The sequence below is a fragment of the Neoarius graeffei genome, chromosome 24 (assembly GCF_027579695.1).
Source record: "Neoarius graeffei isolate fNeoGra1 chromosome 24, fNeoGra1.pri, whole genome shotgun sequence".
Lineage (NCBI taxonomy): Eukaryota > Metazoa > Chordata > Actinopteri > Siluriformes > Ariidae > Neoarius > Neoarius graeffei.
Window position 1 is genome coordinate 12,227,761 of NC_083592.1, and position 144,179 is coordinate 12,371,939.

At 41.0% G+C, this 144,179-nt stretch overlaps 3 protein-coding genes across 4 annotated transcripts; 1 reads left to right on the forward strand and 2 right to left on the reverse strand.

Moving 5' to 3' along the window:
* Positions 1 to 52,092: 52,092 nt before the first annotated feature.
* On the forward strand, positions 52,093 to 87,960 carry htra4 (HtrA serine peptidase 4). Its single transcript, XM_060908009.1, is given in 9 exon segments — positions 52,093 to 52,330; positions 59,169 to 59,268; positions 59,517 to 59,721; positions 67,709 to 67,903; positions 76,423 to 76,455; positions 80,523 to 80,637; positions 84,944 to 84,982; positions 85,580 to 85,682; positions 87,795 to 87,960. Coding segments are annotated over 9 exon segments (1,194 nt in total).
* A 9,040-nt stretch (positions 87,961 to 97,000) lies between these two features.
* tm2d2 (TM2 domain containing 2) lies at positions 97,001 to 114,615 on the reverse strand. Of its 2 annotated transcripts, none has more exons than XM_060906694.1 (4): positions 114,229 to 114,615; positions 101,296 to 101,383; positions 100,643 to 100,761; positions 97,001 to 97,396 (listed from the first exon to the last, which is right to left on the reverse strand). In XM_060906694.1, exons 1-4 carry the CDS (start codon positions 114,534 to 114,536, stop codon positions 97,183 to 97,185), a joined length of 729 nt encoding a protein of 242 aa, XP_060762677.1. In that variant the 5' UTR covers positions 114,537 to 114,615; the 3' UTR covers positions 97,001 to 97,182. The 2 variants fall into 2 exon arrangements, with proteins under 2 accessions (XP_060762677.1, XP_060762678.1); XM_060906695.1 differs by lacking the exon at positions 97,001 to 97,396 and adding an exon at positions 97,421 to 98,047.
* A 5,677-nt stretch (positions 114,616 to 120,292) lies between these two features.
* tbx3b (T-box transcription factor 3b) lies at positions 120,293 to 130,848 on the reverse strand. Its single transcript, XM_060908010.1, has 7 exons — positions 130,583 to 130,848; positions 128,577 to 128,844; positions 122,160 to 122,306; positions 121,620 to 121,696; positions 121,400 to 121,533; positions 120,405 to 120,571; positions 120,293 to 120,316 (listed from the first exon to the last, which is right to left on the reverse strand). Exons 1-7 carry the CDS (start codon positions 130,846 to 130,848, stop codon positions 120,293 to 120,295), a joined length of 1,083 nt encoding a protein of 360 aa, XP_060763993.1.
* Positions 130,849 to 144,179: the final 13,331 nt, after the last annotated feature.

Here is a 144,179-nt window from a genome sequence, read left to right on the forward strand (position 1 = left end):
CTGAACATAGAAGCATCACCACTAGTGATGTGTACAGTGAGTTTTTCAGTGTATTTTTTTGTCTTGTTTTTCATAAACGTCCTTTCCGTACTCGATTTAGAATGTTACAAAAAAAATTGACACCCTCCCAACCACGTAACATTAGCCTATCTGACCTGGGGGCTGACACGTTTATTACGGATAAACCAAAAGGATTACAACGTTCCCTGGATATAGAACTGGACCGAGAAGATTTCAAAATCTTAACGTGTAAGCAACAACAATAAAACAGAGGTTGTTTTATTCATTTAGGGCTTATTAGGCTACTTTCATTAATTGCGCTTTTCATACAGGCCTATCATTTTTCACTTGAGCAAGGGAATTGTTTGAAGAGTATCCAGTCTAAGCGAAAGTTTAATGTTTTGCAACAGACTAACCTCAAAACACCCCATTTATAGCCCATTCGTTACATTAAACTCTATCTAGCTGGCAATTTCACATGCCGTCGTATCTACACGGGATGATTTCCAACAAAATAAGGTTTAATTAACAAGAGGCAGCATTCCACGGGCTTTCAGCTAACCGGAGTCCAGCTCAGCGCAGCTCAGCAAGCGTGCCTAAAACATTTGGATATGATTGCGGGCCAATGTGCTATTCTTTGCTTCATTGAGATATATGCAACACAGTGTTATTAAACCGATATGTTTATGAAATAATTCAATGCCCTGTGCATTTCAGTGTTCACTCAGTGTACCCTTCTATCCCCTACTTTATAATTATGAATGGCGCGTCGCGCGTGCTGGGGTTACATTACGGGGCTGGAAAAAAGTTATCTGTGTCTTACCTGGCTCAGCTGCCCCACTGCCTTCACCACCTGCTGCATCATCTGAATCTTTTCTAAAATATCTATGCAGTGAGCCCCTGAGGCTCTTGGCTTCTTCATCTCTTTTTCTCTTTTCTTTTCTTTGCTCCTGACTTGTGCATGTTGGCAAACGGGCTCGCACGCTTATTGTCGAAGCGTTATGATGGAATAGTGCCATGTTATTTGGCGCCTTAATCAAAGACCAAACCATTTCTGCATTAGGGGTGGTAGGTGGGTTCTTGAATCTATTTTCGAAGACAATAAAGGCAAAAGAACCAGAAATCATTCATTGAATGCAAATATAGCACATTTTTCTCCCCCAAATCAACACATTTTGAAATGAAACAGAATGATTAATGGCATCTTCATGAGGGACCAGTTCTGGACCCCCCCTCATGCCTGAGCCCGGGACAAAATACCCGGTTGTCCCCCCCGTCGACGGCCCTGATTGTGAGGTGTAGTCACTTTGCTTCAAGAAAACCCAAACTCAGGGGCAGTTTTACCATAGAGGCATAGGTAGGCGGCTGCTTGGGGCCCCCCACCAGCGGTCGTAGTAGGGGGGCCCCCAACTAACCTCAGAAAAAAAAAAGAAAAAGCCCCTTATCATGATTCATGAACACTTCAAAAGTATGGTACATTTTACTAATATTCCTAAGAAATACGTTGAAGTAGTAGTTAAAATGTCCAGTTCATGGTTATCTGTCCCTACACATACACCCCATACTTTCACAATGAAATGGACTAGTCCATAACGCTGCGCAGCGCGAAAGGTAAACACATAGTGACCGGAGTCTGAACAACGCGAAAATGAAAAGGAGTTACCCAAGCGGATCAAAAAAAAAAGCGAAAAGACGCTGAGAAATATGTGACAATGCTGCCTAAAGGCCAATTTATGCTGACAACGCAGTCCTCGCAGACGGTGTCGCAGACAGTGTCTGCGTAGCCCCCCACCTTCGCAGACGCTCTGCGCGCACCTCCCAAAAATTGTGACCACCGCAGAAGCCTCGCAGACAAGAGGGCTCTGATTGGTCCACTCTACCCGCTGTACACGCACTTCCGCTTCCCTACTTTCCCGGTTTGTTTTGTTTTCACGACCGGCATTTTTAAAAACACGAGCGAAGATGGAGCAGCATGAAGAGCGGTTGATTGAGGAAGTACGGACATCTATACGACTCCAGTTCTAGTCATTATAAAAAAGTTCTAGTCATTATAAGCAGTGTTGGGCATGTTACTTTCAAAAAGTAATTAGTTATAGTTACTAGTTACTTTTCCCAAAAAGTAACTGAGTTAGTAACGGAGTTACTTTGTCATAAAAGTAACTAATTACCAGGGAAAGTAATTATTCCGTTACATTTTGTTCCCCCTCAAAAAAAAAAAAAAATCAAATTCAATTAGTGTAATCATAATAAAAGTGAATGTTAAATGTGTTTAATGACTGAAATGGACACTTAACAGAACCAATTAGTAACGTTATCTACACTATATTAATATTTTTGTGGGACAATGTGAGATAAGACATCTATCAAATGTAATATATTTTTGTAGTTATTAAAATTATGTTACTAATTACTGGCCACTGACGAGGACAAACGCTTTGTTCCTCAACATAATGTGCATTGCATGTAAACACTCTTGCCTTTTATTTCAAGTAATGAAAAGTAATGGCTGTATTTCCAGTGTGAAAGCGCAGTGCTGGGCTGACCGCTCGCCATCGCTGTGTCTTCCGATTGAAAGAGCGCGCAGTAGTGCAGTAGGCGTGGCCTACCTACATATGTTGTCCAAATCTACTCTGATTGGCTTACTGTGCCGTTGTCTCGTGTCTCCCCGCCCCACACTAAAGCAGAGTAAAGAAAGGCTGAACGAGCAGCGTGCCAGATGAGAACAGCTTTAATAAAGTAACGCATAGTATTTTATTGTAAGTAACGGGAACGGCGTTATAACGATGTAAAAAGTAATTAGTTAGATTACTCGTTACTAAAAAAAGTAACGCCGTTAATTTCTAACGCCGTTATTCCCATCACTGATTATAAGTAACCGGAGGATAAACACTCCATTAACCACACCCACCAACTACTCCTAGCGACTTCGCGCCCCCTTGCGTTGTGCCGGTGAATAACATCGCGCACGCCTATTCCCCCGCTCAACAATAAATTACAACTGTCTGCGAAAAGCTATCTGCGAAAGCCTTGTCGCACAAGCATGCAGAGGCCTTAAGTTGGGAAACTTTTTTACAACTACTGTTAGCAATAGAGACCGCGACAACAACGTCAACGTCATTCAAAATGTTGAACATGATGCCGGTACAGCAGCAGCAGCAGCTGCTGTGAAGTGGCACTAGCTGAGGAGGATAACATCAAGCAAGACACGTTGTTGCCACCTTCCATCACCGACAGTGTCAACGTTGACACAAATGAGGTGGAAGAGTTATCCAGTGATTAGGGTGGCCAGACGTCCGGCTTTACGCCGGACCGTCCGTCTTTACGCTGGACCGTCCGTCTTTTCAATGTCTTGTCCGGCGTCCGGCGCAGCATCAAGCCGGACGCACATTTGTCCTCCTTTTAGAGACGATGAGCGGAATTATATAATATCGACTTGCCAGACTGGAAGAGCAGAGTTCTAGAATAACGTTTTGTAGGGAAACTGCAGATCTGTGCTGCACACTAGTAATCTACAATAAAGAGTCTATGGCTCGATGTTTTTTGGCATGCAATGCGAACTCCGCACCGCGAGGCGTTGCGCTCTATCCTTTGATGATCTTCCTGGCGCGTGCCTAGTGCCCTGCCCCCCTGGGACTTGGAAACACGAGTCTGTCCGGTAGACCAGCTGCTCACAACTTAACTTGTTAGGATATGGATGACAGTGCAAATGCACATCTACTATATCTACCTTAAGTTTAATTTCAGTGGTTTGTTACTCCACAATCTCATCTCATCTCATTATCTCTAGCCGCTTTATCCTTCTACAGGGTCGCAGGCAAGCTGGAGCCTATCCCAGCTGACTACGGGCGAAAGGCGGGGTACACCCTGGACAAGTCGCCAGGTCATCACACTGCTGACACATAGACACAGACAACCATTCACATTCACACCTACGGTCAATTTAGAGTCACCGGTTAACCTAACCTGCATGTCTTTGGACTGTGGGGGAAACCGGAGCACCCGGAGGAAACCCACGCGGACACGGGGAGAACATGCAAACTCCACACAGAAAGGCCCTCACTGGCCCCGGGGCTTGAACCCAGGACCTTCTTGCTGTGAGGCAACAGCGCTAACCACTACACCACCGTGCCGCCCTACTCCACAATGTTTTTAATAAATACAAATATGGTGTTCTAGCTAATTAAGAGCTAATACATGAATTATAATAAATACTATGAATGCTTTAAAACGTTTTATAATGTTGCTGGTTATGTTGCCTATTTGTTCTTTGAGAATCTACAAATGTTGTGCTTTTTGGTACTCAGCACCTTAAGTTTAATTTCAGTGGTTTGTTAACTCCACAATGTTTTTAATAAATATAAATACTGTGTGTTCTAGCCAATTAAGAGCTAATACATGAATTATAATAAATACTATGAATGCTTTGACCTTACTCTTTTTTCCCCACAATCATAATCTTTAACCCTACAAAATTGCAATGTTGATTTCACCAAACTTGAGTGACTTGCATAAAAATAATCCATTCTCAATCTTGCCACTGTGGTTTACATAAAAATTTGAGGGCTATGAATCAGATGGGATTTGCCATTATTCACCCTAAAATTGATTAGAATGCAGGAAATTGCATCTAAGAAATACAAAATTTTCTGGGGGAGGACCCCCAGACCCCCCATCCAAATAATGTCCTCCTTTTTGGTGTTATGGAAATGGTCACCCTACCAGTGATGGCCATTTTGACACCGATGATGATGACCATATTGTTAGTTGGCGACAATGTTTTTTTATTATTATTATTTTACATTTTCCTACATCTGGCTGTGCATCATGTACGTGTGAAGACCTGTGAGAAGACATCAACAAGTAGGACTCTGTGATGTGGAGAACAATCTCTCTTTTCTCTCTCATAGACTCTCTCATTCATTCACTCACCCTCTCTGTCTCACACACACAGAACACTCTCTCTCTCTCTCTCTCTCTCTCTCTCTCTCTCTCTCTCTCTCACACTGTCTCATTCTCTCTCACTCACTCACTGACACATACATTCACATGGATATGGAGTTGCTTAGAGCCAAATGCCACCTCATCTCTCCTCAGTCCACACTTCTTACCTCCCCTCACACACACACACACACACACACACACACACACACATACACACACACACATACACACACACACACACACACACAAACACTCACTGACTCACTCACTCACACACAGAGAAACACTCACTCACACACAAACACACACAATCATGTACATAGTTTTATTTATAGAATGTTTGAAATGTTCTGATCTTTAAAAAAAAAACCAGTGCTGGTTTTCCTGGCATTTTGGCAAAGACAGATGTTATCTGAAATCTTGTTCTCTGTTGGGTTCCATCATGACTATTAGTTTGTGTAGTGCTACACTTTGTGTGTTCTCTGCTTTCCATCTTCATTTTGGAGTAAAGAAGTGTATGCAGGGTTTAAAGGGGAATGTTTTTTTTTCTCCTCTCCAACCTTTACTTCCCTATAGATTAGCTTTACCTGCCTATCCACCATGCAGTCGGTACATTGTTTTTTTTTGTTTGGTTTTTTTTGGATCGGATGAGGGGGGGCCCATACATACCTTCGCCTGGGGGCCCCCAATTTGCTAAATCCGCCACTGCCCAAACTGTCACCTTCAGCTGAAAGGAAATTGGTTTGGATGGTCAGGAACAACCTGGGAACCACCATGGCACAGCCCTGTCATGAACTGGAAGCTGATGGATCACTGTCTACAGTTCAGATCACCATGGACTAAGAGGCTGCTATCCAAGAAATAACCCCCTGCTCCAAAATTGACACCTTCAAGCTTAACTAAAATTTGAAGCTGACCACACAGACAAAGAAAAAGCCTTCTGGAGGAAAGCTGTATGGTCAGATGAGACAAAGATTGAGTTGTTTGGCCACAATGATCACCATGTCCAGAGGGACACTGTACCAGCTGGTGGTGGTGGTAGGATCATCATGGTCTGGGGCTGTTTTGCTGCCAGTGGAACTGGTTCATTGCACAAAGTGGATGGAATAATGAAGAAGGAGCACTACCTCAGAATTCTTCAGCATAAACCATCAGAAACTTGAACATGACTTGGGAGTTACAACAGGACAATGAACCCAAACACACATCAGAGCTGGTTGTGGAGGATAAAGCAGGCTAACATTAAGCTTAAAACAAGTCCTGACTTCAACCCTATTGAAAATATATGGACCGTGCTTAGAAGTCGAGTCCATGCCAAGAAAAAAAAATGAATTGAACTCTACGAATTCTACCATGAAGAGTCGTGAAATATCCAACCAGAATTCTGCCAGAAGCTTGTTCATGGTAAACAAAAATATTTGGTCAAGGTGAATCTTGCGAAGAGACATTTTACCCAAATATTAGGTGTGCTGTATGTATAATTTTGACCCTGTGTTGATTTCAAGAAACCCAAAGAAAATTCAAACTTGTGCACCAAATTCTAGTGTTTTTTTTAATTAAAGATGTATGCTGTACAATCATTCTGCCACAGAAAAAGAACAGTTCAAAGAAATGACTGAAAGCCCAAATATTGTCATGACATTAATGTCACTGTATGTAAACTTCTGTGCTATAAGAGCCTCACCAGCCTGTCTTTTTCTCTTTCCAAAAAAAAATCCACTTAAAGTTTCAGCTTCATAAATTATAAATAAGCGTGTCTTTACGGAAAATCCCTCCATACACCAAGTTTTTCTAGACTTTCTTCAGAAGTATTGGTGTATGTTTTTCTTATAGAAATGAAAACATATTCAAATGAGCGCAATAATAGAATAGAGGATAATCCTGTGATCTGCAGCTGGAACTACCGTCCGAGTTGCTGTTGTAGAAAATGAATCAACACCTCCTCATCAATCACAATCAGGAATTCTGATGACATTAATCAATAATACTTCAAATTCAAAATAAAAAAGTACTCCCCGTCTGAGCTTACAGTAAAAATCAATCCACACTTTCATCATTGATTGTTTTCCTCGAACAGCAGGCCTGCGAGCGTGTTATTCTTTCGCAGTGAAGGGTGGAGCAGGAACAATGTCAGAGCAGTCAGTGTTCTTTCATCTCTCATGTCGTTCGTCTCCCTATGAGCGATCTTTATTTTAAAAAAAGATCAATGCTCAACCGTTCTGACATCTTTATTTCTTCGGCGAAAGCTCCGTTTGTGTCTTTTGAATTACTAAGAACAAAAAACAACGAGTCTTTGAGGGATAAAAGAGAACAAGTCAAACACACTCTGTGCTCCAGAATTTTTGAATAATTCTTAGATCTGCCTTGCGTTTGAGCAGCGTTCCCAACACTCCCTCACCACCTTTCTTTCAGAACTTAGAAATGTGTATAACGCTTGCAGCTCACGATTAGGAGCTGTGAATAGAAATGTTTTTCCAGTAGGACCAAATCCATAGAACCTTGCAGGTTTTCACACTGACTCACTGATTTACTACGATCCAAATAAAGAGGCTTATTTGCCTCAAAGTTGCAGGAGGAAGCAACTGATAGTTCTCAACAGCCATGACGAGTTCCTTCAGAGCTCACTGATACTCGCAAAATTGATATGATTGCACGTGAAGTAACAAAATATCCTTTCACGAGCTCATCTCATCTCATCTCATTATCTGTAGCCACTTTATCCTGTTCTACAGGGTCACAGGCAAGCTGGAGCCTATCCCAGCTGACTACGGGCGAAAGGCGGGGTACACCCTGGACAAGTCGCCAGGTCATCACAGGGCTGAGTACGGGTCGAGCCTCGCCCTCTTTGCAGATGATAGCAAGCTTTATTGCCCTATTGAATCTGCAAGTTCCGGCATCTCTTTGCAGAGCGACTTGAACTGTCTCCATGACTGGAGTATGGATTATGGCATGCAGTTTAACATCTCTAAATGCAAGGTTTTGCACATGTCAAAGCTGAGATCACGTAAAGGGACTCCAAATAATTATCAACTAGCTGGGAAGGTATTGGAAACAGCCTCTGAAACTTTTGATCTCGGGGTGGTTGTTTCTAATAAGCTCACGTGGGCTACCCATATTGAGGAACTTTGTGCTAAGGGAAACAAAGTGTTAGGTCTTGTGAAGCGCGTTTGTGGGCATGATATTTACGATGTATCAACTAGGCAGTTACTGTATATGACTTTAGTTAGGCCAATATTAGAATATGCATCGCCTTTGTGGTCCCCTTATACAGTTAAACATCGAAAACTGTTGGAAAACATCCAGCGTCGCGCCACAAAGTTTATTCTAAACTATCCGGCCGTAGAGTTAACATACAATGACAGGCTGTGTAAGCTAAATTTACTCCCTCTAGAATTTCGTAGGGAGATACATGACTTAGTCCTCCTATTCAAATTCAAGGTTGGGATAATAACAGCAAATTTTGTCAATTTTTTGTCACCTGCAACCAGCCATTATAGAACTCGTAACTATGATTCTAACAACTTTTGTCCTCTTACGTCGCATAAGCAAGATTATTTCACTAACTCATATTTTCCTCGAACTATAAAATTATGGAACAGTCTCCCTAGTTATATAAAGCAGTCTATGTCAGTTCCTGTGTTCAAAAAACTACAGTTAGGTCCATAAATATTTGGACAGAGGCAACATTTTTCTAATTTTGGTTCTGTACATTACCACAATGAACTGTGAACAAAACAATTCAGATGCAGTTGAAGTTCAGACTTTCAGCTTTAATTCAGTGGGTTGAACAAAATGATTGCATAAAAATGTGAGGAACTAAAGCATTTTTTAAACACAATCCCTTCATTTCAGGGGTTCAAAAGTAATTGGACAAATTAAATAACTGTAAATAAAATGTTCATTTCTAATACTTGGTTGAAAACCCTTTGTTGGCAATGACTGCCTGAAGTCTTGAACTCATGGACATCACCGGACGCTGTGTTTCCTCCTTTTTAATGCTCTGCCAGGCCTTTACTGCAGCGGTTTTCAGTTGCTGTTTGTTTGTGGGCCTTTCTGTCTGAAGTTTAGTCTTTAACAAGTGAAATGCATGCTCAATTGGGTTGAGATCAGGTGACTGACTTGGCCATTCAAGAATATTCCACTTCTTTGCTTGAATAAACTCCTGGGTTGCTTTGGCTTTATGTTTTGGGTCATTGTCCATCTGTATTATGAAACGCCAACCAATCAGTTTGGCTGGATTTGAGCACACAGTATGTCTCTGAATACCTCAGAATTCATCCGGCTGCTTCTGTCCTGTGTCACATCATCAATAAACACTAGTGACCCATTGCCACTGGCAGCCATGCATGCCCAAGCCATCACACTGCCTCCGTCGTGTTTTACAGATGATGTGGTATGCTTTGGATCATGAGCTGTACCACGCCTTCACCATACTTTTTTCTTTCCATCATTCTGGTAGAGGTTGAGCTTGGTTTCATCTGTCCAAAGAATGTTCTTCCAGAACTGTGCTGGCTTTTTTAGATGTTTTTTAGCAAAGTCCAATCTAGCCTTTTTATTCTTGAGGCTTATGAGTGGCTTGCACCGTGCAGTGAACCCTCTGTATTTACTTTCATGCAGTCTTCTCTTTATGGTAGATTTGGATATCGATACGGCTACCTCCTGGAGAGTGTTGTTCACTTGGTTGGCTGTTGTGAAGGGGTTTCTCTTCACCATGGAAATTATTCTGCGATCATCCACTACTGTTGTCTTCTGTGAGTGTCCAGGTCTTTTTGCATTGATGAGTTCACCAGTGCTTTCTTTCTTTCTCAGGATGTACCAAACTGTAGATTTTGCCACTCCGAATATTGTAGCAATTTCTTGGATGGGTTTTTTCTGTTTTCGCAGCTTAAGGATGGCTTGTTTCACCTGCATGGAGAGCTCCTTTGACCGCATGTTTTCTTCACAGCAAAATCTTCCAAATGCAAGCACCACACCTCAAATCAACTCCAGGCCTTTAATCTGCTTAATTGAGAATGACATAACGAAGGAATTTCCCACACCTGCCCATGAAATAGCCTTTGAGTCAATTGTCCAATTACTTTTGGTCCCTTTAAAAACAGGGTGGCACATGTTAAGGAGCTGAAACTCCTAAACCCTTCATCCAATTTTAATGTGGATACCCTCAAATAAATGCTGAAAGTCTGGACTTTATGTCCATGTCCATTATATAACTATAACTTGAATATGTTTCAGTAAACAGGTAAAAAAACAAAATTTGTGTCAGTGTCCAAATATATATGGACCTAACTGTACTTCATAGCCATTATAATTCAAGATTGTACTCATACTGGGCACCATGACCTATATTTATTTAACTTGGATATTTTTGTTACTTAGTCAATTGATAATTATTTTTTATATTTATTGTTTTTCTTGTTTTTAATCATCTAAATATGTTTTGTAATGTTTTGTATTTTGTTAAGGGGTTGAATGTTAATTGGGGCTTTGCCCTGTATTCTTCTCCTGCCACTTTTGCTATTTATGTATTTATTGTGGCAAACCTCAATAAAAGAAAAGAAAAAAGAAAGGCTGACACATAGACAACCATTCACACTCACTTTAGAGTCACCAGTTAACCTAACCTTCATGTCTTTGGACTGTGGGGGAAACCAGAGCACCCAGAGGAAACCCATGCAGACAACATGCAAACTCCACACAGAAAGGCCCTCGCCGGCCACAGGGCTCGAACCCGGACCTTCTTGCTGTGAGGCGACAGAGCTAACCACTACACCACCGTGCCGCCCCCTTTCACGAGCTCTGTACTGTAAATGCTGTTCACATCGAAGGATGCTGCAAATGTTTCATATGAAACCAACTTTTGTGTAAACAAAGCGCATTTATGTTCATATTTCGAAAAAATATGACCAAATACTCGTTGTATTTTCTTCAAATGGCAGAAAACTGATTGCCATCCAATAATGTCTACAAATGTTTCCCAGAATTCTCAGATTAGTCACATGTTTCACCTGTTACCTCACTCTCCCTCTCAAAGATCAGCTTCATTAACATTTTTCATAAATAAGAAAACATGTATAAGAACTACACTCACCGGCCACTTTAATAGGAACTTGTTCTTGAGTCTAAGATCCTTGTTCTTGGCTGCAGGAGTGGAACCCAATGTGGTCTTCTGTTTTCTGTTGCATGCTGAGATGCTTTTCTGCTCACCACGGTTGTAAAGAGTTGCTATGAGTTACTATATCCTTCCTGGCAGCTCGAACCAGTCTGTGCCGAGTTTCCCAAAAGCATCGTAGCACAAAGAACTCTCTGTCTCCTAGTTAAGATGCTCTTAGCATTAAGAGGCTTTTTGGGAAACCCCCCCCTGTCCATTTTCCTCCGACCGCTCATCAACAAGGTGTTTGTTTCCACCCACAGAGCTGTTGCTCACTCACTCACTGTTTTTTGTTTTTCACACCATTCTGTCTGTGTGAACTCTAGAGACTGTTGTGTGTGTGAAAACATTTTTTAATGTTGAAACATTTCATTTCATTTCATTTCATTATTTTTAAGCCATTTTTAGTCTACAGCATTTCTTTACATGTGCTGAAGACTTTTGCAGTATGTACGAGGCAGTGTGAGTCGCTCCATTATGTTATGTCTGTGTCGGATATGATGTTTGGTCTATAAAGCAGGAATAAATAAATATTTTGATTTTATTTAGAATGTGCACCTTATATTTTATGGCAGTTGTTATGAGCAATTCCAGCGTTATGGACGTGACACTTGAACTCAAAATGGCAACAAATGACCCAGTGCATGTTTTATTGTCTCCCAGTATTTAAACAGGTGTTGCATATTTTAAGGCTGTACCATACTGGAGAAGTGATAGAACAAGAACAATTCCCATAGTACATCTAGGGCATGCCAGAAAACGCCAATAAAAGATGCGTTATGGATGTGACAGAAAAAGTATCACTTTTCTTGGGTGACTGTACATTTTTATCAAACTCTGTGAAATTGTAAACCTAATGTCGAAATGGAGATATCCATTTGATAGAGGGGTCCAAGGTGAATATTAAAAAAATCTTTGTTTAAAATATTTTGTATTTCATGCAGAGTTTCGGAAGGAAAAGTCAGCGTTATGGATGTGACGAAATTCCGTTATGGATGTGACGCGTCTGAAATAGACATGGCATATGTTTAGAAAATCAGCAATTTAACCACCATAACCCTTTGAAAAACTCTCTAAATATCAGCTAAAACTATCAAAGTTCTTAAATAATATTTAGGATGGCTATTGTTTTGCTGTTTTGTGGATTTTAGCATACATTTCTGTGGCTTGTGGCAATAATATAGAATTGTACATGATCAAAGTTGATTTTAGCTTGGGGTTTACATTATAAGAAAGAAAGACTGACAGTGACATATTAGGTTGGTTACAAATTGGTTCAACTTATTCACATCTGTAAAATACAGGCCTAGGTGATATCTCTGGGAGTGGTTTTGATGTATTACATGTTGCTTTATTTTTGCATGGTGAGGTTGACATTTACATGGAATTGCCCTTATGTCTGAATTTTATTCCACTCTGTGTATTATGACTATGGTGAGTGTTTGAAGTTAATTCAACGTCTTCTGCCAAAGGAATGTGAGCTTTTTCCAAAGCTAATTTAAGCAAGATGAATTCAACTGAATGCATTTTAAAATCAAAATGATTTACATTTTATTAAAAATAAATGCTGTATGTTTCAAACGCAATTGCGTTACAGTGTAACCATTTGCCTAATTTCCAAACATTCGACTGTTATCCTGTGTGTGTGTGTGTGTGAAATGTAATGGATGCAAAATATCCAACACCCAACCCAAGGATGAAAAACGTCATTCTGTGAGAACAGGTTTAGAAAGAAAGAAAGAAAGAAAGAAAGAAAGAAAGAAAGAAAGAAAGAAAGAAAGAAAGAAAGCATAAGTTACGAAGGTAACTATGGATCTGTGAGACTGAGGGATGACCGTCACTACGGTCTAAAAAAAGGAATGATCACCTTCGTTCTGCCTATCACCGAGACCATATATGTCAACAAAGTCATGTCCCTGACCTCCAGAAGCAGAACAACTCGTGTTATAGCAGAGATTGCTTCCGGTTCAGTCTCCTACCTTGAGTGCTTCAGGATGGTCCGAGTGACAAGGATAGTGATGGTCATCCTTCGGTCTCACAGATCCATAGTTACCTTCGTAACTTACAATCTGTTTCAACCTCGCTCTGACCGTCACTACGGTCTAAAAAAAGGGATGAGACATACCAAAAGAGTCACGTGGAACCCAGAATTAATCATTAGAACCTCGCTCGGTCACGGACATGAGGGCGGCGGCGCCGACCGGAGCTGGGCGAGTTACGTCCACTCTGTAAAATCTGGTAAAAGTGCATGGCGTAGCCCATGAAGCCGCTGCACAGGTATCGCCTGCTGCCACACCCCTAAGGGCAGCCCAAGATGGAGCTACACTTCTGGTAGAGTGAGCCCTCGTACCCGAAGGGACCGATATCCCCTGAGCCCTGTAAGCATGGGAAATAACCTCCACCAGCCAATGAGGCAGCCTCTGTTTGGAAAGCGGCAGCCCGCGCTTTGCCACCTCATAACAGACAAAAAGTTGAGAGTGCATTGGCCTCAAGGACTGTGTATGGGCCAGATAAGCCCTCAAGACCCTGACTGGGCACAAAGTGAGCAACTTGTCCTGCTCTGCCTGCGAGGCAGAGGAAGGCTGGAATTGGGACACCTCCAGAACCTGGTTGATGGACTGCTGATTAAGAACCTTTGGCAGAAAAGCTGGATTTGGCCAAAGCGACATGCCAGTGCCTCCTGCCTGCCACCTTAGACAGTCGTTGCTAATGGAGAGAGCACACAGCTTTCCAACCTGCTTTGCTGAACAGAGTGCCAAGAGAAAAACAGTCTTAAGGGACAAAGATCACAAATCTGCATCTGAAATAGACTCATATGGACCTTCAGTGAGCAATGTTAAGACTGTGGGCAGATCCCAGCTCAGCGCCTGCAAGGTGTGACCTGGACACAACCAGCAGGCTCCTTTCAAGAACTGGCCAATCAAAGGATGCCTACCCAGGGGTCTGTTGTCTGCGCCCTGGTGAAAGGCTGAAATGGCCAAAGCATAGACCTTTATTCTACTGACTGCCTTGCCTTGGTCCAAATGGGACTGCAAGAAGCGTAAAACATGTGGCACAGGGCAAACTGCTAGCTCAAGACCCATGCCGGCACACCAATCTGAAAAGATCCTCCATCTGAGTGCATAGCAAGCTCTAGTAGATGGAGCACTGGCATTATCGAGTGTCTCTTGAACAGACTCGTCTAGCCACTCAGTGATGGACTCTGCAGGGGCCAAACCCATAGACGCAGGGCACTTGGGTTCGGATGCCAGATCCGCCCATCCGCCTGTGACAGAAGATCCGCTCTGCATGGTAACTGCCATGGCTGGCCCTGCAGCAGCCGGAGCAGGTCTGGGAACCAAGGCCTCGACGGCCACCGTGGAGCAACCAGCAGGACTGAGTGTTGGCCCTCTCCGATCCTCTGGAGGACCTGAGCTATGAGAGGGAGTGGAGGAAAAGCATACAAGAAGCTTGTTGGCCATTCTTGTGACAGAGCATCCAGGCCCAGACTGCCCCCCTGCCGCGTGAGGGAGTACCATTCTGGGCAGTGTGTTGTCTCCGCTGACGCAAAGAGATCCACTTGTGCAACATCCACGGGGGTTGCCACATGCCCCTCACTGACCGTCCTTCCCAGACAGCTCCCCAGCCTGTCAGGGACGCGTCCATCGAGATGACCTGTCTTCTGTGGGGAAGGCCCCCCAGTGGGACCCCTCAGAGCAGGAACTCCCGGTCCCTCCAAGGACATAAAGCTTGGATGCAAGCCCGAGACACATGCAGCCTCACATGCTTGTCGTCTTTCAGATGGAGATGGAAAGCATTGAACCAGTACTGCAGGGGGCGTGCCCTCAGCAGGCCAAGAGGAATTACTGCTGCTGCTGTGGTCATCAAACCCAGCAGCTTCTGGACTCTGTGAGCCGTAACAAGACTGCCCAAGCGGAAATACTTCAGCATTTCGATCAAGCTGTTCACTCTCCGTGGAGTGAGAGACGCCATCATGCCGACTGAGTTGAGGAAGATGCCAAGGAATTCCACCTGTTGGCGGGGATGCAGGTTGCTCTTCTTGTGGTTGACAGTGAAGCCCAAGGATTGGATGTGGGCCAGAACTGTGTCTGTGTCGCACACTACCTGCTTTTGGGAGGGGGCACAGATGAGCCAATCGTCCAGGTAGGGTAGGATTTTCAGACCTCAAGCCTGGAGGGGGGGACAGCGCGGCTGACAACACGTGAGTAAAAACCCTTGGGGCCAGGGAAAGGCCAAAAGGAAGGACCTGGAACTGGAACACCCTGCCCTGGAAGGCAAAGCACAGGAAGGGCCTGTGTTCTGGGCAGATTGGGATGTGGAAATACGTGTCCTTTAGGTCCAGAGATGTGAACCACTCCCCCTGCCAGATGGACTGCATCACCACTCTTGTGTGGACAATCTTGAAAGGCAGCACCTTGAGATATCGGTTCAAGGGCCTGAGGTTGAGAACAGGCCGATGACTGCCGTCATTTTTGGGAACAATAAAATACTTTAGAGTAGAACCCAGTGAGCTGTGCGCTGGGTGGTACTTCTGAGATGGCCCCTTTTAGAAGTAACTCTTGAACCTCCTTGGAAAAACTTGAGACTGAAAGGTTTTAACAGTCATCCAAATGACTGAACATAAACATTGCTACAGTAACATACCAGCTACTATGTTGTTGACATTAGCTAGCTTGACCTTCAAAATGGCGGACACTGGGGCGTCACGTGACCCTGTGACGTCAGGTGAAAAACCTCTATAGCGCTAGGTGGCCTGTAACAGCAGTCTGACAGGCTCACACAATTTCCGGCTGCGACAACAGCAGTAAAAAACACAGAACACAGGTATTACGGCAGCCCACACCAGCGCGCGAACACACTTAGTGGGCTCGCACTAAGCCCACGGCTGCGAACAGTGGTATAGGCACACAGTGGTAACAAACTCAGATTACCTGGAAATCTAGCGCATATAACGTCAAACAAAAAGGATACCTGAAAAAACAAGCTTACAGCCTACCGGCAAATTAAGCTAAGCACATAGCTCAGAAATACACAAACCACAACAATCCTCGGGGACACAAGGCACCCGTACCACGCAGGTAACGAATTAGTGGAATGTGAAGTAAAGAAATCAGGATTTCTTACCTTACGGGTCTCTTACTTATGGTCTCGTACGAGGAGATCAAGGTGAGAGACTGAACCGGGAGCAATCTCTGCTATTTATAACGCGAGTCGTTCTGCTTCCGGAGGTCATGGACATGACTTTGTTGACATATGGTCTCGGTGATAGGCAGAAAGAAGGTGATCATTCCTTTTTTTAGACTGTAGTGACGGTCAGAGCAAGGTCGAAACAGATACAAAGACAGAGAAAGAAAGAACAACAGAAAGAAAGAACAAAAGAAAGACAAACAAAAGAAAGAAAGAAAGAAAGAAAGAAAGAAAGAAAGAAAGAAAGACAAACAAGCAAAGAAAGACAAAGACAGACAGAAAGAAAAAGAAAGACAAAGACAAATTAAGAAAGAAAGACAAGAAAGAAAGAAAGAAAGAAAGAAAGAAAGAAAGAAAGAAAGAAAGAAAGAAAGAAAGAAAGAAAGACAAACAAAAGAAAGAAAAAGAAAGAAAACCAAACAGACAAAGAAAGAAAGAAAGAAAGAAAGAAAGAAAGAAAGAAAGAAAGAAAATTAAAACAAAAGAAAGAAAGAAAGAAAAACAGACAGACAAATTAAGAAAGAAAGAAAGAAAGAAAGAAAGAAAGAAAGAAAGAAAGAAAGAAAGAAAACCAAAGAAAGACAAAAGAAAGAAAGAAAACCAAATAAAGAAAGACAAGCAAAGAAAGAAAACAAAGAAAGAAAACCAAAGAAAGAAAGAAAGAAAGAAAGAAAGAAAGAAAGAAAGAAAGAAAGACAGAAAGACAAAGACAGAAAGGGAAAGAAAGATAAACTAAGAAAGAAAGAAAACAAAAGAAAGAAAGAAAGAAAGAAAGAAAGAAAGAAAGAAAGAAAGAAAGAAAGAAAGAAAAACAAGCAAAGAAAGACAAAGACAGACAGAAAGAGAAAGAAAAACAGACAAAGAAAGAAAGAAAGAAAGAAAGAAAGAAAGAAAACAAAGAAAACAACAAAGAAAGAAAACCAAACCAAGACAGAAAGACAAAGAAAGAAAGAAAGAAAGAAAGAAAGAAAGAAAGACAAAGAAAGACAAAGACAGACAGAAAGGCAAAGAAAGAAAGAAAGAAAGAAAGAAAGAAAGAAAGAAAGAAAACCAAACCAAGACAGAAAGACAAAGAAAGAAAGAAAGAAAGAAAGAAAGAAAGAAAGAAAGAAAGAAAGCCAAACAAAGAAAGACAGAAAGACAAAGAAAGAAAGAAAGAAAGAAAGAAAGAAAGAAAGAAAGAAAGAAAGAAAGAAAAGCAAAGAAAGACAAAGACAGACAGACAGACAGACAGACAGAAAGAAAGAAAGAAAGAAAGAAAGAAAGAAAGAAAGAAAGAAAGAAAGATAAACTAAGAAAGAAAACGAAAGAAAGAAAGAAAGAAAGAAAGAAAGAAAGACAAACAAACAAGTAAAGAAAGACAAAGACAGACAGAAAGAGAAAAAAAGAAAAACAGACAAATTAAGAAAGAAAGAAAGAAAGAAAGAAAGAAAGAAAGAAAACCAAAGAAAACCAAAGAAAAAACAAAACAAAGAAAGAAAACCAAACCAAGACAGAAAGACAAAGAAAGAAAGAAAGAAAGAAAGAAAGAAAGAAAGAAAGAAAGAAAGAAAAGCAAAGAAAGACAAAGAGACAGAAAGGCAAAGAAAGAAAGAAAGAAAGAAAGAAAGAAAGAAAGAAAGAAAGAAAGAAAGAAAGAAAGAAAGAAAACCAAACCAAGACAGAAAGACCAAGAAAGAAAGAAAGAAAGAAAGAAAGAAAGAAAGAAAGAAAGAAAGAAAGAAAGAAAAACAAGCAAAGAAAGACAGAAAGACAAAAACAGACAAAGACAAAGAAAGAAAGACAAACAAAGAAAGACAGAGAGAAAGACAAAGAAAGCAAGAAAAAGAAAAACAAGCAAAGAAAGACAGAAAGGCAAAGACAGACAGAAAGACGAAAGAAAGAAAGAAAGAAAGAAAGAAAGAAAGAAAGAAAGAAAGAAAGAAAGAAAGAAAGAAAGAAAGAAAGAAATCTGGAACCCCCCTGACAGCAGTTATCATTGGTTCCTATTGCATTTTATGGAACTGTCAGTGTTTAAAAGCTAAGCTACATTATTAGCACAGAAAAAACATCAGACCACGCTATAGTTCTGCATTTGAAAATAAATTGCATTTCAGTCAATTTGAAATGCCGTATTCGGAGTGTGTTCGATTTTCTTTTTTTAACTTTTATATACACACACAGCATATTCACGAACTGAAAGCTGTAATCTCCACATATACAGTATATACACACACTAACTGACGATGGCATCATTAGAAATGAGCCAACTGTGCTCACTGTCTGGTCACGTTCCATTTTGCTGCCTGTAATCAGTCACTCAGGGCTCCTATGCTAAATGCGCTCCAGGCTATAGCATTAACCATCACACAGCTGCAGCCTGATGCCCTTTCCGTGCCCTTTCATGTTGTTAAATAAGCTGTCACTGAGGTTTTTGCATCAACAAAAATCAACAGCACGTTGCATGGAATGCTAACAGTACACGCTGTTAGCTTTCATAACGAGAGGAAATCAGCTATTCATCCAGGGGTGGCAGAAGATGTATGATGACAATGCGACAGCAGTGTTAAACTATCCGAGTCGCCGTGCCAAACTGAACACGTTTTTGTTTATTGGTCTAATTAACCTATCTTCTGCAAGGCACTGTCTCTAAATCACCCCCCATCTGTTAGCTTGAGGAAAGTGCCATCTCTGCTCCTGTGCCCCCATCTGCACTGACATGTCAGCCATCAGTCTGATTCATGAGCATGTCTGTCGCAGCCGCTAGCATATTAGCCTCGCAGGTCTCGAACTAAAAATCTCCGCAATATGCTAATTCGTTAGCATGACAGCTCTCGCTGTTTGTCAGCCCGCCCCTCCTTTCCTGACACTTCCTGGTCTATTGAGCCCATGAAACAGGTATCTGTCACAGTTAACGCCCTGTCACCTGGGTCACTGGAGTTTAGATTTATTTGGTATTCTGTTACATCATGGTTGAAAAAGCCACAGGGAGTTGGATTTGAGCTCATTATTTTCTCACGCCACTTTATTTAGACTGGGTGAAAAGTTTTGTCACAGTAACAGGACCACAGTGCAGTGCATGATATCTATAAATGGTGCTTAGCTCCAATTTCGGTGGTTTGACATTACTAGACATGATTGTTTTCGCTCGTCTAACATCCAACTCACCAAGACTAGATATTGTAAAGTTCCACCACAGAATCTTCATATTTATCAATGGACATCATTCATTCATCCTGGGTATGGTGGCAGGAGATCTCTCAGGAGTCTAGCAGAGAAACCTGGGTGCAAGCCAGGAATATACAACTTCGATGGGAAGCCAGTCGATACACATTCACATCACCTATTGTCAGTTCAGCATAGCCAGTCCATCTACTGGATATTTTTTGATCGGTGGACATTGTAAACTGGACCAAACCTACACTGACACAGGAAGATCCAATGCTGTGAACCAAGTAACAGTAAGAAAAGTCCAGAGCAGTTATATGTGTGGGATGTTTTTTTCCCACTTCCATTTGCTTCTGAAGGAAATTTTGACCGGTCCCACCCACAGTTATGGTTCTTGTTCATACCCAATCTATTTCCTAAAATATAAACAAGTGAATATGTTAAAGAAAATATCTTGCAAATAAACAAATTGGGCTAAAAGTCGGTCTTTATGTCTGTCCTTTATTTAAAAAAGCGGCATGCTGAATTTGTTCTTAACGATATAACCACTAAAGTGATGAAAATAGATGGGACTATTTTTTGTCGGGGAGGCCACCATAACTCCATCGTGCGTGATGTTATTTTCCACGAGGTGTACAAGTGCATGCTATACTGGACTATAGTATAATATTATGCAGGGGTGCTGTTAGGTGGAGAAAGTTAGGATGATTCTAAGAGCCCAGCCTTGACAGAGGGCCCTCGGAGGACAATATTAATATTATTACCATCTATCCATTATCTGTAACCACTTATCCTGTACAGGGTCGCAGGCAAGCTGGAGCCTATCCCAGCTGACTATGGGTGAGAGGCGGGGTACACCCTGGACAAGTCGACAGGTCATCACAGGGCTGCACATAGAGACACACAACCATTCACACCTACAGTGGTGCTTGAAAGTTCATGAACCCTTTAGAATTTTCTATATTTCTGCATAAATATGACCTAAAACATCATCAGATTTTCACACAAGTCCTAAAAGTAGATAAAGAGAACCCAGTTAAACAAATGTGAGAAAAATATTATACCTGGTAAATTTATTTATTGAGGAAAATGATCCAATATTACATATCTCTGAGTGGCAAAAGTATGTGAACCTTTGCTTTCAGTATCTGGCGTGAGCCCCTTGTGCAGCAATAACTGTAACTAAACATTTGCGGTAACTGTTGATCAGTCCTGCACACCGGCTTGGAGGAATTTTAGCCCATTCCTCTGTACAGAACAGCTTCAACTCTGGGATGTTGGTTGGTTTCCTCACATGAACTGCTCGCTTCAGGTCCTTCCACAACATTTCGATTGGATTAAGGTCAGGACTTTGACTTGGCCATTCCAAAACATTAACTTTATTCTTCTTTAACCATTCTTTGGTAGAACAACTTGTGTGCTTAGGGTCGTTGTCTTGCTGCATGACCCACCTTCTCTTGAGATTCAGTTCATGGACAGATGTCCTGACATTTTCCTTTAGAATTCGCTGGTATAATTCAGAATTCATTGTTCCATCAATGATGGCAAGCCAGCCTGGCCCAGATGCAGCAAAACAGGCCCAAACCATGATACTACCACCACCATGTTTCACAGATGGGATAAGGTTCTTATGCTGGAATGCAGTGTTTTCCTTTCTCCAAACATAACGGTTCTCATTTAAACCAAAAAGTTCTATTTTGGTTTCATCCATCCACAAAACATTTTTCCCATAGCCTTCTGGCTTGTCCACGTGATCTTTAGCAAACTGCAGATAAGCAGCAATGCTCTTTTTGGAGAGCAGTGGCTTTCTCCTTGCAACCCTGCCATGCACACCATTGTTGTTCAGTGTTCTCCTGATGGTGGACTCATGAACATTAACATTAGCCAATGTGAGAGAGGCCTTCAGTTGCTTAGAAGTTACCCTGGGGTCCTTTGTGACCTGGCCGACTATTACTCGCCATGCTCTTGAAGTGATCTTTGTTGGTCGACCACTCCTGGGGAGGGTAACAACGGTCTTGAATTTCCTCCATTTGTACACAATTTGTCTGACTGTGGATTGGTGGAGTCCAAACTCTTTAGAGATGGCCTGATGAGCATCAACAACGCTTTTTCTGAGGTCTTCAGAAATCTCCTTTGTTCGTTTTGTGATACACTTCCACAAACATGTGTTGTGAAGATCAGACTTTGATAGATCCCTGTTCTTTAAATAAAACAGGGTGCCCACTCACACCTGATTGTCATCCCATTGATTGAAAACACCTGACTCTAATTTCACCTTCAAATTAACTACTAATCCTAGAGGTTCACATACGTTTGCCACTCGCAGATCTGTAATATTGCGTGATTTTCCTCAATAAATCAATGGTCAAGTATAATATTTTTGTTCTCTTTATCTACTTTTAGGACTTGTGTGAAAATCTGATGTTTTAGGTCATTTTTATGCAGAAATATAGAAAATTCTAAAGGGTTCACAAACTTTCAAGTGCCACTGTACAGTCAATTTAGAACCACCAGTTAGCCTAACCTGCATGTTTTTGGACTGTGGGGGAAACCAGAGCACACCCACACAGATATGGGGAGAACATGCAAACTCCACACAGAAATGCCCTCGTTGGCCACTGGGCTCGAACCCAGGACCTTCTTGCTGTAAGGCGATAGTGCTAACCACTACACCACCCTATTATTATCACGTGTAAGTTAATTTAATAAAAATACGTTTAATAATTTGTCTCTTTAAACGAACAAATAAAACAACCTTCTGGTTTGGTTTTCCATTTTCCGCAAAATTATTTGAATAGATAGTCTTTATATTTCACCCCTCTCCCTATTCATTACATGGTACAGTTTTGTGTAGGTGGAGCCAGAGCATGACACCATGTTAGGTTTGTTGCTTTCCGATCCAGCACTAATGTTAGCTGTACACGGTAGAAGCAGAATTGATGGTGAACCATAAATAGATTGACACCATCATGAAGAAGTCAGGTTACCAGAAATGTAAAGGGAGGGGGGGCGCAATATTATATTCTTTCATACAGCCCAAAAATTCTCATGGCGCCCCGATATTATGGTCTTGCATGACTTCTCAGTCAATTTGTTTGCATTTCTCCACAAAAATTATGGCAATGCAGGATGAGAAAAGGAATCAGAATTAAGTCGTGGCTAGTTTATTGCCTGTTTATTTAAAAAATATATATTTACCTGCTTATCTTCCATCTGTCGGGCGGCATGGTGGTGTAGTGGTTAGCTCTGTCGCCTCACAGCAAGAGGGTCCAGGTTTGAGCCCCACAGCCGGCGATGGCATTTCTGTGTGGAGTTTGCATGTTCTCCCTGTGTCTGCATGGGTTTCCCCCACAGTCCAAAGACATGCAGGTTAGGCTAACTGGTGACTCTAAATTGACTGTAAATGGTTGTCTGTGTCTATGTGTCAGCCCTGTGATGACCTGGCGACTTGTCCAGGGTATACCCTACCTTTCGCCTGTAGTCAGCTGGGATAGGCTCCAGTTTGCCTGTGACCCTGTAGAACAGGATAAAGCGGCTAGAAATAATGAGATGAGACCTTCCATCTGTTTGATGCATGACACGGTATGCTGCCGGTGTTTTGTGGTGGAACAAAGTCATGATCGCGTCTGGCTTCAGTTGTTGTTTCTGCCTCGTGTTTTGCTTCTTCCCAGTGATTTTTTCATCCACGTCCTCCACAAAACAATTTTCTGTAAAATGCTCACTGCACAGGGCGGCACGGTGGTGTAGTGGTTAGCGCTGTCGCCTCACAGCAAGAAGGTCCTGGGTTCGAGCCCCATGGCCGGCGAGGGCCTTTCTGTGCGGAGTTTGCATGTTCTCGACGTGTCCGCGTGGGTTTCCTCCAGGTGCTCCGGTTTCCCCCACAGTCCAAAGACATGCAGGTTAGGTTAACTGGTGACTCTAAATTGACCGTAGGTGTGAATGTGAGTGTGAATGGTTGTCTGTGTCTATGTGTCAGCCCTGTGATGACCTGGCGACTTGTCCAGGGTGTACCCCGCCTTTCGCCCGTAGTCAGCTGGGATAGGCTCCAGCTTGCCTGCGACCCTGTAGAAGGATAAAGCGGCTAGAGATAATGAGATAATGAGATGAGATGCTCACTGCACAATTTGTTGCTTTTTCCAGGAGTAAAGTTTTCTTGCTTTACTTGATGAAGCCACTCAGCCAAATGTCTCGGATCCAGGACGGAATGAAGAAGACGTGCGGAATCCTACGTCACGCAGCGCCACCCTCGTTTTTCTCTCCTAATACATCCATGTATCTGGCTAATCCAGCATGGCCGCGCTCAGGCCATGGCCCAACGGACTTTAACGTTTTTTAAGTTAAAGTCCGCTTAATATTTTTTGTCAAGAACATCTTGTATTAATGTATAATGATGACAAATTTACAACCCTGTAATTTCAAAATTTCCTGGTTAATTGCTTTAAATGATGAAGCAGTTACTGAATATGAATGAATGAACACTGTACAGTATATGCATCTTTCAATGCTGCACAAGTTAATAAACATAACCTTTGTTTGTCTCGCCCACATGAAATTAAAAATCGCTCATTCCTGCAACTGTTTTGTTCAGCCCTACAGCCCTGATGCACATCTCTGGTCCACTATGGCTGCTGCATAATGATTTGTGGATCCTCCAAAGAGATTACAGTCCCACTCATTTGTTTTCTATTGGCAGAGCCTTGTGAATTCACAGGTCAGAGTTCTCCTCGATAAAGTTGTCATGAAGTGGAAATTACGTCTTTCACGTCCCACATCCTTTCCCCGTCTCAGTGAATAGGCTTTTCTGCCAGGCAGATTTAATTGCCATCCAGTCTGAGTGCTTGTTTTATCTGAAGAAAGAAGAAAAGCAAAGTTTTGAAACTGTAGGTGTTGACACAACTATGAAGAGGCTCGGTATCATGCATATGGATGTCTATAAGGTGTAATGGACATTGTAGGAAAGGTTCCAATGGCATGTTTGCATTTTTACAATCGTGGATTGTTCTGTAGATGTGTGATTATCATACATGTCAACCTATACGGAATGTCTGTATTTTATATGGATTTGATTCAATAAACGTAGTATATGGGCGTACAAATAAAGTTATACGGATTCTTTAAAAAAACTTCAATATTTATTTAGAGCTATAATCAATTCCCACGATGATAAAAGAGTGCATAACATTTACAAACGTACTGTACACCACAGAAAGCACAAACAGCCAGTAAAGAGTCTTATGAAATCGCACGTTATCTTGTGGTAGCGAGACTTCGTTCCACTTTTGATCATGCGCACACTCCATTGCAAGAATCCTGCCAACCGGGAAGTAACATTTTATTTGAAACGCGTATTTCCACCTGAGCGACTTTCAATAGCGACTGAAAAGATTCTGAATGGGCACTCCGGCAAGATCAACACAGACACTTGCTGTGACATGCAGCCTAGTGAGGTATTGGTGCAGAGTGCTAAAAAAAGCTGTCATGGAGTACAATTCAGAACATTAGAGTGACACTTTGTGTTTTTGTCGAACATTGGAGCTTTGTATTCATTCTGAAGGTTTATTGTTATTAATATTGAATAAAAAGTAACTTGGATATATCATTGTTAATTATCGTTCAAATTTTAGGTAAATTATTTTAATTTGCATCTTATACGGATTTTATAAGGGAAATACGGATTTTGGAGGTTGGTTATACAGGTTTGATTGACCAAAGGTTGACATGTATGGATTATTATATACTCCATTAATATGAATACGCATTGACTCATTCATCACTCGTTTTTCATTATTTTGTAGTTTCTACACTGGAAAACAATACTGAAGACATCAAAACTATAAAATAGAAGATCAACTGTGAGCTACTGCTCACTTACATATCCCCCCCACTCTGTCTTATATTAGAATGCAAGCAATCGAAGGAATAGGACACTTATTATGAATGTTGACTTTGACAAATATTTAACCCTGAAACAAGTAAGTAAAGAGCAAGTATTTCAAATAGCATCCTGGTAAACTGTCATTTTGAAATAGCATTTTGCTTCTTGAAATAGCATCAAAATCCACCCTATACGTTTCTTAAAGGTCCCATGGCATAGTGGTTTGTTGATGCTTTAAACGGGCTCGTGGAGGTTTCTGGATGTTATATCCGCAGCCTTTCTCGAAATGAACCCTCGGCATGTAGATATAGCCTCCTGGGAGAAAGCCCCATTTCAGCGCTTTTCCCAGTGCGTCGTTTTGCTAATGAGAAGCAGGAGGCGGGGAAGGGTAGAGGGTGGGGGCGGGTCTTATTAATATTCATGACATGTAAACGTGTTACCTCTGATTGGCTAACAGCACTGTGACGCTACCTCCAGTGGGTCAGAACAAGCGGATGTGGGTGTCTTACTATGGCGAGAGAGAAGGAACAAACCGCGAAGGGAAAAATACCGTGCGCTGACGTCATTAAGGTGCGACGCGAGGAAATAAAATAAATTCAACAAATGTTTGGGTTTTTACTGAACAAACAAACAAATAAAATGAACGAGTGACTTAAAAAAAAGAATGTGGGTGTCTTTGTAAAAACTGTTTTGATTGGCTATTATAACAGAGCATGCTGCATGCTTTTTGGTTTTGTAGCGCAGAGTACCTGGCTAACTGCAGGAAGCGGTTAGCTGCACAGCTAATGTAGCCATTGCAAGGCTAACGTGGCACCGATTTTAAAACACGGCAAAACGACTTAACAGTTATACACTTACTTGTTCGGTGTTTGTGGCTGATGCGGCAGGGATGCTTGGTACGGACCCAGGCTTCAGTGACAGTTGATGTGCAAAACCTGCCCTGTACTGTCCCAAGTTGTGGAAACATTCATCAGGAAAATGCTTCCGACAAACATACACCATCTTAGGTAGACTTGACGGCGTATTATTGGAGTAAATAAAATTAAGCCACTGCGTCTTCAGGGGCTCTCCCGTCGGCAGTAAAAACAGACTCTTTTCTGTGTTGTCACATCCATGTACAGCGCAACTTCCATGTTTGGTGGCAACTTTTGAGCTGGGCGGGCAATCCATACAGTGGGTGGGAATCCAGAGGGGGGGCGTGGGGATCATCTCCCTTGCTGATGTAGGCAAGGGAAGAGCTTATCAACGTGCCGGTTTGACGCGCCATTCTCAAATGTTGGGCATAGTTTGGTTTACACATTATGAAATTTCTAGCCACTGGGGTGACTTAAGAAGGTCAGAGGAACTCATTTTAACATTAAAAAAACTCAGAAAGTGAAAATTTCATGCCATGGGACCTTTAAATACATTCAGTCGGTAAGCAGGAAGTCAATGTGCGACAGACCTGAAAATGGTATCCACGGTATAGAACCCCAAGTTGAAGCTTGGTACCAAATATCAAGCAGTTGTGATTTGTAGTTGCTGAGAAAAATGTTGTGAAAATTTTGTAAATCCACGCCATATGTTTCGTAAATACATTAAGTCGGTAAACAGGAAGTCGATGTGCAACAGACCTGAAACTGTATACATGGTATAGAACCCCAAGCTGAAGTTTGGTACCAAGTGGCTATGATTTATGGTTGCTGAGAAAAAGGTTGTTTCAGACGGATGGAGACACAGACGGATGGACAGAGGTAAATAAACCAGTATACTTCCCCCTCCTTTGGAACTGAGGTATAATAAATATATGGAACATATTATATGGTAAACAAAAATGTGTTAAAAAAAACACCCAAAATGTTTCATACTTTAGATCCTTATATATTTATTTAATGATATTTTAACAGGATGCTCCTTCACCAAAGTGATTTTCAAGAAGGTCCATCCATCCATTATCCGTAACCGCTTATCCTGTGCAGGGTCCCAGGCAAGCTGGAGCTTATCCCAGCTGACTATGGGCAAGAGGCTGGGCACACCCTGGACAAGTCACCAGGTCATCGCAGGGCTGACACAGAGAGACACACAACCATTCACACTCACATCCACAGTCAATTTAGAGCCACCAATTAGCCTAACCTGCATGTTTTTGGACTGTGGGGGAAACCGGAGCACCCAGAGGAAACCCACGCAGACAACACACAAATTCCACACAGAAAGGCCCCTGTCAGCCACTGGGCTCAAACCCAGAACCTTCTTGCTGTGAGGCAACAGTGTTAACCACTACACCACCATGCTGCCCATTATAATAATGTAAGAATGTAAAAATTTGAATCATATGCATTGAAAGACTTTAAAAGAATTTTGATTTAAACTGGGAAATCTTTGAACAGAGTTTAATATTGTCACTTAGATTGTTCCATTCTTTGATGGCTTGAAACGATATCCTTTGTTTTCCCCAATTTGTTTTTGCAGTTGGTAGATGAAACTTGCTTCCATGTCTTGTGTCAAACATGTCTTGTTTGAGTTTATAATCAAATTTCGTATTGATTATAAAATACTACTATTGACCTTTAAAGCACTAAATGGTCTCGCACCACAGTACCTGAGTGAACTTCTGCTCCTCTATGACCCGCCACGCCTACTTAGATCAAAAGGTGCAGGCTATCTGCTGGTACCTCGTATAGTGAAGGCTACATCAGGGGGCAGAGCCTTTTCTTACAAAGCCCCACTGTTATGGAACAGCCTTCCAAGTAATGTTCGGGAATCAGACACAGTCTCAGCATTTAAGTCTAGGCTGAAAACATATCTGTTTAGTCAAGCCTTTTATTAATGGTGTTTATGAGGTAAAGGAGTAGATCTGGAGGGTCCTCAGACATAGAGTGTTTTGGTAAACTGGGATGTATGGATGCTGTCAGTCCCCACTCGCTTGCTCACTCGAGTTTGTTGACGGTGCAGTGGCTGGCTGCTTTATGTCCCGGGGCTCCCTCATGCCTGTGTTACCTTCTGGCTCTCTCCTTTTAGTTATGCTGTCATAGTTAGTTGCCGGAGTCCCTGCTTGTACTCGGTGCAATATGTATACTGTTCCTACTTATTCAGGTGACATTGGGCATACCTAACCACCTGTGTTTTCTTTCTCTCCCCCCCCCACTCCAAATCTGTCCCTCTGAGTTACATGGAGTCAACAGGAAATCTTTTGGTGGAGACGGTGGGGACCTCGACTGGCTATCGTAGCCTGCAGGGAATCGTCCGTCAGACATTCTGTCGCATGTTCCAGACCCGGTGAAATGTAACTAAATTGTCTTGGCCAGGCCTAAGGGTCCCATCTGCATCTCATCATTGCTGAGGAGTGTGCTCCCATCACCCAATCAAGCATCCAGCCAGAGCAGGTCATGATATATTTTTTTACCATATTAACATGCCATTGTGTGTCATGCCTGATGTAAAGACTCTCGTCTCTGCGAGCCTACCACACAGATTTAATACTTGTCATTTTTAGGGCATACCTAACAACATGTTTTCTTTCTCTCTCTCCCCCCCCCCTTCTGTCCCTCTGAGTTACATGTTGATCCTGGGATTGAGATGCTGGCCTCTTCTGCCCCTCGGACCTGCTTGATCCATCCTGGTGCCCTGTGTCTGGTCGGAGTTTTATCGCCCCACTCCTGTGAAGGACGGCCCCATGAGGACAGTTGAGGGTTATACCTGTTAAAACTGTTAATATTATAGTCAGGCTGTCTGTTGTTGCCCAAATGAGGATGGGTTCCCTTTTGAGTCTGGTTCCTCTCGAGGTTTCTTCCTCATGTCGTCTGAGGGAGTTTTTCCTTGCCACCGTCGCCACAGGCTTGCTCATTGGGGATAGATTAGGGATAAAATTAGCTCATGTTTTAAGTCGTTCAAATTCTGTAAAGCTGCTTTGCGACAATGTTTATTGTTAAAAGCGCTGTACAAATAAACTTGATTTGATTTGATAACCATGTTCATTCAACTTAGTCAACTTTAGGTTTGATGATAACAAGTTGTTTTTACATTTGAAGATGTGCAGACATCATTGATAGTGTCTGCATTGAGTGAGATCTTTCCAGTTGAGTTCCTTACATGCATCAGTTGCTGAGGATTCTCAGGGGCGATCCAAGATAATCTTGGTGGCTTTGTTGTGCAGAATTTGAAGTGATTACATCAGTGTGATGTTGTCTTTATCTCTCCACACAATATCACCAGGGCAGCACAATGGTGTAGTGGTTAGCACTATTGCCTGACAGCAAGAAGGTTCTGGGTTCGAGCCCAGTGGCCAGTGGGGGCCTTTCTGTGTGGAGTTTGCATGTTCTCCCCGTGTCTGTGTGGGTTTTCTCCGAGTGCTCTGGTTTCCCCTACAGTCCAAAGACATGCAGGTTAGGCTAATTGGTGGCTCTAAAGTGAGTGTGAGTGGTTGTGTGTCTCTACGTGTCAGCCCTGCGATGACCTGGCGACTTGTCCAGGGTGTACCCCGCCTCTCGCCCATAGTCAGCTGGGATAGGCTCCAGCTTGCCTGTGACCCTGTAGAACAGGATAAGCGGCTACGGATAATGGATGAATGGATGGACAATATCACCATAATCAAAGAGTGGTAGAACTCAGCTATTAAAGTATAACAATCTAGTGAATTTCAGTAAAAAATGCTTATGGATTTTGGAAATCTGTTTTTCAATGTGAGCAGACCAAGACATGCTGCTTGAAAAGACCACACCAAGGTCCTTGAATTCTTCCACTCTTTCAATCTCTTTCAGGTATACTTGAATGGATATATCAGACATTTTGTTAGTATTCCTCTTACTTCCAAACAACATGGCTTTTAGTTTTGGATGTATTCAAGGTTAAATGATTGTGCTTAAACCATTCACCAACCATTTTGAGATTGTAATTAATCTAAACTAATCCATCAAATTGGTGCAAACATTTCTACCAAAATGACTTACAATTGAGCTGAGCAGTTAAAAGTTAAGGAGTTTACTCAGTGGCCCAACAGAAGACTTTGACTCCAATCAGTAGTCCAGAACTTCCACCAATGCCCAAACACACTATATAAATGCACCATGTTACTTAATAGACCCCTTTCACTGACGTCACCCGAAACCGGAAGTAAACAGACCCTGCGCCATTTTGGAAGACCAACAAACTCGTGATTAGGGGGAAATAACGGCAGCGGTATGTGAACCCACGAGAATAAAGTGGAGTGGCAAACGACTTAAACAATCAAATCTGAGCTGTTTTATTTATGATTTATTGGCCCAACAGTAGACTTGAAAGAAACCTGTGTGAGACTTGGCAAAAAACTGTGGATATAATGGATAAGTCTGTGCGTAATCTGCGGACACTTTGAGGTAAGCAAACGCAAGAAATTCAGATTTAAAACATGCTAAATTGGCCTCAAGTTGATAACTGTATGAGGAGCAAGTCTCCCAGACTTCTACAATTTAATAATAATAACTATGTGTAGGTTATTCTTAATAACAGCTGTAATATCACGAACCAAGCCACTAACAACATAATTGTAAGCCTGTAGCCCTTTGTAGCCTTTCAAGTCATCAGCAGTGTAGGCACTGGGTGTAAACAACAAATAGTTTACGATGTCTGGGTAGCAAACAGATGGCAGAATTGGTGTCCGGTCCTCCTTATGTACAGTGGTGCTTGAAAGTTTGTGAACCCTTTAGAATTTTCTATATTTCTGCATAAATATGACCTAAAACAACATCAGATTTTCACACAAATCCTAAAAGTAGATAAAGAGAACCCAGTTTAACAAATGAGACAAAAATATTTTACTTGGTCATTTATTTATTGAGGAAAATGATCCAATATTACATATCTGTGAGTGGCAAAAGTATGTGAACCTTTGCTTTCTGTATCTGGTGTGACCCCCTTGTGCAGCAATAACTGCAACTAAACGTTTGCGGTAACTGTTGATCAGTCCTGCACAATGGCTTGGAGGAATTTTAGCCCATTCCTCCATACAGAACAGCTTCAACTCTGGGATGTTGGTGGGTTTCCTCACATGAACTGCTTGCTCCAGGTCCTTCCACAACATTTTGATTAGATGAAGGTCAGGACTTTGACTTGGCCATTCCAAAACATTAACTTTATTCTTCTTTAACCATTCTTTAGTAGAACAACTTGTGTGTTTAGGGTCGTTGTCTTGCTGCATGACCCACCTTCTCTTGAGATTCAGTTCATGGACAGATGTCCTGACATTTTCCTTTAGAATTTGCCGATATAATTCAGAATTCATTGTTCCGTCAATGATGGCAAACTGTCCTGGCCCAGATGCAGCAAAACAGACCCAAACTATGATACTACCACCACCATGTTTCACAGATGGGATAAGGTTCTTATGCTGGAATGCAGTGTTTTCCTTTCTCCAAACATGACGTTTCTCATTTAAACCAAACAGTTCCATTTTGGTCTCATCCATCCACAAAACATTTTTCCAATAGCCTTCTGGCTTGTCCACGTGATCTTTAGCAAACTGCAGATGAGCAGCAATGTTCTTTTTGGAGATCAGTGGCTTTCTCCTTGCAACCCTGCCATGCACACCATTGTTGTTCAGTGTTCTCCTGATGGTGGACTCATGAACATTAACATTAGCCAATGTGAGAGAGGCCTTCAGTTGCTTAGAAGTTACCCTGGGGTCCTTTGTTACCTCGCCGACTATTGCACGCCTTGCTTTTGGAGTGATCTTTGTTGGTCGACCACTCCTGGGGAGGGAAACAATGGTCTTGAATTTCCTCCATTTGTACACAATCTGTCTGACTGTGGATTGTTGGAGTCCAAACTCTTTAGAGATGGTTTTGTAACCTTTTCCAGCCTGATGAGCATCAACAGTGCTTTTTCTGAGGTCCTCAGAAATCTCCTTTGTTCGTACCATGATACACTTCTACAAACATGTGTTGTGAAGATCAGACTTTGATAGATCCCTGTTCTTTACATAAAACAGGGTGCCCACTCACACCTGATTGTTATCCCATTGATTGAAAACACCTGACTCTAATTTCACCTTCAAATTAACTGCTAATCCTAGAGGTTCACATACTTTTGCCACTCACATATGTAATATTGATCATTTTTCCTCAATAAATAAATGACCAAGTATAATATTGTTTTGTCTCATTTGTTTAACTGGGTTCTCTTTATCTACTTTTAGGACTTACGTGAAAATCTGATGATGTTTTAGGTCATATTTATGCAGAAATATAGAAAATTCTAAAGGGTTCACAAACCTTCAAGCACCACTGTATCTGACACGGAGAAATAATATAAATCGTGCTGCCTACCAGATTACAGTCGTCTGTTTTATTGTATCAGTACTAGTATCACTTACTATACTCATCAGTCATAGATTAGTCCAGTACAACATGACCAGCTTGCTTTTTTTCCATTTGACTGTCGCAAGTTTTTTCAGGCTGGTACAGTCAAAAATTGAAAAAAGTTTTGGCCTACTAAACTAGTCATCGATTCTACTAGTGTATTAATTGGAGTCGACATGAAAACGTTAGGTAAAAACTTTAAACCAGTACAATCTCTTCTTCAAAGTTTCACCAAATGGTTTTATTTATGCAATTTAAAGCTCATAATACTGTATAACTTTGGTCGAGTAAAAGCACGAAGCAAAAACATGGCTGAATCCTGAATGACTCCTATTTGTTTAAATAGGGGACTACATAGGCGGCAAAATGTAGTTTCTTTTTCCCTGCCATGGAAGCGCACTTGTATACCAAGGAGGAAAGCAATTTGCATTACAGCCGTGAGGCGACTCGGCTCGGTTTTCCCTTTCGGGCGCTCTCGTTTTCTGTTAGAATTTGGTAAAGAAAAAAAATATATTATTTACCAGCTTACCGGGTCCATTAACATAAATCTGACAGCTGACAAGGTCGGGATATAAACGAACTTTTGCATTAAACCGTGTGCTTGGATTCACATAATTTTTTCTGAGTCTTATCATATGGGTCAAACCCATCAATCACAGCCAGTTTCTCCACATACCGTGCCCTTTCTGCAACTGGTAATGTACTCACATAACCAGAATTATCATCCATCGTGTCACTTTACTCTCGCTCGTACTTTGTTTTATGAGTGCATGTACTTGGTCTTCCAATATGGCGCCTAACAAAATCTCGCGGCGCGGTGACGTCATGTGAAAGGGGTCTATAGTTAAGGGCTAACCAAGATGGCCAAAGGGCTCCCAAGAGGCTCAGGCCCTGTCCACGCGGCAACGGATTCAGGTGACTCCGATACAATTGTTTATCGTTTAGGCCTGGCGTCCACACGGCACCAGCGTTTTGGGTGCCCAAAACGCAATCTTTTTGAGAACGGGTTCCAGAGTGGAAAGATCTGGCAACGTTGCCGTTGTGAAGTCGTCTGGATGAGTAGAACGGATTTGTTTACGATGATGTCACAACCACATGACTGTGAGTGCTTCACGCCGGGTAGAAGTGTAACGAACTCGATGCGAGTTGTCAACAAATCCTATAACTTGGTTCATGAAACGCGCTTACAAAATATTTTCACTGTGAATATTTATTGTGTAATGGTGCAAAGTGAGAGAGAGAGAGAGAGAGAGAGAGAGACTCTGCCCTTAGGGCAGAGTCAATCCCGCCAGCAAAAATAGGGAAAAAAAGGAGCGATCTCACCTCTTCAGATGTTGGTTTAAGTCCTACAATACATTCCTCAAAAAGGGCAGAGCAAATTAATCCATCAACGTGTAGCATTCAATTTATTCCGGACCATTAAAGATGCCGCCTTCCGCGTAGAATCATACGTCATCCTCGCCGCCATATTGGATAGGTCAAAGCAGAGAATAAAGATTCATGTGCTGCGTTTAACTGTACCAACAGGTTTACCGCCCAAACGAGATCACATGGGATTACCTTTCACAGGTGAGAAACAACAAATTAATCCATCAACGTGTAGCATTCAATTTATTCCGGACCATTAAAGATGCCGCCTTCAGCGTAGAATCATACGTCATCCTCGCCGCCATATTGGATAGGTCAAAGTGGAGAATAAAGATTAGCTGCGTTTAACTGTACCAACAGGTTTGCCGTCCAAACGAGATCACATGGGATTACCTTTCACAGGTGAGACTGGAAAAATACTTTTCATTGTATTTGGTCATTATAATGTAATTTTACGAACAGATTTTTCTGACTTTGTGGCTAATATGAAGTCTCACGCATAATAGTTTATGCGCATGCGTCCTTACTTCTTCTATTGTTCCGGTGTCTCCGAAGGGACCGTCTTACAGCGCCCCTAGAGGTGTGGCATGTGTATTGCATCGTTTTCAGCAAGCGTTGTGTTGCCATATGGACCTGATATTTTACTGATCGTTGCCCATTTGGATGCGATATATTTTTAAATAACATCTCGTTGCCATTGTTGTGTGGATGTAGCCTCAGACAGGGCTCATCCTATCTAAACACAGACCACTGTGTATCTAATAAGACTTGGTCTGAAGTATTATTAGCTGCCATCAGTGTCATCACTGCATGTCTAACAGGCCAATTATCCAGGCCAGGCCTCACTGGACACACTTGAGGCTTCTCATGCTTGAGTATGTCTTAAAGGAGAGTGCCAGGGGAATTTAAATACAGTGTGTGGACATATAGCCTATTAAACCTATATTGACTGTTTCTTTAAAAAGAAAGGGCATGAATCAAGATATAGGTACCTGGATAGATGTATTATTGATCCTGTAAAGGAAATAGCCTTGTTAGAGCAGCTGAAGAGGACAGAACACAAATGGGGAGCAGCATTTACATCGGTAGCAAGCAAACAGGAAGAAAAAGTATCGTAGCTCAAACTTCTATCTGCAGACTTGAGGATTTTCAAACAGGATTGCAATCAAAAAGAGCAAGGTCTTTTACCATTTCCTGTTAGATCGGATCATCGACTTAGATTGTAGATTTGACAAGAATGACATGTAGTTGGTGGGAGACATCTCCGTGATGGTCTTTGATTGTCTTTTTGGACATCATTTATCTATCCACTGTCATTCAGTCCATCTAAGATGAGTTCAGGCCCAGAGCAATCAGTGTTGTTTCTGCATAGAATTGATGAATAGCTTCCTCCTTGTGTAATACAGTTTCAGGTTGCATTTCTGGATGCAGTGACGGACTGTGTTAAGTGACAACAGTTTTCCGAAGTACTCCTGAGCCCATGTAGCTATATTTGTCACATTAGCATGACGGTTTCTCAGGCAGTCCGCCTGAGGGCTCAAAGGTTACGCACATTCAACAGTGGTTTCTGACCTCGCCCGCTGAGATGTCTCTGAATTTCCTGAATCTTTTCACAATATTATGGACTGTAGATTTTGAAAAACCTAGAATCCTTCATTGAGAAAAGTTCTTTTTGAATTGACTAACAATTCTCTCACAAATTTTGGCACAAAGCAGTGAACCATGACCCATCCTTGCTTGTAAAGACTGAGCTTTTGGTGCTGCTCCTTTTTTACCCAATCATGTTACCAATTAACCTGCTTATTGTGGAGTCTTCTAAAATGGTGTTACTTGAATATCCTATAAACTTTTCAGTCTTATTTTGCCTCTGTCCCAACTTTTTTTGAGTGTGTTTCAGGCATCAAATTTTAACTTCATTTATATTTACAAAATATAATTAAGTTGGTCAGTAAAACTATTGAAAATCTTTTATTTGTACTTTTGTCAGTTAAATAAAAGTTCATGTGAATTGACAAATCACAGATTTTTGTTTTTATTGCATTTTGGAAAATATCCCAGGAGGCATGGTGGTGTAGTGGTTAGCACTGTTGCCTCACAGCAAGAAGGTACTGGGTTTGAGGCCAGTGGCTGATGAGGGCCTTTCTGTGCGGAGTTTGCATGTTCTCCCCATGTCTGCGTGGGTTTACTCCCGGTGCTCCGGTTTCCCTCACAGACCAAAGACATGCAGGTTAGGCTAACTGGTGGCTCTAAATTGACCGTAGGTGTGAATGTGAGTGTGAATGGTTGTTTGTCTCTATGTGTCAGCCCTGTGATGACCTGGTGACTTGTCCAGGGTGTACCCCACCTCTGGCCCATAGTCAGCTGGGATAGGCTCCAGCTTGCCCGTGACCCTGCACAGGATAAGCGATTATGGATAATGGATAGATGGATAATGGATGGATGGATGGAAAATATCCCAATTCTAATGGAAATGGGGTTAGTAGGTTCAGAGACTAAAACACATAAGTAAATACTGATAGTGAAGTTTTCCATAAAGAAATGTTTATTTATCATTGATGGAAGGAGTCTCCAGTGTCAGAGGCAAAGCTGTAAACCTTTAATATACAGACAAATGTGGTCCATCTTTAGTTAATAACTCAAAATTGTAATCACTGGCTGTTGTATAAGCAGAATAAAACACTAAATATATTACGTTCATTATGTCTTCTTCTTAAATCAAAATAATTAGTTTTTCTTTTGTTTCAGACATGTAAAAGCTTTTTTACCTTTACCTGACATGTTTCGACGGTGTAACTTCCGTCTTCATCAGAGGGTCACCCGGATGTTGGTGTGTGACGTGCCTTTATAATCAGCTGATGTTGTGGAGGCGTGACCTCCCTGCCAATATTGACAGGTCGGTCACGTATGTCAGAGGAGTCACAGAACAAATCCAAAGAGCCATGAAAAAACACAACATACAAACACCCGTGAAACCACACACCAAACTACGACAGCTACTAGTTCACCCTAAGGACAAAATCGACCAAAACAGTAAATGTAATGTCATATATGAAATACCATGCCTGTCATGCAATAAAACCTACATTGGGGAGACAGGAAGGAGTTTTAGCATATGAAAAAAGGAACATAAAAAAGAATGTGAAAAAGAAACAGAACAGAGACAAACAAGAGCAATAAAAGAAAAAGCTATGCAAGAGAACCTGAAATCAGCAATAACAGACCACTGCAGAAGGGAAAATCATATAATGGACTGGGACAATGCTCAGATCATACAGCAAGAGAACAACAGATACCACCGTTGGATCAAGGAGTCAATAGAAATCAGAAAGCGTAGCCCAAGAAGAATAAACAGGGATGAGGGGGCTTACATGCTCTCCCACACCTGGAGCGCCGTCCTGAGGGGGCAACACTGACAGCGGGAGGCGTGACCGACCTGTCAATATTGGCAGGGAGGTCACGCCTCCACAACATCAGCTGATTATAAAGGCACGTCACACACCAACATCCGGGTGACCCTCTGATGAAGACGGAAGTTACACCGTCGAAACATGTCAGGTAAAGGTAAAAAAGCTTTTACATGTCTGAAACAAAAGAAAAACTAATTATTTTGAGAATAAAACACTTCTGGACATGCTGTTATTGGAAAACAATGAATGTCAGGGTGCTAACAGCAATGTTGCCTTGCATAAGACCAAATTCCTTACACAGTCAGTGAAGACAATTTTGCACTCAAGTCTCCATCATTGAAGAGCTGATAACTTCAACAAAGTAGACTTTATGTTAAAACTATAAGAAGTTCAGAAATTAGTCTGATACTTACAGTATATTCATAAGTTGCTTATAAGTTCAAAAGTTCCTGCTTACACAGGTGCATCTTTTGACTATATAGTATACAGTTATAAAAGGGAAATAATTTACAATCGCACTATCCCCCAGATGTGTCTCCCAGATGACCATGGGTTCCCTTTTGAGTCTGGGTCCTATCAAGGTTTCGTCCTGATGTCTTCTCAGGAAGTTTTTCCTTGCCACCTTTGCCTCTGGCTTGCTCATAAGGGATAAACTGACTAATTTAAAATTTATATCTAGAATTTAGACATAATTATTATACAATTGTGATCAGAAGTTTGCATACACAGACATGAAAGTCATCACAGATATGAATGTCATGGAAATATTTGGCTTTTGATGATTTCTTCAATCTGTTCTTTTCTGACTTCTGATTTCAGAAAACCCAAAAGAAATTGCAACTTGTGCACCAAATTCTTTTTTCCCCATTAAACGTGTACATTGTGTAATCTTTCTTTACCAGTTCAAAGAAACCATTAAGACTCCAGTAAGATGTTGACCTCTTCTGCTCCTCAGACCTGCCTGATCCATCCTGATGCCCTACGTCTGGCTGGAGTTTCATCACATCACTCCTGTGGAGGACGGCCCCGTATGGACAGTTGAAAGTCACACTTGGAAGACGACTCTGGACACTTACAGTAATGGCTGAGGACTACAGTTGATTTGCTAACTTTAGGACTGCAGTTGTCATGAACAGTTTTGCAATGAAGTTTCCATCAATGAACAGTTGATAACGTCAACAGAACAGACTTCACATTAAAACTGCAATGAATTTCCTGGTTACACAGTTATATTTTGTGACTATATAGGACATAGTTATAGAAGTGAGTTATTTATAATCACGCTATCTGTTATCACCCAAATGAAGATGGGTTCCCTTTTGAGTCTGGTTCCTCTCTAGGTTTCTTCCTCATGTCGTCTGAGGGAGTTTTTCCTTGCCACCGTCGCCACAGGCTTGCTCATTGGGGATAGATTAGGGATAAAATTAGTTCATGTTTAAAGTCTTTAATTTTCCGTAAAGCTGCTTTGTGACAAGGTCTGTTGTTAAAAGCGCTATACAAATAAACTTGACTTGACCATTGCCACGAGATTCATGTCCATGATGAAATTCATGTGTGTATGTGAACTTCTGACCACAACTGTGTTTCCTATAAAGCTTCTTTGTGACGATGTCAATTGTTAAAAGTGCTATACAAATAAAATTGAATTGAATTCTTTTCAAAGTACAAATAAGGCAGTAATATTCACTTCACACTGGAATTCAACTGGAATTATGGTTTGGTTTGGTTTGAAGTACCCTGAGATGATTTGAGATTTGCTTTTAAGTTATACAGACTAATAAACTCCCGGAAAGTTGGAAACAATTTTTAGTGGAAATCTGTTACCTTAGTATCTGTATCCTGAATGCAGCTTCCCCACAAACCTTGATACATCTTCAAACGTGTTTGAGACGCCAAGTCCTAAAAACACAACCAGCCTACTATTTAAGAAATAAAAGTTAGCTGGGAGTAAGTTAAACAGTCTGAAAGGTCTCATCTCATCTCATCATCTCTAGCCGCTTTATCCTGTTCTACAGGGTCGCAGCAAGCTGGAGCCTATCCCAGCTGACTACGGGCGAAAGGCGGGGTACACCCTGGACAAGTCGCCAGGTCATCACAGGGCTGACACATAGACACAGACAACCATTCACACTCACATTCACACCTACGCTCAATTTAGAGTCACCAGTTAACCTAACCTGCATGTCTTTGGACTGTGGGGGAAACCGGAGCACCCGGAGGAAACCCACGCGGACACGGGGAGAACATGCAAACTCCACACAGAAAGACCCTCGCCGGCCACGGGGCTCGAACCCAGACCTCCTTGCTGTGAGGCGACAGCGCTAACCACTACACCACCGTGCCGCCCAGTCTGAAAGGTCACTAAGTAAAATGATCTAGCTAACACAGAGAACAACTTCTGATAATGAAATGTAAATGAAAGTGAAAATAGTAAATAAAAGCTATGGAACTAGAAAATGTTTGGTGAAATTTCATAGACATGCGGTCTGGTGAAAAGAATTATGGGATAACTTGGATTGAAAAGGACACATGCAATGTGCTGCCATCAAAATGGTTCCAGGAAGGCAGCTGCTTTCCAACTGAAATAGTCCTTATCTCAAAAAGTTTCTTCGTATCGAGATTCTGATCAAAGCGGTCTGAATGTTTGTAGTTTTCATAGTTGATAATTGGTGTTTTTGTCCACGGATCTCCCCAAAATTTGTCACCAGACTCCTTTAAAATAAATTCTCGCCTGTGCATACTTATTTTTATCAACCATTTTCAAAATATTAGATTCATTAATTAAATTTGTCCAATGATATCCAGGCTGGTGCGGCACGGTGGTGTAGTGGTTAGCACTGTTGCTTCACAGCAAGAAGGTCCGGGTTCGAGCCCCGTGGCCGGCGAGGGCCTTTCTGTGTGGAGTTTGCATGTTCTCCCCGTGTCCGCGTGAGTTTCCTCCGGGTGCTCCGGTTTCCCCCACAGTCCAAAGACATGCAGGTTAGGTTAACTGGTGACTCTAAATTGACCGTAGGTGTGAATGTGAGTGTGAATGGTTGTCTGTGTCTATGTGTCAGCCCTGTGATGACCTGGCGACTTGTCCAGGGTGTACCCCGCCTTTCGCCCATAGTCAGCTGGGATAGTCTCCAGCTTGCCTGCGACCCTGTAGAAGGATAAAGCGGCTAGAGATAATGAGATGAGATGAGATGAGATTCATTAATTAAATTTGTCCAATGATATCCAGACTGGTGCGGCACGGTGGTGTAGTGGTTAGCACTGTCGCCTCACAGCAAGAAGGTCCGGGTTCGAGCCCCGTGGCCGGCGAGGGCCTTTCTGTGTGGAGTTTGCATGTTCTCCCCGTGTCCGCGTGAGTTTCCTCCGGGTGCTCCGGTTTCCCCCACAGTCCAAAGACATGCAGGTTAGGTTAACTGGTGACTCTAAATTGACCGTAGGTGTGAATGTGAGTGTGAATGGTTGTCTGTGTCTATGTGTCAGCCCTGTGATGACCTGGCGACTTGTCCAGGGTGTACCCCGCCTTTCGCCCGTAGTCAGCTGGGATAGGCTCCAGCTTGCCTGCGACCCTGCAGAACAGGATAAAGCGGCTAGAGATAATGAGATGAGATGTGAGATATCCAGGCTATTTATTGGCGCCAGAGAACTTTTGATTCCTGAAATTAAACCACCAACAAAACAATAGTTCCAAGTTGACAATTTTATAATAGTTCACGTCTTTTTTTTCTTCTTTTTGATTTAGGAATAAACCTATTCAATTCAAGTGAGCAGTCCAACAGACTAATAACTAGAAGAACTCACTCATTAATATTGTAACTACAGTATATTAATGTTGAGTTTCCGACGTCCTGATCATATGAAGCCTTGAAAACAAAACTGTTTAAAAATGGCGGCCCTTCTGGCTTTGCTTCACGGACCTCACTTTGAGATTCAGTGCTTTAAAGAATGGAAAAATATGCAAGGACTGTAAAATTCACTGAGTGCCCAAGGCTCAAACTTTGAAATAGGACTGCATATTATATGAATTCTATGAGCACGTCATGGTACGATAACAAATTCATTATCTGAGAACAGTACAACCTTGTTGTTGGGGATTTTTTTGGTACATCAAGCTAACGGCTATCTCGTACAACTTCAAATAAGTTGGCACTCAGTGCCATATAAAGGTGTTTCTGGAAACGTTTTCACATCCTAGGTTGTGTTTAAACTGGTATAGCATAGCATTAATATTATTTTAGCTTTCTTAGCAGGGTATAGTATCCTATCAGTATACTGTCACACAGTCCAGCTCCACATTCTCACTCATACACACAGATGCACACACCAGTGTTGAGCAGAGGGGTTCGAATTGAGGTCCTTGAGGCCTGTTGATTTTGTGTGGGTGAAAGAAAACACACACACAAACACACACACGGCAGTAAACATACAATTTAATGAAGGTCAGATACACAGACTGCAGCTCCTGAATCCATTACACACACACACACACACACACACTTCCTCCACCTCCTCAATCCAGAAGCCGAAATCAACAAACATGCAGCCGTGACAGATTTGCCGTACTCGTTGTGCAGATGTTGCTCGCTCTACACACTTGTAAACTGCTTTAATTTCGTAAATCGTCCCGCTCGCGTCCTCATCCATATTAATCAGGTGCCAGAAGGAATCCGCCACAATTAGACAAAGCTGCCATTCGCACTCTTCAGTAGAAAAGTTCCACTGTAAACAATCACGGTTAGGCCCAGTAATTATCACCTACCTGAACACCAAGGCCACATTTACAAAAATCCAAAATAATGAGCGCTAATTTGCGTGTGCAATGGGATAAATTCAAAATAGTGGACGCAGGCTTGTAATACTTGAGTCCGACACGTATCCTAATTTTAAGGACTCGTGACTTGACTTGGACTTGAGCATTGATGACTCGGACTCGTGTATTAACTGCATTCGGATTCATAAGTTGGAGACGACGACTCTGATTTTTTCTTTATTTTTGTAGCATGCCATAATAATTTGGCTTAAGATATTTATATCTACATTAATTTTTATACTCATTTCATCCAAAAGAATGCACATTCACCTGTTCATATGTCATGTTCAGGAACAAACTAACGTTAATGGTGCTAAAATGCCTGGAGAGACGCCGCTAGGATTGGCCGCTTTGCTTATACAGACCTCCTGCAGTGGGAAAAAATGCACTGCTATGTGTTCCATATGTAGAAGAACTATCGAGGAGACGATGGGGACAACCTCGAACTTCAGTCGTCATTTGGCAAGACTCCACCCAGAGAAGGAAGTGACACGCTATGTTCATTGCTCTGTTGATAGTGGGGCTTAGTTGCTGATGGATGAACTTGCGAGTGTTAACCCTCTTTCATGTTATTTACCCTGTTGATAATGGGCGGGGCTTGTGTCTGACTCGACTCGGATCAGTAGTGGACTCAACTTGGACTTGACTCGAAATTTTCTTTAATGACTTGGACTTGACTCAGACTCAAGGTTTCGTGACTTGACTACAACTCTGAGTGGACATGTTTGTTGCAGGTGACTTTATGTCTGCTAAATGTTCTCACCCTTTAACCAAAACAAGTTGATAATCTCCCACAAGAGTAAACTAACATCCAGTACCAGTCAAACACACCTTTGGACACACCTTCTAATTCAACTTTTCTTCTTAATTCTTATTAATTAAAAGATATTTCATGTCTTAAAGTAGGGCGGCACGGCGGTGTAGTGGTTAGCGCTGTCGCCTAACAGCAAGAAGGTCCGGGTTCGAGCCCCGGGGCCGGCGAGGGCCTTTCTGTGTGGAGTTTGCATGTTCTCCCCGTGTCCGCGTGGGTTTCCTCCGGGTGCTCCGGTTTCCCCCACAGTCCAAAGACATGCAGGTTAGGTTAACTGGTGACTCTAAATTGACCGTAGGTGTGAATGTGAGTGTGAATGGTTGTCTGTGTCTATGTGTCAGCCCTGTGATGACCTGGCGACTTGTCCAGGGTGTACCCCGCCTTTCGCCCGTAGTCAGCTGGGATAGGCTCCAGCTTGCCTGCAACCCTGTAGAACAGGATAAAGCGGCTACAGATAATGAGATGAGACGTCTTAAAGTAATGATGGATGTCATTTCTCTTTATTTAGATGAGCAGTTTTTGACATTATATGGATTACTACAGTTGTGGACGGAATAGGGATATTTACTGTACTTTTATTATTTACTATTTGATAGTAAATTATGTTAACACACAATTTCATACATGTTCAATGTTATTTCATAATTCTGATGTCTTCAGTATTGTTCTACAATGTAGAAAATACAAAATACAGAAAAATGAGTAGGGGTGTAGAAACTTTTGACTGGTACGCCACGTACAACATAATTTCAATTTAAGACAGAGGGATGTGTTGAAAAAACTGATTACAGTATGATTGGAATATATGAATAAAAACAGCATAGACATGAGTGTGCATTATGTTAATGAGAATTATGCATATTAATATATGGAAACCTTTTCAAATGTCAGTATCAGATGTGTGAAAATATAATATGAAAACAAATTTACCACAGTTATAATACATCATTATTTTGAGAACTTTTCTGGTTATTTTACTCAGGCATAGTCAAAATTAATATTCTATGAAATGTTTGTCCTCATCTGGCGACAATGCGCTTATGCAAATGTAATACCTGCCCTCTGAACATATTACATTTACACATACCATTGTTGTTTCCATAGTTATTTTCAGGCTCTTATAAATTAATCTGCACATTCTATTTGTAGCTGTTGTTGCTAAAAAATTTCCATACACCTTCTATAAAGATATACAATCCCAGTCTTTCACAACTCTGGACATTTCTTTCAGCAAGACAGATTTAGTTCATCTTTAATTCACTTTGTTCACAGAATTCCAGTGCGTCAGATATCTACATCCATCCATTATCTCTAGCCGCTTATCCTGTCCTACAGGATCGCAGGCAAGCTGGAGCCTATCCCAGCTGACTACGGGCGAAAGGCGGGGTACACCCTGGACAAGTCGCCAGGTCATCACAGGGCTGACACATAGACACAGACAACCATTCACACTCACATTCACACCTACGGCCAATTTAGAGCCACCAATTAGCTTAACCTGCATGTCTTTGGACTGTGGGGAAAACTGGGCTCGAACCTAGGACCTTCTTGCTCCGAGTTGACAGTGCTAACCACCATGCCACCCCCAGATACACCCCAGATACACCGATTTAACTATTTAGTTAACCTTTAGCACCAGTGCCTTTTTGTTCTTGATACTATTGGATATCAACATGATACCAAGCAAAGTCAGAAGCTCAGAAAATAAATTGGATCCCCTGAAGTCCGGTTCCTTCTTAGGAGCAAGTTCCAAACAACTGAAGGTACCACAAGCATCTGTAAAAACAACTATGCAAATATAAGAACTTAGCACCACCTAGACACTTCATCATTCAAGAAAGAGGCACAAATTACCTCCCAGGGATGAATGAATGTTGGTCTGAACACGAAGACAACAATTTAGTTGGACTATATAGGCAGCCATCCTCTTCTTCTGCAGCCATGCCTTTGTAATATCCAATATCCCCCATAGCCTGGAAAGCTATCATGCAAGGACGAAGCATCTACTCCAAGAGCACCATAAAAAAGCCAGACTGAAACTTGCATGTAATCACTAGCCTTTTGGAATTTTCTCTGGTCAGATGGGGGTTAAGAATAATTGGAGGAGTAGTACCTTTCCTAATGGCCTATAGGTGTTCTAGACTGATCTCCCTACATCCAGCACCCTGTAAAGTGTCACTAAAGAGCTGAGAGCTGACCACACTAGCCTCTCCATGGTGAAGACCGACCATGTGTCCTACTCGTGGTGCCCCTGATAGGATCACAGAACATGGTGGATCTTGGGAAGTAACCCTGAAAACAAATCCCACCTCACATTTTGGTGGTGCAACAAGTCTTCTCTGCAACTATGTCAGCCTTGCTGTCCCTTCGAGCAGCAGGGATTACTTGCCAAGGGACACTATTCTGTACCGTTTAGTGTCAACATCAAAGGTGCAGCCTTACTTTTGACTCGCCAGGCAGCGTGCAGGAAACCATGAGTCTTTGGGTTCTGGGGGTAGTATGGTTGCAAAGATCTGGTCAGATGAAACAAAATTGAACTGTTTTGCCATACGGATCAGTGCTCATCTCATTATCTCTAGCCGCTTTATCCTGTTCTACAGGGTCGCAGGCAAGCTGGAGTCTATCCCAGCTGACTACAGGCGAAAGGCGGGGTACACCCTGGACAAGTCGCCAGGTCATCACAGGGCTGACACATAGACAACCATTCACACCTACGGTCAATTTAGAGTCACCAGTTAACCTAACCTGCATATTTTTGGACTGTGGGGGAAACCGGAGCACCCGGAGGAAACCCACACGAGCACGGGGAGAACATGCAAACTCCGCACAGAAAGGCCCTCGTCGGCCACGGGGCTCGAACCCAGACCTTCTTGCTGTGAGGCGACAGCGCTAACCACTACGCCACCGTGCCGCCCTACTTTAAGACATGAAATATCTTTTAATTAATAAGAATTAAGAAGAAAAATTGAATTAGAAGGTGTGTCCAAACAAAGACTGGTACTCGATGTTAGTTTACTCTTGCAGGAGATTATGCCGCCATTGAAAATCTGATTTAGTAAATAAAAGCTGAAATAAAGATGTTTCTTAGCTATTATTATGAAATGACATTCAGTATTGTGCTAATAAATTAGATACCCTAACTGACTAAATGTTTGGCTCTAATTGTATGTGTTAAGTAGCTAAATTAAAAAACAAAGAACAGTGCTGACTTATCATACGATTACCGTGTAGACTTTTTATACTATTTAAAGAACATATACAGCAAGCAAAGATCATTTTGTTCACAGTGTTTCAAGTGATTCAGTTTTCTTACCTTTGAAATTGACTTCCTGAGTCTTTTAGCCTTAAACTAGATACAACAAGAGTTAGCCTCCCAGCAACATATTTTTGGTTTTCTTTTTCTCTCCTCTCCATCTTCTGCCTTTTTCAAAATCCATGCTGACCAGGGCAAAAAAGAAAAAAACATCACTAAACATATCTACATATTATTAAAAAAAAAAAAAAAAACGCCACTACTCCAGTCCTCTAACACAATTAATATCCAGAATGCCTCACATAATTTTTTGTCTTCACAGGATTCATTTATTTTTATGACTAGAATTTCAGGATATAACATCATGAGATGCACTTCGACACATTTCTTTGTGTGTGATCAAATATCGCTTGCATGTAGAAAAAGAAATAATTTTATGTGATTTTTTTTTATTTTTTACAAAAATGTTGACAAACCTCAAAACTGCATTGTATAAAAAAAAATATAGAATGACACCATAAGACTTGGAAATTTTATCCTCCTGAAATGCTAAATTACAAATCTTAATTAAAATCTTAATTCATAATTAAAATGCAATGGCTTTTAGGGATACACAAACACCATTTGGTGTGCTCATGAACAACCTGATGTTACCATGTCCCAGAGGGATGATGAAGAGTGAGGAAGACTTGAAAATGTTGTATAGCTTACTCAGGGAGGAATAAAAAACATTCTGCTCCCTTAGTCGTGACCATCTTTGCCAGAAAACAGAATCGGTGGAACACCAGCACCCTCTACTGTTTACGACAACTTGCTGACAGAAGAACAGAGAGATGTCTGTGATGGCGTCGAATACAGTGCACATCGAGCATTAAGACGACCCATGTATTACAATGGACACATCCGTAATTTCATACTGAGATGTGGATTAAATATAGAAATCATAGTCATGCTAAAACAGTCCCAAGATCATGGTCTCATCTCATTTAAAATGCGTCTTAGTCATAATCTACACTGTATAGCCAAAAGTATGTGGACGCCTGACCAATCACATGCATATTTGCCTCCTTGATGTTGGACACTCCATTATATTGCTGTTATAATAACCTCCACTCTTTTGGGAAGGCTTTCCACTAGATTCAGGAGCATGACTCGAGGGATTTGTGGTTGTTCATCTACAAAGGCAGGCAGTTGAAGGCAGGCCACTCGAGTTCTTCCACACCAAATCTTCAAGGAGCTCACTTTGTGCACAGGAACACTGGCATAGTGGAACAGGTTTGGGACTCTTGGTTCTTGTGACTGCAAGGAAAATCGTCAAGCTACAGCATACATTACATTTAGCTCAAGGGCACTTCAGCCATTCCTGCTGGTCCACCCTTACAAAAAAGAAGTTGATTCAAGTGTGCTTCGAGTATACTTCTTTTAAACTAAAAATAAGAGAGTATGCTTTCAGTTTACTTTTTATTTACTTATCAGAGATGCAGTGCCTTGGAAAAGTATTCATCCCCCTTGGTGTTTGTCCTGTTTTGTCGCATTACAAGCTGGAATTAAAATGGATTTTTGGAGGGTTAGCACCATTTGATTTACACAACATGCCTACCACTTTAAAGGTGCACATTGTTTCGTTTTGTGGCACAAACAATAATTAAGAGATGGAAAAACAGAAATCTGGAGTGTGCATAAGTATTCACCCCCTTTCGTATGAAACCCCTAAATAAAAAAAGAGCTGGTCCAACCAATTCACTTCATGAGTCATATAATTAGTTGATTAAGATCCACCTGTGTGCAATCAAAGTGTCACATGAGCTGTCACATGATGTCTGTATAAATCAACCTGTTCTGGAAGGACCCCTGACTCTGCTACACTACTAAGCAAGCAATGTGAAAACCAAGGAGCACCCCAAACAGGTCAGAGAAAAAGTTGTGGAGAAGTATAGATCAGGGTTGGGTCATAAAAAAATATCCCAAACTTTGAATATCCCAGGGAGCACCATTAAATTCATTATAGCAAAATGGAAAGAATATGTCACCACGACAAACCTGACAAGAGAAGGCCGCCCACCAAAACTCACAGACCGGGCAAGGAGGGCATTAATCAGAGATGCAATAAAGACACCAACGATAATGCTGACCGAGCTGCAAAGATCCACAGTGGAGATGGGGGGTATCTGTCTATAGGACCACTTTAAGCCATACACTCCACAAAGTGGGGCTTTATGGAAGAGTGGCCGGAAGAAAAGTCATTGCTTAAAAAATCATGTTTGGAGTTTGCCCAACAGCATGTGGCAGACTCCCAAAAACACACGGAAGAAGATTCTCTGGTCAAATGAGACAAAAATTGAACTTTTTGGCCATCATGGGAAATGCCATGTGTGGCGCAAAACTAACACCCTGAGAACACCATTCCTACAATGAAGCATGGTGATGGCAGCATCATGCTGTGGGGATGTTTTTCATCTGCAGGGACAGGAAAGCTGGTCAGGACTGAAGGAAAGATCTATGGTACTAAATACAGGGCAATTCTGGAGGAAAACCTGTTTGAGTCAGCCAGAGGTTTCAGACTGGGATGAAGGTTCACGGTCTAGCAGGACAATGACCCTAAACATACTGCTAAAGCTACACCGGAATGGTTTAAAGGGAAACATTTAAATGTCTTGGAATGGCCTAGTCAAAGCCCAGACCTCACTCCAATTGAGAATCTGTGGGATAACTTGAAGATTGCTGTATACCAACGCAACCCATCTAACTTGAAGGAGTTGGAGCAGTTTTGCCTTGAGGAATGGGCAAAAATCCCAGTGGCTAGATGTGCTAAGATAATGGAGACATACCCCAAGAGACTTGCAGCTGTAATTGTAGCAAAAGGTGGCTCTATAAAGTATTGACTTGGGGGGAATACTTATGCACACTCCAGATTTCTGTTTTTTCATCTTAATTATTGTTGTGTCACAATTTAAAAAAAAAAATGTGCACCTTTAAAGTGGTAGGCATGTTGTGGAAATTAAATGGTGCTAACCCCCCAAAAATCCATTTTAATTCCAGGTTGTAATGCGACAAAACAGGACAAACACCAAGGGGGATGAATACTTTTGCAAGGCACTGTATACTTTATAAAGTTATACATAAGTATACTTGGCTTATACTGAAAAGTATATAGAAAAGTCTCAGTATATTAAGCTTATACTTAAACTTTTGATCAAGATATACTTAACAAAATTGTAATAAAGTATTAAAATATTTGTGTCTTATATTTAAGTGTACTTGCCCTGTAGTTGTGCCTATCCTTTTGATAGTAGCCGATAAAATACTTCTTTTATTGCCATGTTTTCAAACTTTGGCACTTAATACAATGTTGCTTTAAATTTTGATTTTTAAAGAAAATGAATATATTCTTAATCCTGAGTATCTGTTGTTATTTTGTGAATTCTTACCTTTATGACTTCATTGTAACTTAAGGTACAAAACATTTAAGTTGTCGACTGGTAGTGTGCATGAGGTAAGGGTTCGGGCTAGAAAACTAGTAGTACAGTATACCTAGAAGGGTAATTGCAGGATACTTCAAAACTAAAAAGTGGACTAGATGTATATAACCAGTAACTAATAGTATATGTCCAATATGCTATAAAGTATACTTTTATAAACTAAAAAGTGGACTAGAAGTGTGTAACGAGTAAACCAATAGTATATTTCCAGTATACTACAAAGTATACTTTAGTAAACTAAAAAGTGGACTAGAACAAGTAAACTCATAGTATATTTCCAGTATACTATGAAGTATGCTTTTGTAAACTAAAGAGTGGAAAACAAGTATAGAACTAGTAAACTATTAGTATATAAGTTTACTTGTGGTATACTTGCAGTACAAAATAAAAAATACTAGCTGTATACTCAAATTTTACTTCTCTTAGACTTAAAGTATACTTTTTATAAACTAAAAGTGGGCCAATTTAGTCCCAAGAAGTATTAGATTAGTTTACTTACAAGTATACTGTAAGCGCATTGATATCAGTATACTCGGTACACAAAAGTATACTTAAGGAAATATACTTTACTTAATAAAATGAACTTGAAGTATACTTCTTTTGGATAAGGGCAGGGAATTAAACCAGCAACCTTTTGCTCCCAAAGCTGCTTCTCTAACCATTAGGCCATGGCTTCTCTGACTTAATGCAAAGAGGTTCGACACAATCCTATGATTCTGACTTTGTAGCAACAGTTTGACAAAGAACCATATATGGATATGATGGTCAGGTGTCCACATACTTTTGGCCATATGGTGTATCGAGTATAATCTTATCAGATATGATATAGAGCTCTTTTCAAATCAGCACCATCATTTATCAATCAGTGTTGGCAGATTCTTGGAATTTTTTTAAATTTTGTAGGAAAATATATCCATCCATCCATTATCTGTAGCCGCTTATCCTGTTCTACAGGGCAAGCTGGAGCCTATCCTAGCTGACTATGGGCAAGAGGTGGGGTACACCTTGGACAAGTCGCCAGGTTATCGCAGGGCTGACACATAGGAAAATATATTTGAAGTATATTTTACGATGGTGTATTAGGGCCTTTGTAGCTAAAAAAATAATTACGGAGCTGGGGAGGGGGTACACCACGATGCCACCAGTAAACACTGCCACTTAAGGCCAACTTATGCTTCAAACCTGGCCGTCTTTGGACTGTGGTATGTGGATTAGGTCAACTGGTGACTCTAAATTGCTCATAGGTGTTGTCCAGTGGTTGTTCATCTCTGTGTAGGCCTGCGATAGATTGTCAGCCTGCCCAAGGTGAGCCCCGCCTCTCACCCAAAGTCGAATGTGATTGGCTCCAGGTTCCCCCTGAGCCTGAAGGATAAGCGGTGTAGAAAATGGCTGGATGGAAACAGGGTTTCTGTGGGGCATTAAAAAGCATTAAAAGTCATTAAATGGATTTTGCGAAAATTAAGGCCTTAAATGGCATTAAAAAGCATTAAATTTGATTCCCAGTAGCATTAAAAATTCTTTCAGTAGTTTTCAAGAAAAATATTTATTTTGAATACATAGGGTATTCAGGATCCTTCAGGGTCAGGGGGAACCTGGAGCCAATCACATTCGACTTTGGGTGAGAGGCGGGGCTCACCTTGGGCAGGTTGAGCGGCATGGTGGTGTAGTGGTTAGCATTGTCACCTCACAGCAAGAAGGTTCTGGAGTTGAGCCCAATGGGGGCCTTTCTGTGTGGAGTTTGCATGTTCTCCTAGTGTCTGCATGGGTTTCCTTCGGGTGCTCCGGTTTCCTCTACAATCCAAAGACATGCAGATTAGGCTAACTGGTGGCTCTAAGTTGACTGTAGGTGTGAATGTGAGTGTGAATGGTTGTTTGTCTTTATGCGCCAGCCCTGCAATGATTTGGTGACTTGTCCAGGGTGTACCCTGCTTCTCGCCCATAGTCAGCTGGGATAGGCTCCAGCTTGCTTGTGACCCTGCACAGGATAAGCAGCTACAGATAATGGATGGATGGGGTATATTTGGTGCAGAATTGCCATAACACTGGATGTTTGGACAGTGGCGAGCTGGACCAGGAGGAGGCAAACTTAGAGCAGAGAAGAAATAGGGAAATGCAAATTCCAGCAAAAGTGGCTGGAAAACAAGGACTTGAGGACATGGTTGAAGCCTGTTGATCAAGATGAAGAAGGATTTTGCAGTGTTTGTGAAAAAAAAAAATTTAAGCTAGGTACACTGGGTGTCAACACCGTTAAATCTCACAATGCAGTCCGATAGCTACAAATCGGCTGTAAAAAGGCAGACAGCAGTTAACTGTGCCTAGTTACTTTTCTGTGACCAACAAAGGAACGCCTTCAGCAACTACTATGACCACCACAAACAGTACAACTGCTGCTGTAGTGACCACCACTTCCAGTGGAGCCGCTACCATAGGAAAATCGAGCAACCTTCGAGCATCATTTGGATCGAACGTGATGCTGCAGGTGGAGGTGTTCTGGTGTCTGAACACTGCCATGCAGCACCACTCATACGCGTCCAACAAAGGTGTTTCTGAGTTGTTCCAGGCGATGTTTCAGGATTCAGAAATAGCCAAATCTTTCACCTGTGGAAAGGACAAAACTAGCTATATTTTAAAGCTTGGATTTGCCCAACACTTCAAAAATGAACTGATTTCTTCAGTTAACAATGCAGGACCCTTTGGACTGATGTTTGATGAGAGTTTCAACCAGTCAACAAAAAAATAAACATCTAGATGTCCACGTTTGATTTTTTTGGTCGATGATTACATAATCTAATACTCTAAGGAAGAGATACAAGGACAAATGCAGTGAACTGAACAATGTCGAGTCAGAATCAAAAGCTAGCAAACTAAGGCACATGCATTAATCCTCATCTCATCTCATTATATCTAGCCGCTTGATCCTTCTACAGGGTCACAGGCAAGCTGGAGCCTATCCCAGCTGACTACGGGCGAAAGGCGGGGTACACCCTGGACAAGTTGCCAGGTCATCACAGGGCTGACACATAGACACAGACAACCATTCACACTCACATTCACACCTACGGTCAATTTAGAGTCACCAGTTAACCTAACCTGCATGTCTTTGGACTGTGGGGGACACCGGAGCAAACCCACCTGGACACGATGCAAGCTCCGCACAGAAAGGCCCTCACCAGCCACAGGGCTCGAACCCGGACCTTCTTGCTGCGAGGCGACAGCGCTAATCACTACACCACCGTGTCGCCCTAAAAGGACATTAAAAAGCATAAAATTAGATTTGCTGATTTCTGCAGAAACCTTGGGAAATATTTTGGCAAAATGATGAGTTCTAGCATAAACTGGATGTAAAACCTAAATTCTGTTTCTTCCAAATCACGAAAAAAGTGCCTTTTTGCATTATTATTATTATTTGAAAACATTCATTTCAAGCCAAGTTTTGTTGCTGCATCACACATACTGTAGATGATAATAATACAGCTTCGAGACAGCCAAAGCAGGAAACTTCCTGGCCACCTGGAGGATAATCACATCCAGCAAATGTCAAGGCAGGTTTTCGTGTTGACTGAAATGAAGATGTGTATGGAAGGTAAAACGAAGAGGACACGCCTACAAGGAAAAACATTCACTCCACTTGACTTTGCTACAGCAAAATATTTAATTGTTTTATTTCCATACAGAAGTAATATTAAAGCCTAACTTTGTGTTAAATGTACCTGAATGCACTGCTTCAGTTATACTTACGTAAGATCTACAACCCTGATTCCAAAAAAGTTGGGACAAAGTACAAATTGTAAATAAAAACGGAATGCAATGATGTGGAAGTTTCAAAATTCCATATTTTATTCAGAATAGAACATAGATGACATATCAAATGTTTAAATTGAGAAAATGCATCATTTAAAGAGAAAAATTAGGTGATTTTAAATTTCATGTCAACAACACATCCCAAAAAAGTTGGGACAAGGCCATGTTTCCCACTGTGAGACATCCCCTTTTCTCTTTACAACAGTCTGTAAACGTCTGGGGACTGAGGAGACAAGTTGCTCAAGTTTAGGGATAGGAATGTTAACCCATTCTTGTCTAATGTATTCTACTTGCTCAACTGTCTTAGGGCTTTTTTGTCGTATCTTCTGTTTTATGATGTGCCAAATGTTTTCTATGGGTGAAAGATCTGGACTGCAGGCTGGCCAGTTCAGTACCCGGACCCTTCTTCTACGCAGCCATGATGCTGTAATTGATGCAGTATGTGGTTTGGCATTGTCATGTTGGAAAATGCAAGGTCTTCCCTGAAAGAGACATCGTCTGGATGGGAGCATATGTTGCTCTAGAACCTGGATATACCTTTCAGCATTGATGGTGTCTTTCCAGACGTGTAAGCTGCCCATGCCATACGCACTAATGCAACCCCATACCATCAGAGATGCAGGCTTCTGAACTGAGCGCTGATAACAACTTGGATCAGGGGCGGACTGGCAATCTGTGCGTTCTAGAAAAGTCCAGAACAGCTGTCCGGTCTACAGCCGTTGGCCCTGTTCAATAACCAAAATTTTCAGTCTATCAACTAACAACAGGTGGCGCTAAGACGATAATTTATCTGTCAATCATTATTCCATAGGCCAAAAAGCCAACAACGAAGAGTAACATTAGTGTCTGTCAACAGAAAGATGGCAAGCAGAAAATGTAAGGAGAAAGGTGGATGGGAAAAATTAAAACAAAAGAAAGTGAAGTCACTTAAAGAAGATGCTTCAAAATGTAGAAAGCTCACAGAGCTTTTTGGCAGCAGTGCAACTGCAAGCAGCAGCAGTAACGTTCATGTCACGTTATCACCGAGCGAGACTGAGAACCAGGTGGACTGTAGCCTAGGTATCAAATGCTATGTTTATCCAAAGTTTTGGCTGGTTTTTAAAAATAGAATTTTCAGGTATAAGTACAGGTTTAAAGGCTGTCGTTCCAAATAATACTATTAAACAAATGTTAATCAAGCATATGTCAGTGCACAGTGTGAAGGGTTTTCCTAGATGCCATTGCATAGTTTCGATATAATCAACAATAGCATTAGCATCCAACTTCATCTTTTCAATTGTTTGTTTATTCAGGTTGAAGATAGTGGCAGCTCAAAAGATGACAGGGAGAGTCTATTGGCTGGGGATTGCCCAGCTTGAGGCAGGCAGTAGCTGCCCAATGAGGCGCGATGATCTCTCCCACCGTCAGAAGCAGCCTCTGGTGCCTAACTATATGCCAATCAAGCTGCAAGACTTATAACTGGTAGACTGCTGCTTCCCGTGTTTTGTCAACACTGCATAGCGAAGCTGGAGTGTCCTCTCCAGTGCACAAAGCCTGGGTATGTTGATATGGAGGACAAGCTGTTACCCATGCAGCAGGTCCCCCCTCTCCACGTCACTGAAATACTCCAATGCAAAGGCAAATGCCAATACACATGGTTCCAGCGCCATCACAGGAGTTGCCAGAACGTTGCTGTACACAGCCACGGACTGCCTTAGGGACTCCGGCTCCGGATTTTTCCTCAGGGTTGACTCCCGAAGCCTTTCCCATGAGGGGGTATGGCCGCAAGGCAGCAGAGGTTTGGGATCAGGGTTTTCTTTCCCCTAGATGGATTGCCTTCCAAGGCTGACGAGCCCCATCTACCCAAGACTCAGCAACAATAGTATCTGCCGCCAAATATTGGCAGACACAGAGGTACTGCCGACTAGGCAGCCACTGGATTCCAGAACAGATGCATACCTAGATTTGGGAGACTAAAAGGGTGCTAGGTACCAGCCTCCCATGGCACCACCCCCAGGCTGTGGTGGGGAGGAGATACCTTACTGCTCCTCAGGCTGGGAAACCAACCTCCACTACCCTTATAAGTAAGTAAACCAATACAATAATACAGTGAATTACTCTACTCTGACATAGCCTACCTTTCAGATGATAGCTGCTGCATGACTGCAGTATTTCCCTTTTTTTTTTTTGCTCTGGCTAGGCTCAACGTCAACCTTTAAGCAAACAAACTCACCCTCTCTTTTATACATAATGTTGCCAATTTTATTACGGTGTACATAATTGTTCACCTCCGTGCTTTTGTAATTCCTTAGCTCCTCACCATCAATGCCCTCACTAAGAATAAAATCACTGACAATGTCAACATAGCTGACGTCAGGCCACAACTTCATGTTGTCTATCCATTTCATGAGGGTAGACAGATGGGGCACTCTGATTGTATTATCCCCAGAACACGTCAGAAAATTGGAACCATCTTTTAGCCATCTTTGAGCTTACCGACCTAGCAATTAGCATTAGCTACAAACGTCAACACAGTGGAGCGGAAGAAAGCTCCCGGCTTCTGCTATGATGCAGCAATGAATCATGAGAAAGGACAGAGTTCAGCAAAGTTGTGGATATGCCCATTTTTTTTTCTAATTAAATTTAAATAATTTGAAAAATAGCACACCGTAAAGTATTACTTGACCTTTATTTAAGATTACAAACCTGCACAGTATTTTGAGAACAGTGAAAGTTATTCACGGGTTCACGTGTCAGTGAGGCAGGAGTCAAACTTTACAACTTCATGAAAAATTAAAAGAAGACTCCTCATGAAAACGTAACAGGAGGTGTTTATGTGGTAATGGATTTATTGGGATTCCTATAAAACTCTGGAAAAGAAATGGGACCATATTACAGAGCTGTTTTAATGTCAGGACAACTTTAATAGCTTGCAGTGCTGCCAATCATCTTACTGTAACTTTAACTATGATTTAGCTTATGCTGCATGGGGAAGCCATGGCCTAATGGTTAGAGAAGCAGCTTTGGGACCAAAAGGTTGCTAGTTCAATTCTCTAGACTAGCAGGAATGGCTGAAGTGCCCTTGAGCAAGATACCTAACCCCCCCCCCCCAACTGCTGATACAGTTGATCTAAATTGGGGTTAATCAGAATCACTTCATTGATGACAGGAGTATGGGCTTTCTTTGAAACTTCAGTTCTATCCATGATGTGTTCAAAAGAATTCCTAGTAACAGGCCCAGCTGTAGATGAGTATTCAGTTACTCATGTGTTCTATCATGCTGCATTACACAGAGGGGAAATATATATATATACTGTATATGTTCTATCCACATTCCCTGGATATGAGCAATTGCACACTCTGATTGGCTACTCTACTACTAGGCTATCAGCTCATATACCGTGAGTAGAGAGAAACAAAATGGTGGCGCACATCAAGTCAGATATATCACTTTGCTATCAAGTATTTAAAAGAAACAGAAATAGTTAAAAGAATATAATTGTTTTTTTTTCCACCAATATCTCCTGTTCCACACTCCAGCCCAGTCAGTGGAGGTACAGTAATGCACCTTTAAGTTGATTTGCCAACCACCAAAAAAACCCTAAAGAAGGAGAAGAAAATGGCGGCGCGTGTTACTGAACCAACCGAGGATGAAATAAAAACTACTCTAAAACAAAACTCCAAAAAATACAAAAAAAGCAACAAAATATGGAATGAAAGTATTTGATAGTAAGAATGTATCTTTTTTATGTTTCAAGAATTATTATTATAGCTTTTTTCATAAATTGTTAGTCATTTCGCCCGTTTGTTTACATTCTAAGCGGAAACAATTTTGCGGACGTTTTGTATAAAGATTTTTTGATTGAATTTGCAAAAAAGAAAAAGAAAAATGCTCTGTTTATCAAAATCTAGTGAATGTGGATAGAATAAAACAGTTATTCTACACAGTCACGTCGTACATGGCTTATAGACTATTTGGTGCTGTGCGCCTCATCGGCTATCGGCTCACGTACGACTCGATTTCGTGGAATAACTGTTCATATATATATATATATATATATATATAGAGAGAGAGAGAGAGAGGGAGGGGCGGCACGGTGGTGTAGTGGTTAGTGCTGTCGCCTCACAGCAAGAAGGTCCTGGGTTCGAGCCCCGTGGCCGGCGAGGGCCTTTCTGTGTGGAGTTTGCATGTTCTCCCTGTGTCTGCGTGGGTTTCCTCCGGGTGCTCCGGTTTCCCCCACAGTCCAAAGACATGCAGGTTAGGTTAACTGGTGACTCTAAATTGACCGTAGGTGTGAATGTGAGTGTGAATGGTTGTCTGTGTCTATGTGTCAGCCCTGTGATGACCTGGCGACTTGTACAGGGTGTACCCCGCCTTTCGCCCGTAGTCAGCTGGGATAGGCTCCAGCTTGCCTGCGACCCTGTAGAAGGATAAAGCGGCTAGAGATGATGAGATTATATATATATATATATATATATATACACACATAAACAGGAGAGCCGATGGCACCCAACTGTACTATGTCATTTGGAGAACCTTCCAAATACAGAAACTGCCTGTGCTCAGAATTTTTCATTTCTCTACATTACAGGGACCCATCAAACATATTTGCACACTGTTTACATCCTGCAGCTTACCCTGGAGAGAGCGCAGATAAGCATCCCACATCAATTTAAGGCAGTGAAAACACCTCTGGCAGGCTATCTCGCGTGCAGCAGGCGCCCACGGGCCAGCTTTAATGCTCTGACATGAGGCTTGTTTGCACATGGTGCTCTTGTGGCCCTGAACAATATGATTTTTTTGTTCTTGCCTGACTGCATATGGGCTGGTGGGCGTACAGAACATATACAGAGCTGGTGATGGGTTCAGTGCAGTTTTAATGTTATACAACAATCCAATGTCTTATTGTTACATTTTTTTCCCAATACAGTATCAGTTTTGTTTCTGGGTGTTATTGGAGGAATAAAGCCAGGTTTTAACAAAAGAATGAATAGGGTTGCTGAAATAGTGATAAAAATTATGTGATGAGGGCGAGGTCATCTGACAAAACTGAATCTTGGCAAAGTCGTAGATTAATTTTCTGTATGTGTTTTGCATCAAGCCACTTTTGGAAGGACATGCTTGGGAATGGGGTGACACTGAAAAAACTGTGCTTTCAAGGCTTCCAAAGAACATACAGCATGCTCTATGTTAATAAAAATCTGAGCTATACCAGTGTACATCATCTATAATGTAATCCTGGTATGAAAAAACTTATGGCTGTTTACTTTCTCTTACTTTCTTCCAGACCGTGAATTGACCTAGTGGTTAGCGTGACCACCTTTCAATCAGGAGACCATGAGTTCTACTTGCAGTTGGGTCATACCAAAGACCATCATAATAATGGTACCTACTGCCATCTGGCGAGGCACCGCAATACAGATGCGAGTAGGTAGTCAATCTCTCGCAGTTACCAGAGGACCAGCCCCCCACTGTACCCCAAGCTATGTAATAGGCAAGAGGCTGAGACCTACTGAGACGTAGATCAGCACCAACCAAGGTGTCTTGTGGCATGGGAAGGACTTTGAAACCTTCCAGGCTTTGTCTCTGTTAATATGTATTGAAAGTCATTATGCTAAAGTGAATTCAAGTCAAATTGTGTGGTTTTACCTCAACAGGTTCTCAGAACTTCAGCAGCATGTGCTACAAATTCAACTTCATAGCAGACATTGTGGACAAGATTGCTCCTGCAGTTGTTCATCTGGAGCTATTCAGAAGGTGAGGAGAAGTCATTGGCCAATCAGATCCAGACTTACAGCACAATGAAGGGTAATAACTGAGGTCTTCTAGAGCACCTTATCAAGCTCAAGGGGTCAGTTTGAGTGCTCTCACTTGTCTAACAGACCTGGATTAAGCTGTATAATAATGTCAAGCTATAATACTTTCAACAAAGTGCACAAAGTGAGCAGAGAGTCACAAAGTTCCTACACATTTCAGTCAAGTTCTTCTGCTTCTAGTTTCCTCAGACTGCCATACTTGAACCAAGAAATGCCAATCTCCACTGGCTCAGGGTTTATTGTGTCAGAAGATGGCTGGATAGTCAACAACACCCATCTACTATCCAACAAACAGTGAATTAAAGTGGAGCTGAACAGCGGTGTCTGTTATGATGCTATGGTCAAGGACGTGGACCAGAAAATAGACATCGCTCTGATTAAGATTGACTCAGAGGTGGGTTGGATTATACTACTTCATAAAGGTGAGCATTAGCATGTGATTGATTGTTGGGAACAATGGTGATCAGTGATTGGTCTTTGTGAACGGTCCTGTTCAGTGATTGGTCATTGGGTTCAATGGTGATCAGTGATTGGTTATTGGGAGCAACAGTAACCAGTGATTGGTCATTGGGTACAGTGGTGTGAGCATTGGGTACAATGGCGATCAGTGGCTGGCCTTTGTGGACAATGGTGATCAATTTTTGGTCTTTCTGAACAATAGTGATCAGTAATTTGTCATTGGGAACAATGTTAATCAGTGATTGGTCTTTGTGAACATTGGTGATCAGTGATTGGTCATTGGGGACAGTGGTGTCAGTGGCTGGTAATTGGGAACAATGGTGATCAGTGACTGGTTGCTGGGTAAAATGGTGATCAATGATTGGTCTTTGTGAACAATGGTGATAAGTGATTGGTCATTGGGGACAGTGGTGTCAGTGGCTAGTAATTGGGAACAATGGTGATCAGTGACTAGTTGTTGGGTAAAATGGTGATCAATGATTGGTCTTTGTGAACAATGGTGATCAGTGATTGGTCTTTGTAAACATTGGTGATCAGTGATTGGTCATTGGGGACAGTGGTGTCAGTGGCTGGTAATTGGGAACAATGGTGGCCAGTGATTGGTTGTTGGGTAAAATGGTGATCAGTGATTTGTCTCTGGGAACAATGATGATCAGTGATTGGTCATTGGCATGGGCGCCGCCAGGGGGGGGGAAGGTTAGAACAATTCTAGGGGCCCAGCACTGCCATGGGGCCCTTTAAGGGGCTGATAATATGCTTTTAATGATTTTAATAAGACTTTTGAAATAACAACAATGCAATATTCCATCTGGTAAAACAAGCTAATTGAACAAGGTTGTCTATTTCTTGAGTTCTTCAACATATCGTCATTTAACCCTCCCCCTTTTGCGAAATGGTACGGTCCAGTTCTGGTAGAAGCGTGATGCGTTAAATCTGTGTGCTGATCAGTGCAACGCTACTTGCTGCTGTGTCGCGGTGCAGCAGCCAGCCAGCCAGCAGTGGAGTGCGTACAGTCTATGATCGCTAAATATGAAGAGTGGCTGTCAAAAACATAAAGAAAGGCAGCTGAAAGCTGAGAGGGACCGGAGAGGCAGGCAACTGGTCACTCCGTTTTTCCCAAAGAAATGTAGCTATCGCTCACATGTGTGTTCAAAATATTAGCGAATGGTAAATGAACAGTATGAACGTGGTTGGATTAGCCTATCAAGAGAACACTTTTACAGTTTGTACAGTGACATTTTTTCCATTTTAATAACTGAACTGACTTGTGTGATAAACAAGATGAAATATTACGTTATGCTGGTGCTAATAACTAGTGCTAATAACCAGTTTCATAACTAATGGGGTGCCCTAAATATGCACAGATTCAGCCTCAGGGGGACCTCCGCCCTACCAAACCACTGAACCCCCCTTTGGAGAAGGAGCTAAGCAGCAATACAACCCATAAATGCTTTAGGATTGAAGTTTTTAATGAGCGAGTGCCATATACAGTTTGCTAGATTAAAGTGTTGCTAATAATGGACACCAGTCAAGTGTTTGACATGGTTACGTGTGTGGAATGTTCACACGTTCTAAATATTTATCTAAATATTTGCTTTGACAGTAAATGAGTGCTGCCTAAAAGAAAGCATAAACTCTCAGTGGATTTCTTGCAGCGCATTATGTTGTATGAAATAACTGTTGCCTAGTTATTGATCAAGGCAGGAAATTGTGATTACTGATGTTTTCTGGAACTCCATACTAAGTAGCCCAATTTTGCACACTTGAATGAAGAAGAGTTCAAAGCAGTGTGTTAAATAATGTTGGTTATGTTTATTTACAGTCAACTCAATAATAACTGCTGCATCATTCACCATTTTATTTCCTTTTTTCTTTTTATGTATGGGCTTATATTGGCCTGAATTATGTCTGGGCTTATACCGCCATCTACTGGTCAAACAATATAAAAGTGTAAATTAGAAAACAAGGTCAAAAACTCCTGGTCCATGGAGGGGCAACCAATAGTCTAACTCTGCTTACGCTCAAATTTCTGTCTAGACACAGTTTGCTTTGAACATATTCCCTTTTTGCAGAACAGTACACACAGCTTTCTACCTAACACATAACAATCCATGGGATTTCCATAGGTATTTTGATGCTGGGTAGAAAACTTTTTCTATGATTTATTAGCAGTCACATCACACATTTCACTACCAATTGTCCTAGCACAAGAAGGCATGTGGCAAAATCTTGAATTTTCATTTGTGATTGTAAATGCACCAGAATTAGTCACTGACCAGTTTTCATCTAGTCCCTGGTAGGTTAATACATAAAATGTAGTAACAAAGTCACAAACTCAAGGTCCATGGGCTATCAAAAGTCAAATAATGACAATAGTGCAATTGTGACGAGGGTGGGCAAAGTTGGGGGGCCCAAAATTCTAATCTTTCATGGGGCCCAAAATTTCTGGCAACGCCCCTGGTCATTGGGGCAGTGGTGTCAGTGGCTGGTAATTGGGAACAATGGTGATCAATGATTGGTCTTTGGGAACAACTGTGATCAGTGATTGGTCTTTGGGAACAATGGTGATCAGTGACTGGTAATTGGGAACAATGGTGTTCAGTGCCCAGGGTTGTTGGGAACATCAGTTTACACTTCAGATACTGGTTGCGAGTTGATTGAACCTGCACTCTCAACTCATGACCATCAGCTGTAATGTGAGCTGGAGAGCCGTATCAATTGCAGGACGCTTGTTATCGTCTGCTCCATAAAATTCATTATATTTGGTGCTAGCCTCTTTTTGAAATAAAGGTCAATAAAGGTCGAAAAAAGTTGCCAAATCTAAATTGACAATACTGCTGTCAGCAAAGAGAACAAATGTGACCCCTCACCGAATCCAGGGACACATGTCGGCCGAAACGAATCCGAGATAATCGCAAAAGAAGCATTTTTTTTTCGAAATTTGTGATTTTTGTTTTTTTTTCCATCATGTGCAAGTTGAGATCTTGAAGAATGCAATCAGTATTTCAGATAATAGATTGTTTTGTTGGAAAAGCATACATTTTTTTGTTGCAAATTGTCTCGTTTTTGTCAGGACTGTAGCCTGCTGGGGTAAATTACCATATGGGCCATTCACATGAAGATTTAAGTCATTTGTTTTTTTTTTTCCCGCGAATCAGCTGCATGATCCGAGTTGAGCGCATGGCTACTTAACCTGCATACAGGCATGTGATTTCACTATGGAATGAGTTACTAAACAGAGCACAGAACTGAAACACCACGAAGCAAACAGACACTCGGTATTTACATCGGAGATCACCATTTCTAGCAAAAAAAAAACGCAACCTCGTTTTCCAGATTGAATGGAATACTTGAATGATCGGATGATACACGGACCGTTCTAGGCTTACATTCCATCGGAGGCATTGGTGTGTGCAAGGCGCCGTTTCTCTTTCTGATGGGGTGAGTTTATTAATCTAAGGCTGTGTGGTTATTTTTGCATGTAACGGAGAGTGTTGTGGTTTGGTTAAGCCTAGGTCACAACCGGACGTATGATTTTTTGGCCGTGTGATTTTTGGCGTTTCCCAAATCGCTGCGGGTTTTTTTTGTTCACGGAGAAAGACGCGCGTTGGCCGTAAGTTTGTCTTGCAACCTGAAAAAAACGTAAGCGCCCGTAGAGTTTGTTTGACATGACAAAGAACCTCTGCGGCCGGTCTGCGGCTCGAAAATCAGCACATCACATGCGCGCTCTCGTGCTTTTCACACGCGTGCTCTCGTGCGTTTCATGCGCGCTCTCCGTGTGTTTCTTGCGTTTTTTGCGTGTAGACCGGCCGTAGGAGCACGGTACGGCCGGTTGTGACTGAGGCTTTACATGAAACTAGTGTTGTGTTAGTTGTGTCATCATCGTGCAATCTTTCTTTCTTACGGTGTGAGTAATTTTTCAACCACAAAACGTTAAAGTATACTTTAGGACTTATTTTTGTACTTCATAATTGTGTTGGGCATACTTTGCATGGAAGGAAAATTGACGTGGTGATCTTTGTTTACATGAAAGTAGTATCGTGCTAGCTCGTAAGGGGTAGGGCTTTCCTTAATGTCATGCAAATGAGCACCATTATGTGCCCGCCCTGCACCCAGAGTAGCTGAGATGGAAAACTTTGAGGGCGATTTTCTCCCTTTTCTGTTTTAAGAAGTATACACTTTCAAAAGGCCACACATTCTTCAAATATTGTCAGATCTTCACATGGAAGGCATCATTGGAAAGCTTAGAAACTGTACTTTCTGAATCTGTCGATAACTCAAAATGCCCCCGGGCCGACATGTGTCCCTGGATTCTGTGATCTGCCACAAATCTCATCTCATCTCATTATCTGTAGCCGCTTTATCCTGTCCTACAGGGTCGCAGGCAAGCTGGAGCCTATCCCAGCTGACTACGGGCGAAAGGCAGGGTACACCCTGGACAAGTCGCCAGGTCATCACAGGGCTGACACATAGACACAGACAACCATTCACACTCACATTCACACCTACGGTCAATTTAGAGTCACCAGTTAACCTAACCTGCATGTCTTTGGACTGTGGGGGAAACCCGGAGGAAACCCACGCGGACACGGGGAGAACATGCAAACTCCACACAGAAAGGCCCTCGCCGGCCCCGGGGCTCGAACCCGGACCTTCTTGCTGTGAGGCGACAGCGCTAACCACTACACCACCGTGCCGCCCTGCCACAAATATGATTTCAAATTTCAAGTGTTTTGATCAAAACCATGATTTGCAAATTAAAAATGATAAGACCATATAAAGAATAGCATGCACTCTAGCAGGTTATGTCCCAAAAATGTAGATAAACTGTACAAAATAAACAAAAAACAAACTGCAGTTTGAAGATGCAAGCTGAAACCCAAACCCAGTAATTGGTGATGTTTGTTTCTCTGTGACTTTGCCTCAGGGAAGGCCATTAGGTGAAAAGAAAAATTTGCCTAATAGGCTTGGGCCGCCACTGGTCACAGCAGTGTGCTTCACCATTGTGGATCGTTACCTAGCCATTGAGTAATATCAAAGGATCAGGAAGCCAATTAATCCAGGAGGAGTCACATAAACATCTCAGCAAGATTCCATTCCAGTCCTTGACATGATCGATATTTTGCCTTTCATTCCTCAGTTGTTCTGATATAAATGTATAATTTTGCCTCACGCCATTCGGTGGCTAAGGCATCTGGAACAAGAAACATTTCTAGCATGGAGCTGCGTCAGAGTTTAGCAGAACAGACGAGTTAACATTGCCTTGGCATTGTTCTGATCACAGCTTCTGATCAAATCCCATCCTGTCATACTGAAGACCAGTGCAAGACGACAGCATATGACTCAATAGTAATCAGTCACAAGCAGTGTACAGACTTCATGAGACGGACGAAAACGTTTTCAGCAGATGGAAGAAGATCCATCGCTGCCGGCACCCTGGAGAGGGAAAGGCAGGGACGGAGCGAGGCATTGTGCCTGTGGAGAGCAGGTAATAAAGTGAGAGTGTCATTCTCTGGACTATAAAACTCTCCCCACTAGGCACAGACAAAAGAAGACAGGCAGAGACATGTTTCCATGCAGTCTTTTACTTTTCTCGGCAAAAAGCTTTCCAGCAATGCTGCAGGAGTGCAGATGGGTGGTGTTTTATTTTATTTTTTTTTATTGCTTTTCAATCCGCAGCTCCCTTTTTTTTTTTGCCAAGACATTACTAATTACAACGCACACATATCAGACTTCAAATTAAAGTCACTCTCTGAAATTATACCGAAAGCTACTTACAATGGAGAGTAATTTTTAATAACTGACAGCATTTTTTTTTTCTTAATTTTGCTTCAGGTTTTATTCTAGTAGGTTTCTAGAAATATGACTGTAAACTAAGTCTGACTTTCCTGAATTTAAAAAAAAGTGTTTAATCAGTGACTAATTCTTGTTCTTCAGAAAAGCAGACAGAAGCCCTGATTCACTGAGAGCTGAAATAAATCTGGTTAATTATGTTTGCGGGTGATTTAGATTTTTTTTTTTTTTTAGAAAAGAAATGTGTCAGTGATGTCACTTGAAAACTTGTGGAATGAAACAACTTCTGGAAAAGTAAAACAAGTATCACTAATTACATATCATGTGTAACACAAGCTAAAAGCACTGAGACGCGTCAAAATTACAAAACATACACAGATTTAAAAAGATATCGTGATAATATTATAATTTGGAGAAACCTGAGATTCTGACACAACTTTAATTTCAAATGCTTTTGGCTTTTAGTGGCACAAACAGGCAGGCTTGTAGTACTCAAGTCCGACTCGTGCTGTAATTTTAAGGACTCGTGACTTGACTTGGACTTGAGCACTGATGACTCAGACTCGTGCATTAACTTCATTCGGACTCGTGAATTGGAGATGAGGGGACTGATTTTTTCTTTATTTTTTGCAACATGCCATAATAATTTGGCATAAGATATTTATCTCTAGCTGCTTTATCCTGTTCTACAGGGTCACAGGAGCCTATCCCAGCTGACTACGGGCAAGAGGTGGGGTACACCCTGGACAAGTCGCCAGGTCATCACAGGGCTGACACATAGACACAGACAACCATTCACGCTCACATTCACACCTACGCTCAATTTAGAGTCACCAGTTAACCTAACCTGCATGTCTTTGGACTGTGGGGGAAACCAGAGCACCCAGAGGAAACCCACGCGGACAACATGCAAACTCCACACAGAAAGGCCCTCACCGGCCACGGGGCTCGAACCCGGACCTTCTTGCTGTGAGGCGACAGCGCTAACCACTACACCACCTTGCGATATTTATATCTACATTATTTTTTTTTATTAATTTTGTGCAAGAGAATGCACATTCACCTGTTTATACATCATGTTCAGGAACGAACTAACGTTAATGGCACTAAAATGCCTGGAGAGACGCCTCTAGGATTGTCCGCTTTGCTTATACAGACTTCTCGTGCAGTGGGAAAAAATGCATTGCTATGTGTTCCATATGTAGAAGAACTATCGAGGAGACGACGGGGACAACCTCGAACTTCAATCGTCATTTGGCAAGACTCCACCCAGAGAAGGAAGTGACATGCTATGTTCATTGCTCTGTTGATAGTGGGCGGGGCTTGCTGAGCGATGAACTAGCTAGTGTTAACCCTGTCTCATATTATTTACCCTGTTGATAGTGGGCAGGGCTTGCTGAGCGATGAACTAGCTTTTTATCTGTAGCCTAGTAACTAAACTGGGACAGTCAAGCAGTAACATTAGTCCAACACAGTAGCAGAGACGCTTTCACATAAAGGCATCAACAGCCACCGTCAAATGGTGCAGGTTGGAGTCTTTTTCTCAGACTCAACTCGAAATTTTCTTTAATGACTTGGACTTGGCCCTGCGATGACCTGGTGACTTGTTCAGGGTGTACCCCGCCTTTCACCTGTAGTTAGCTGGGATAGGCTCCAGCTTGCCTGCGACCCTGTAGAACAGGATAAAGCGGCTAGAGGTAATGAGATGAGATGAGACTTGGACTTGACTTGGACTTGAACACTGGGGACTTGAGACTGGACTCGGACTCGAGGTTTAGTGACTTGACTACAACACTACAAACAGGCTTGTTTCAGTTTAATACCTGGCCTTCGGTTGGATTCATTTACACATGCAGTTACTGTTTTCAAAGTGGTTTCAGGACACAAGCCTTTATTTAATGTATTTGCATACACCCAACCCTGTTTTAGGACAAAATACCAAAAATTAACAAGAATGTGAGCAAAATCTTTCATGGACCCTGTTAGTAAATTAGACTAACAGACGATCAGTCAGTCCACACTGGTGGGTACTAGATGTCAAAATGACAATGTTTCTCTCGGGTATGTGGGTAATTTGGTACCTGTAGTTGTACTGATGGCGTCTGACATTCCTTTTCTTGTCCACATAGGAGGCTTTGCCTGCCCTGTCTCTGGAACGATCCTCTGGCCTGTGGCCAGGCGAGTTCGTGGTGGCTGTGGGCAGTCCGTTCTCGCTGCAGAACACCGTCACAACAGGCATCATCAGCACCACGCAGCACAGCAGCCACGAGCTTGGCCTCCACAACTCAGACATGGAGTACATCCAGACTGATGCTATCATCAGTGTAGGTGCAAAGAAGGACACAAGCAAGGGATTGGCTGAGAGAATAAATCCTGTGACAGTACAGTTCAGGCAAAAGTACCACGATATTACAAAAACAAGATTATTTAAAGTGTGAAAGGTATAAAAATGCTTTGAAATAGGGTGAATAACTGTAATCGTATCATAGATAATACTTGATAACTATAGTGCCTTGCAAAAGTATTCATCCCCCTTGGCATTTGTCCTGTTTTGTCGCACGACAAGCTGGAATTAAAATAGATTTTTGGAGGGTTAGCACCATTTGATTTACACAACATGCCTACCACTTGAAAGGTGCTAATTGTTGTTTTATTGTGACACAAGCAATAATTAAGATGAAAAAACACAAATCTGGAGTGTGCATAGGTATTCACACCCTTTCATATGAAACCCCTAAATAAGAGCTGGTCCAATCAATTCACTTCATAAGTCACATAACTGGTTGATTAAGATCCACCTGTGTGCAAAGTGTCACATGATTTGTCACATGATGTCTGTATAAATCAACCTGTTCTGGAAGGACCCTGATTTTATAATCTGGAAGAATCTCTGTGCGTAAGGGTCAAGGCCGGAAAACCATACTGGGTGCCCGTGATCTTCGGGCCCTTAGACGGCACTGCATCACATACAGGCATGCTTCTGTATTGGAAATCACAAAATGGGCTCAGGAATATTTCCAGAGAACATTATCTGTGAACACAATTCACCGTGCCATCTGCCGTTGCCAGCTAAGACTCTATAGTTCAAAGAAGAAGCCGTATCTAAACACGATCCAAGGCAAGGCAAGGCAAGGCAAGTTTATTTATATAGCACATTTCATACACAATGGCAGTTCAATGTGCTTTACAGAAGTAAAAACAAAAACAGTAAACAATAGAGAAATAAAATTACATAAAATAATTTTATTTTATTTTAAAACAATTAATTAAAAGAATTAAAAGAAAATAATAAGAATTAAACAATAGTAGAAATAAAATAATAAAATAAAGTAGAAATAGGAGGAGAAAAAAAAAGAAACCAGCAGAATAGAATAAAGAATAAAATAGAATAAAGTTAAAATTAAAGTAAATTTAAAACATGCAGAGAAAGTAAAAATTATAAAAAAAAAAAAAAAAAGAAGACAATATTAATTATTTAACAGAAAGCATCTGAAAACAGCTTGGTCTTTAACCTAGATTTGAAGCTGCCAACAGCAGGAGCATTTTTCATGTCCTCTGGCAGTTGGTTCCATAGCTGTACTGCATAGTAGCTAAAAGCTGCTTCACCATACTTTGTTTTAACAACTGGTTTTAATAGTAAATTTTTCTGTTTTGATCTGGTAGATCTGATTGGGTTAGGCCGCTGCAACATATCAGAGAGGTAATTGGGCCCTGTACCATTTAGAGATTTGTACACCAGCAGCAATACTTTAAAGTCAATTCTGTAGCTTACTGGAAGCCAGTGAAGGGACCTTAGAATTGGAGTAATGTGCTCTGTTCTTTTTGTTCGTGTGAGAACCCTCGCCGCTGCATTTTGAACCAGCTGAAGTCGTTTGATGGTCTTTTTTGGCAGGCCTGTGAAAAGGCCATTGCAGTAATCAACCCTACTAGAGATGAAGGCATGTATTAGTTTTTCCAGATCATTTTTTGACATAAGTCCTCTTAGTTTGGAAATGTTTTTTAGGTGATAAAATGCCGTTTTAGTGATTGCTTTCATGTGACTGTCAAAGTTTAGCTTGCTGTCAATGAAAACACCAAGATTTTTAACCATTTCTTTAGTTTTCATCCCTTTTGTGTCAAGAATAGTGGTAATCTTGAGTCTTTCATCTTTTTTTCCAAATAGAATTACTTCTGTTTTATCTGTGTTCAGCTGAAGAAAATTTTGTGACATCCAGCTACTGATTTGATCGATACACTGGTAGAGACATTCAAGGGGGGCATAATCATTAGGTGATAGAGCGAAATAAATTTGGGTGTCATCTGCATAGCAGTGATACAAAATTGAATTTTTATTGATAATTTGCCCAAGTGGGAGCATATAAAGGTTGAAAAGTAATGGTCCAAGAATCAACCCCTGGGGGACACCACAGGTCAAGGACATTGACGTTGAGGAACAATTTCCCAGGGTAACAGAGAAGCTTCTATCTTTTAAGTATGAATTTAACCAATTGATAACTTTACCAGTCAATCCAACCCAGTGTTCAAGTCGATATAGCAGTATGTTGTGATCAATAGTATCAAAAGCTGCACTGAGGTCCAGTAATACCAGGACCGATGTTTTGCCTGCATCAGTATTAAGACGTATGTCATTTATAACTTTAATCAGCGCTGTTTCAGTGCTATGATTGGCACGAAATCCTGACTGAAAATTATCAAAACGGCTGTTTGCTATCAAGAAGGCAGTTAATTGATTGAAGACAATTTTTTCAAGGATTTTCCCAATGAATGGTAAATTTGATATTGGCCTGTAGTTATTTAATACGGAAGGATCCAGATTATTTTTTTTAAGAAGGGGCTTTACATCGATTTTTTTAGGGACACAGGAACAACGCCAGTCTCCAGGGATGTATTTATAATTTGAAGCACATCTGTAATTATAAGATGAAGAACAGACTTAAAAAAGTTGGTGGGCAGAATGTCCAATTCAGATGTTGAGGAACTGAGATTTTGTAGTTTTTTTCAAGAGTCTCATAATCAATTAAACAAAATTCTGACATTGTGCTGAAGTTATCTATCTGTGTCATTGGTGATTGCAGTTTTTCAATTTTTTGCAACTGAGATATATTATGAGGAATATTCTGCCGTATTTTATCAATTTTACCTTTGAAAAAGGATGCAAACTCATTGCATTTATTAACTGAGAGAAGTTCAGGTGCTAATTGTGGTGGGGGATTAGTTAGCTTCTCTACTGTTGAAAATAGCACACGGGCATTGTTCATATTCCTCCTGATGATGTTGGAGAAGAAAGACTGTCTTGCTTTACAAATTTCATAATTATAATTACAAAGCATCTCCTTATGGATTTGATAATGAATGTGAAGTTTAGATTTGCGCCATTTTCTTTCAGTCTTCCTACATTCTCTCTTTAGCAGTTTAACAGCCGGGTACTGCTTCCATGGTGCTTTCTGCTTATCATTGACTCTTTTGATTTTGAATGGAGCAATATCATCCATAATTTGGGTCATATTTAAATTAAAAAATTCCAGTAAATCATCTACAGAGTCTGACATTTTGGTTGATTTCTGCGAGAGAGCTTGCTCAAAGAGAGCACATGCTGTCTTTTATGACTCTCCTACCTATAGTCGTTGAGCTATTCTGAATGTGAGGAGACATAGAAACATTAAAGAAAACACAGAAATGATCGGATAAGGCCAGGTCAACAACAGTATTAGAAACAGTAAGACCCTTTGTGATAACGAGGTCAAGAGTATGACCACGAGAGTGGGTCGGCCCCTGTACATGTTGTACTAGGTTGAAGTTGTCGATAATTGCAAGTAGTTCTTTGGCATAAATGTTATCAGTATTATCTACATGCAAGTTAAAATCCCCAGATATAATAAGACAATCAAACTCTAAGCAAATGACTGATAACAGTTCACCAAACTCTTCAAGAAAGACTTTGGCTGAATGTCTCGGAGGCCTATAAATAGTTAATAATAATATGTTAGGAGAGCATGTAACAAGTGCACATAAGTGTTCAAAGGACATAAAATCACCAAGTGAGGATTGTTTACATTGAAAAGAGACTTTGAATATATTTGTGATCCCTCCACCTTTCCCTTGTCGGGTAACATTCAAAAAATTTAAATTTGGGGGAGCTACTTCAATAAGGGTGGAAGCACTATTTGCTTGATCCAGCCAGGTTTCAGTTAGAAGCAAAAAATCAAGATTGTGTTTGCAAATAAGATCATTAATTAAAAATGACTTGTTTAAAAGTGATCTAACATTCAGAAGAGCTAGCTTTACAGAAAGTCTAGAAGTAGTATCTGCTTTTGATCCAGAAGCGCAGACGTCTTCTCTGGGCCAAGGCTCATTTAAAATGGACTGTGGCAAAGTGGAAAACTGTTCTGTGGTCAGACGAATCAAAATTTGAAGTTCTTTATGGAAATCAGGGACGCCATGTCATTTGGACTAAAGAGGAGAAGGACGACTCAAGTTGTCATCAGCGCTCAGTTCAGAAGCCTGCATCACTGATGGTATGGGGTTGCATTAGTGCGTGTGGCATGGGCAGCTTACACATCTGGAAAGACACCATCAATGCTGAAAGGTATATCCAGGTTCTAGAGCAACATATGCTCCCGTCCAGACGACGTCTCTTTCAGGGAAGACCTTGCATTTTCCAACATGACAATGCCAAACCACATACTGCATCAATTACAGCATCATGGCTGCATAGAAGAAGGGTCCGGGTACTGAACTGGCCAGCCTGCAGTCCAGATCTTTCACCCATAGAAAACATTTGGCGCATCATAAAACGGAAGATACGACAAAAAAGACCTAAGACAGTTGAGCAACTAGAATCCTACATTAGACAAGAATGGGTTAACATTCCTATCCCTAAACTTGAGCAACTTGTCTCCTCAGTCCCCAGACGTTTACAGACTGTTGTAAAGAGAAAAGGGGATGTCTCACAGTGGTAAACATGGCCTTGTCCCAACTTTTTTGAGATGTGTTGTTGTCATGAAATTTAAAATCACCTAATTTTTCTCTTTAACCCTTAAAGCAGTTGCTACAGCCACCCTTGTATATGTGTATACTGTTCACCCTGAGAACATATTTACAAGAAAAAAAGTCTAAAGACAAGGTTTTGACAAGGCATCATATGTCGTCATTATGGGATATACACGGGGTCGTCATATGTCGTCATTCAGGGGTAAACAGTTAAATGATACATTTTTTCAGTTTAAACATTTGATATGTCATCTACAATATGTTCTATTCTGAATAAAATATGGAATTTTGAAACTTCCACATCATTGCATTCTGTTTTTATTTACAATTTGTACTTTGTCCCAACTTTTTTGGAATCAGGGTTGTATATCCCACCCCTTTGACAGGTGCCATTGTAATGATATAATCAAATGTTATTCACTTCTTCACCAGTTAGTGGGTTTAATTTTATGGCTGATCGGTGTATATATTACTTTTTGATTTCTTTATTTTGTCCAAAGGATGATAATGGCATTTGCACTCGAATTGATACCAGTACCAGTAATTGTGAAGTACATTTATACTGTTAAATTAAGAACTCGTATTAAACATACTCAGTGAAGCAGAGGCTGAAACACCTGCTACTGCATCTGTTATTGAGGGAAAAATGTTGATTTTATTGTCATTTATCATGTCCACTTAGATGTTTTGGTGAATGTTTGTCTATATAAAAAGTGTACACACCCCGTTAAAATGATCAGTTTTTCTGATGTAAAAAAAAAAAATGAGACCATGATAAATAATTTAAAAACTTTTCCCATCTTTAATGTGACCTATAACCTGTACACTTCAATTGAAAAACAAACAAATCTGTTAGGGGGGAAAACATAAAAAAAAAAGTACAATAAGCTGGTTACAGGGCGGCACGGTGGTGTAGTGGTTAGCGCTGTTGCCTCACAGCAAGAAGGTCCGGGTTCGAGCCCAGTGGCCGGCGAGGGCCTTTCTGTGTGGAGTTTGTATGCTCTCCCCGTGTCCACGTGGGTTTCCTCCGGGTGCTCTGGTTTCCCCCACAGTCCAAAGACATGCAGGTTAGGTTAACTGGTGACTCTAAATTGACCGTAGGTGTGAATGGTTGTCTGTGTCTATGTGTCAGCCCTGTGATGACCTGGCGACTTGTCCAGGGTGTACCCCACCTTTCGCCCGTAGTCAGCTGGGATAGGCTCCTGCGACCCTGTAGAACAGGATAAAGTGGCTAGAGATGATGAGAAGCTTGTTGCATAAGTGTGCACACCCTTAAACTAATAATTTGTTGAAGCACCTTTTGATTTAATGACAGCATTCAGTCTTTTTCCGTGGCCACGAGTTAATAACGTATGGGAATGAGATCCTATTCCATGGCCACGACTTGTTTAATGCGTGGGAACAAGATGATTATTAGGTGGCCACGAATTAACAATGTGTGGCCATGAGAAGTGTTAGTCATTTCATCACTGAGACTGTTGACTTTCTGGCATCAGTAGCTTCAGCCGCAAATATGGACAAGTTTGATCTGATTTCGTTTTATTTTAATCTAGGAATGAATTATAATGATATCCTTAAATCACTTGCAGTTAGACATGGAGTAATTCTGAGCAAGAGACACTTAATTCGGCTGCTCAAAAAGCATGGGCTCAAACGTAGACAATATGCTGACCTCGGGGAAGTTATAGATTTCATCATGCAAATATGGACGGCAAATTTGGCGGCCGCTCAAAAACTGGACATCATCCCATCAGGCTGGAACTTGAATCATCTTGTGGCCACGCATTATTAATTCATGGCCACCCAATAATCATCTCATTCCCACGCATTAAGCAAGTCGTGGGCATGGAATAGGATCTCGTTCCCACGCATTAAACAAGTCATGGCCACGGAATAGGATCTCATTCCCACGCGTTATTAACTTGTGGCCACAGAATATTTTTTTTTCACCCATGTCACCAGAGGGGCTCCGTAGCCTCCTGATCTAGACTTAGCAATATTTGCCCACTCTTCCTTGCAAAAGCGCCCCAAATCTGTCAGATTGCGAGGGCATCTCTTGTGCACAGCCCTCTTCAGGTCACCTCACAGATTTTTGATTGGATTTAGGTCTGGGTTCTGGCTGGGCCATTCCAAAACTTTTTTGTGGTCATTGTCGTGCTGAAAGATGAAATTCCTCTTCATCTTCAGCTTTCTAGCAGACACCTGAAGGTTTTGGGCCAAAATTTACTGGTATTTAGAACTGTTCATAATTCCCTCCACCTTGACTAAAGCCCCTGTTCCAGCTGAAGAAAAACAACCCCAAAACATGATGCTGCCACCACCATGCTTCACCGTGGGTATGGGGTTCTTTTGGTGATGCGCAGTGCTGTTTTTGCGCCAAACATCTCATCTCATCTCATTATCTCTAGCCGCTTTATCCTGTTCTACAGGGTCGCAGGCAAGCTGGAGCCTATCCCAGCTGACTACGGGCGAGAGGGGGGGTACACCCTGGACAAGTCACCAGGTCATCACAGGGCTGACACATAGACACAGACAACCATTCACACTCACATTCACACCTACGGTCAATTTAGAGTCACCAGTTAACCTAACCTGCATGTCTTTGGACTGTGGGGGAAACCGGAGCACCCGGAGGAAACCCACACGGACACGGGGAGAACATGCAAACTCCGCACAGAAAGGCCCTCGCCGGCCACGGGGCTCGAACCCGGACCTTCTTGCTGTGAGGCGACAGCGCTAACCACTACACCACCGTGCCAAACATACCTTTTGGAATTGTGGCCAAAAAGTTCAACCTTGGTTTCATCAGACCATAACACATTTTCCCACATGCTTTTGGGGGAGTTGATGTATTTTTTTAATAAAATTTAGCCGGGCCTGGATGTTTTTCTTTGACCCTACCTCACAGTCCAGATATATGGCAAATACGGGAGATTGTTGTCACATGTACAGTAGTACACAACCAGTACTTGCCAGAAATTCCTGCAGCTCCTTTAGTGTTGCTGTAGGCCTCTCGGCAGCCTCCCTGACCAGTTTTCGTATTGTCTTTACGTCAATTTTGGAGGGACGTCCAGTTCTCGGTAACGTCACTGTTGTCCCTTATTTTCACCACTTCTTGATGACTGTCTTCACTGTGCTCCATGGTATATCTAATGCCATGGAAATGTTTTTGTACCCTTCTCCTGACTGATACCTTTCAACAATGAGATCCCTTTGACACTTTGTAAGCTCTCTGGGAACCCTGGCTTTTGCTGGAGGATGCAACCGAGTAAATGTCTGAACTTTATTTGGGGTTAATCAGAATCATTTTAATTGATGGCAGGTGTGAACCCAAAAAGACTGAATGCTGGAATTAAATCACAAGGTGCTTCAAGAAAGGAGTAGTTTAAGGGTGTGCACACTTGTGCAACCAGCTCATTGTATGTTTTTTTAAATGCTTTTCCCCCTAACAGATTTGTTTGTTTTTCAATTGAAGTGTACAGGTTATAGGTCACACTAAAGGTGGGAAAAGTTTTGAAATTATTTATCATGATCTCAGTTTTTTTACATCAGAAAAAAACGATCATTTTAATGGGCTGTGTACACTTTTTATATCCACTGTATATATCTTTTTTTTTGTTAATCTTATTGGAAAATCGTGACCAGGACTTATGAGATCCAAGCCTAGTCTGATGAAGCTGGGAGAAGAATAACCTCGCTCAGCTTTCTTGAACAGAAGCACTTATGCAGCCTCATGCGCCATTCTTAAGGAGTTGTGTCCTTGCTTATGAATGCGCTTTTATATTGCCATTGTGTGTGGAGTGAAAGGGAAATTAAATCATATGAAATGTCTTTTTTTTTTTTTTTTTTGCAGTACGGCAACTCCGGAGGGCCGCTTGTTAATTTGGTGTGTCCTCAGTCTTAATTGTCACTCATTCATGCTCTGCGTGTCCCACTTCGCTTTGGTTAGCATGCGTCCTTGGTCACTTCTCTGGTTTTTATTGTTCTCGCTCTCAATCTTTTTTTTCCCTCTGTTGAAGCACTGTTGTATTATGTTTTGTTTTCATCTGGATAAATCATCTGCAGTGGTTTATATGCTCCTATTGATCCCGAGAGGGTGAGAACACCGTGTGCTTTCGGCTGTGCCCCAGGGCAAGGTTTCGATCCAGCTTTCCCCTGTAATTGCCAATAAAATAGCACTCTCATTTAGTGACCTGGAATGGAGAGATGTTAAAATCACCATTGTTGACTTTTTGACTTGACGTATCCCAATTTTAGAAGGATGATAAACATGTTTATGCCAAAGTTCCAGCCTATCTGAGTTAAATTCAGCACACTGTCCTTTCCGGTCTGGAATCTGATCCACAAAACACAACCAATCAACATATCTGTGTAACATTTATAGCTACTTTTCTGAAGAATGAAACAGCAGTACGATCCTGCCAAACATCTCAATGCATTCCAAATTCTACCTAAGGTTGCTAGACTGTGTTTTGAAAGGTAGTTTATTGGTACGTAACACTTTGCATTAAAGCTAAACGGCCTTTTGATTTCAGAAAATCGGTGAAATTTAGTTCCGTCTGAAATTTGTTCGTGGCGAGATGTTTATTTCTGAAATATCTCCAAAAAAAAATATCAGGCAATTCTGTGGCTGGGAAGTTATTTAATTTGAGGGGATTCCCGAGCAAATAATGTGCATGAAATCGCTCGCTTTTCGCAGTCAAGCAGACAGAGGAAGTCCGTGTGTGCATGCGCAGGTTTACCTTCTTATTCTTATTCTTCTTTTGGGTTTTACGGCAACTGGCATCCACAGTGCTGCATTACTGCCATCTACAGGTTTACCTTTGACCATGCACTGACAGTTCCATCATTCTGTTGTGAAACAGATCACACCGAGGTGCTCACTGAGCGCCGATATTTATTAGTTTGGTCCTGCGTTTCCTTTCCTTCGTATATAACATAATGCCTTTTCTTCTCACTTTCCGTTACTGTAGTCAGTCTTTCACGTTTCATTCGCACACTCACGTCCTCCATTTTTCTCTCCTATTTCAAATTTGTATCCCACAATGCCTTGCGCGAACAGGGAAAGCGCACCACGTGATGCAATCTTGAATTGGGTCATGGTGAAGCAGGAAAAAATAGTGGAGAATTTAGGGCCACGTGGCCTGAAATTCATTAATTGTTCTTTTTAAAAAAAAAAAAAAACTTATAAAATTGGAAGTCTGTGATTCGAATTCAGTACCTTTCGGTCCACTAAACAAAAATAATTGGGTGTCGGGGAAGTCTTTTTATGACCTACACTTGACAAATCTGAAAGGCAGTCTACCTTTAAGGTTAATTAATGATCAACGTTTCATTATCAATATACTTTTTGCTCATTTATATGGATATTTTTAGTCATGAATTGATCATGGAGTTAATGAAAGTGCCTTTCATGAACACATCAACAAACACCAATTTAAATTGACTTACTACACTAAACTGCTTTGTTAATATTAATTACGATGCATTTATGTTGATGTTCATGGTTTGTTCTTGTTAATATATAAATAATATTAGTTAAAGTGTTACAAGATTATCCTTTGGTCTTTAAATAAACAACCTAAAGTGTAGTTCAGATGTAATTTGTCTGTGTAGTGATTTATGAATGATATATTAATTATAATTGATCTGGCAACCCTGATTTGTCCATAACCACCTCTGGTACTGATGCACACATACTTTCCACAAGTTTGCAGTTTATTGGGGCGAGAAATCCATGGCGAGATAGTGTGAAAATTTTAAACATGAATGAATAAAATAAGGAATAAAACACTTGTTGCAGGAAAATAATCAATGTTATAATGCACGCCAAAGCTCCAGAACATTCCAAAGTGTTTTATTCCACAATAATTTGCCAGCAATTTTTCTTCATGATATATCGTACTTTTTATCCATTTATAATTACATTCAAAGTGATGGAACATCTGCGGAACACATTAGTCCCTGTTATCACTGATGTCCTAGCAGCTGTAAACAGCTGGCTTTAACAGCTTCTCGTTTTCTCTCTTCAAGCTTGTCATGTTTTACTGAAAACACCAAACACCAATCATAATAATAATGGTGTTACAATGTCCTCATGATGTCCAGGAGTAATACTAGTGCATCTCAAAAAATTATAATACCATGAAAAAGTTCCTTTTTTTCATAATTTAATTCAAAAAGGTAAACTTTCATATATTCTATATTCATTACATGTAAAGTGAAATATTTAAAGCCTTTTTTGTTTTAATTTTGATGATTATGGCTTATAGCTCATGAAAATCAGAAATCCAGTATCTCAAATTATTAGAATATTCCCTAAGATCAATCAAAAAAAGGATTTACAATACAGAAATGTCCAACTTCTGAAAAGTATATTCATTTATACACTCAATACTTGGTTGGGTCTCCTTTACCATGAATTACTGTATCAATGCGGTGTGGCATGGAGGTGATCAGTCTGTGGCACTGCTGAGGTGTTATTGAAGCCCAGGTTGCTTTGATAGTGGCCTTCAGCGTATCTGTATTTTTGGGTCGGGTGTTTCTCATCTTCCTCTTGACAATACCCCATAGATTCTCTATGGGGTTCAGGTCAGGCAAGTTGGCTGGCCAATCAAACACGGTAATATCATGGTCAGCAAACCATTTGGTAGTAGTTTTGGCACTGTGGGTAGGTGCTAAGTCCTGCTGGAAAAGGAAATCAGCATCTCCAAAAAGCTCGTCAGCAGATGGAAACATGAAGTGCTCTAAAATCTCCTGGTTGTGTTGACTTTGGACTTGATAAAATACAGTGGACCCACACCAGCAGATGACATGGCACCCCAAATCATCACAGACTGTGGAAACTTCACACTGGGCTTCAAACACCTTGGATTCTGTGCCTCTCCACTCTTCCTCCAGACTCTAGAACTGTGATTTCCAAATTAAATGCAAAATGTACTTTCATCTGAAAAGAGGACTTTGGACCACTGAGCAACAGTCCATTTCTTTCTCTCCTTAGCCCAGATAAGACACTTCTGACATTGTCTCTGGCTCAGGAGTAGCTTGATATTACAGTAGGAATGCAAAAGTTGTATCCCCTTTCTTGAAGATGTCTGTTCGTGATGGGTCTTGATACACTGACACCAGCCTCAGTCCACTCCTTGTGAAGCTCTCCCAAGTTCTTGAATCAACTTTTCTTGACAATCCTCTCAAGACTGCGGCCATCCCTGCTGCTTGTGCACCTTTTCAAGTCACCCTTTTCAGCAATGACCTTTTGTGGCTTACCCTCCTTGTGGAGGGCATCAGTGATCATCTTCTGGACAACAGTCAAGTCAGCAGTCTTCCCCATGATTGTGGTTGTGTGTACTGAACTAGACTGAGAGATACACTGTGTTCATACTGTTTTACTCAAACTCTAAATGAAATATTCTAATATTTTGAGATTTTTTTTTATGTTTTTGTACTGTATGCCATACTGATTAAAATTAAAATAGAAAAATGCTTGAAACATTTTAGTTTATGTGTAATGAGTCTCTATAATATATAACATTTTCACTTTCTGAAATAACTGATGGAAAATATTGATCTTTTTCACAATATTCTAATTTTTTGAGATGCACTAGTATGTTCAAATAAAGCAGCAGTGGAACGTTAAGTTCAAATGACACGCTGTCTGAAAAACCAGACTAAGGCCAGGACAACTCTATTATTATGCAACATTAATGAATCACATTTTTCATCCTGCTGCATTTCAGTGATGCTTCCATCAATTTCAAAATGCTCACGCCCAAGGTTACAGGTCATTCTATTTCTGCTTTCCTGATTAAAATGGAAAGAACTTTCTACAGAGGTGTAATTTGGATTGTGCTTCTTGAACAATTGCTCCATGGCGGCCTTTACGTTTTCCAAGGCCGGATTGTTCGTTCATTTGGATGCTGTTTGGCCATTATGCTGTCCGTTTTGTGTCTCAAGGATGGAGACGTCTTCGGCATAAACACGCTGAAGGTCACGGCAGGAATATCATTTGCAATTCCCTCAGATCAGGTACAGCAGTTCCTTGCAGACTCTGACGAGAGACAAAGGAAAGGTTTGTTCGAGTTTTTTTCCTTGCATAATTCAAAAGACGATATTAGTCCTCTGTCAGGTTGTGTTTTGTTTTTTGGTTGGTTGATATCCAAATTCACATGCGCAGAATATTTTCTTTTCTCTTCTTTTTTCCCCCACTTCCTCTGACTCTCAGGAGTAACTTTAATGATCCATAGACATTTAAATTTTTACTGTATGTTGCTTATCTAGTCCTTATTTTCCTTATATTAGTGAGTGAGTTTAAATAAATTGAACATACATGCATACAATGCGATCCTCGCAGTCCTGACTGGTTCTGTATTTTCTTTATTTTCTATGAATAAACAAAACCAAAATAATAACTCACAAACAAGAACGGCTCATGGAAGATACTAAGCTTCACTCGCATGAAGCTAATAAAATAGACAACCACAGGCGATACTCATTTACACCGTAACAATCGCTCAAATACTTTCAGACAACATGGAAAGAAATTCAAAAGAGGATAAACCAACATTTTAAGGAGGTTGTTCAAAAATAAACACTGAAAAACAAGCTATTGCGCTCATGGGTTATGAGGCTTGCATAGCTTTGGTTTTGCTTCCAGAAAATTCTGATCAGTATTCACCTTCCAGAGATATGTACATCAAATTTAAAAAAAAAAATCTTTCCAGCTGTGTCACATGACAATGAACAGGGAATAAAAGTGGCTGCTTTGGTCTGATCTTAAAGAAATAATCTATCCAAAAACAAGTGCTACATTTCCACCAAATCGAACGAGAAGGGTATTTGGAAGAGCGCATACCTCCACCAAGCCACATATTCAGATTTGGATCAAAATCTAATAAATTGTTCCTTGGCCCATGGCTTACCTTTCCTCCAAATTTCAGCCAAATCTGTTCACTATTTTTTGAGTTACAGTGGTGCTTGAAAGTTTGTGAACCCTTTAGAATGTTCGATATTTCTGCATAAATATGACCTAAAACATCATCAGATTTTCACACAAGTCCTAAAAGTAGATAAAGAGAACCCAGTTAAACAAATGAGACAAAAATATTATACTTGGTCATTTATTTATTGAGGAAAATGATCCAATATTACATATCTGTGAGTGGCAAAAGTATGTGAACCTCTAGGATTAGCAGTTAATTTGAAGGTGAAATTAGAGTCAGGTGTTTTCAATCAATGGGATGACAATCAGGTGTGAGTGGGCACCCTGTTTTATTTAAAGAACAGGGATCTATCAAAGTCTGATCTTCACAACACGTGTTTGTGGAAGTGTATCATGGCACGAACAAAGGAGATTTCTGAGGACCTCAGAAAAAGCATTGTTGATGCTCATCAGGCTGGAAAAGGTTACAAAACAATCTCGAAAGAGTTTGGACTCCACCAATCCACAGTCAGACAGATTGTGTACAAATGGAGGAAATTCAAGACCATTGTTACCCTCCCCAGGAGTGGTCGACCAACAAAGATCACTCCAAGAGCAAGGCGTGTAATAGTCGGCGAGGTCACAAAGGACCCCAGGGTAACTTCTAAGCAACTGAAGGCCCATCTCACATTGGCTAATGTTAATGTTCATGAGTCCACCATCAGGAGAACACTGAACGACAATGGTGTGCATGGCAGGGTTGCAAGGAGAAAGCCACTGCTCTCCAAAAAGAACATTGCTGCTCATCTGCAGTTTGCTAAAGATCACATGGACAAGCCAGAAGGCTATTGGAAAAATGTTTTGTGGACGGATGAGACCAAAATAGAACTTTTTGGTTTAAATGAGAAGCGTTATGTTTGGAGAAAGGAAAACACTGGATTCCAGCATAAGAACCTTATCCCATCTGTGAAACATGGTGGTGGTAGTATAATGGTTTGGGCCTGTTTTGCTGCATCTGGGCCAGGATGGCTTGTTCCATCAATGATGGCAATGAATTCGGAATTATACCAGCGAATTCTAAAGGAAAGTGTCAGGACATCTGTCCATGAACTGAATCTCAAGAGAAGGTGGGTCATGCAGCAAGACAACGACCCTAAGCACACAAGTTGTTCTACCAAAGAATGGTTAAAGAAGAATAAAGTTAATGTTTTGGAATGGCCAAGTCAAAGTCCTGATCTTAATCCAATCGAAATGTTGTGGAAGGACCTGAAGTGAGCAGTTCATGTGAGGAAACCCACCAACATCCCAGAGTTGAAGCTGTTCTGTACGGAGGAATGGGCTAAAATTCCTCCAAGCCGGTGTGCAGGACTGATCAACAGTTACCGCAAACGTTTAGTTGCAGTTATTGCTGCACAAGGCGGTCACACCAGATACTGAAAGCAAAGGTTCACATACTTTTGCCACTCACAGATATGCAATATTGGATCATTTTCCTGAATAAATAAATGAGCAAGTATAATATTTTTGTCTCATTTGTTTAACTGGGTTCTCTTTATCTACTTTTAGGACTTGTGTGAAAATCTGATGTTGTTTTAGGTCATATTTATGCAGAAATATAGAAAATTCTAAAGGGTTCACAAACTTTCAAGCACCATTATATGTTGGGAACAGAAAAAAAAAGTCCTGGATCCACATACATATTTGGATCCTGGATCCAAACACATATCCAGATTTGCATCAAAATCAAATCTGTTCAAAGGTGTGTTCTTTGGCACACCTTTCCTCCAAATTTAATCTAAATCTGTTCACTACTTTTTGAGTTACATTGAGAAAAGGAAAAAAAATTCCTGGCTCCGTGTACAACCTCGATTCCAAAAAAGTTGGGACAAAGTACAAATTGTAAATAAAAACGGAATGCAATGATGTGGAAGTTTCAAAATTCCATATTTTATTCAGAATAGAACATAGATGACATATCAAATGTTTAAACTGAGAAAATGTATCATTTAAAGAGAAAAATTAGGTGATTTTAAATTTCATGACAACAACACATCTCAAAAAAGTTGGGACAAGGCCATGTTTCCCACTGTGAGACATCCCCTTTTCTCTTTACAACAGTCTGTAAACGTCTGGGGACTGAGGAGACAAGTTGCTCAAGTTTAGGGATAGGAATGTTAACCCATTCTTGTCTAATGTAGGATTCTAGTTGCTCAACTGTCTTAGGTCTTTTTTGTCGTATCTTCCATTTTATGATGCGCCAAATGTTTTCTATGGGTGAAAGATCTGGACTGCAGGCTGGCCAGTTCAGTACCTGGACCCTTCTTCTACGCAGCCATGATGCTGTAATTGATGCAGTATGTGGTTTGGCATTGTCATGTTGGAAAATGCAAGGTCTTCCCTGAAAGAGACGTCATCTGGATGGGAGCATATGTTGCTCTAGAACCTGGATATACCTTTCAGCATCGATGGTGTCTTTCCAGATGCGCAAGCGATTGGTTCAAATTTTGATTCGTCTGACCACAGAACAGTTTTCCACTTTGCCACAGTCCATTTTAAATGAGCCTTGGCCCAGAGAAGACGTCTGCGCTTCTGGATCATGTTTAGATACGGCTTCTTCTTTGAACTATAGAGTTTTAGCTGGCAACGGCGGATGGCACGGTGAATTGCGTTCACAGATAATGTTCTCTGGAAATATTCCTGAGCCCATTTTGTAATTTCCAATACAGAAGCATGCCTATATGTGATGCAGTGCCGTCTAAGGGCCCGAAGATCACGGGCACCCAGTATGGTTTTCCGGCCTTGACCCTTACGCACAGAGATTCTTCCAGATTCTCTGACTCTTTGGATGATATTATGCACTGTAGATGATGATATGTTCAAACTCTTTGCAATTTTACACTGTCGAACTCCTTTCTGATATTGCTCCACTATTTGTCGGCGCAGAATTAGGGGGATTGGTGATCCTCTTCCCATCTTTACTTCTGAGAGCCGCTGCCACTCCAAGATGCTCTGTTTATACCCAGTCATGTTAATGACCTATTGCCAATTGACCTAATGAGTTGCAATTTGGTCCTCCAGCTGGTCCTTTTTTGTACCTTTAACTTTTCCAGCCTCTTATTGCCCCTGTCCCAACTTTTTTGAGATGTGTTGCTGTCATGAAATTTCAAATGAGCCAATATTTGGCATGAAATTTCAAAATGTCTCACTTTCGACATTTGATATGTTGTCTATGTTCTATTGTGAATACAATATCAGTTTTTGCGATTTGTAAATTATTGCATTCCGTTTTTATTTACAATTTGTACTTTGTCCCAACTTTTTTGGAATCAGGGTTGTACATATCTGGATCCTGGATCCAAACACATATCCAGATTTGGATCAAAATTGAATCAATTGTTCCTTGGCCCATGGCCATCTTTCCTCCAAATTCATTCACTACTTTCTGAGTTACATTGAGGAAAGCCAAAAACAAAAAAATCCTGGATCCACGTACATATCTGGATCCCGGATTCAAACACATACACAGACTTGCATCAAAATCTCATCAATTGTTCCTGGGCCCATGGCCCATCTTTCCTCCAAATTTCATCCAAATCCATTTACTACTTTTTGAGTTACATTGAGAAAAGGCAAAAAAAAAATTTCAATCCTGGCTCTGTGTAACTTGTCCAGGGTGTACCCCGCCTCTCGCCCGTAGTCAGCTGGGATGGGCTCCAGCTTTCCTGCGACCCTGTAGAACAGGATAAGCGGCTACAGATGATGGATAGATGGATGGATGGGCTCCGTGTACATATCTGGATCCTGGATCAGCATACATATTCGGATTTGCATCAAAATCTCATCAATTGTTCCTGGGCCCATGGCCCACCTTTCCTCCAAATTTCATCCAAATCCATTCACTACTTTTTGAGTTGCATTGGGAAATATCAAACAAACAGAGGCAAAAACATGACCTCCTCTAACAAATTTGGCTGAGGTAAAAAGTTTGCATCTTAGCATTGAAGAAAAACTAGCATTCACTATTTACATGCCTCATATTCATATTTATATGTGATTTGTCCCTATACATTGCTAAACATTTTCTATGTTACTTTGTTTTTCTTTGATTGCAGTTTAATCAGGAACCTGAAAGAGAAGGAGACCGTCAGTGCAGGAGTCTACGTCTACGAGGTGATTCCTGGAATGGCTGCCTCCAGGTAAGAAAACAGGCCCAGGCCTTCCATACTCATCTATTGTTTCTTCCCACTTCGCCGCAGCCTGAGACCCAAGGCTGTGCTCATCCTATAATTATGCAATTTATGTCCCACTGTGTGCCACGAGGCATTTCTACTCTGCTTGAAAATATTCCACCTTAATGATGCGTCATGCACCGCAAGGCACGTTGGCAGCATGACACAAAGGCAGGAAGCAATAACTGGAGCGTGAATTTTCCTCATGGATCCAGGGGAGATTTGAACGTGAGCAAAAATGGTGCAATTAATCTCAAAGTCGTTGCCTGTCAGCACAAATAGTGACTCAGCTGCTGAGTGATGAGATTAGCGAGGCCTACGATCAAAAGGAAGGTGGTCATTAAAGTAAGATGACTCCCAGCAGTCTGTAAATGATCCCCCTTTTATTCTGAAGGATCTCCCTAACATTTCATTTCACCCCAAGTATCTCTCATAAAGCCAGGTTTAGACTGTGCCATTTCAGGTGCCTTTTATGATTGTTTCTGGTCACGGCGTACAAGTGGATCCCAATAAAATCGATAGAATTCTGTAGTGAGTTCTCCATGTCAGATTGTCCGATATAGATCATCCATCTGCTTATAATATCAATCAATTTGGTTAAATTGGGCTCATGTAAAAACAGTCAAGCTCTCTGGCTCATAGTGCTTCATGGTAGCAACACTACACCTGGAGAAAACCCATTCTTCAGACTCAGCTTGAGGTAATATGGAAATATTTCTGTATATTTATCTCCGGGCGGCACGGTAGTGTAGTGGTTAGCACTGTCACCTCACAGCAAGAAGGTCCGGGTTCGAGCCCCGTGGCCGACGAGGACCTTTCTGTGCGGAGTTTGCATGTTCTTCCCGTGTCCATGTGGGTTTCCTCTGGGTGCTCCGGTTTCCCCCACAGTCCAAAGACATGCAGGTTAGGTTAACTGGTGACTCTAAATTGACCGTAGGTGAGAGTGTGAATGGTTGTCTGTGTCTATGTGTCAGCCCTGTGATGACCTGGCGACTTGTCCAGGGTGAACCCCGCCTTTCGCCCGTAGTCAGCTGGGATAGGCTCCAGCTTGCCTGTGACCCTGTAGAACAGGATAAAGTGGCTACAGATAATGAGATGAGATATTTATCTCCATCAGTTTTTGTTGGAGGAGGTTATGTTTTGTTTGTTTGTCTGTTCCCAACATAACTCAAAAAGTAGTGAACAGATTATGATGAAATTTGGAGGAAAGGTGAACCATTGGCCAAGGAACAATTGATATGTATGCAGATCCAGGGATTTTTTTTTCTCTTCCCAGTGTAACTCAAAAAGTAATGAATAGATTTGGATGAAATTTGGTGGACAGCTTTAGCATTATCCCAGGCTCTAGCGATTTGATTTTGATGTTGATAATATGTGGCTTGGTGGAGATATGAACTCTACCATGTGCCCTTCTAGTAGTATGCATGACAGATGGTTTTGTGACTCACTGTATAAGGGGGGTGGCATGGTGGTGTAGTGGTTAGCGCTGTCGCCTCACAGCAAGAAGGTCCTGGGTTCGAGCCCCGTGGCCAGTGAGGGCCTTTCTGTGTGGAGTTTGCATGTTCTCCCCATGTCTGTGTGGATTTCCTCCGGGTGCTCCGGTTTCCCCCACATGCAGGTTAGGTTAATTGGTGACTCTAAATTGACCGTAGGTGTGAATGTGTCAGCCCTGCGATGATCTGGCGACTTGTCCAGGGTGTACCCCACCTTTCGCCCGTAATCAGCTGGGATAGGCTCCAACAGGATAAGCGGCTACAGATAATGGATGGATGGATGGATGGATAAGGGGGCCAAGCATGCAGCCTGGTAAGGTTATATTAATGAACGTCAGTATTTTAAATGCTCATATATCAACGTTTCATTTCCCGGGTTGAGTTTGCGCAATCCGATGCCATCTTCCTGTCGGTGCCTCATGTTAAAAGCTCCATCTGTGCAAGTCGAAACCTTGTGGCAGAGCCAACTCGCTTTTTAAGCAAAAATATTCTGGACACTTTGGTTAAGAGTCACTGGGTCCTGATTATTTAGACTCTTCTCAGACATCACAAGAGCATCCAATTTTGTTTCTTTCTTTTTTTGTAGTGCTGGCCTGAAGAACCATGATGTGATCATCAGCATTAACGGTAAGTCGGTTCAGAGCATGGACAACGTAAGTCATGTGGTTCAATCAGCTAAAATGCTCTTGGTGATAGTGCGGCACATTAACAAAACTGTCACACGAACAGTTGTTCCTGGAGAATTGGAGTGACAGCAGTGTGTGAGTCTTGGCTGTGTCCCAAACACTATAAGCCGCAATCCAAGACGGTCAGGACTGTATTGATTACCCATAATGCACTGCAAACAAAGGTCAGCTTTAATACAAAGAAATAGCTCTGTAAACTACAGTGCCTTGCAAAAGTATTCATCCCCCTTGGTGTTTTGTCGCATTACAAGATGGAAATAAAATGGATTTTTGGAGGGTTAGCACCATTTGATTTGCACAACATGCCTACCACTTTAAAGGTGAAAATTGTAGTTTGATTGTGATGCAAACAATAATTAAAAGATGGAAAAAAAACCCCCCAGAAATCTGGAGTGTGCATTGGTATCCACCCCGTTTCGTATGAAACCCCTAAATAAGAGCTGGTCCAACCAATTCACTTCATAAGTCACATAATTAGTTGATTAAGATCCACCTGTGTGCAATCAAAGTGTCACATGACCTGTCACATGACGTCTGTATAAATCACCCTGTTCTGGAAGGACCCTGACTCTGCAACACGACTACGCAAGCAACATGAAAACCAAAGAGCCTCCAAACAGGTCAGAGACAAAGTTGTGGAGAAGTATAGCTCAGGGTTGGGTTATAAAAAATATCCCAAACTATAAATATCCCACGGAGCATCATTAAATCCAAGAATATGACACCACTACAAACCTGACAAGAGAAGGCCGCCCACCAAAACTCACAGACTGGGCAAGGAGGGCATTAATCAGAGATGCAACAAAGACACCAAAGATAACACTGAAGGAGCTGCAAAGATTCACAACGGAGATGGGAGTATCTGTCCATAGGACCACTTTAAGCAGTACACTCCACAGAACAGGCGGGGCTTTATGGAAGAGTGGCCAGAAAAAAAGTGTCATTGCTTAAGAAATCACATTTGGAGTTTGCCCAGTAGCATGTGGCAGACTCCCCAAACACATGGAAGAAGATTCTCTGGTCAAATGAAACTAAAATTGATCTTTTTGGCCATCATGGGAAATGCCATGTGTGGTGCGAACCCAACACCCTGAGAACACCATCACTACAATGAAGTATGGTGGTGGCAGCATCATGCTGTGGGGATATTTTTCATCTGCAGGGACAGGAAAGCTGGTCAGGACTGAAGGAAAGATGGATGGCACTAAAGACAGGGCAATTCTGGAGGAAAACCTGTTTGAGTCGGCCAGAGGTTTGAGACTGGGACGAAGGCTCACATTCCAGCAGGACAATGACCCTAAACTTACTGCTAAAGCTACACTGGAGTGGTTTAAAGGGAAACATTTAAATGTCTTGGAATGGCCTAATCAAAGCCCAGAGCTCAATCTAATTGAGAATCTGTGGCATGACTTGAAGATTGCTGTACACCAACGCAACCCATCTAACTTGAAGGAGTTGGAGCAGTTTTGCCTTGAGGAATGGGCAAAAATCCCAGTGGCTAGATGTGCTAAGCTAACAGAGACACACCCCAAGCAGCTGTAATTGCAGCAAAAGGTGGCTCTACAAAATATTGACTTTGGGGGTGAATACCTACAATATGCACACTCCAGATTACTATTTTTTAAAAATTGCGCCTTTAAAGCTGTAGGCATGTTGTATAAATCAAATGGTGCTAACCCCCAAAGATCCATTTTAGTTCCAGCTTGTAATACAACAAAACAGGACAAACACAAAGGGGATGAATACTTTTGCAAGACACTGTACATCTATTTAAGTACTAATTCAATGATTTAGCTATCAGTGATTAGTTTCCCAGTCGTGACATTGTCTTAGTTAATTATTTGATATACAATATTACACAATGCACTCCTTGTACGTGATCAGTACTGTTTATGAGGGCATTGTTTGTTTTTTCCCCTTTTTTTAGTGTTTCTTGGTGGAAACACGTGGTCGAATATGTAAATAATATACGAATAGTATGAAATTAAAATTACAACCAAGTTTTATCCTTATTGTGTATACGGTCAAATGTACACTCACCGGCCACTTTAATAGGAACTTGTTTTTGATTCTAAGCTCCCTGTTCTTGGCTGCAGGAGTGGAACCCAATGTGGTCTTCCGCTGTTGCATGTTGAGATGATTTTCTGGTCATCACGGTTGTAAAGAGTTGCTATGAGTTACTATATCTTTCCTGGCAAAAAAAAAAAAAAAGCTCGAACCAATCTGGGCAATCTGACCACTCATCAACAAGGCGTTTGTTTCCACCCACAGAACTGTCACTCACTCACTCATTCACTGTTTTTTGTTTTTCGCACCATTCTGTGTAAACTCTAGACCAGGGGTTCCCAAACTTTTCCATGCCAAGGCCCCCCAAACAGCATCAGGTTCTGGCCGGGGACCCCCTTTGCAAACCCACAGACAATGCTACAAAATATGGAAAGAAACATCAACTTTTAGAATGTTTTCTCTTACTTTTATTCAATATTTGTTACATTTGTTTAGCATAAGAATACTATTAACTAACATGTTTTCAACACAAATATTTTCGCACTGAACAATAAACTGTATAACCTCCTGTAGTACCTGACTCAACTCGTTATCCATCCTTTTTGCGACCAGTGCCTCGCGATGGAGCATGCAGTGTGTGGCCACTACATGCGGGGCCTCCTGCTTAATGAGCGCGGTCGCTCCACTGATCTTCCCGGTCATTGCCGCGGCTCCGTCCGAACACACCCCCACACAACGGGTCCAGTCCAATCCGTTAGACTCGATGTAATCGTCCAAAACTTGAAAAATGTCTTTCCCAGTAGTTCTTCTTTCAAGTGCTTTACAAAATAGTATTTCCTCCACAAATCTTTCCTGTGAAATAAATCTGATGTACACAAGCAGTTGGGCCTCGTTGGATAAATCTGTGCTCTCATCCAGCTGAAGTGCGAAGTATTCGCTGGCTCTCACCTGCTCCAACAGCTGAGCAGATACGTCTTGAGCCATGTCACCAATCCGTCGGCTCACGGTGTTGTCAGAGTGGGACAGCATCGATTTTTTTGGCAGCATCCTCACCAAGCAATTCTCGGACAATGTCTTTGGTGGCTGGTAAAATCAAATCTCCAATTGAGTGAGGTTTTTTAGCACGAGCAATGTGGTACGAGGCTAAAAATGATGCCTTCAGGGCCCGCTCGGGGACTGTACCTTGCTGGGTGAATGCAGCAGATCGCCTGACCAAATGCTCTTCTTTGCGTCTGAAATCAGGGAATGAGAGTGGCTTGTGATGAAAAAATCTGAAAAATTAGCCGGGGGTCTGGGCTCATGGATTTTAGAGATTTTTTTACCCTAAAAACCATTTATTTTATCATCAAAATTTTACAAATGTTGTTGAAATACCATACCCTGTTTGCTTACAAAATTGACACTTATACAAAAGTAGAACTCTCTTTCAAGTACATACATTACTTAAACTTTCATTTGATAAAGATCAACTACACCTATGTAAAGGAAACATTGACATAGACCTTTTGTGATAAATTTTGCATATATATTCCAGGTGAGCACCAACATGATACTTCCAATTTGCTGCTCTAAATCCAAACTAAGGTAAAACATTCACTGCTATATTAAATAATGGTTTATATGATTTATGAATACATTTTTCCTTTGGTTCTATAAAGTGTTTGTTTACAATATATACAACTATTTACAGTTTCATGGTGCAGAAAATTTATTTCTTCTTCATTTTGAGCTTTTTAGCAAGAGCTAAAAGCTTGTTGGTCCTCTCCCTCTTTTTAGCCAACTCCTCTTGATTTTTCACATGCTCCAGCCTTGCTTTCTTTTGCTCCCTGTCTAACTCATACTTTCAGAATGCACTGGCCAAGGCAGGACTAAACTCGATGTGCCTTCTAATAATAATTTAAAAAAAAAAACAGAATAGTAATTTGTAAGCTAAAAAGCCTGTGTCTACACTTTTTTCTTTCGCCGAGTGGTAGCTGTGTTCAACTGGGGCGGGACATGACTGAATGGGTGTTTCTGATTTGTCAGCTGTCTTTAACTGGGGCGGGAGGGCGGGACATGACTGAATGGGTGTTTCTGATTCGTCAGCTGTCGTCCTTACACCGCATGGCATACTCCAAAATCGGCAGCTTCAAAACGATTGATTTTTTTTTTTTAACCGACAACCAAAAAAAATTTAACCGGTTGACGTTGATTCGGTCAACCACCGGTCAAACGGTCATCGGTTAACATCCCTATACCCGACCCCTCTAAAATTTTCTCAACGGATTTGCAACAATATAAAAAAGGTCCATTTTGACTGAAAAAAGCGGAATTCCGCCAAAAAGCGGAAAACTCTCATCCCTGAGAAATCTACTGTTTTTTCGGCATCTGTCGGATGTTTTTGTACCAAGTGACGCTGAAGTTTCGAAGGTTTTAAGCATTCGTTTGACAGGGTTTCCAGACAGAAGACGCATTTCGGGCAATCATGGCCATTATTCTGTATGGCTGTAAAGCCATACTTAATGTATGCTGCCTCATATTTTCGGATTTTAGTTGGCCAGGACTTCTTAGTTTTTTTCGCAGCAGTGTCCTCCACAGCAGGGCTGTTGGTTTGTTCCTTCGGTCTCTTCTTCAAAAACCTGTCTATTTTGCGTTAGCAATACGCTAGCTTGAGGAGCAAAGCAGCTTGATAAATGGCGCAAACCGCAACGTCACAGGCAATCAGAGAGATGAGCATGGCAAACAACGTTTCGATATGATGTATTATTATTAATTATATTTTATAATAATGATTAAAAACTAATTACAATATATTTAATAATTATTTTTAAAAAGTATATATTCTTTTTCGCAATTTTTTTTTATCATCGTCCCTCCAACTTTCTGAGGCCTCCCTAGCGGCCCCCACTTTGTTTGAAAACCACTGCTCTAGACAGTGTTGTGTGCGAAAACCCCAGGAGATCAGCAGTTTCTGAAATACTCAAACCAGTCCATCTGGCTCAAACCAACACCCATACCACAGTGAAAGAAAGTCACACTTCACTGTGAGATCACAATTTTTCCCGTTCTGATGTTTGAAGGTTGTGAACATTAACTGAAGCTCTTGATTTGGATCTGCGTGATTTGATGCATCGTGCTGCTGTCAAGGGATCGGCTGATTAGAGAACTGCATCAAACAGCAGTGTTTAGCATAAGCAAGTAAATCCAAGGGGCACGTCAATGTAAATCTGTTAAAAGCGTGTCCTTCACTTTCTGTTTCCATGTCCAGCTTTATGTTCCATGGGCCTCTTTTTGTCCTTCGGTAATAAATTAGTCTTTATGTGGAACAGGACTGTGAAAAAACACGAGCTCCTGGAACAGAAAGACCTCACACCATCCAGATGAAACAAAAGTCTTAATTTATTGAACTGATGTGCTCTTGACATGCTGGAACACAGGGACATGGAGTGCCAAGCTTGAAACAATTAAAGCAAGTGTTGCCAGGCAAAGCAAACCTCGCCCGGCAGCACTTATTTTATACCTATATGTTGATGATGGTTATATTTCTCAATCATCAGCTGTCAGGTTATAGTCCTATGATGATCCATGACCTTGGGTTTGACATTTCAAAGTCATTCAAGGTCATGGTGGCAACTGAAAGCCCATTTGGGACTTCTTAGATGTTGATAATGGTAAACATCTGGCGCTCATGAACCATTTTAAAGTTTTAATGACCTTGAGTTTGATCATGGTGCCAACTCAAAGCCCATATGGCACTTCCAATAAGTCGGTAAGGGTAAATATATGTCTCCCATCAACTGTTTTCAAGGTATAGAGATCTTGCAGTCACGTGACCGGAAAGTACACAACCGCCATCTTGTCGGTCAAAAACACCGCTGAATACTGCTGCACTCGTGTGAAGAATGGATCAATTTCAACCGACGGACTACACGGCTCATTTTTCTAATGAACAGATAATTAGATATATGTCTAAAATAAACGATCTACAGATTTGTGACCCTTATGGCTTACCGGACGGAGTTTTCACGACCGGATTTTGAACTGCCAGCGGAATACCCGGACGTGTATAATTACCTCATTAACTTTCCCTCGCTGTTCAGTGGTGAAGCACTGCGTGCTTATAAATCTCTGGACAGTTATCTCTACAGAAATTCAGGATTTGTCAGCGACTCAGATGTGGCATCTTGTAAACAAGAATCCTCATTGGACGGGTAAGTCACTTAAGTATTGAGTATAGCACTGACCAGCCGATTATAGAATAGAATAAGGTAATTCCAGCTGTAATTCCAAATCGTCCGTCTTGTTTACGTGGATCTGGCGTTGGAGAGGTAGAGGCTTGGCAGTGGAGATTTGAGTAGCTGTTTTCTGAGCTTAGTCAACAGGCCGGCTCTGCCTGCAGCCTCGCTTTTGCTTCCGCTCCCGGCGCCGCCTCCTTCGCTTTGCTTCCGATAACAATCCACGGAGACCCCGCTGGTCTCGCTATCTCGTCCGGAATTTTTTTTTTTTTCTTGTCCGGAATATTGTGCATGCGATGGAAATCGCTACAAACCGTCATTTTCTGCTGGAAACCAATGTCCAGTAAGTCCATACGGTTGTAGTGGATATTGAAGTCCGGTACAGACGAACAACACACAAAAATACACACAAAAAACGTGCACAGGTAGGGAGAGCTTGTAGCCGCAGCCGTTGTAGTAGAATTGTATATAGTAGGGTTTTCCAGAAGAAAAGGTAGAAGTAAAAGCAGAAGTAGAACCAGAAGTAGAAGGCGGAATATGGCGTTTGACCAACAAGATGGCATCTGTCACAATCTGGATCGGCTGTGACGTCACATGCAAGTGCTCCATAGCCCTCTGAAAATCCGTGACCTTGAGTTTGACCTTTCAGTGTCACTCAAGGTCAAAGATCATGGTGCCAGCCAAATGAAAGGCCATGTGGGAGTTCCTATATGCTCATAACAGTAAGCATCTGTCTATCAGCAACCGTTTTTGAGTTGTAATGGAAAATGTTATTTTGACCAATGACCTTGACACCCCCCCGACCGCTATGGCAACTGTCCGAGCTATCCCATCATGCAGCGTATGGTTGGAAGCAGAATTGAAAGATGTACATTTTGGTTTGGGTTTGAAGTCAAAAGGATGAATTTGAAGAAAGTTATCGCAAAAGAAACAATTTTGACCTTTCCGGTGACCTTGAACCAATTACCCCCAAAATTTAATCAGGTAATCTACGGACCATTGCCTATGGAATCAATTTTGTGCCAAAATGTTCATACAATACTTTTGAAATATCAAACAAAAACGACAAATCAAAATACAAAAAAAAAGTCAATTTTTTTTAGACCGGCAAACAAATTATTCGTGTAATCGTGCAAAATATCAGTCTATTACTCTTCAGAAACCTTTTATTTTTGTTCCGCGTCTTTCTCAGTTTTGTTTGACGTAGTTTATTTTGGTTGTGATTCCAGCTTTCTCGTTTGCGCTCCCTGACTTTTTGCTTGCAGTTTTGGCACAAACTTCACGTGTGGGTGGGCTGTCCAGGAATGCATTCCCATTGGGTAACTTGCGTTTGACTGACAGCTACGCTCAGCCATTTCCTACTCGGATTCTGGCGGACTGTTTGACGAGTGACCGATCCATTGACGGTAAACAAGGATCGAGTGGACTTCAGTGGCGAATTCAACAAAGTGTAAATTCAATATCATAGTCGCCACTGAAGTCCACTCCATCCTTGTTTACCGTCAATGGATCGGTCACTGGGCGGCACGGTGGTGTAGTGGTTAGCGCTGTCACCTCACAGCAAGAAGGTCTGGGTTCGAGCCCCGTGGCCGGCGAGGGCCTTTCTGTGCGGAGTTTGCATGTTCTCCCCGTGTCCGCGTGGGTTTCCTCCGGGTGCTCCGGTTTCCCCCACAGTCCAAAGACATGCAGGTTAGGTTAACTGGTGACTCTAAATTGGCCGTAGGTGTGAATGTGAGTGTGAATGGTTGTCTGTGTCTCTGTGTCAGCCCTGTGATGACCTGGCGACTTGTCCAGGGTGTACCCCGCCTTTCGCCCGTAGTCAACTGGGATAGGCTCCAGCTTGCCTGCGACCCTGTAGGACAGGATAAAGTGGCTAGAGATAATGAGATGAGATTGGATCGGTCACTCGTCAAACAGTCCGCCAGAATCCAAGTAGGAAATGGCTGAGCGTAGCTGTCAGTCAAACACAAGTTAGCCAATGGGAATGCATTCCTGGACAGCCCACCCACACGTGAAGTTTGTGCCAAAACTGCAAGCAAAAAGTCAGGGAGCGCAAACGAGAAAGCTGGAATCGCAACCAAAATTACGTCAAACAAAACTGAGAAAGACGCGGAACAAAAATAAGTGTCTGAAGATTTTGCACGATTACACGAATAATTTGTTTGCCAGTCTAAAAAATTGACTTTTTTTTTGTATTTTGATTTGTCGTTTTTGTTTGATATTTCAAAAGTATTGTATGAACATTTTGACACAAAATTGATTCCATAACTGCCCACCTACCCTGAAAATTTGAAGTCAATCGGTGCAACCGTCTAGACGCTAGATTGTTAACAGACAGACAAACCAACCAACCGCTTACTCCGTCGTGGACAAGGTAATAATTAAAATGCGTTTTTGTCAAAAATAACTGATGTTTTTTTTCATTGCATGTTTTTCATTCAATATTTTCTCAAAAAGGATGAGCAAATGGTTTTTGTGTGCTGCGTCTCAATCTGCAATATGCTAAAATCACGTTCCGATGGCATTTTCATCGCAATACGCTTCACTATGCAAATCTTGGCATTTTATTAAACAAATCGTGTCATGCGTGATGACACCAGATTGTACGTGGAAGGAAAATAAAGAGAAGTAAATTATTTCCTTGCACTGAAAGGCCAAACGCTGAAACGGACCAAAGAGTCGCACTGTCTTGATTGAACAGGAATGAATTTGGTGTAAAGGTCAAAATGTGGAGCAGAACTCTTAATTATTTCTTGCCTTGCAGAAGTATTGACCCTCTTTTGATTCACTGCGTATTATTTATATCGGAGCATGACGCTACAAAATGCGGGGAAAGTTCAAAGGGGTGAATATTTATGCAGGTTACAGTATGATGTATTCATGGATAGAGTGAATGACTTTATTTACAACAACAAAAATCTTTACACTGTACAAAACAGCAGTTACGTTACACATTTAACACAATTCATGACTATTTTAAACGAACCGATCGTATTCCTACAGAACCAGATACGGTTACAGACTGGCGTGTATTTAACGCGTGCCGATATCTCGCTGTTGCGTGTATTCAGTAGAACGTGCACCAGTTGCTGCCGTCGCTGGGCATCAGTCCTCCGGTTATGAGGAGGATGAGATCCACAAACCACCAGATTCCCAGGCCTCCGAGAGTGAGGAGTTTCCCGACGGCGGTGCCCGTGTGGCCCAGGCAGAAGCGGTCCACGCCGAAGCAGCCCAAGAAGAACGAGTACAGCAGCGTCGTGATGAAGTAGTGACCGGTGTATCTGTGGACGCGTCACAAATGCACATGAATACAGCAGAGTAGCAAACTTCAACCCTGATCCAGGACCAGCTATTATAGTAAACACTAATCAGCCTTGAATACGCTCATGTTTGGAACGTACAGTACTTTGAGAAATTATATCTCAAGAACAAATATGCAGTAGGAAGTGAAGTGCATTTCAGCATTTAAACACTAACAGTGAGTCATGATGGTCATGTCATGTCATGTGACCTCCCGCCAACATCATCGTTCTTGAGATCCACGCGAAGTGTGGTGTGTATCGGTGTGGCGCGTTCACTCGCTTACATAAACACTATTTATACACTGATCCACTGGATATCTACAGTGCTTAGTTGCTTTGGACTTGATGGAAAACTTGGAGGAGAGCGCTTTTGGCTGCGCTTCCTGACCTCATCAGCATCGCAGCGCAAATTGTACATGGAAGGAAAAAGACAAGCGGGCTGCATAATTAAACCCCTAGGACATGAAATATGTAGCTATTACCTTAAAAAGAAGTGCGAAGATGGACTTGGGTTTCAAAAACCACCCTTCGTGATGGTGGGTTCGATCCTAATCCTGTACTAGACTTCCCTCTAGTGGCACCTTGTGCACACGGTCACGGAGCCATCTGTGGGGGCTTTTGCGCTGCGTTCTACGTAAACGGTGCAAAAAAAATATGACACAGAGAAACATCGAGGCCGAACATTTTGCTCTCGAGCGGTTGTGACAAACACACCTCCGAATCACAGGCTTATATTAATGCATGCAGAAGGATGGAGGAGGAGGATATAATCTGGTGCTGTTATTTTCTAATTTAATATCTATTAAAAAATAAAAATCGGAACAAATTCCGATTTCAAACGTATTTTTAAGACTGTGTACAAAACGGATCACAACTTATGCTGCTTCCAGTCAGAGCTTGCAATTTTGAAAATAAACAAGATCAACTCTGAGCGACTGCTCGCTTACGTACCCCCCCTCCGCTCTCGCTTATATCAGAACGCAAGCGATCGAAGGAACAGGACACTTATTACGAATGTTGACTTCAACAAATCACGAACCCTGAAACAAGGAAGTAAAGAGCAGCGTCTCTCCCCAGGGATTTCAAACAGCATCCTGGTGAACTGTCATTTTGAAATGGCGTCAAAATCCACCCTGTATGTTTCGTAAATACCGTACATTGTCGGTAAACAGGAAGTTTGGTACCAAGTGGCTAGGATTTGTGGTTGCTGAGAAAAAGGGTGTTTGGGATAGATGGAGATACGGACAGAGGTAAACCGGTATTCCCCCCTCGTAGCAGGGATAGAAAAAATTATCTAACAGTTATTCCACGAAATCGAGTCGTACATGAGCTGACAGCCGACGAGGCGCGTAGCACTGAGTTGGCACACGACTATCCACATTCACTGGATTTTGAGAAATGGGGCATTTTTATTTTCAGCAAATTCGATAAATAAAAACTTCATACAAAACACCCGACAAAATCATTTCCACTTAGAATGTGAACAAACCGGTGAAATGACAGGAGCAATTTGCAAAAAATGCGATAATAATAATCTTGGAAGAAGAAAAAAAAAAACTCTTATCATCAAATACTTTCATTCCATACTTGGTTGCCTTTTTTTTTTTTAATAGTTTTTCAAGTTTTGTTTTCGAGTAGCGGTTTTACTTCATCCTCGGTTGGTCCAGCGACACGCTCCGCCATTTTGTTTTTCTTCTTCTTGAGGGTTTTTTTTTTTGGCCAGCTGGCAAACCAACTTAAAGCTGCGTTACCGCCACTGACTAGGATAATATTATTTTAGCCATTTCTGTTTCTTTTAAATACTTGATAAAGCCACCATTTTGTTTTTTCTCTACTCACGGTATATGAGCTGATATCCTAGTAGTAACCAATCAGAGCATGCAACTAGAGGTCTGTGCAGGACAGAATTTTCAGTCCCGCTCCCGCCCACTCCCGCATTGTGCAGTCCCACTCCCGCCCGCTCCCGCAAAGAATTATGATTTTCAGTCCCGCTCCCGCCCGCAAATCCCGCATGATGCAGACGTTCGCGTTATTTCTCACGAAAGTTCTTGTCATTGGCTTGGGGAATTAAACATGCTGAGCTTAGCTGAGCTCTCCACTGACCGATCCTTCATTTATTGTAAGTTTATTGTTTAGACTCTGACGTTCTGCTGACACATTCCAAGTTGAGCGCTGCATGCGCTCACGATTGACAGCTCTCGCTTTGATTGACAGCTCTCGCTTTGCGCACTCGCACTCCCACTTCCGAGTCTGCGGCGTTAGGATTCCAACCGCGATTTTATTCTCCTCTCATATGAAGTGCTGCTGCGCAACCACAACCAGCTCCTCAGATTATACACTATTTCTAGCTTTAAATTGAACAATCTGTGCGATACACAGTCCTTTTTAATACTAGTTAATACTTTTTAATACTTTTTTTAATACTTTTTAATACTTAGGACTAATACTCTTGACTTTTTAACGGTAAATGTACCTCTTTTTAAAGCAGCACTTATTTCTGAAGCACTGTGAGCTTCACTAGAGGAGCTCTGCTCTTCTGCCATGATCGGAGATCTCAAACACGGAAGAGCGGAAAGGAATCGGAAATGTACGCGAGATTAGACCACATCCGCAAATTTAGGCATCTTAAAATGTTTTTATTAATGCCAAATAAAATATTCAGCACAAATTATATACGATAGACAAATTAATAATTTATAAATTTTATTTTAAACACGTTTTTAGTGAGCGGGACTGCAGCTTATCACCTCTCCTGCCCGCAATGAGCTTTCAAAATTTGTCCCGTGCCGCACTGCTTTGCGTCGGGTCCCGCGGGACTCCCACGGGAGTGCAGGGCTCTACATGCGACTGATCATATCCAGTGAATGTGGACAGAATAAATATATAGAAATATTTATCACGATACCAGTGACATCTCAGGAAAGTAGAAGCCAGGAAACGATCATGAGATTGATGATATATGAGATGGAATGAGTCTCCGGTGTCAGTGCTTTGTCACAGTGAGTTCTGGTTTCTCAGTAACACGACAAGCTGCGTTTTTTTCTGACTTATTAATGTAAACGGAGGAGGAAAAAAATGTCGTTAATTAATAAGAACCTGGCGATCTAATGTGGTATAAGAGAAATAAAACATGTTGAGACGTGCCGCTTTTGGAAAACAGTCCGCTTTGAGGTGAAAAGCTCTTGACGCTTGCTCTGCGTTGAAAGAAAGAACCTGTTCTCTTACTTGATGCACGGTTCTTCCCCTCGGAGGAATTCTCGAGCCCCGGCACACTCGATGCCGTCCAGCGCTGTGCACAGGACTTTAGTGTGAGACACATTGTACACCTGACCTTGATTTCCAATCTGTAAAATTAAACAAACAAACAAACAAACTTGTGACTTGTGGTGAAATTATTCACCTTCAGCACCTTTTCAAGCAAAAATAATCTTCATATCACAGCTCAGGCAGAGTTAAATCTCATCTCCATGACACGGTGAAGATAATAAACGCACAGGGACTACACCAATCAGAACGTGTTCCTTTTACTGTACTTCTGAAAGGCCATGTCCCGGGTCCTCATCTGAAAATCCCCTTGTATGCGTGTAGAATTGTTAACAAGCACTTTGCTCTTTTCCCTACTTCATCAAGCTGTTAATAATCTCCGCACTTTCCCACCAATGAGTCGATTCTTCTGAATAAATCCATTTAAGTCAACTGAACCACCAAGAATTGATTGGTTCGCTTCACTACTCGGGGCTTGTGGAAGAAATAACGCGTGGGAACCATATAGACAGCGCTGCTTCAAATTCAAACCGGATTCACAGAAACTAAACCTCGAATCGGTCACGTCGATTCTCCCGGATCACTTCCTGCTGATGAGCTCTTTGGGTACTTGCCTTTACACAGCCGTGTCCCAGCTCCAGTAAGGCTGTGTGGTTTCCGTCGTGATCGACAGGATCTCGGCAGTATATAAACTCCTCAGGACTGAGAAAAGAAAGATCAGGTTATGACACGGCATGTATACATCCATCAGCCAGAACATTATGAACACTGACAGGTCACGTCAATAACATTGATTATTTCATTACAGTGGCACCTGTCCAGGGTTGGGATATATTCGGCAGCAAGAGAACAGACAGTTCTTGAAGCTGATGTGTTGGAAGCAGGAAAAATGGGCGAGCGTGAGGAGCTGAGTGACTTTGACAAATTGTGATGGCGAGATGACTGGGTCTGAGCATCTCCAAAATGGCACATCTTGTGGGGTGTTCCTGGTATGTGGTGGTTAGTACTGAACAAAAGCAGTCCAAGGATCCAAAGGGTAACCGGTGACAGGGTCATGGGTGTCAAAGGCTCACTGATTCGCATGAAGGCTAGCCCAGGGTTTTTTCTAGAAAAATTTAGTATGAGGGCGCTCACCATGGCGAGGGAGCGAAGCGGGGGGGGAGATGGTGCCGGTTGTCCCCCCCCCGCCGTGCAAAGCCTTTGAAAAATGCTCCAATGGGACATTGAGGCTATCTGAGAGGGAAATTGTAACAAATTGTCAACATTGAAAAAGAAAGAAGTAATCTTCTTCTGCCCCGGACAGTCTTTGGCTTTCTTCCGTTTCGTGCTGCTGGATGACATCTTTAAATGCCCAAGTGTCAACAAAAACAACTCGCGAACTACTTCTGTCAAAAACTCCCGCGCCGGTGGGTGAAAGGTCATTCAGTCTCGAGAAATCTCACTCTACAAGTCAGCTGACCTTGTAGGGAACCCATGTCAAATCTCGCGAGAGCAGCCGCGACAAGTAAACAACTAAACATGGTGCCTCAGTCTGGAAAACGCCAATTCGGATTGTTTTTGCACCGTCTGGCGGTGTATCTACTATGATTGGAATATTTTTGGAGCAATTATAACGTATTTGATGATCAGACACATTGTCACGTAGTGTTGCTGGGATGTTTTCACGGAGTCGGTAAGGGGGCGCACGCCGAGAGTAAGAGGGCGCAGCGCCCCTGTTCCCCCGTTTAGACGAAAGCCTGTAGCCCATATGATCCAATCCCACAGAAGAGCTCCTGTAGCACAAACTGCTGAAAAAGTGAACGCTGACACCTTTCTGTTTTAGCCAGCATTCACTTTTTCAGCAGTTTGTGCTACAGGAGCTCTTCTGTGGGATTGAACCATATGACCTAGCCTTCGGGCCCCATGTGAATCAATCAATGAGCCTTCGACATCCATGACCCTGTCGCCCAGGGCCCGACATTAGCACTTGCCCGATGGCTCAGCGGTGTTTTTTACGTCTTTTGGGCCACTAAATTTGGCCAAACAGTGGCCCGGGCGGGCCAGTACGTTTTCGATACAAATTAACAAATTTTATTACTCATATTTTACCCAGAATTGTGAAGAAATTGTTCGTAAAATGCACCTTTTCGATACGAGGTCTGCCATCTTTGTTTTTGTCATCCTCCGCTCCGCGGCAGGAGCGTGTCATCTTCGTGCATCTTCAGAAATGTTCGGCTTTATTTTGAACTCGGCAGCCAATCAGAGCGCGCGACGTCACGCTCGGTTTACAACTCGCCAAATCGGAAAACAGCATTTCAACACACGCGCTTTAGCTTCAGATGGTGTAAAATCGTTCAGACTTTGTATATTAATATCAAAACTTCAGGATACACTGCCAAGAAATATGGCTACACGTGTATCAACTTTAAGTATAAGTATAAATATTGGTTGCTATGACTGAAATAGAAGAACAGATAAAATAATGTGGTAAATTAGATCTGATCCCATTATTCAAATATCCAAAGATGATGAAATCTATCAAAATAGCCAAACTAGGTTTACATTAGTTCATTACAACAAAAATAATAACTATTCTGACCCTCTCTGGTACAACCAGACCATGCTATACCCAGTATACCCCTGGTTGCTAGGGTATCTGCTGTTGCCATGGCAACGGTTTATGCAAATGAGCTGAATTTGCAAAAATTTACTACTAGTTCCCCCAAGGGCAAATCCTGAAAATTTGGTGTTTATATCTTGTCTTATTAAAAAAAAATACAACATTTCACCCCTTTTTGGCTCACCTGAGCATACCTGTTAATTAGCTAATTAACAGGTAATTAGGGTTATAAATCACCCCCGAGCAGGTAAGGCTTTGCAAAAATCTCACTAGATTATTCCCCAAAGTCCACCCTTTCAGGAAATGTATGGTTTGTCAGTGATTCTCATGATATTTTATTAATTAAGAAATAAAACTTCTTCATGGGCAATAAAAATGCCCATTTAAATCCAGCATGATGAGGGTTCGTATGCCACCCTCACCTTTCATCCACACTCGGGACTGGCCTGTGTGTCTTCTGGCTATTATATAAAGGTGTATGTAAAAAGTTCATTGTACCTCTATTTCTATTAGAATATCTACAATGGTGAGAATTCCATATCTACAATGTTGAGAATATATGAGCCAAAGTTGAAACCATGACAAAAAAGGGAAATATGTCAACATCACACAGGGTGGGTTACAGGCAAAGCTTATTCTATAAACAAGTTAGTTGCATGGTGAGGCAAAACTTAGCTTATTCTAAAACTTATACAAACAATCATTAATGTAAAACAGTAATCAACAGCACGTGTTAAACGAACAGAGAACAAGAACAAAGGAAATTTTTAAATGTAACTAAGAAATTGATAGAACAAGAAATGCAAACAATAAAATATCAATGTGAACAAACAATAAAGCTATAATAATGTTAGCAAAATATGAATAATCTTATTTTCATTAATTTCACCTTAAAATGCACCAGAATGCACGAATATGAATTGAAAAATCAAAATTTTCCAGGGGAGGGCCCCCGGACCCCCCTCTTTGTGCTTGCAGCGGCCGCCTGCGGCAGCTGTGGTTCGGGTATCGCGCGCATTCGGGCCGCCACATTTTCCATTTGGGCCAGTAACTTTTCAATTCCGCTGGCCCACCAGTGGTAAATGCTTAATGTCTAGGCCTGCTGTCGCCGGTTCACCGGTTGTCCTTTGGATCCTTGGACTACTTTTGTTCAGTACTAACCACTACACACCAGGAACACCCCACAAGATGTGCCATTTTGCAGATGCTCAGACCCAGTCATCTCGCCATCACAATTTGTCAAAGCCGCTCAGATCCTCACGCTCGCCCATTTTTCCTGCTTCCAACACATCAGCTTCAAGAACTGTCTGTTCTCTTGCTGCCTAATATATCCCACCCCTTGACGGGTGCTACTGTAATGAGATAATCAATGTTACTCACGTCACCTCTCAGTGGTTTTAAAGTCATGGCTGATCAGTGTAGAATTCAAACAAAATTGTCAATGTTTCCCATCATATAAACTATGACGAGTTCTCTGGAAGCTAAAATGTAACTAATAGCCCTTGTTTGTAAAAAATGTTCACCGTTCCTAATGGTAAGACAAGATGAATAACGGAGATTTGTCCAATGTTCGTACTTGAAAGTGACAAAACAAGATCATCAGGTTTGACAGAGTAAATTCACGAATCAAACCAACTGACTAAAGGGATTCCTCGGACTAATCGTACGACACGTGCGGTCCGACGTACATCAATAATGCTGTATGGAGCAAACCATGAGGTGAATTTCGTTTATCTTTATATCTGCTGATTATCTTCTGATACTACAAAGTTATAACGAGGTTTCTCTTGTTTTTGGTTGGTTCTGAAATTTATCAAGAAGTAGAACGGGTAATCGAACTTGACCAGGATAAGTGCTGATTGGTTACAAAGTTTCGCTATTGTTACACTCATTCTTACAACATGATGGCACTTGTTCTTGTGTACCTTTGATAACACGAGATCAACTGTTCGTATCACAAGATCACAATTCTCCGTTCTAGTGATTGTAATGCGTATGCGCAGTGCTCTATTGTTGCAATAGGGCTCAACATTAAGCACTGCCCGACTGCCCGGGGCAAGTGAAACATGCATTCGGGTAAGTGGGATATGTCCCCGACATGCCCGACCAGGCAAGTTGGAATGAGCATATTTTACGAACTAGCACCACAAAAATTAGACTTTTTGATCTTTTATTTCAGTTCCTAAAAGCGTCCCTCACTACGTATCCGCCATTATGTCTTGGCTGTTGTCTTAGTCTCGGTTTCATTTACTGCTTTGCAAGTTATTTTATATACCCCCGCTGTTGTAGTATGGGACACGTAATGTTTATAGACCCCTTGTGCATGACGTCACGCATCACATGATAATTACAGCTGGGGTCAGACAGACACCGTCTTTCATGCAAGCAAGGCTTAATCCGTCTTCAATATGGTTAATTTTTGTGCTGTTTTTGCTTGTTCAAACAGAGAAATAGCTGAAAGGCATTACCGTCTCCCCGCTATCAAGAAAAATGTTAACAAATAGAAGCAAATGCTTCAAGAACGATGAGGAAATGAGCGGTTAAAGAACACAAAGAGAGGAGCTCAGCCTGAAAACTCCAGAGAAATTCACGATTGTATTTAAAATGTATTTTACAAAAACAGAAAATCGGAAGTGAGGATGGAAGAGTTTGCTTAAGAATCTTGTTTTATTTTTTTTTCTGCTCGCATTCGAGTCGGCTCCTTCATGAAAGTTTTTGATTTTCTTCCAGGTGAAGCCGCTTCCTTATTCGACACAGAAAACCTAGATTGGTTTCAAACAACTCGGGCATAAAAAATTCAACAAGGAGCGACATGCGCGATAAATCCTGAAAGAACAGAACAGATTAAGAGCAAGAGCTTTGTTTCTGTTATCACAGGAACACAGTCCTGTGCAAAGTATTTATCTAATCAGGGTGTTTTGTTTTTTTTTGTTATATCATCCACCTCTAGGTTAAAAAAAAAAACACGCTGCGTCATGACAGACCGGCTGCACTGAATCAGCTACAGGTTGCCAGGTCTGTATAAACACCCACAACCTACACACTAAACAATAATTTTAAACTCAAACATTATCATGTCTGTCATGACAGCACAGGTGGTTTTTTTTTTTTGTTAAACCTAGAGTTGGATGAGATATATATATATATATATATATATATATATATATATATATATATATATATATATATATATATATATATATTAAAAAAAAAAGATATACGTTATTTCCCAGCTGGGAGGTCCGTATCGTGAAATACCGTGACCGAGGCCTTGAAAGTACTGAGCGAGGCCCTCTGAGCCGAGGTCAGTATTCAAGGCCGAGGTCACGGTATTTCACCATACGGACCGACCTTAAGCTGGTAAATAATATATTTATTATTTTCTTTAGCAAATTCTAACAGAAAACGAGAGCGCCCGAAAGGGAAAACCGAGCCGAGCCGCCATTTTGAATCCTCATTCACGGCTGTAATGCAAATGGCTTCCTCCTCGGTATACAAGTGCACTTCCATGGCAGGAAAAAAAAAAAAATACATTTTGCCGCCTATGTAGTCCCCTATTTATACATATAGGGGTCATTCAGGATTCAGCCATGTTTTTGCTCGGCGTTAGCAAGTTAGAGGTTTTTAGCTTTCTCCTGAAATGTTTTCTTTTATTTCTTCTTCCTCAGGGTAGTAAAACTCGCTTTCGCTGTGAACACTGTCGTTATCGCTATCCATGCTGTAAAATTAATGCTATTCTCCTGAGAAATGCTGGCAAACATTTAAAAGATTTTTGATAATCTTATAAATAAACCTTATTTAAAAAAAAAAAAAAAAGATAAACATTGACAAAAAATGCTACCATGTTTTTTGTTGTTGTGAACGAGAGAATCGCCAGAGGTCCGTAACGGGGGTCCATACCATAGGATACCGACCCACTCACCAGCCAATCAGATCGCAGGATTTGATGGAAACCGCACCGTGAAAAAAAAAAATCTAAATATTCTCAAACACCATACTGTTCAAAAGTCTTGGCACCCTACTGTTTTCTTCCTACAAACTGTTATAGATTTCAATTTTATGATTTCTACATTATTGAGTAATGAACCTACAGTCTGAGAGTTCTACACAAACACACTGAACTTTACAAGCGCTGCATACATGTGAAATGGAAATAAATAGACTAAGGCAGGAAAAACTATTTTGGATAAAATTGTTATTGTCCGTTACAAGTAAAAAGTAACCAATAACCAAACTTCAACTCAATGTGTGGTCTTCATTTTGTGTTGCAAATCACAACTATTATATCTCATCTCATTATCTGTAGCCGCTTTATCCTTCTACAAGGTCGCAGGCAAGCTGGAGCCTATCCCAGTTGACTACGGGCGAAAGGCGGGGTACACCCTGGACAAGTCGCCAGGTCATCACAGGGCTGACACATAGACACAGACAACCATTCACACTCACATTCACACCTACGCTCAATTTAGAGTCACCAGTTAACCTAACCTGCATGCCTTTGGACTGTGGGGGAAACCGGAGCACCCGGAGGAAACCCACGCGGACACGGGGAGAACATGCAAACTCCGCACAGAAAGGCCCTCGCCGGCCCTGGGGCTCGAACCCAGGACCTTCTTGCTGTGAGGCGACAGCTCTAACCACTACACCACCGTGCCACCCACAACTATTATATAGTTTTCGTAAAAAATATATATACCGTATTTTTCGGACTATAAGTCGCACTTTTTTTCATGGTTCGGCTGGCCATGCGACTTATACGTCGCACCGGAGTATATGTTTGTTTTTTTTTCACCGCGGAATAACTGGAGCTGATGCTGAGTCTGACGACAGCCACGCAGAAGAAGAGGAAACGGCGCTTCATCTGCCGCTGGAGTTGGCAGAGTTGTTCAGAAGCGACACCGAGGATGAGGAATTCAATGGATTTGCTGATTTGGAGTGAAATCGCCAGCTTGATAAACTTGATTGACCTGTGTTTTATTATTAATGATAGGCCTATAGTTATTTAAATAAGTTATGTAGTGATTTTAGGCAGTGCTTAATTTGTGAAGTGGGAGGTCCCGGAACGCAGGAGGTGGGTGGGTCCGGCGACTCAAAAAAAAAAAAGGCGGGGGATGGTTTACTATAACTTTACGCACACGCGCTTATTGTGTGTGTAAAATAATAATAATAATAATAATAATAATAATATCAGACATTATGATCTTAGAAAACGCTTTAGTGACAAACAGTTACAGACAGTAATATGTCGTGATATTATATTATAAAATATTAATTTTTATTAGTCTATATATTAAATTATATATTACATTTATCTTCTAAAATAACAGACTGTACTCATCACAACCGGTTTATTTCACCATTGGAGATCAGATCACACAAGACATGAGTTAAATGACTCATTTTAAGGATCTAAGTAGGGGATTTAAAAGCGGTTGTTGTTTTTTTTTCACTAGACGGTTGTTTTTACTACCGTACCTGTCTTTGGAGATGATATACCTATAGCCTACTTGACCACTGATTTGATGAAATAAAATTCGACAAAAATGAAGAATGACTCTCCTCGATGATGACTACAGCTTTAATAACAAAGATGAAAGAGCCATGGGGCGATAATAAGCCCTACCGGTAAAAATAATCTAAAAGCAAACTGATTAATGAATCAGTAATAGGCTACTAATATTAGTTATAATAATAATAATATAGGCTATTAGTAATAACGATAGTGATAGTATTAAAGATAGTAGTAGATATTTAAAATAATCAGACTAGGCTACTTACAGGGCAAAGGGCGCGTTATCACTGCTCAGCTGTTCGTTTATTAAATAAGCAATGCAGTCGCGCAGTAACCACGCGACGCTTATCAGATACAATCACAGATTCTATGGATAGAATAACCCTTCAAAAAAGTGCGACTTATAGTCCGGTGCGACGTATATATGTTTTTTTCGTCTTCATAATGCATTTTTTGGCTGATGCGACTTAAACTCCGGAGCGACGTATAGTCCGGAAAATACGGTATATATATTCCCCACAGGGCAAGTGGGTTTAAAAGTTTAAAATACCTCGGGCCAAATTACTCACTTCTGATTGGTTGATCAGGGAGCGCTTTTTTCCTTAACATGGGGCTGTATTTCTGAAATGCTAATGGCTAGTTCGTTGCTTGGTTACGGTTACAAAAATAGCAAATTTTATCAACAAAACGGCTGACTCAGCAATGCCGCGTTTCGCTATATCTGACGAAGAAATGATAAACCAATTGAAAGCTGCAAGCGAAAATGAAAATACCAAAAGACGCTTTAGAAACTGATTCAAACGTGCAAGATAGTCTCGCGCCTTGATTGGTTCAGAAAACGTGAATGACAAATGTTGTGAACTTGAATGGCTTCCGAAGTATGAATTTGTCCCGATATATTATAAACAAGTAACTGTATGGTTCCTCATAAAATTAAGGATCAATTTCACTAGTGATTTTCAAAGTTTTGGAAATTGCCCTAGTCAAAACTTTGAAATCACTCATGAAATTAATTCTTAATTTTACTCGGCCCCATACGATTACTTATACTAATGTACACTCATTCTTACAACACGATGACAAAGCGGCTACTGCCTCGCTTTGCCTCGATGAGGCAGCCACGGCCGGCCCAAGGCATAAGCGAATTAAGCGCCCGCTTAGGGCCCCACACACCACCAGGGGGCCCCCAAGAGCAGTTGGAATGCCCACCTGCGAAAAAATTTTTAATTAAAAAAACGTAATATCAATGACATGATATAGCAGAAACAAAAGACACAAAAATAAGACACAAAATAACGTTTTTGTATCATTTTCATAGTTGGTACATTAGGTTAACTAATCCTTGCTGCTGGTTGCTGCCACTGCGCTCCTGCACAACCAGACGCACGTGACGTGACAGGAGTTATTCACTTCGGAAGATAGGTGGACTAGATGGCTAAGCCATGTCTCAAAAAAGAAATTATCCATCCGGGGCAGAGACAAGAGGAAGAAAAAAAGCAGCAAGAAAAAGGTAAATTTGAATGTTCATTGTTACTATTTTTGTGTCATTAAGGTTGTCTATGTTCTGGCTAGGTTGGCTGGATTAGCTAACAGAATGTCGGTCATAGTCTCATCTCATCTCATTATCTCTAGCCGCTTTATCCTGTTCTACAGGGTCGCAGGCAAGCTGGAGCCTATCCCAGCTGACTACGGGCGAAAGGCGGGGTACACCCTGGACAAATCGCCAGGTCATCACAGGGCTGACACATAGACACAGACAACCATTCACACTCACATTCACACCTACGGTCAATTTAGAGTCACCATTTAACCTAACCTGCATGTCTTTGGACTGTGGGGGAAACCGGAGCACCCGGAGGAAACCCACGCGGACACGGGGAGAACATGCAAACTCCGCACAGAAAGGCCCTCGCCGGCCACGGGGCTCGAACCCGGACCTTCTTGCTGTGAGGCGACAGCGCTAACCACTACACCACCGTGCCGCCCTGTCTGTCATAGTAGCTAACGTTATGCTACCCAACACAACAAAATGTAGCCTTGGATATCACCTTTAGTCCTAAGCTGAGAGCCGTCGCTTTACTTACAAACTCCAACCTAAATGTCATGACCGATATTAGCTCAAGTGGACAAAGTCATTATGACTTCGAGTTTGTTTTGCACATTAGTGCAAAATAAACTGGTTAACTTGTTTACATATACAGTGTCTTGTCTACTGATTTGTTGTTTTACTTACAAATATGCCACACATCACTCTGAATATTTTATATTGCAATAGCCACAAGTTGCAGTATAATGTAAACCAACTAAAAACGCAGATTATGGTGGGTGGCTAGACTAACTAGACTAACTGTGTAGCCTAAGAAATAATAAGGCAGCTAGCAGTGTAGTTTTGGTGGTGTGGGGGCCCCCCAAATCAAATTCTGCTTAGGGCCCCTTAAAGGCTTGGGCCGGCCCTGGAGGCAGCAGCCACAAAAATTGCACTGCAACTAGCTAGCAGGGGCGCTAAAGCTGTAGTAGCTTCGCTTTATAGAGATGATACACTGTCAGTTTTTCTTGGAGAACTGAATAGTAGTGATGTGTCGGTCGCGAACGATCCGGTTCAAAGAGCCGGCTCTTTGAAGTGAACGACGGCAGCCGGCTCTTTGGTGGGAGCCGAATTAGTTTTTTGTCCTTAGGTGCCTCAAAGAAAGAGAGAGAGAGAGAGAGAGAGAGAGAGAGAGAGAGATTTCAGCTCAGCTGAAGGATGATTGTCTATTTGACAACCATGATCATTGTTTTGTTGCCGTGAATTCCTAAAGCTCATGATATAAATTGTCGCTCATAAATTGACAGGTTCGGTCGGCAACCGCCTTGGCATGGCCAGATTAATCTGCGGTATACAACGAGACAGCAGTCATTATAACAGGAGCATATTTGCTGTTCCAGCAGCTTCTCATTACTGGTGGAGCAGAGTGCGGCACTTTTTTCTCTTTTTACATGCGCTCAAGGTGCCACTCAGCCCAGCCCCCTTCCCATTTCAGGAGCCTCACTGTCTCCTCTCATCTCAAGTTACACGTGTGCCCTGAACTTCATCCCAGGTCACTACAAGGGGGCCAAGAGGGAGAAGAAGCAGCAGAGGATGTGCCAGAGGAGCCAGCATCTGCTGTGTGGAGGTTTTTTGAAGAGTGGGCCAGTGGAGACACTGCAAGCAGGAATCCCACGGCAGATTCCATAATGGAAGTACGGTCCTATCTTGAGGAGCCCCTGTTACAGCGAAACGCAGACCCACTAAGCTGGTGGGAGACCAAGGCTGCACTCTATCCACGGCTTACACACGTGATGGCACGGAGGATGTGTATGGACCCTTTTCAGTCACGTGACCTTCGTAAACGCGACCGCCATTTTGGACATGTAGTGGACTTCGGCTCAAATCAGTTTGAATGCGAGGAAGGCGACAAACGAAAAACATAAAAGAAAAAGGAGCGAGATGCAGAAAACACCTTCACTATCCAGCGACGTAGGGCATTTACAGGGCGAGCAGAGGGAGAGATATTTGCAAAAATTGAGGTTAGCAGGCTTAGAGAACGACGTTTACCTGCTTCCACCAGGATTGTTCACTGACGTACGGAAGTACACGAAGCCCTCGTCTTTACCTGACTTTGGCCCACATGATCTGTATACCTATGTCATTAAAAACCCATCGCCATACACATACACGCCAACGTCCGAGGTTCCGGAGCGCGCTCTGGCTTGCTCCGGAGCAAGCCGGCGCACGCTGCTTAATTTGAGGGGAACCTCGGCCGGAGCACTCCGGGAGCAAGCCGGCGCGCGCTGCTTAATTTGAGGGAGAGCAAGCCAGAGCGCGCTCCGGAACCTTGGACGTTGGCTCCGGCAGCTATTTACACTGGATCCGGTGTAAATAGCTGCCGGATCATAATTACAGTAAACTAGTAAATACAGTAAAAGGAAAAACTTGAGACTGAAAGGTTTTAACAGTCATCCAAATGACTGAACATAAACATTGCTACAGTAACATACCAGCTACTTGTTGACATTAGCTAGTCAACAATAGCTACTACAGAAGAACAAAGAGGTTACAATGGGTTATTTTAGCCTATTTGGTTACACACTCGCCGCCACAGAATGTTAACAGCAATGTAATGCCTTTTCTGGCTAATTTTATTCGTCTTACCTCCAACAAAGTGGTCACTACACAAGCGCTGGTATGCCGAGGGCTGCCAATCTGTTAATGGCCGCTATCCATCTTCTCCGTCGGGATCCGATAAAATGATAACCCTTGCCTTGTTTGTTGATGGTTACTACATCCAGGTGCACAACAATATAGTGGCATGATGGAAGTCTTGCTGAAAATAAACACTTTCTTTGCTGCCGTTCCTCAGTGCTGGCTGTGGTAAACTACTGGTAGTACATGTCCAAAATGGCGGCCGCGTTTGTCGTGACGTCACGTGAAAAGGGTCCATAGTGGCAACATCTGTCCCCTCAGAGAGGATCTTTTCAAAAGCAGGACAGATTATAACCGAGAGGAGAAATAGAATCAGCCCTTCCAAGCTGAGACACTTGGTTTTCCTCAATGCCAATCTCCACTAAAGACTTATTCTGGGAGTTTGTGCAGCCTTAATGTAAATAGTTTTTTGTTATTGACACTTCTTTGTAATTTTTACTTCTTTGTTCATTGTACTTTATACTTTTTATACTTATTTTATATACTTATTTAATAAAATATATTTTGTTGCACATTGTTCTGTGTTTGTTAAAATAATTTCCAACTTTGCTTCATAGTTTCTTAGGCCTGATTTACACTTCATAATTTATTTTGTGGCATTTTGTTCAAGGTCGAGTGTGAAATAAAGCCATAAAGGATAAACAGTTGATGTCTTCTGTGTATTTTATATTGGTAATATAACACAGTTTTGCATTATGTTTGTGAGAAAATAATTTATCAATTGGTAAGCAAGTTTTATTTCTATAGCTAGAACATTGTTACACTGCTATACTTTACAAAGCTTTACAATGGCTACAAAAACTAAAATGGAAAACATCCTATTGTAAAATATAAATAATAATGTAATTAATTAACTAGTTAATTGCAGCAATTAAATCAAAAATAAAATCTCAGGAGCCGTTTCGGAGCCGAAAGAGCCGGCTCCTTAGAGTAAGAGCCGGCTCCCGAAAAAGAGCCGAAATTCCCATCACTACTGGATAGTGTGAGGGAAGATGCTCTGCTGAAAAAAAAAAAAAACACAGAGAGAGAGAGACGCCTCTGGGGGCGGGACATAGCCTTCTATCAAACATTTAATTGGATGACAACAAGACTAGTACTGGATGATACTATAAAATGATGATAATGAAAATATCAAATTAAAATGATAGTTTGTCAGTATTATCTATAATATACTGCAGTATTGTTGTCTAATAAAACAGCTCTGAATCACTTACAGGAAGCGGCACAGGACCACCGGAGATGGAGGGTTGTACTCGTACTGCTCCGTGCGGTTTAACGCCTCTGTTATTGTCAAGTTATTATCCGTGACATTTTCGTCAGGCTGCTGTGCGAACGGAGATGTGACTGTAGTTGTTGTTGTTGTTGTGACGGTTGTAATAGTGTTGGCTGTTGTTATCGCTCTACTTCCGGGTGTGGTGGAATTTTCAGAGAGAATCCCTTCCAGGCATTGCAAAAACAACACCGTGACGAGCAAGAAAAACTGTCCGCCTAACAACACATAATTTACAGAAATGTGAGACATGGCGGCGTCTCGGTCTACAGAACCATTCCTTCAGCGAGCTAGCTCACATGCTAACCGCGCCACCCGTTTCTCGACAAGTCCCGCCTCCTGAATTACGATTGGCTCGGATTTCCCACAGACAGCGAAATTGTCCAATCAGACCGCTCCTCGTGATGACGCGTTAACAACGCCAAACTTCTCTTTTCCACCAAACTACTAAACCGCAAAAATATTATCCCGGTTAAAATGTCCTGTACACAGAGTCGATTTAAAACGGAATTAGGTTAAATAATAATAATAATTATTATTATTATCTTTGCATTTTCGCTCGGTCGCGTTTCATGTTTCCATAGAAACGGATAATTCCACATTAAAAACAGACTTTATTTATTTGCCAATAATACAGTACATAAAAATAATAACAGATGCATACAAAAATATGATCCAAAATAAACATGAGTATAAAAAAATACGTAATACTGTAGATATTGCCGGGGATAACACAAAACAGTTAAAAACTTACAATCAGGGTACGCAAGCTAAAAATCAAATTTAACACTTATCTTCAATACCAAAAGGCTTGACTAAATAAACTTGGTTGTTTATTGTAGCCCTGTGATAGCTCTATTTACCATGCAAAAAAAAAAAAAATTGGTGATAACGTTATTTTTGGTGAATGTATGGCAATATATGTCATATTTAGCAAAATTACTCGTGTCATTTAGAAAAAGTGCTTTTTTGACCACAGGTAGCTCCAAAAGGGATGCACTTAAATCATTCTTTATACCATAAAACAAATATTTGCTTCCATATCATTGGAAACATAGTTAAGTTTTAATGTTGAATGCCAGTAAGTTTTCAGACTATTTTGATCAAATTAGTATGTAATTGTGTCAAAAAAAAGTCCTCTCTGAGACAGCTAATTTTTCAATATAAAATAACATATCTAAAATGATTATTTTCATCCTAAAATGTGGTCAAGATAGCGGGACATAAATATTAGAGACAACTAACACAAAGCTTACAGCCTTATATTTAAAAGCACTATGGAAGTAGTGGATTCTGAATTGTCAAAAAAAAAAAAATGTCCTCTCCGAGAATCACTTCATTTGTTTCTCCCAGCCCTGCTTAAAGCTACACTTAATCTTCTTTATCTTATAGCAGATTACACAAAACTACCATACACACGTCAAAAAATTACCTGAAATCTGTTCTTTAACGTGTTCTTCACTTAAAAACTGGTACAAGAACCAGTTTGAATCAATTTGAATTTTGGACCCCTGTGACACAAACTTTGTACCCTGATTGTAAAACAACCCATAAATAACAGTGTATTGTTGCACACACTCATTGAAGTGCCGTCACAGATAACTAGCCAATCACAGAACAGGAAACGGGGCTCGTCGGAATACGGGTGGAAAAACAATTCGAGACTCTGTTACAATATTCCTCACGTTTAATTCACTTGTCATACTAGTACGAATATATTTATTATTTTTATACATTTTATACAAGAATAGTATTTACGTTTATACTAAATAAAGATAAATAGGACGGTTAAATTAAAGCGTTAATTCGTTTCAAATCATAATTTTAGCATTTGTTCAGTGCGTCGCACACTGATGACGTTTACAAAAGCGACTTTTAAAAACCTATCTAAGACCTTTTGATTTGAAATAAAGTAAAAACAATTACTGGTAAATGGTAAACAGTCTATTATTATTATTATTATTATTATTATTATTATTAAGACTGCACAGTTTTTTTAATTAAGCACAGCTTAATTAATTATAATAATAATAATAATAATAATAATAATAATAATAATAATAATAATAAATGAAGATGCTCTTAAACAATAATCTCTTTGAAATAAATGTTGAACAAGACTGTATTTTCATTTTAAAAAGCTATAAAATAATGTTTTTGATAAATGACTCCAGCATGACAGTACTGGATGAAAACTGACTCAGCTGATACAACATATTATGGCAATGAAGAAAATATGGAGCTAAATGTGAGAATTTTTTTTAAACCTGAAAAAAAAAACCCTCTTGTGCAGTTATAGTGGTTTAGACACCTTCTCACTGTGTGCGACGTTTAAAGGTAGACGGCCTTTCAGATTTTTCAAGTGTAGGTTATAAAAATAATTTTCCCAACACCTTATTATTTTTGTTTAGTAGACTGAAAGCTACTGAATTCGAATTACAGACTTCCAATGTTATGAGTTTTTTTTAAATAGAACATTTAATGAATTTAAGGCCACGTGACCCTAAATTCTCTATTTTTTCCTGCTTCACCATGACCCAATTTAAGATATTACATCGTGCATCACCTGGTGGGCTTTCCCTGTTTGCACAAGGCATTGTGGGATACAAATTTGAAACAGAAAAGAAAAACCGACTACAGTAACGGAACGCGAGAAGAAAAGACGTTATGTTATATATGAAGGAAAGGAAACGCAGGACCAAACTAATAAATATCGGCGGTCAGCGAGCACCTCGGTGTGATCAACTGTTCGTTTAGCGACAGAATGATGGAACTGTCAGTGCACACTCAAAGGTAAACCTGTAGATGACAATAATGCAACACTGTGGATGCCAGCTGCTGTAAAACCCAAAAGAAGAAGAAGGTAAACTTGCGCATGCGCATACGGAAGTGAGTGATTTCATGCACATTATTTGCTTTAATCCCCTCAAATTAAATAACTTCTCAGCTACAGAATGGCCTGTTTTTTTTTTTTTTTAGATGTTACAGAAATAAACATATCACAATAGTAAATAATTTCCAACCCTGCTGTAATGTGACATTAACAGACTGATGCACACAGAGACCTTTATTTGGCAACAAATCCATTTAATATCCATCTTTCACTTCCTCTTGCAATATATTAATCATGCACATATACTGTATCTGCAAAACAGTCAATAATAAATAACCATCTTATTTTACCTTGACATTTATTCTGTTTGAATTATTTTCAATGAGTTACAATCAGACTGTGGAGGAGGACAGGGTAAGACAAGCTGCTCAGAATAAAACTCATTATTATTATTATTATTATTATTTCAGCCTCATTTATTTTTGTCTCATTTTAAGTTTTTATGATGCAAAAAAAAAAAAATTGAAAAAAAAATGTGTGGGTTTTTTTGGGATAGTATTTCTTATATTTTCTTATAAATCCAGTATTACAATGATTAAAAAAAAGTGGAACTGGAACAATTTTAATATGCATCAAGTAGATTATTTTGGATGTTTTGTATTTATTTTTTTAAAGATTTGCTATCTGTTTTTCCTTATCATGTCCACAATGCACATCAATATCCACAGAATATTTTTTACTTGACAGAATTTAGAGTTTTAGACCATTTTGTGCTGCAGTCTACCTTCCAGAAATTTAATTTTTTTTTAAACTTTATATTTTAAACCACTAGTAAGTCAGTGCTTTGTACAACCAAAACACACTTGTAAGGATAATTTCCACAAAAGCTGAAACATTTCTGCACCTTACCAATATAATGCTGTTTTTTTTTTTATGGAACTGTTATTTGTTTTTACTGAAAAATTAAACTGAATTGTTGACTCTGAATCCCTTTTTGTGTTTTTTGTGTGAAATTTATTTTCTGATGAGATTATATTTTTAGGCTTTGGTCCGAAATGTTTTTGGAAAGTGCAAAAAAAGCAAAATGGCACTGCACACTCTAAAAAATAAAGGTGCTTCAGTGGTTCTTCAAATCTCTGGATGGTTCCATGGACAGTCAAAACTCTGTGATGAACCATTACATTATGCGAAAGGTTCTTCACATTGGAAATGGTTCTTCAGATCCTGGCATTCTCTTCCCATTTGCTGGTCAATGCACACAGGCTATGTTTACACAAATCTGTCTTCACTGCTCAAACAAATGGTTTAAATGGTTCTTTAAAGAACTGTTGCATGAACGGTTCTTTGAAGCCCTGAAAAAGGTTCTTCTATGGCATCGCCCTGAAGAACCGGTACTGGCCCCATTATTTTTTAGAGTGCAGCTAAATCCACTGATTTCAAAATGAATCAGACTGCACCGTCCTGTACAGGAAAAGTTTATAACGATTCAAATTAATACGAACTGGCTTGTCTTACCCTGCTTTACCCAGTTTAAGGATTAAGAGCTTTTTCTCAAGGGATTCGAGTCCCACTCACATTCTACACGTTATTATTTTCATTCACACGTCAGTCACAGGTGGGATCTTTTATTGCTGTTCAGTTCGGTTTAAATCGGCGTCGGTGGCGTCGGTGACCTCTGATCCCTGCCGACTTTGCTCTCGGGCTTGACTCGGGCCGAAGCGTGGCGTCTGGGCTGCAGCAGGTGTGTGTGAGAGGCGTGTGGGAGAGGGTACGGTGCACAGTGAGGCCGATGGCTCGCAGCAGGAGCAGGTGTTCGCGGAGCCCACGGAGCCGCCAGCATGCAGTTATACGGGTAACAGTGAGAGACGATCAGAGCCTGAATGTAACAAAAACAAACAAACATTCAGTGCAACACAAAATTTATGTTTAATAGCTTTAAACGATTTTAAAAACCATAATCCTGAAGAGCTCAACTGAAAATGTGAATTTCTTGATACAGATTGTTACTTTGCTTATGACGCATATATTTAAATTTTATTTATGGCTATTATTATATTTTTTCAAATTATTATTATTATTATTATTATTATTATTATTATTATTATTATTTACAATTATTGTCAAAGTTTTTCTAATAATAATAATAATTTTATTATTATTATTATTACCATTTATAATCTGTGAATATTTGAGTTAGTCAAAATAAATACATTACAAATAAAATATTTATTTATTTGTTTGTATTTTTGTTACATCATTGAGGATATTTGTATTTTTTGTCATTATTATTATTATTATTATTATTTATATCTGTAAATATTTTAGTTAGTCAAAATAAATAAATCACAAATGAAATATTTGTTTATATTTTTGTTATCATTGAGGACATGATTTGTATTTATTATTATTATTATTATTATTATTATTAGTGAATATTTGAGTTAGTCAAAATAAATACATTACAAATAAAATATTTATTTATTTGTTTGTATTTTTGTTACATCATTGAGGATATTTGTATTTTTTGTCATTATTATTATTATTATTATTATTATTATTAATATCTGTAAATATTTTAGTTAGTCAAAATAAATAAATCACAAATGAAATATTTATTTGTTTGTATTTGTATCATTGAGGACATGATTTGTATTTATTATTATTATTATTATTATTATTATTAGTGAATATTTGAGTTAGTCAAAATAAATACATTACAAATAAAATATTTATTTGTTTGTATTTTTGTTATATAATTGAGGACATTATTATTATTATTATTATTGTAATTTTTTTTTTTATGAAGAACGGTACCTGATTGTGGTTCTGGAATATCACAATATTTCCGCATGGTGATATTTTGATCATGATATTGATATCGATTGACGTGGATCGTCCTGGACGCACTGATGCAGTTCTTTCAGTAATTAATTTAGGAACGTAATCTCTTTATAGAAATTACACTCGAGGTTCTTCTTCGAAGCTCAGCGATGAAATCGTACCTGCGAGGTCGTCTCAGGCTGCTGAAGGCACAGTGGGAAATTTCCCAGAATTCCCTGGTGTGAAGTCTCCATGGCGCCGTAGCGCCAGCCCCCGATGGTTTCTCCAGCAGCTGGAGCAGCAGCCGTCCAGAAGTTTACACAGTTTTGGTTTGGCACAAAGCGTGACGTTCTTCTCACGCCAGCGAGAAGCTGCTGTCCTGCAGAGCGGCAGCGATGAAGGAAACACTCATCCAGAGTTCGTGTGAAGCGTTCAGCGTGCAGACTGATGGTGTTCAGGTCGAACACCTGCTTCTCAACGCACCGGGATCGTTTATCTGTCTGGCTGCCTCGGATCGGCTGAGTGTCTTTCGGCTTACGGCTGGTGGTGGAGATTTTTTCTCCGGATTTGAGTTTGGTCTGATGGATCGAGTTCGCCGCGTCTGCGTCGCTCTCAGGGTCGCTCTCGCAAAGATCTGCACAAGAAATCACACACACACACACACACACCTTATTAATTCCTTAATTTGTTTGTTTGATTGTTTTTTCATTGATCATATTTAAGTATTTATTTATTTCCTTCCAGAAATAATATTCTGTTTCACTATTTTTTGTTTATTTGCTTGCATAATTTTATTATTTGTTGATTCATTCATTCATTTGTTGGAATCACATTTTTAATTTATTTATTTATCTATTTATTTCTTTATTTATTGATATATTTCTGTGTACTGTATTTGTCTATGAACTATCTGTCTATCTACCCATCTTGTTACTTATTTATTTATTTGCATATGTCATGACTTCTTATTTTATTTTTGTAATTACATATTGTATTATTTTGTTACGTTGATTTACCTTGTCTATGTTCTCCATGATCCATTTATTCGTGTATTTATTTGGCTCCATATTTCATGGCCGATTATTTTATTTTCGTAATGATATGTTTATTCATCTCATCTACTTTCTCTGCTGTTTATTTATCTATTTACACACTGCATTCTTTGCTTATTTCTCATGTTTATTATTTATGTTTTTATTTACGCCCATACTTGGTTATTTTATTTCTGTTACTGTGTGTTCATTTATCTTATCTATTTTCTCGATCGTCTATTTATTCATTTACGCATTTCATTATTTGTTTATTGAGTGGTTAGATTTTTATGTTATTGTTTATTTATATAATTACTCATAATACAGAATAATAAATATACAAACCATGTAATGATTCAATAATTTAACCACAGCAACAACAACAACAACAACAAATGTCATGAAGAAGAAGAAGATAAAAGCCTCGTCACCTTTCACTGTTGACGTTGCGACAGTTGGAACTTGGAGGAAACGGCCGGGACGACCAGAAGACGAATTGTCTGAGGACCTGCCGGATTTATTCTGTTCCATATCTTTGGCCTTGAACTGCAGCATTACAGGTTTTCTAATGGAAAAAAAAAAAAATTCATTCATTCATTCATTTAAAAAACTATGAACCTGAGCTACACTAAGTTATTGCCAAACTCTGACCTTTTCTCCCGCCTCCCGTTTCCCGTGTCCCGGAATCCCTTTGCGAACGGATTATTATCGATTTTCAGCTGCGTTATCTGTTCAACATAAACCATGACGGGTTGTAAAATATCACTCCGATGATCTGCTCCCTTCGCTACAATCATCTCACATCATAAACATCAGCAATAACAAATACGCAACCACATACTAACTATGTAATTACATCACTCTTCGTTAACCCGTTGTCATGGTCACGACGCACTGGTTTATTCGTACGAGTAAAAAGAATAAAAGTACTGAAAGATGCTGGTGCATATCATCACGATAAGTGTGACTTCTATGGAGATTAATAAACAAAACTAAATTAGAATAAAAATCATGATCCATAAGAGAACTATGATATAATAATTATACAAGATCATTCTTTGGACAACTTTACTAATACTATTGCTACTACAGAATAATAAAAATATTATTATTATTATAAAGGAGCTCGTATCAATTATTATAACATCATCTGTTGGTGAATGGAGATGGTGAAGAGTGTTAGAGAGGAACCTTGTCATTCTGGTACGCGGTGACGGCGATGAACTCGGTCTCAGGAAACATGAAGGTCCTAAACACACTGTAGGGGAGTTTGAGGAGATCGTCGGCTCTCACCACGTGCAGCCGCGGCTGGTATTTATGCATGGAGTTCAAAATGGTCTGGAACATGAAAAATACAGGGGAACACACACACACACTGATAGACGGCTAGAGAAGTTTCCAGAAAGCCCGAGAAAATGAAATTAGCAGTTAAACTCCACTGAATGACAGACTCATGGTAGATAATCTCATGTCATGGTTTATTTTCTTTTCCACAGTATCTACTTACAGATGCTTTTTTTTTTAACTTGTTAAAAGGATCGCTCTTAGATTTCAGTAAATCATCATGTAGAAACATAGCGTTCTCTGTTTTTTGTTTTTAACCTCTTTAGAAAATTTCCTGTGCTGTTATTTTAACACACTGGACATGGAAATATTTTGTGAGGTTCTGGTATAAATATTTCTTCATACTCATTCAGACGAGCATAACTCAGAACAAAGGAAATTACCGGATTACCGTCATGAGTGTGAAAGTCAAAGTCATTTTGCACCATGTTTACCCTGAAACTATTCGAACACTACATTAATATTAATTTCCCCCACAACTAAACATTAAATAACGAAAAAAAAAATTTTCGCGGTCCGGTTTCCATCAAATCCTGTGCTCTGATTGGCTGGCGAGCGGGTCCGTATCCTACAATATGGACCCCGGTTACGGACCTTTGGCAACTCGTTCGTTCACAACAACAACAACAACAAACATAGTAGCATTTTTTTGTCAACATTTATCTAAGATTTATTTATAAGATTATCAAAAATCTTAGAAATGTTTGCCAGCATTTCTCAGGAGAATAGCATTAATTTTACAGCATGGATAGCGATAACGACAGTGTTCACAGCGAAAGCGAGTTTTACTACCCTGAGGAAGAAGAAATAAAAGAAAACATTTCAGAAGAAAATTAAAAACCTCTAACTTGCTAACGCCGAACGAAAACATGGCTGAATCCTGAATGACTCAATTTTGTATAAATAGGGGACTACATAGGCGGCAAAATGTAGTTTTTTTCCTGCCATGGAAGTGCACTTGTATACCGAGGAGGAAGCAATTTGCATTACAGCCGTGAATGAGGATTCAAAATGGCGACTCGGCTCGGTTTTCCCTTTTGGGCGCTCTCGTTTTCTGTCAGAATTTGGTAAAGAAAAAAATAAATCTATTATTTACCAGCTTAAGGTCGGTCCGTATGGTGAAATACCGTGACCGAGGTCTTGAAAGTACTGACCGAGGCCCTCTGGGTCTCGGTCACGGTATTTCACGATACGGACCTCCCAGCTGGTAAATAACATATATATACACTGCGCTAGCTCTTTTTAAGTTTTATTACCTTTTAAACTCATGAATAAAAACTTATATTATTTAATCACCCATAGTACCACAAACTTTTAAAGGCAGAAGTAAAGTCAAAGAATGGGCAATGAAGTTATTATTGTGTTAACTGTCATAATGATTTTGTGTTAAGGGTGTGCAAACTATTGCACTCGTCACATCTGTTGGATTGTACATTGTGCTTTTATGACATATCGCAACGACAAACAGGATAACAGTCAAACGTGTGGAAATTAGGCAAATGATTACACTCTGATGCACTCGGGTTTGAAACATGCGGCATTTTATTTTTGCTAAAATTTAAAAATCGAAATAATTTACATGCATTCAGTTGAATTCATCTTGCTTAAATTAGCTTTGGAAAAAGCTCATGTTCTTTTGGCAGGAGATGCTGATTTAACCTCAAACACTCACCGGAGTCATAATACACAAGGAGTGGAATAAAATTCAGACACAACAACCGCCATAAAATATAAAGTGTACATTCGAAATAAAATCAAAATATTTATTTATTCCAGTTTTATAGACCAAACATCATATCCGATACAGACATAACATGATAAAGCAACTCACACGGCCTCATATATATATATATATATATATATATATATATATATATATATATATATATATATATATATATATATATATATATACACACACACACACACACACACACACATACACATACACACAGTTGTGGTCAGAAGTTTACATACAGTGACGTGAATGTCATGGCAATATTTGGGCTTTCAGTAATTTCTATGGCAGAATGATTGCACAGCATACAGCTTTAATAAAAAAAAAAAAAACACTAGAATTTGGTGCACAAGTTTTAATTTTCTTTGGGTTTTCTGAACTCAACACAGGGTCAAAATTATACATACAGGGTCAAAAATGTACATACGCTCACTTAGAGGTACTGAAACTTCCAAAATGTCTCTTATCTTGCCAAGGCCGAGGTCTCTTAACTTCCTGTTAGTGATCATGATTGACTACAGCTGGTCGCTTCTCTGTGCCTTCATAAAAAGGGTTTGTTTACAGCACTCACTGGATTGACCAACACACAGTAAAATGGGAAAGTCCAAGGAGCTCAGTGCAGATCTGAAAAAGAGGATCGCAAATACACACAACTCCGGAATGTCTCTTGGAGCCATTTCTAAACAACTGCAAATTCCAAGATCAGTTCAAACAACTGTATCCAAGTTATTGTGAGGTGTAGTCACTTTACCAAACTACTTTGCTTCAAGAAAACCCAAACTGTCACCCTTAGCTGAAAGGAAATTGGTTTGGAGGGTCAGGAACAACCTGGGAACCACCATAGCACAGCCCTGTCATGAACTGGAAGCTGATGGATCACTGTCTACAGTTCAGATCACCATGGACTAAGAGGCTGCTATCCAAGAAATAACCCCCTGCTCCAAAATTGACACCTTCAAGCTTAACTAAAGTTTGAAGCTGACCACACGGACAAAGAAAAAGCCTTCTGGAGGAAAGCTGTTTGGTCAGATGAGACAAAGATTGAGTTGTTTGGCCACAATGATCACCATGTCCAGAGGGACACTGTACAGTTAGGTCCATAAATATTTGGACAGAGGCAACATTTTTCAAATTTTGGTTCTGTACATTACCACAATGAACTGTGAACAAAACAATTCAGATGCAGTTGAAGTTCAGACTTTCAGCTTTAATTCAGTGGGTTGAACAAAATGATTGCATAAAAATGTGAGGAACTAAAGCATTTTTTAAACACAATCCCTTCATTTCAGGGGCTCAAAAGTAATTGGATAAATTAAATAAAATGTAAATAAAATGTTCATTTCTAAATACTTGGTTGAAAACCCTTTGTTGGCAATTACTGCCTGAAGTCTTGAACTCATGGACATCACCAGACGCTGTGGTTCCTCCTTTTTAATGCTCTGCCAGGCCTTTACTGCAGCGGTTTTCAGTTGCTGTTTGTTTGTGGGCCTTTCTGTCTGAAGTTTAGTCTTTAACAAGTGAAATGCATGCTCAATTGGGTTGAGATCAGGTGACTGACTTGGCCATTCAAGAATATTCCACTTCTTTGCTTTAATAAACTCCTGGGTTGCTTTGGCTTTATGTTTTGGGTCATTGTCCATCTGTATTATGAAACGCCGACCAATCAGTTTGGCTGGATTTGAGCACACAGTATGTCTCTGAATACCTCAGAATTCATCCGGCTGCTTCTGTCCTGTGTCACATCATCAATAAACACGAGTGACCCAGTGCCACTGGCAGCCATGCATGCCCAAGCCATCACACTGCCTCCGCCGTGTTTTACAGATGATGTGGTATGCTTTGGATCATGAGCTGTAACACGCCTTCACCATACTTTTTTCTTTCCATCATTCTGGTAGAGGTTGATCTTGGTTTCATCTGTCCAAAGAATGTTCTTCCAGAACTGTGCTGGCTTTTTTAGATGTTTTTTAGCAAAGTCCAATCTAGCCTTTTTATTCTTGAGGCTTATGAGTGGCTTGCACCGTGCAGTGAACCCTCTGTATTTACTTTCATGCAGTCTTCTCTTTATGGTAGATTTGGATATTGATACGCCTACATCCTGGAGAGTGTTGTTCACTTGGTTGGCTGTTGTGAAGGGGTTTCTCTTCACCATGGAAATTATTCTGCGATCATCCACTACTGTTGTCTTCTGTGAGTGTCCAGGTCTTTTTGCATTAATGAGTTCACCAGTGCATTCTTTCTTTCTCAGGATGTACCAAACTGTAGATTTTGCCACTCCTAATATTGTAGCAATTTCTCGGATGGGTTTTTTCTGTTTTCGCAGCTTAAGGATGGCTTGTTTCACCTGCATGGAGAGCTCCTTTGACCGCATGTTTTCTTCACAGCAAAATCTTCCACACCTCAAGCAAGCACCACACCTCAAATCAACTCCAGGCCTTTTATCTGCTTAATTGAGAATGACATAACGAAGGAATTGCCCACACCTGCCCATGAAATAGCCTTTGAGTCAACTGTCCAATTACTTTTGGTCCCTTTAAAAACAGGGTGGCACATGTTAAGGAGCTGAAACTCCTAAACCCTTCATCCAATTTTAATGCGGATACCCTCAAATAAAAGCTGAAAGTCTGGACTTTATGTCCATGTCCATTATATAACTATAACTTGAATATGTTTCAGTAAACAAGTAAAAAAACAAAATTTGTGTCAGTGTCCAAATATATATGGACCTAACTGTACCAGCTGGTGGTGGTGGTAGGATCATCATGGTCTGGGGCAGTTTTGCTGCCAATGGAACTGGTTCATTGCACAAAGTGGATGGAATAACCTCAGAATTCTTCAGCATAAACCATCAGAAACTTGAACGGGACTTGGGAGTTACAACAGGACAATGAACCTAAACACGCATCAGAGCTGGTTGTGGAGGATAAAGCAGGCTAACGTTAAGCTTAAAACAAGTCCTGACTTCAACCCTATTGAAAATATATGGACCGTGCTTATAAGTTGAGTCCATGCCAAGAAAAACAAAACAAAAACAAATTTAATTGAACGCTACAAATTCTACCATGAAGAGTCGTGAAATATCCAACCAGAATTCTGCCAGAAGCTTGTTCATGGTAAACAAAAATGTTTGGTCAAGGTGAATTTTGCGAAGAGACATTTTACACAAATATTAGGTGTGCTGTGTGTATAATTTTGATCCTGTGTTGATTTCAGAAATCCCAAAGAAAATTAAAACTTGTGCACCAAATTCTAGTGTTTTTTTTTTTTTTAAATTAAAGCTATATGCTGTACATTCTGCCACAGGAAAAGAACAGTTCAAAGAAATTACTGAAAGCCCAAATACTGCCATGACATTCATATCCAAGATGACATTCATGTCACTGTATGTAAACTTCTGACCACAACTGTACAGGGTGTTTCAAAAAATTTGATATTATTTCACAATCTAATAACTTCTCATTCAATTGGCCTCAAATTTTAACAGCATGTGTGAAAAGTTTGATGTTTCATGTTTTTATATCTTTTTAGGTATAAAAATGCCATTCACTGGAAAAGAAGAGGTGTTGTGTGTCGTAGAGTACGCTCGAACACAGTCCAACGAGACTGTACAGCGTGCATTTATGAGAGAATTCTCTAAAAATGCACCAACTGCAATGCAGATTTGGACACGGCACAAAAAGTTCAAAGAGGAACCCTGTATATATGTATACACACACACACACACACACACACACACACACACACACACACACACACACACAGTACAGAGCAAAAGTCTTCGGCACATGCAAAGAAATGCTGTTGCCCAAAAATGGTTTAAAAATAATGAAATTAAATGTTTCAGCATTAAAAAAATACTGTAAACAGTAATCAGTAAGCCATAATAAATGAAACAAAGTCGATATTTGGTGTGAGACGACCCTTTACTTTTAAAAAAAATAGTAGTCTGAGGTCCAGTGAGTGCAGTTTTATGCGGAAATGAGCTGTAGGTTTTACTGAGCATCTTCCAGAACCAGCCGCAGTTCTTCTGGACACTCTGACTGTCAGACTCGCGTCTTCATTTTGCACCAAAACCCAGCAGCCTTCATTATGTTTTCTTTTTTCATCTGAAAAGTGCTCTGTTATGTAATATGCTGCTCAGACACATTGCAAACTTTTTTTTTTCTGTAACATTTAACTTTGTGCTGGAAAAAAAAACAACAACAACAACAACGTTTGGAACTCTAAAATGTCTTTGTAATGTTTCGACTTTGATAATGTAGAAGTCATAAAATAGAACTCTATAACAAAGTTTGTGTGAAAAAAAAATAGGGGGGCGAAGAGTTTTGCACAGTACTATAGCATTGTATTTCTGTATCATTGTACGTTTTTTCTGAATTCCTTTCGTAGGCGACTTGAGTAATTTAGCCGACTCAATTCACTTTGTCAGAAATTCAGAGGAAACCAGAGAACTCAGCGTCTACCATTACGAGAACCTGACGCAGGCAGAAGCTCAAACTCATACGACTGATCTTATTCATACTCACAAATCCGTGTTTGTCTGAGATGTTGTTGGTCAGTTTCAGCTTGTGAAACGTCACCACTCGGGACATCCAGTGCTCTCCGGTGGCCGGGCTGTCCGGGTGAACGTACATGCTCTTGGGCAGCTCTGGGTCGGCTTTTCCTGCCACGATCCAGCGCGAGTGGTGAAACTTGTACCTGCAGCCATCCGACGACACCATGTCCATCAGCAGCACATAGCTCGCTCTTTGGTCCAAACCACTGCAGCGCACACGCAACGGAGGAAACATCCGCCTCATAGACGCCGAGGGGGGAAACAACAACAACAGCACACAGCTGTGTTAGTCTGACTGAGGCGTTTATGGCCTGGACGTCCAATTTCATAATCACAAACACGAAATCGTGTGTAAATATGCGACAAGACACCATAATTACTCTGAAAGAGGCTTTTATAGGTTCTACACAAAATGAAGGTGGAAAGTCAACATTTATATATATGGATCAACTGTGGAAATTTTGACTATTGTGTTCTTCAATATTGATTAAAGCTGCAATATGAAACCTATAGCTTGTGCACAAATGTAATTTGTACACTTGCTAATGATATTTTATCATCTCCTGAGATGATTATCAGCCATGTTACTTCGCGAGACATATTTAATATTTATGAACAATATGAAATGTTAAACTGTGGAAATTTAACGCACAGCATAGGAAACATGGGCATACTGTATTAGTTTCATATATATTCACATTCAGCAATTATCAAAGATGCAACATAACATCTGGAACTATAGCTCAGATTTGAGTCAAGTTTCTCTGAGAGTTTGTTTATAACATACAGGTGCCATACTGCATCTTGAATACTTACAGAGCACATTTAACAAATGTCATAAGGGCAAACTGAACAATGTAAAAGGTGTAAATTTGACTTACATTTTCATTCATTAATACGGGAGCTCATGATTTTAGCTTAAATTTATATACGATTGAACTACTGAGTTATAAGTATTCAGAGGTGCTATTCTGAGAGATGTGTTTCGAAGTTCAAGATTGCATACAGCACCTTTAATAATAAAAAAAATAACTAAGACGAAGGTCATAGGATCAGCCTGAAGAAAAAGTCAAAGTGTTCAGTAATTATCAAAGATGTAATAAATTATAGGTGAAATTTAGCTGAAATTTATAGATTACATAATTAGTTAAGTTCAAGGTTTTATATTGCATCTTTAATTTTTTTTTTTGATAAATATAGAAAAATTATTTGGTGAACTGAACAGCTAGTGTTTAAAGAAAAAAAAATATAAGACAATATTATTCATGTATATCTAGCTCTATATAGTTGTGTTGGCTATCGGTTAAATGTTCCATATTGCTTCTTTAATTTTTTTTTTTTTACGAGAGAAAATCATATAGTCGAACTGAACAAGTGCTACATAATGCACAAAGATATCGGATATTAATGAATACATTTCTAACTCATATGTCCTGTACTGCATTTTTAATATTTCTGAACAGATTTGACGTGTCGGTGATGTGATTTTCTTCTTACTCCGAAATGGACGATGTGTTACTTTAACTAAAAGTTACATGGGACCTGTACAGTATGTGTATTTTCTCATTTCTCCATGGTAACATGATTGTCGAATTACTTTCATTTATAAGCTGTATTTATGAGCTCGTATGACCTCGCAGAGGCATGCATGTAGAGTTATAAGTGCTGTACGGCATGTTATGTGAATCGTACGTTATTCCTGTGTAAAGGGAATAGTTTTTTTCTCCTTTGTTAAAATAAAATAAACGTTAAGAATTTCTCACATGAGGCTTCGTGAAGGAAGCAGGACATATTATTGTTTGTTTGTTGCTCTATAATAGTAGTAGTTATTTTTCTTTTTTTTTGTCATTTTTGATGAAATAATTGACATCTTTATAAATTTAGTTCAATATATCCAGTGATTCCGGTAAATATCCACATTTTGAGTTCATGCATATTTAACAAAAGCGTGTCATGTTTGTTTGTTTGCTTGTTTACCTCCCTGACTTTGTGATGACCATTTCAGTGCCGATCTGGTGGAACTTCCTCCACAGCTCCATGCCCTCCAGGTGCACCACCGGCTCTTCATCCTCCTCATCCTCATCCTCCTCTTCCTCTTTCTCGACATGTTGGAAGTAATGATGATGAATTGATGATGATGATGATGATGATGGGCTGGAGCTGATGATGCTGTTCCCGGCAATCTGCTCCATCAGAGGCCTTGCACACCTCAGCAGAGGGAAAAAGGGTGCATGGTACGCCATGTTCACCTGGATGAGCCAAAGAACCAAAATAAAATCACTTAAAAATATATATTTTGTAGTGTCAGTTCTGTACAAATTATGAGTCTCTGTGCACATGGAGTGGTTTCTTCATGTTTCAAAATGTCAATCCTCTAAGCTTCTGAAAAACCTTTGAAAAAAACAACAACCCACCTCTTTATCATAATTTATTCCTGAAGAAAAATGAAGAGACAAAAAAAAAAGGAAGTGCTGGGAAAGGAGAAGGGTCACCTCCTCTCCTCTCTTCTCTTCTCTTCATCACAGTCTAGCTGGAGTTTAAACAGGATAAATGACGGCACTTTCTGATTGGCTCCCTGGTAGGACGCGCACGAACCAATCGTGTTGGAGCTGGGCGGGGCTAATAAACAGCACACAGGCGCTGGATTAACCTACATTTCTGTTTGTTTGGGGGTTTTTTTTTATAACTTTATTGAAAAAGGTTGTACATACAAACATAGAGCAGCAGACAGGTGCTCCAATATTCATGTATCATCAAAAATAAATAAATAAATAAATAAAACACACTGAGGATGTTATTAATAATGCCAGTAAACTTAAAGAAGTAGGGAGGATAATAAATAAATGAATAAATAAAATGACAAGAAAGGGGAAAAAACAAAACAAACAAAAACCTAAATTTCTGTGAAAATTGAAAGCTAACGTCATTACGTCATCAGTGGCGCGTTCGCTCGTTGCCATGACTACAGGATACTTCCGTGTTACATATAATGGACTGAAAAACGAAACATTATTATTATCTCATCTCATCTCTCCAAATATTCCCCAAAATCAGGGGTTTTTTTAATTTGTTTGTTTGTTTGTTTGTTTGTTTGTTTTGATATCACCATATATCTGATTACACACTAATACAATTGAACAAATAACATGAAATGTGTGAACTTTTTTTAAATAAAGGAAGTAGTATTTCCCTCTTATTCTTTTTTTTTTAATGAAAAATAAACTTTGACGGGGCGGCACGGTGGCGTAGTGGTTAGCGCTGTCGCCTCACAGCAAGAAGGTCCTGGGTTCGAGCCCCGGGGCTGGCGAGGGCCTTTCTGTGTGGAGTTTGCATGTTCTCCCCGTGTCCGCGTGGGTTTCCTCCGGGTGCTCCGGTTTCCCCCACAGTCCAAAGACATGCAGGTTAGGTTAACTGGTGACTCTAAATTGACCGTAGGTGTGAATGTGAGTGTGAATGGTTGTCTGTGTCTATGTGTCAGCCCTGTGATGACCTGGCGACTTGTCCAGGGTGTACCCCGCCTTTCGCCCGTAGTCAGCTGGGATAGGCTCCAGCTTGCCTGCGACCCTGTAGAAGGATAAAGCGGCTAGAGATGATGAGATGAGATGAATGAGAATGAGAATAAACTTTGACAAATTCTGCCGCCAAGCTTGACGATTCAGACACACAGGCTTGCATGTTCTGCATCCAATCAATATAAAAGTTAATGTATATCCCAATAAGCCTAATGACGTACAGCATGAAGTGTGTGACTGACAGATGTCTGTTACATAAACTCACACTGCTCACACTGATTGGCTATTTAGTGAAATAAACCTGAGTTTCTCCGCCTCCTGACGTCCCCCAGCACAAATCAAGCTCCATTCCTTTAACGACAAGACACAAACCATCATGCCATGAAACACAGAGAGAACTGCATCAGTTCTGGGGTCAGCACGGACACTCGGATTGATCTGTGGCTCCGGAGACCCAATAAGCATCTGCTGTGTGTTCTGACACCTTTCTATCACAACCAGCATTAACTTTTTCAGCAATTACTGCTACAGTAGCTCTACTGTGGGATCAGACCAGATAGGCTAGCCTTCGCTCCCCATGTCATGACTATCAACAGTTCACCAGTTGTCCTTCTTTGGACCACTGCATACCAAGAACACCCCACAAGACCTGCCGTTTTCAAGATGCTCTCACCCAGTCGTCTAGCCATCATAATTCAGCCTTTATCAAAGTCACTCAGATCCTTATGTTTGCCCATTTTTCCTGTTTCCAACACATCAACTTCAAGAACTGACTTTTCTCTTGCTCAATAATATATCCCACCGCTTGAGAGGTAGCACTGTAATGTAATACAGTAATCAACATTATTCACTTTACCTGTCAGCGGTTTTAATGTTATTGTTGATCGATATGTCAATTTACAAGTCATTATGAAACACACGATAGTATTATGTTTTCATAAACCTGATTAACGACAGCAGCTTTTAAACTGACAAATGGCAATGCTAGGCAGTTTCTTGACTACACATTAAATAAATGCTTGTCCAACAAAAGCATTTCTCTAAGGAATGCCTACACAGTGAAATAAATACAGCATTTCTAACAACAACAAACGAATACATAATTAATTAGAGCCAAACTTATTTGCATAAATGTCCATTGCTGAAAGAAAGTTGTCTGCGAAATAGATCGAGGACAAAGCCGTGGAATTTTATTTTCATCATATTTTCAGGGTTTACTCGTAGAACCTTTTCTGGACCAATTTCGGGGGGTTTTTTATATGAAAGTATGTCCCTTTACACACTCATCCAGAAGGGTAATGTTGCACAAGGCCATCTGTCTACAGCAGAAAAAAATAAAATAACAAAACGCGTCTGGAAAAATCCCAAGCGAGTCTGGAGCCGGATTCGTGACGTCACCTGCGGAAGCGCCAGCAGGCTGCGAGAGCTTTGCACGGTTTCAGTGCACAGCCTGTGTAGACCAAGCGCTCCCATTTCTCTCTCATTGTCCAGTCTTTTGGGAAACGATGAGTACTAATCCCATCAAGATTGGTGTTGCTACACCCTCCTACGATACATCTGTTAACCATTTTAATAATTACGCGATAACGTTGAAGAAATTTGCAGAAAACCACCCGGTCATTTTCTCATAAACAAACCAGCGCTGACGTAGGATTCAGAAGGAGGCGTCCCGCACACAACGTCACGAAAATCAATGTTTCCCGGGAAATCCAAATGCCAGGTTTTTTCAGAGGCGGACCAATTCGCCTCAAATGGCTTGATTTCAACTGAATTTTTCTGGTATTGTGCAAGGTAAAAAAATTGCACAAAATGTGACAGATATTTGACCAAAGTTTAACATAAAATAGGAGAATTACATTGATCTTGCTCCTGAATTTACCCGTGATATGCACTTTAATGCTTTCTGATCCAGCTCCACCCCGTCCACGTCCACAATCACTGTTCTTATTTTTAACGTGTCTCCTTGCGTCTTTTCTTAGCCTCTTTGGTTTACCTGTGGCTCACAGTAACAGGGAAAGTCATGGCCTAATGGTTAGAGAAGCAGCTTTGGGACCAAAAGGTCACTGGTTTGATTCCCTGGACCAGCAGGAATGGCTGAAGTGTCCTTAAGCAAGACACCTGACCCCCAGCTGCTCTCCAGGCTGTTGTACGTCACTTGGGATAACATCTCCCATCTCATCTCATTATCTCTAGCCGCTTTATCCTGTTCTACAGGGTCGCAGGCAAGCTGGAGCCTATCCCAGCTGACTACGGTCGAAAGGCGGGGTACACCCTGGACAAGTCGCCAGGTCATCACAGGGCTACTTGGGATAACAGTGTTTGCTAAATGTAATTTCAAAGACTCCAGTTTCAGAGTCTGATCTTCACCTGTTTGTAGATGTTTTGTTGACTGATTAATTTTTTCTTCTTTTCCAAACTACCTCTACTTACTGACTGATCTGTAACTGGCACTGAGAAACTGTTCGACCGTTTTGGGTATTAAATTCCCTGACATTTAACAAAACATATCTGAGATCAGCATGAGTGAATGGCATGATGATTGTGCCAAGAACTGTTTTATTTTATTTATTTTATTTTAGTCATACCGCTCAGTGCTGTTAATTGGGATTAGGTGATATACTGAGTTACAGCTTTTTATGACACTGGAATTTGGCATTGGGTTTCGAGTGCAAATCCGCCCAGCTCTCTGTATTTCCTCGTCTCTGACGTTTTCCACACAGTAGTTGCTCGACACATATTATTGATCATCACTGACAAATCCCAGGTATCTCTTCAGTTTGTTCATATTTCTTTCGCAAACGCAGAACCAAACCAAAGGATCTATCCTGAAGACAATGCCAAAATAATTGAGGAGATTAGTATCGACTCAATCTATATTTTAGGAATCTTACACATTTCTCCATTCCCTTTATTTACCTCTATTCCTTCATGCTCAGCAGCACAAAACCCATAAAACTGAGAGGTTGGTGATATGTTTTTCTTTCTCTACTGTAGGAAATGTGAAATGTCTGGCTCGGAACGCCAGTCAAAACATTCAAGGCCATCTCTGCTGCCGAAAATAAGAAAGAGGTGGAGGGATTGGAACAGTGCCAGAATCTGGATTAACTCGGAGTTCCCTTAGGGAGCTATGCTTAATTATTTTTTTTTTATTCTAGCCATGCTGTTAAATGGGTTCTTGGGTGATATATTTTTTCCGTCCAAAAAAAAATTATACATAGAAATATAAATATGGGTGGCATGGTGGTGTAGTGGTTAGCGCTGTCGCCTCACAGCAAGAAGGTCCGGGTTCGAGTCCCGTGGCCGGCGAGGGCCTTTCTGTGCGGATTTGCATGTTCTCCCCGTGTCCGCATGGGTTTCCTCCGGGTGCTCCGGTTTCCCCCACAGTCCAAAGACATGCAGGTTAGGTTAACTGGTGACTCTAAATTGACCGTAGGTGTGAATGTGAGTGTGAATGGTTGTCTGTGTCTATGTGTCAGCCCTGTGATGACCTGGCGACTTGTCCAGGGTGTACCCCGCCTTTTGCCCATAGTCAGCTGGGATAGGCTCCAGCTCGCCTGCGACCCTGTAGAACAGGATAAAGCGGCTAGAGATGATGAGATGAGATGAGATGACTAGTCCAAATGTGTTCCAGTCGTGTTCTATATTCAAAATGTTCTTATGTTCCGATGTATTCTTCAGTCCCATGTGTCCAAGCAACTCTGTCTCCATAAACGTTATCTACGCCAAAAAACATCTCGGCCATTTGACACCCAGCCTTTTGTAACAACTTTATATCACTCAGCAGCTCTCTGGAGTACCACTGGCATTTAGAGAAATACCCCCCCCCCCCCACACACACACACACACAGGCTTATTGGGCAGCTGTACCAATCCCCAGCAATCCGCTAATAACAAGCCGGCCTTTTTCTGGCATGTGGGTGAGGGAAAACCCAGGGTGCTTTTCGTGTTACTTCAAAAAGAACGGAATGAAATTGGACCCAGCCAAGGGGGTGGGGAGTGGGATCCTGGATTGTCCACCTCATTTCAGTGACATCATCACCCGGTGGTAAAAGCCCACGTTAAGTGAAATGTATTGAAAGATGTAGGGAGCAGTTTCAAGATCAGCCTGTGCTATTGGAAATGAGGGAAGCCATAGTCTAATGGTTAGAGAAGCAGCTTTAGGACTAAAAGGCTGCCAGTTCGAATCCCTGGACCACTAGGAATGGCTGAAGTGCCCTTGAGCAAGGCACCTAACCCCCAACTGCTCCCCAGGCTACTCTGGGTATGTTGTACGTCACTCTGGAAAAGAGCGTCTGCTAAATGCCTGTAATGTAATGTCATGGAATGGAAATTAAAAAAAGAAAAAACTCAACATCTAGATTGGACTGCATTGAAAGTCTCACTCATTCAGTTTCAGTAAGAGGTTTATCTTGGTCGGGTTCTGATCTCGTGGATCCCAGTAATGATGGGAGATTGAGATTGAAAATAAGATATTAGTCATTACATTAGGCAATGCTTAGATTGGTCTAGAGATCAGACATAAATGTTTGAAATAAGACATTCATTTATGGAAATAAACAATGATGTCTAGATTAGACTATGCTGAGATTCAAACACGAACAGGATATTATTCTCAAAATTAGACTGTCCCGATATTCCATTATTGCAAATAAGTGGTTCATAGTTCACTAGATTAGATCCTAAAATTAGAAGTAATCTCAGCTCTTAAAATAATTTCTAATGAATTTAATTTATAGAAGAGTACGCACTTGTTAGTGCAGTATATTTTAGACAGAGAATACAATGTAAAAAAAATCTCCCTTGATTAGTCTAATCTGAGATCTGATGCAATGTGCTCAAAGTACAAAAACAATATTTTAGTTTCTAGGTTAGACTGGACTGAGATTAGATTATTGAAAATAAGACAGTACTCTCTCGATTAGTCTTTAGCCTGTGCTGAAATTAGACATAAAATGTGATGTAAAATACTTGACAGAAAATTTCATTCCTTAGATTAGACCCTGAAATTACATGATTAAAAATAAAATGTAAACCTCTAGATTAGACTCGAGTGTCTGTATTAGGCTATGCTGAAACTACAGAATGAGAAACAATACTTTAGTTTTTAGATTAGACTGTGCTGGGATTAAAATAGTGGGAAAAAGCAGTTAGTGTCTAGATTAGACTGTGCTATAAGTCCAGAATGGGAAACAATACTTTAGTGTCTAGATTAGACTGTGGTGGGATTAAAATAGTGAAAAAGCAATTAGTGTCTAGATTAGACTGTGCTATAAGTACAGAATGAGAAACAATACTTTAGTTTTTAGATTAGACTGTGCTATAAATACAGAATGGGAAACAATACTTTAGTGTCTAGATTAGACTGTGCTGGGATTAAAATAGTGAAAAAGGCAGTTAGTGTCTAGATTAGACTGTGCTGGGATTAAAATATTGAAAAAGCAACTAGTGTCTAGATTAGACTGTGCTATAAGTACAGAATGAGAAACAATACTTTAGTTTTTAGATTAGACTGTGCTGGGATTAAAATAGTGAAAAAGTAATTAGTGTCTAGATTGGACTGTGCTATATGTACAGAATGGGAAACAATACTTTAGTTTTTAGATTAGACTGTGCTGGGATTAAAATAGTGAAAAAGGCAGTTAGTGTCTAGATTAGACTGTGCTGGGATTAAAATATTGAAAAAGCAACTAGTGTCTAGATTAGACTGTGCTATAAGTACAGAATGAGAAACAATACTTTAGTTTTTAGATTAGACTGTGCTGGGATTAAAATAGTGAAAAAGTAATTAGTGTCTAGATTGGACTGTGCTATACGTACAGAATGAGAAATAATACTTTAGTTTTTAGATTAGACTGTGCTATAAATACAGAATGGGAAACAATACTTTAGTGTCTAGATTAGACTGTGCTGGGATTAAAATAGTGAAAAAGGCAGTTAGTGTCTAGATTAGACTGTGCTATAAGTACAGAATGGGAAACAATACTTTAGTTTTTAGATTAGACTGTGCTGGGATTAAAATACTGAAAAAGGCAGTTAGTGTCTAGATTAGACTGTGCTATAAGTACAGAATTAGAAACAATACTTTAGTGTCTAGATTAGACTGTGCTGTGATTAAAATAATGAAAAAGGCTATTTGTGTCAGGATTAGACTGTGTTTAGATTAGACTGTGTTAAAATGGCACTACTAGATATAAAACCTTAGTGTCCATTTTAAACTATGCTGAGATTAAAATTTCAAAAAAAGATATTAGTGTCTAGATTAGACAGTCCTGAAATTACAAAATAAGAAATACACTAGTCTCTAGATTAGACTGTTCTAATATTATGATATTGGAAATGACCTTAGTCTTAAGACATTACAGGGGTTGTTGTTGTTGTTGTTAATTGCATCTGGGATCAGTTTTTTGTTTGTTTTTTTATTATAAACACAAGTATATAACCAAGAGATTCCAGTATTGGGGGAAAACTCTAGATTAGACTGTAGTGAAAGTACAAAATTAGAAATAATAATAAATATATTTCTCGATTAGATTGTACTTGGTTTACCATATTGTAAAAAAAAAAAAAAAGACGTGGTATTGGACACTGTGCTGTGAGTATAGTATTGGAAATAAAATAGTGGTGTCGAGATTAGACAATGTTGAGTTTGATAGACTGATTGATTGATTTACTTTATTGATCCCGAGCTGGGAAATTGTTTTGTTGCAGCAGAAAGTTATCAGACATGCGAAAAGAAAATAGGCATAAAATGTGATATAAAATATGTACAACATAAAACTGTACAAGGGGCGGCACGGTGGTGTAGTGGTTAGCGCTGTCGCCTCACAGCGAGAAGGTCCTGGGTTCGAGCCCCGGGGCCGGCGAGGGCCTTTCTGTGTGGAGTTTGCATGTTCTCCCCGTGTCCGCGTGGGTTTCCTCCGGGTGCTCCGGTTTCCCCCACAGTCCAAAGACATGCAGGTTAGGTTAACTGGTGACTCTAAATTGACCGTAGGTGTGAATGTGAGTGTGAATGGTTGTCTGTGTCTATGTGTCAGCCCTGTGATGACCTGGCGACTTGTCCAGGGTGTACCCCGCCTTTCGCCCGTAGTCAGCTGGGATAGGCTCCAGCTTGCCTGCGACCCTGTAGAAGGATAAAGCGGCTAGAGATAATGAGATGAGATGAGATAAAACTGTACAACATAAAATAGAACAAAAAACGATCCCAAGAACAAGCCGACCGTACAATATCGAGATAAAAATGTAACGATTAAAAAAATATCAATATATGTGCTTTGTACATGTGAATGTGCGTGAATAGTGCTAAAAACAAGAATTGGAGATTGGAAATAAGTCATCACTAGTCACTAGAAGGCTATTCTGAGATTGGAAGTGCTGTAATTTATATGCTAGATTAGATTAGAATTTCAAACAAGAGTGTCACCGGATCAGACTTATGCGATTACCATTTTTAAAATCCGATGTTCACTGTTCTACTGTGTGTGTTGTAGACGACTTGATCAGGAATTCGATCAGACTACATTGAGAATATGGTAAAGGGAATGAGATTCGAATGCTTAGATCAGACTCCGTGGTGGATAAAGCTGAAGAGGAGAAGAGACACGGTGGAATGAGTCTTTAGCCGTGCGATCTCTCAGACACCTCAGTGTGTACTTAGAGGGAGTGTGATGAATAGTCGGCCACTCGCAGGCCTGTGTGAGTCGCCGTGTTTGGACTGAGGAGGTGAGAAGAATGCAGTTAAACAGAATAGATGCAAAAGAGACGGAGGTCAAATGGCACTTATTTTGGACATTCTTCTTTCTTGACAGCTTTCTTTTCCCATCGGTTTGCTTCAATGCGCGTCAAAATGATTTTTTTTTCTTTTCCAGTACAAAAAGGACACCGAACTGTACCATTCCTCGTCTCTCAGTTGGCACTATTTGTACGTTTAGTACATATTTTAACCAAGAAAGGTGCATATACACTCAGCGGCCACTTTATTAGCGATACCCATCCATCCACCTGCTGTTTGATGCAGTTCTGTAATCAGCCGATCCCTTGACAGCAGCACAATGCAGATACAAATCAAGAGCTTGAGTTAACGTTCACAATGCAGGTCAAACATCAGAATGGAAAAAAAAATTGTGATCTCACAGTGAAGTGTGACTTTCTTTCACTGTGGCATGGGTGCTGGTTTGAACCACATGGACTGGTTTGAGTATTTCAGAAACTGCTGATCTCCTGGGGTTTTCACACACAACAGTCTCTAGAGTTTACACAGACAGAATGGTGCGAAAAACAAAAAACACTGAGGTGAGTGAGCGACAGTTCTGTGGGTCGAAACATCTTGAAAACATCCCCAGCTTTTTTGCCAGGAAAGATATAGCAACTCATAGCAACTCTGTACAACCGTGGTGAGCAGAAAAGTGTCAACAGGAAACAGAAGAACACACTGGGTTCCATTCCTGCAGCCAAGGACAGGGATCTTAACCCTGTGTCCGAAATCGCTCACTCGTTCACTACTCCCTACTCCCTATATAGGGAATTACTATACTATATAGAGGACTATATAATGAGCTCAATGGTAAAATGAAAGAATGCTTTCAGACACTAATCTGTCGCGCTGGTATTTACGTCATTACTGTCGCACAGTTAAAACGTGTCAGATCAGTCGTCTGATGGGTTTTCATGTCTTTACATGGTAGGATATACCGCAGCCACCGCACCTGGCAGGCATTAAGGCCTGCTCTTTGTATGGTGGCTAGCATAGAAGTCGCTCCCCTCAGACGTCTTCAACTAAAAGCAGAGCTGCACGACGAAGACCTGTAGACTTCACAGGGTTTTCAAGTGGGCACCCCACCTCACCGGTGTTTCGTCAACAAGCCCAGGACACCTCAGTGGGGCTTGACAGCAGAACCAGCATCCTGGAACTGCTCCCTCTGTTATTCAGGAACCTGCCGTGCAACTCTGTCCCCCCTCTTCTCTGCCAGCCTGGCTTAGCCACTGGTCACTTCTCTTTAGCCACAGCCACCTGGATGCCTGTTCCGCCTGCTTTGAGATGCTGTTCACAAAGTTCTTACGGGTTACACCCCTAACTCCAAGCCGTCCTAGTGCTCTCCAAAGGGACTGCCCTGGGAACCCCCTGCAACCCACCACCACTGGTAGGTTCCAGGTTCTCCACCCCCTCTGCTGGCTCTCTACAAGGAGGGGCTGGTACTTCCCCAGCTTGCGTTCGTGTGCCTCCTCAATCCTCTCCTCCCAGGGTACCGTTAGCTCTATCAAGGCCACCTGTTTTGTTGCATGGGACCAGAGCACGGTATCTGGTCGGAGGCTGGTTACAGCAATCTCTTCAGGAAACCTGAGTTGCCTACCCAGGTCAACTCTCATTTCCCAGTCCTCTGCAGTGCCAAGAATACCTGCACACCCGTCCTCCCTGCCTGCCTTCTCCCCAGGCCTGAGAAAGCTGATGAAGCAGGGCCCTTTGTTGTGGGCCTTGGTTCTTTTCCACTTCCTCTCCTTCTCCAGGCCATCGGCCAGTTGCGCCAGCACTTTATCATGGCGCCACCTAAACCTTCCCTCGGTCAGGCTTATATGGCAAAAATAGTATGTATTTTTGTGATAAATACATTATTATACTGAGTGTATTTCCCACATTAATCAATACAAAGTACCTGCATCTTTCAGTTTTTGCTTTTTTTTAAATCAAGGCTGAATACTTTCTTCTTTGCCGCTGCCTTTTATTAAATCAAATTTGAGACTTTGAATTTCTTTCACGCGCAACCGCAATGCACAATGGGATATATTGCTTTGGTTAGTGAACATCATTGTACAGTACACTACTTTTCGTGATGCATTGTGGGATACTTTGAGTGCACTATATAGGGTGTAAATAATCCGTACTAAGGTTTCGGACAGCACTACAAAATGGCGTCACCACTATATGAAGCCCTATATAGTGAGTAGGGAGCGATTTCGGACACAGGGTCAGACTCAAGAACAAGGTCCTAATAAAGTGGCCGGTGAGTGTTGTGTTTCCTCGAAAAGGAAATTATGGTTTATTAATGTACCTTAATTGGTTTTAGGTTGCATTATATCCAGGTGAATGGCGTGTACACTTTCATACTGTTTTTTTTTTCATTGAGTACAACCCCGATTCCAAAAAAGTTGGGACAAAGTACAAATTGTAAATAAAAATGGAATGCAATAATTTACAAATCTCAAAAACTGATATTGTATTCACAATAGAACATAGACAACATATCAAATGTTGAAAGTGAGACATTTTGAAATTTCATGCCAAATATTGGCTCATTTGAAATTTCATGACAGCAACACATCTCAAAAAAGTTGGGACAGGGGCAATAAGAGGCTGGAAAAGTTAAAGGTACAAAAAAGGAACAGCTGGAGGACCAAATTGCAACTCATTAGGTCAATTGGCAATAGGTCATTGTAACGGTTCAGTGTTCGTGGGTGGAGCACAGAGGACGGCAGAACAGAGATCAGGTTTAACAGAACATTTTATTGCCACACTTTTCAGCATAACAATTTCATATGCACTTTGCAGACACACACGCTCAGCATCTGGTTCGGGAAGAGCTCTCTGCTCTCCCTCCCTAAATAGGGCGCGGTCACTGGGAAGACACACACAAACAGGTTAATTGCAATCAGGTGTAGTGATTCTGCCACTTACAGTACCTTCCCTGACTCCGCCCTCCTGTCACAGACCAGCGCTTGACCACGCCCCCGCTGCCACATACCCCCACCGCCCGACTCAGGCCGGGCGGCTGTCCGGCCTGCAGCCGACTCCCCCCCCTTGACGGGAGAGGAAGTCCGCCATGACCATCTGTGCCCCCGGCCTGTGGACCACCTTAAAATTGAAGGGTTGGAGTGCCAGATACCAACGGGTGATCCACGCGTTGGCATCTTTCATGCGGTGGAGCCACTGGAGGGGCGCGTGGTCCGAACAGATGGTGAAAGGGCGCCCCAGCAGGTAGTAACGGAGGGCGAGGACCGCCCACTTGATCGCCAGACACTCTTTCTCTATCGTGCTGTAGCGCCCCTCACGCACTGACAGCTTCCTGCTGATGTACAGGACGGGGCGGTCCTCCCCCTCCACCTCCTGGGACAAAACCGTCCCCAGCCCTCTGTCCGATGCATCGGTCTGCAACACAAAGGGGAGAGAAAAGTCAGGGGAGTGTAAAAGTGGCCCCCCACACAGTGCAGCCTTTACCTCCAAAAAAGCCCACTGGCATTGCTCCGTCCACTGGACCAGATCTGGTGCCCCCTTTTTAGTGAGATCAGTCAGCGGGCTGGTGACGTCCGAATAATTAGGTATAAACCTATGGTAATAGCCAGCCAGCCCCAGGAACTGTCTCACCCCCTTTTTGGTCTTGGGCCTCGGGCAGGCCACAATTGCTGCCGTCTTATTAATTTGGGGATGCACCTGCCCGTTGCCCAAGTGGAAGCCCATATACCATACTTCCACCCGCCCAATCGCACACTTCTTTGGGTTGGCTGTGAGCCCCGCTCACCTCAGCGACCTAAGGACGGCCCTCAGATGTTCGAGGTGCCGCTGCCGGTCATTACTATAGATGATGATATCATCCAGATAAGCCGCCGCATAAGTGGCGTGAGGGCGGAGGACTCTGTCCATCAGCCGCTGAAACATAGCGGGCACCCCAAACAGCCCAAACGGAAGGGTGACGAATTGGTGTAAACCAAACAGTGTGGAAAAGGCCGTTTTTTCTCGGGATAGTGAAGTCAAGGGGATCTGCCAATATCCCTTCGTCAAATCCATCGTCGAATAAAAGCGAGCAGTGCTGAGTCGATTGAGCAACTCCTCAATATGAGGCATTGGGTACGCGTCGAATTTAGACACCGCGTTGACTTTTCTGTAGTCCACACAGAACCGGACCGACCCATCAGCCTTGGGTACCAAGACCACCGGGCTGCTCCAGTCACTGTGGGACTCCTCGACGATGCCCATTTCGAGCATGGTCTCAAGTTCTTCCCGAACCACCTTTTTTTTGTGTTCGGGTAGTCTGTAAGGGCGGCTACGCACTACAACCCCCGGGGGCGTCTCTATG

Bases quoted from the DNA above. Each gene is read 5' to 3' on its own strand.
- tm2d2 (XM_060906694.1), bottom strand. From the start codon at position 114,536: ATGTCTCACATTTCTGTAAATTATGTGTTGTTAGGCGGACAGTTTTTC. The intron at 101,384-114,228 runs GTAAGTGATTCA...TTCTTTTCTCAG, and splicing joins GTGGTCCTGTGCCGCTTCCT to TCCTGAGGAGTTTATATACT. The intron at 100,762-101,295 runs GCAAGTACCCAA...TTAATTTTACAG, and splicing joins TGGGACACGGCTGTGTAAAG to ATTGGAAATCAAGGTCAGGT.
- tbx3b (XM_060908010.1), bottom strand. From the start codon at position 130,848: ATGGCGTACCATGCACCCTTTTTCCCTCTGCTGAGGTGTGCAAGGCCT. The intron at 121,697-122,159 runs GTTCCTCTCTAA...TATGTTGAACAG, and splicing joins CCGCGTACCAGAATGACAAG to ATAACGCAGCTGAAAATCGA. The intron at 120,572-121,399 runs GTGACGAGGCTT...TTTCTTGTGCAG, and splicing joins CGCAACGTCAACAGTGAAAG to ATCTTTGCGAGAGCGACCCT.